The sequence below is a fragment of the Barbus barbus genome, assembly GCF_936440315.1.
Source record: "Barbus barbus genome assembly, chromosome: 11".
NCBI classification, from domain to species: Eukaryota; Metazoa; Chordata; class Actinopteri; order Cypriniformes; family Cyprinidae; genus Barbus; species Barbus barbus.
Genome location: NC_136739.1, coordinates 21,266,466 through 21,407,316, shown reverse-complemented (window position 1 = coordinate 21,407,316; position 140,851 = coordinate 21,266,466). Strand labels below are relative to the sequence as shown.

At 38.5% G+C, this 140,851-nt stretch overlaps 5 protein-coding genes and 2 pseudogenes across 15 annotated transcripts; 4 read left to right on the top strand and 3 right to left on the bottom strand.

The window, feature by feature from the left end:
- Positions 1–32,073: 32,073 nt before the first annotated feature.
- On the bottom strand, positions 32,074–41,888 carry LOC306877427 (cyclic nucleotide-gated channel alpha-4-like; annotated as a pseudogene). The gene is made up of 11 exons: positions 41,767–41,888; positions 41,465–41,564; positions 40,964–41,070; positions 40,105–40,751; positions 38,879–39,050; positions 38,552–38,705; positions 33,847–34,455; positions 33,574–33,655; positions 33,054–33,411; positions 32,659–32,756; positions 32,074–32,307 (listed from the first exon to the last, which is right to left on the bottom strand). The product of its transcript is annotated as a cyclic nucleotide-gated channel alpha-4-like (transcript).
- A 685-nt stretch (positions 41,889–42,573) lies between these two features.
- Positions 42,574–72,391, top strand: LOC306876880 (FHF complex subunit HOOK-interacting protein 1B-like). The gene is made up of 13 exons (XM_079428321.1): positions 42,574–42,874; positions 58,831–59,302; positions 59,872–60,010; positions 60,123–60,385; positions 60,953–61,183; positions 63,669–63,914; positions 64,074–64,241; positions 64,395–64,474; positions 65,180–65,349; positions 65,459–66,766; positions 66,876–67,054; positions 67,422–67,584; positions 69,327–72,391. The coding sequence occupies exons 2-13, from the start codon at positions 59,174–59,176 to the stop codon at positions 69,635–69,637; spliced, it is 3,387 nt and encodes a 1,128-aa protein (XP_079284447.1). The 5' UTR covers positions 42,574–42,874; positions 58,831–59,173; the 3' UTR covers positions 69,638–72,391.
- Positions 51,708–55,383, bottom strand: LOC306876969 (uncharacterized protein). 3 transcript variants are annotated; one of them, XR_013784860.1, is made up of 7 exons: positions 54,855–55,383; positions 54,320–54,436; positions 54,130–54,161; positions 53,916–53,963; positions 53,748–53,815; positions 52,359–52,491; positions 51,708–52,056 (listed from the first exon to the last, which is right to left on the bottom strand). XR_013784860.1 is itself a non-coding variant. In XM_079428457.1 (6 exons), the coding sequence occupies exons 3-6, from the start codon at positions 54,027–54,029 to the stop codon at positions 51,883–51,885; spliced, it is 489 nt and encodes a 162-aa protein (XP_079284583.1). In that variant the 5' UTR covers positions 54,030–54,161; positions 54,320–54,436; positions 54,855–55,184; the 3' UTR covers positions 51,714–51,882. The 3 variants fall into 3 exon arrangements, 2 of the variants coding, with proteins under 2 accessions (XP_079284583.1, XP_079284582.1); XM_079428457.1 differs by having other exon boundaries at positions 51,714–52,056; positions 53,916–54,161; positions 54,855–55,184; XM_079428456.1 differs by lacking the exons at positions 54,320–54,436; positions 54,855–55,383 and having other exon boundaries at positions 51,714–52,056; positions 53,916–54,166.
- A 12,946-nt stretch (positions 72,392–85,337) lies between the features above and the next one.
- Positions 85,338–100,501, bottom strand: LOC306877366 (uncharacterized protein). 2 transcript variants are annotated; one of them, XM_079429094.1, is made up of 7 exons: positions 100,374–100,501; positions 98,175–98,440; positions 97,255–97,368; positions 96,647–97,141; positions 91,300–91,547; positions 86,746–90,339; positions 85,338–86,497 (listed from the first exon to the last, which is right to left on the bottom strand). In XM_079429094.1, exons 4-6 carry the CDS (start codon positions 97,114–97,116, stop codon positions 86,747–86,749), a joined length of 4,311 nt encoding a protein of 1,436 aa, XP_079285220.1. In that variant the 5' UTR covers positions 97,117–97,141; positions 97,255–97,368; positions 98,175–98,440; positions 100,374–100,501; the 3' UTR covers positions 85,338–86,497; position 86,746. The 2 variants fall into 2 exon arrangements, with proteins under 2 accessions (XP_079285220.1, XP_079285219.1); XM_079429093.1 differs by having other exon boundaries at positions 96,647–97,368.
- A 4,826-nt stretch (positions 100,502–105,327) lies between these two features.
- On the top strand, positions 105,328–109,331 carry LOC306876932 (hemopexin-like; annotated as a pseudogene). The gene is made up of 10 exons: positions 105,328–105,389; positions 106,250–106,278; positions 106,401–106,523; positions 106,715–106,873; positions 106,910–107,100; positions 107,215–107,427; positions 107,531–107,632; positions 108,596–108,720; positions 108,849–108,995; positions 109,102–109,331. The product of its transcript is annotated as a hemopexin-like (transcript).
- Positions 109,332–114,605: 5,274 nt separating this feature from the next.
- Positions 114,606–130,786, top strand: LOC306877010 (interferon-induced GTP-binding protein Mx-like). Of its 5 annotated transcripts, none has more exons than XM_079428520.1 (13): positions 114,612–114,892; positions 116,104–116,184; positions 123,886–124,121; positions 124,246–124,383; positions 124,517–124,671; positions 124,946–125,084; positions 127,088–127,286; positions 127,689–127,767; positions 127,916–128,038; positions 128,538–128,679; positions 128,903–129,061; positions 129,302–129,606; positions 129,944–130,786. In XM_079428520.1, exons 3-13 carry the CDS (start codon positions 123,899–123,901, stop codon positions 130,175–130,177), a joined length of 1,896 nt encoding a protein of 631 aa, XP_079284646.1. In that variant the 5' UTR covers positions 114,612–114,892; positions 116,104–116,184; positions 123,886–123,898; the 3' UTR covers positions 130,178–130,786. The 5 variants fall into 5 exon arrangements, with proteins under 5 accessions (XP_079284645.1, XP_079284646.1, XP_079284647.1 ...); XM_079428521.1 differs by having other exon boundaries at positions 114,869–114,892; positions 116,104–116,251; XM_079428522.1 differs by lacking the exon at positions 114,612–114,892 and adding an exon at positions 115,480–115,615 and having other exon boundaries at positions 116,104–116,251.
- Positions 130,787–131,885: 1,099 nt separating this feature from the next.
- LOC306876924 (glutamine amidotransferase-like class 1 domain-containing protein 3, mitochondrial) lies at positions 131,886–134,867 on the top strand. Of its 2 annotated transcripts, none has more exons than XM_079428377.1 (7): positions 131,886–132,046; positions 132,639–132,691; positions 133,006–133,119; positions 133,295–133,414; positions 133,604–133,696; positions 133,826–133,982; positions 134,304–134,867. In XM_079428377.1, exons 1-7 carry the CDS (start codon positions 131,930–131,932, stop codon positions 134,430–134,432), a joined length of 783 nt encoding a protein of 260 aa, XP_079284503.1. In that variant the 5' UTR covers positions 131,886–131,929; the 3' UTR covers positions 134,433–134,867. The 2 variants fall into 2 exon arrangements, with proteins under 2 accessions (XP_079284503.1, XP_079284504.1); XM_079428378.1 differs by having other exon boundaries at positions 131,926–132,046; positions 132,639–132,855; positions 134,304–134,860.
- Positions 134,868–140,851: the final 5,984 nt, after the last annotated feature.

The window sequence follows — 140,851 nt, the reverse complement described above, 5'->3', positions numbered from 1 at the left end:
GGTAGCTTTATGTGAAAATACATATTCTAAATAAATAAATAACATATTAGAAAATAAAATATTATAAACAATAATACAATTATAAGAAACTGTAAAAAGTGTAGCCTAATCGTATACAAATAAAACAATAAAATAAAATAGAGGAGAAAGGTGTCATTTATCTGTTGATATTATATTGTATAATAATATATTATATAATAGCCCTTTTATTTAAAATGTAAAACATTTAAAACATGCTAAAATGTAATATGAATATAGACTAATATGTTTTCCAATGGTCACTTCATTGATAAAATATATTATTGTATTACTTTACTCAGTTGTAAAGCTTATTTAGTTCCTTCTTTAAGAAATGATCTGTCAGTGAATTCCTTTGCCCTGCTGCTTCGAGAACTGAATCATTAAAACGAACCGGCTCAAAAGAATGATTCTATTGCGAATCGGACATCTAGGCATGGATACACACCCAAGTCAATGGAATGCCAACCATGTGCTTTAAAGAGGAGCATCGCTGCCTCTAATACATCCGATAAACACATCAGCAAATAAATAAACGCACTCTGCGCGTATTCCACCCAACAGCATTTCTGAAGGCGACTCGATGTCACAAGACTCAAGATTAATGATCATAAGGAGTCATCCGATTGCACATTAAGAAAATCTGTTGTTTTTTATTAGTATTAAAGGAAATATTACAGAAACTGTAGTATCTAAACGTTGTGTTATTTGTATTACAATATTATTGTATTATGTAGCCTATGACGGCTTAATCTTTGGCGTCTCGTCAGGAAGCATCAATAATGATTTTCGTTTTAACCCTTTCATAAGGACTATAATCAATACTCTATGAGCTGCAATGACTTTAATCTGTCATTCTACAGACAGCAGCTGGGCGTGAGAACTTCCCAGTGTCTTCCAATGCCAAAAGGTATTCACTTGTATTTAGATCAATGCAGTGAGCACAAAAGAATAGACAATAGGTACAGAGGAAACTTACCCAGCGGCTACGCCAACATCCCTGATAAAAGGATATGATGATCAATACTGTAACCAAATTTACTCATTATCAGGCATTGCGACCAATCTGACGGCAGTAATGGTAGTATCCTTTACAGGCGGAGCACACAAGAGATGCACTTTGGCAGAGGAGGTGGAGGGACCGACTGAGTCTCATTACAATGTGCTGCGCTAGGGGGAGTTATCTCTAATTAGACGTGTGTGTGTGAATGTAAGTTTGTACGTAGCCTATAGTGTTATTAACACTTTGACAAAGTATAATTTCACCATGCAAATAAAGCTATTTGAATCTGAATCACTGCTAACTAATTAATGCAGAGGGGATTTTTCCTGATTTCAGTTTTTCAAACCAATACATAGCTTTTTACATCGTCCCGCCAGTAGGTGGAGACAAGTTCTGTCATTAATTTCTCGCTCTCATGTCGTTCCAAACCCGTAAAGCCCTAAAAAACTGTCCCAGACGAAAGATTGACATTGTGAAACAATCGTGGTGGTTCCTGTGATCGTGACTCCTAATCAGTGCGTTGTACAGTGAGAAAGGTTCAAAGATCTTGTAGCTTCGTAGTAAAATTATGGTCAAACCACTGATGTAATATGGATTATTTTAACAATCTCCTTACTACATTTCTGTGCCTTGATCGTGTTAGGATCCTTGTTGTCTATCGGAGGGTCAGAAAGCTCTCAGAATTCATCAAAAAAATCTTAATTTGTGTTCTGAAGGAGTCACGTGATGTGCTCATGAACCTAGTCACACTTGAGTAGCGCTCCATACATTTGGCCTCTTTTTGCTGATTTTTTTTCATTTTGTTTTAAGTTTTATTCATTGGCGGTGTTTTACCTGATGGCATGCAGTCGTAAACAGCAGGAGTTGTCTCCTTCGGCTTCTCCGATTAAGAAGAAATCCAAGTCACCGACCACGAGCGATATTAGATTAGATTAGATTAGATTAGATTCAACTTTATTGTCATTGCACATGTAAGGTACAGGGCAACGAAATGCAGTTAGCATCTAACCAGAAGTGCAATAAGCAGAGGTACAGGATATACAGTGCCTACAATATGTTACATATGTACAGAAATATACAGATAAGGCAGTAGTACTATGGACATAATTTACAAGTTTTTAAATACTATCAGTGTGATATACAGATGGGTGATATGAACATACTATACAGATGGGTTGTGCAGTAAATGTATGTACAGTAGTACTATGGACATAATTTACAAGTTTTTAATACTATCAGTATGATATACAGATGGGTGATATGAACATACTACACAGATGGGTTGTGCAGTAAATGTATGTACACTATGAGCAAAAACTATGAAAATAATTACAAATGGATATGAATAAGCTATAAATTAAGATATATAAACACTAGTGCAATGAACATTGAAAGTGCATAGAAATAAAATTTACAGTACATAGTACTCAGTGTAGATTGGTTGTTTTTTTGTTTTGTTTTTTTAATCGATTTAATGATGGGGAGGGGTGAAGAGTTTGTAGTGGTGTGTGAGGGGGGTGTCATTGGGCAGAGTTTAGTAGGGAAACAGCTGTAGGGAAAAAGCTGTTCCTGAGTCTGCTTGTCCTTGTTCGGAGGCTCCTGAAGCGCCTCCCAGAGGGCAGTAAGTTAAACAGTCTATGGTCAGGGTGAGAGGAGTCCTTAAGAATGCCGCGAGCTCGACGTAAACAGCGTTTTCTCTGGACGTCCTCAATGGCAGGGAGTGGTGTCCCTGTGATGCGTTGGGCGGTTTTCACCACCCTCTGTAGTGCCTTGCGGTCAGCAGCTGAGCAGTTCCCGTACCAGACTGTGATGCAGTTGGTCAGGATGCTTTCAATTGCACACCGGTAGAAGTTCCGCTGTATGATTGGAGACAGGTGGTTCTTCTTCAGTGTCCTAAGGAAGAAGAGGCGTTGGTGAGCCTTCTTGACTAGGCTGGATGTGTTGGTGGTCCAGGTCAGGTCCTCCGAGATGTGGGTTCCCAGGAACTTGAAGCTGGAGACACGTTCAACAACCATCCCGTTAATGTGGATGGGGTCATGCGTTCCACTTTTCTTCTTCCTGAAGTCCACAATGAGTTCCTTTGTCTTGCTGGTGTTGAGGAGCAGGCTATTGTCAGCACACCATGCAGCCAGGTGCTGTACCTCCTCCCTGTAAGCAGTCTCATCGTTGTCTTTGATGAGGCCAATCACTGTGGTGTCGTCAGCAAACTTGATGATGGAGTTGGATCCATGCACAGGCCTGCAGTCATGGGTGTAGAGGGAGTAGAGAAATGGGCTCAGCACACAGCCCTGTGGTACGCCGGTGTTGAGTGTGATGGTGGTGGAGCAGGTGAGGCCTGACCTAACATGCTGAGGTCTGTTGGTCAGAAAGTCCATAATCCAGCTGCAAAGGGAGGTGTTAACACCCAAGTCTCCAAGTTTAGTGGTCAGCTTGGAGGGAATGATGGTGTTGAATGCTGAGCTGAAATCAACAAATAATATCCGTGCATATGTGTTGTTGTTTTCCAGGTGTGTGAGTACCGAGTGCAGTACTGTGCCTACTGCATCCTCAGTGCTTCTATTGCTTCTATAGGCAAATTGGTGTGGGTCCAGTGTGGGTGGGAGGCAGTTCTTGAGGTGTGCCAGGACCAGTCGCTCAAAGCACTTCATAACAATGGGTGTGAGTGCTACGGGGCGGTAGTCATTCAGGCACGTTGGGGAGGAGTGTTTCGGCACTGGCACAATGGATGTCGACTTAAAGCATGTTGGCACCATTGCTTGGGTGAGTGACAGGTTGAAAATGTCTGTGAAGACCCCTGCGAGCTGCTCTGCACATGTCCTGAGCACACGTCCAGGAATGCCGTCGGGGCCAGCAGCCTTGTATGCGTTGATCCGGCTCAATGCTGTGCAGACATCTGTGGAGGTGAGTTTGAGGGTCTGATGGTCTCCTGAGAGTGTGATCTTGGTGGCTGTCTCCTTGTTGTTGTTGTCAAAGAGAGCATAAAAGTCATTTAGCTCGTTAAGGAAGGAGACGTCTGTGACCGTTGGAGTGGAGTTGCATGGCTTGTAGTCACTGATGACCTGGATGCCCTGCCACATGCGCCGGGGGTCAGAGTTGGAAAAATGCTCCTCTACCTTTAGCTTGTAGCAGTGCTTGGCCTTCTTGATGCCCCTCTTCAGGTTAGCCCTGGATATGCTGTAGGCCTGAGCGTCATCTGATCTGAAAGCAGTGTTGCGGGCTTTCAGCAAGAGCCGCACTTCCTTGTTCATCCATGGCTTCTGATTAGGGTACGTTGTGATCTGTTTCTCTGTTGTGACACTGTCAATGGAGGTATTGATGTAATCCAGTACAGAGGTGGTATAGATATCAATGTCTGTGTGAGAGCCACTGGCAGCCTGAGAAGCAAACATACTCCAGTCCGTGTGTTGAAACTTGTCCTGAAGTACAGACTCTGCTCCCATTGGCCACACTTTGATGGTCTTCACTGATGGCTTCACACGGTTGATGAGGGGTGAATACTTGGGGGTGAGAAACAAAGAAAGGTGATCAGACTGTCCGAGGTGGGGGAGGGGAGTCGCGATGTAAACTCCAGCGATGTTTGTGTAAACATGATCCAAAGTTTTGTCTCCTCTAGTGTGGCAGGAGACATGCTGATGGAATTTGGGGAGCACTGTCTTTAAGTTGGAGTGATTAAAATCACCCGCAACAATAAATGCAGCTTCCGGGTGTACAGTCTGTTGTTTACTAATGGCCGCATGCAGTTCGTTCATAGCAAGCTTGGCATTAGCATCCGGGGGAATATAGGCTGCAGTTATGATGGTGGAAGTGAACTCCCGCGGCAGATAGAAAGGTCTACACTTCACCATGAGAAACTCTAGGTTAGGCGAGCAGTGTTTTCCAACAATGTCAGAGTTCGTACACCAAGCTTTGTTTACATAAATGCACAATCCTCCGCCTCTGGTCTTGCCGGAGTCATCTGCCGTTCTATCTGCTCGGAGCGTGTAGCGTCCGGTTAGATCAATAGCATTATTGGGTATGTCGCTATGTAGCCATGTTTCAGTGAAAACCATGACATTGCAGTCCAAAAGTTTCTTACTATGGGTGATGCGAAGTCGTATCTCATCCATTTTGTTCACCAATGACCGCACATTAGCGAGGAAAATGCTGGGTAAAGAGAGCCGGTGCGGTGTTAGCTTTAGCTTAGCTCTTAGTCCTCCACGCTTCCCCCGCCTTTGTTTACGATCTCAGCGCCGCCTGTGAGCACTTCCGCCCGGCCGAGCAGAGTGCGTTGCCTCGGGTGTTCTGGAGATCTCCGGGATGAGTCGATGATTGGTTATAAGATTGTTGGAAAAGAGCAGACCGATATCCAAAAGCTCCTGTCGGGTGTATGATGTTAAGGCAAAGCTGTTCAGTGAGAACAGACCCGAGATGAGCAGGAAAAATACTGCAAAATTGCAAAAACTGGAGAGACGCTGAGCCTCGCGATGTGTTCGCGCCGCCATCTTGGCCATCTGATGTCCATCATATGATGGACAAGATGGCGAACACTGTTACACACTTTGAGGACATTCTAAGAACCGAGTTGACGGCGATGCGGAACGAGTTTGCTTCTCACATGTCAGTTGTTCGATCACTATGCTCTAAACTGGATCTTCTTACAAGGGAGATGAGAGAACAGGGGAAGGTTGTTGCAGATCACGATAGGCGAGTATAGCCGCCCTCGAGCAACAGGTTGTGGACTTACAGGATCGCAATAGGCGCAGCAATCTTAGTCTGGTCGGATTGCCTGAAGCTTCCGAAAAGAATGACCCTATGGGCTTTTTGAAAAGATCGCTACCGACGTGGCTCCCATCTCTGGCGGGCAAAGAGATTGAAGTGGAGCGAGCGCATCGGGTGTACACAAGACTCTCCTCAGATTGCAGTAAACCACGGGTTTTCATCTTTAAACTGCTGCGGTACACGGACAGGGAGCTCATTCTGCGGGTCTCCAGACTTCATGCCCCGGTGAAAACTTCCGACGGAGCAACGCTGTCTTTCCAGATTTTTCTCTGGTCACCGCAAAAAGAAGAAGTGCATTTGCACCAATTAGGAAGGAGATGAGAGATGCTGGCATCCAGAAATTTCTCCTTTATTCTGCAACGCTGAAGGTCATTCTCAATCAAGGTGAACCTAAAATGCTACACTCCCCAGAAGCAAGAGATTTTCTCAGATCCCTTTCATCCACCAACTCTCAGTGAACTCCAGCTGGACATTTGCTGTCTAATCGGAGAAGAGATGCTCTAAATGGTTAGGTGACTGTCTTTCACTGTTCACTTTAATGTTCACTTCTTAATTCATAGTTTATTGTTCATACAGTATCGCTTACAGATTATGATATTTTATTTGTTTTAGTTGTATTCTTAATCTAGCTTCTCTCTCTTTTTTTTTTTTTTTTTTTTAAACAGAAATACAACCTAGTCAATATGTGACTATGGGGCCAAATGTTGGTGCTACAGTAATGTGCAGGGTTTTTGTTGACGCCACGGACCATATTAAGCAGTGCTGGCAGATCAAGGTTTGTTCTTGGTTTGACATGCCATAGTTCAAGGGAATGTGTTTTTTTTTTTAATGGTAACAAGGGGGGTGGTTTAATGGTAGACTGAACTGGTTTTATTTTCAAACTTGTATTTTGTCTTATTATGCAGTAATTCTGTTTGATACCCATGACTGACCTTAATATTCTGAGTTGTAATATTAATGGGCTAAATGGCCCTCAAAAATGTACAGGTTTTCTGGATTTTTTGTGAAGAAGAACGATTGATATAGTGTTAGTTCAAGAATCCCATTTGAAAAAGAAGGATAATAAGTTTTATGAAGTGGTATCTCATTCATCTTTGGATACTAAAACCAAGGGTGTCCTAATATTGGTGCGTAGGACTTTAAATATGACTATTTTAGATAAAGGTTGTGATACAGATGGTAGAATAACATATATAAAAACAATAGTGGAGAATAGGAATATTGTATTTCTCTCAGTTTATGCCCCTTGTACTCCTATATGCCTCTTTCCTTCAGAAAAACCGACACAAAAAGATAGTTGAACTGGAATCACAGCTCCAGAATCTGACTAGAGATAATCAGCGTTGTTTCTCAGACAATACACTCAGTAAAATCATGGCGGTTAGGTCCGAACTCAATTCATTACTGAGATACAGGGCAGAATTCCTGATCCAAAGATCCAGGTAGAATTACTATTTTCAAGGGAGTAGACCAAGTCACCTTTTAGCCCTAAGATTACGCAACAATGAAAAGTTTGCTAATATCTCAGCTGTGAAATCCCAATCTGGGCTCATTATGACAGACCCAAAAGACATTAATATTGCCTTTCACTCTTTTTACTCTAACCTCTATACTTCTTCTGCTTATGGTGACCCTGACTCTTTTCTGTCCAACCTTGATTTACCTAGGCTGTCAGATTCAGATTCAAAATACCTGGCTGAACCAATCTCTCTTCAGGAGCTGGAGTCAACAAATTCGATCTATGAACAAGGGGAAATCCCCAGGCATAGATGGCATTCCAATAGAATTGTATACTACTTTTTGGTCAGATTTAGGCCCCCTCATGTTAGATATGATACATTTTTCAGTTACTTATGGCTCATTTCACCCATCTATTAATATAGCCGTTATTTCTCTCTTGTTAAAAAAAGATAAAAGATCCGACTTCCTGTTCTAGTTACCGGCCACTTTCTTTGATAGGGACTGATGTTAAATTATATGCTAAAGTACTATCCCGTCATCTAGAGAAATTTATGAATAGGCTAGTTCATCATGACCAAACAGGATTCATTAACTCTCGCTCAGCTTCGGATAACTTATGCAGGTTATATCATATTATTAATTCAAAGAATAGTTTGTCCTCCCCTTGCGCAGTATTATCTCTAGATGCGATGAAAGCTTTCGATCAGCTAGAATGGAACTATTTATGGGCGGTTCTACAGCATCTGGGTCTGGGATCGAGTTTCATAAATATGATAAAAGTTCTGTATGCCAATCCAGCAGCCACTGTTCTCACAGGTGCTGTTCGCTCAAACCCATTCTTTATACATCGAGGTACTCGTCAGGGTTGCCCGCTGTCTCCTCTGTTATTTGGCCTATCCTTGGAACCCTTAGCTCAAGCGGTCCGACAATCTGATTTCTCCCATAAATATACGGAATACTCATCATCATATTTCTTTGTTTGCTGATGATATCTTATTGTTTTTGGAGAAGCCGTCACATTCTATTCCTCATGTGTTGAATTTATTTGACTGTTTTGGACTTATTTGACTATTATTTTACCCTCAATTCTAAAATTGATTCCATGTCCCTTTCTATAGCTATTCCATTGGTTCAAAACTTTTAAGTACTTGGGGATAGATGTTTTTCCTTCCCTGCAGGAAATCATCTCAAAAAACTATAATGGTATTCTAAGTATCCTCAGATTTGGAAAACTGGTCTTGTCTTTTTTCAGGGCCGTATATCGGTTCTCCCACGTATTAATTTATTTTCTTCCATGATTCCTCTCGCTCCACCGGTTGGCCAATGGAACAAACTAGATGCATGTGTTTCACGGTATATATGGGATGGGAAACGTCCTCGTTTAAATTAAACTGACTACCTTATAACGATGTAGATTACATGGAGGTCTTTCTTTCCCTAATTTTAGACTGTATGCTCAAGCCATTTCCCTCTGCCCTTTAGCAGTTTGGTTTGATTCTGACGCTTCTGTGTCTTGGAGAGCAATTGAGGAATCTATTGTTTATCCGTATAAATTGAAGCATCTTGTTTTTTTGGGAGTTCCGCTTAGGCAGTGTAAATCTCCATTTTCCACAATAATAACCTTTTGTCAGGCAATACTCCATTTCATTCCATTCCGCAATGGACTCATAGTAAAGTAGACACTCTGGGAGATATCTATGATGATAGTGGTTTAAAATCCTTCCAGAACCTTAAAACTCAATATAATCTGCCAGGCACCTCCTTTTTTATGTATTTGCGCATTAGATCATCCCTACGGGCATATGGGGTGCCTTGGAACTCTCTACTGCCTGTTCACCCTTTGCGCAAACTAATCCTTCCTTCTGAGGAATCTCCCTCCTCTGCTTCAGTCATCTATCTCTTTCTTCTTGAGCATTCATACAAACCTTTATCTATTACTACTGTTTGGGCTAAGGATCTTAATGAGGATGTGCATGTTTTATTTTCCGATCAGGTATGGGATATGTTTAAATTGTCTTCTAAAAACCCTAATCACCAAATGATTCATTGGAAATTGCTGCATAGGGTTTACTTGACTCCAATGAAACGTTTTTATATGAATCTGTCGTCTTCTCCTAAGTGTAATTCCCAAGGAGTTTTAGGCACATTTTTGCATTTTTTGGGGGGAGTACCCCTCTCTCTCACCTTTTTGGACCTATCATATTTGTTGGGTACTGAGGTATGTTTGACTCTGCGCCATTTTTTCATGAATGACTTTTGGGACTTCACCTTGTCCGTCCAACAAAGATCTTTACTGTTAGCTGCTCTCATAGCAGCAAAAAAAATTGCTGGTCAACCGTTGGAATCCTCCTCACACAATGGACGGACGAACCTGGACTGTGTATTTGCTGGACATTATCTCAATGGAACTCTCTACTTCTCGTATACAGGGATCTAACGTGAAAACTCTTAATTCATGGCATTCAGCATCTATTAATATTAATTCATATGTGTTTATTATTATTATTTATGTTATTTTTTTTTACTTTTTTAAGTCTACCAAGGGGTGGGATGGGTTGGGGTGGGTTTTAAATTTGTACAGCTGATTTTTGTTTTGTACTACTGTTCCACAAAATAAAACTCGATATACAGTTGTTAACAAAAAACTGTGTTCTGAAGATGAACGAAGGTCTTACAGGTTTGGAACCACATGAGGGTGACTAATTAATGACCGAATTTTCATTTTTGGGTGAACTATCCCTTTAAGAGTGAGGAATTGAATCATTCAAACACACGTCCTGATTTAGAAGCACATCAAGTGACCTTCATTTTGAGTGAGTCAGTGGATCATGCACTGAACTGACTCATTCAAAAACAGTGATTCATTTAGGAACTAGACTTGTGTGTTGCTCTGAGACGTGGCTGAATTTGATTATTCTGCTTGGCTTGGTTTGGAACTACTTTTTTCTGCGTGACAAAATGAACGAAGTAACTGGCAGTTGTGTCAAAGATTTAAGTTAGGGTACTCTACATTAATTGTTTGTTTGTTAAAATGAAAAGCAATGGCAAAGTCACAATTATTGGTTTGCGGCCTATATTCAAATCAACGCACAGTAATAGTACACCATCGGTTATGTATAGTAATCAGGTCAAATCTTATGTCCACATCTTTTGTCTTTCTCTCTTTCTCTCTGTTTTCTTTCCATCTCCCTGCCTACAGTTTTTACCGACTTCATGATTGCATCTAGCTTTCATACTCCATAAAACTGATGAAGCGAGAGAGATGCAGAGAGAGCTTGCTGCCATTAAATATAGCTCCATCTCCCACATATTATCTCGACTGCTCATGCCTCTTAAAGCTTTTCTTCAGTGTTCACTCACAATGGTCACCAAAATAATGTTGTTTGGACTGATGGTCCATGATTCTCAAAGAATAATCACAAAACTATAAAATATAAGATATTAATATAAGAATATGTCTGCACTCTGCAAACACACATAGTAGTATTGTCTATAGGCCTGTGTCTGTGTAATAGTGTTAGCTTTGATAACTGTGTCTGCTAAATGACTACTAATATGTGAGGACTGACAGGTTGACTTTTAATACTGAGAACCTTTTAGAACAGAGTTCCTCAAATTTTGCCCTGGAAGGCCAATGCACTGCAGAGTTTAGCTCCGACCCTGATCAAACTCGCCTACCTGTGACTTTCTAATGATCCTGAAGACTGATTAGCATGCTCTCATGTGTTTGATTAGAGTTAGAGCTAAACTCTGCAGAAAAATGGATATTGTGGGCCAGATTTGAGGATCCCTGTATTAGAGTGATATATAAACAATTAATTCTCTCTTTTTAGCAGTTTTCACAATTGTATTTGCTTTTTGATTGATACACCTTAATGTAGTAATGTATTTCCCGGTCAGAAAGAAACAGGCTTTTATCAGTCCTTGCAATATTTTGTGCTGTTCATGTAAAACATTTTAGAAAGTGCATCAATTTGACATTCTTTTTTACACTCTCAGAAAAAAAGGTCCAAAAGTTGTCACTGGCTGTCGTGTGTGTCATGTGTTCCCGCCTCATGCTTCCATATTTGGTTTGTTTCCTGTCCTTGTAATATGTAATCATTAGTTCATTCTTGTCCAGCCGTGTACATCTAATTAGCTATGATTATGCGGTGTATTTATAGTCCTGTCTGTTCAGTTAGATTTCGTCTGGTCTACTCGTTATTCCCCGGTGTTCCTGGCTGTATCAGACTTGTCTTGTCCTGCCTTGTTTGAAGTAAAGACTGTTGTTTTGAAGTTACAGCCTCGTCTGCGTGTTCCTGGGTCCTCGTCGTGCACTGTGCCAGAACCTTTTCAAAAGGAACAATTTTGCTTATTTAATTAATGACCCAGAAGTAGTGTACTATCTTAATTCTTTATAATTTTTGCTTTTCTTAACTTTTCCTCTACATTGAAGAGAAAGTGAACTCTACTAGAAGAAGATAAAAACCTAGCCTATCACTTATCATTATTGACCAATAGGGGGCAGCAAAGTTTTTTTAATACATTATTTCACTGTTTTAAGCTAGACTTGGACTTCTATAAAGCAATTTGAAACAAAAGCAGTGTAGTTGTTTGATGACAAATAAAAGCTCATATTTCTCCGAGTTTCACCCACGTCTGCCCTGATATATGTTTAATAATTATTTAAATTTTTTTTTAAATAAATAATCTGATGCCGAGCTTATAATAAGTGATGTATCTTCATTTGCTATCGTTATTATTTTACAGACCTATCAGATATATGAAGTGACACATGTCCACTTTGTGGCACTAGTGAGCACCTCACGCAAAGTGGATGCTTCAAAGGGGTGGTCAATTTTTTTATTTATTTTTTTTAATCCTGTGGTTTGAACCACTGATTACATTACTGCACATTTTGTATATCTCAATAGTAGCCTATCTACCATTCAGTTCAGTTCCTGGAGCTCTCTGCTAATGAGCTGATGATCTGGATCAGGTGTGTTAGACAAACAAAATGCAGTGCTTTAGGTGCCCAGGACCACGTATAGAATGGTATTTGTCTATGATTGCTTGTACTAGCTTCAGTGTTGCCAATTTATCTATTTTGTAGCTAGATTTAGCGACTTCCCCACCCCTTTTGAGACTTTTTTCAAAAGTTTAGGGACAAATATAGCAACTTCTTGGACAAACCTTATCTAAGTTCTTATCTTGCCCACTGATCTCTATTCATCTTTATATAGATCAGTGAATTTGGCATTATGATGTCATCTAGTGACATTAAGCTACCAGTTTTAGCTACTTTCAATTGAAAGCAGTTGGCAACACTGAGTCTGGCTTGAAGTTATTTGGACACGTATGAATATAAAAAGAGTCAGGAGACATGACATAGGCCTATTACAACATTTGTGATTGATTTGTTTAATATGCACCCAACACTAAAAGTGTGATTTTTTAAATTATTTTATTGTTGTCCTTATTAGTTCAATAAATACTTCTGTTCTAAGTGACACTCAAAGTATTTTTGATTGGTGTCAATGATAATGTTATTTAATGCATTTTATAAAAAATCTATTGTGTCAGTCCGTTAATACTAAAATAAAAATAAAAATAAAAAAGACTTGATATTGTGTTCTCAAATGCAGTAGCGTTCATACATTTACTAAATACCTTTTATTATCACAGTTGGCCTATACGGCGCTACCGCAACTATATTGTGTTTGAACATTTATTTATTTTTTCATCTAAAGCTCTTACAAAGCCCTGATAGCCTAGTCTGTCTGTTTGGTGTAAATATCCGAAGGAAGGTTACAAATGTGAAATCTTCAATGCATGCATCAACAAATGCATGCGCTGACTATGTCAGTGTGTCATTGTGTGATGAAAATCTGATCATTGTATGTCTGACGCGTGCACAGATGGTCCGGGAGTGCACGCGCATTGTTCTGAGTGTGACACTTTCTATGCGCGAGTTAATGAGAACAGACTGACTCTCGTTTTCCCCTCTAAGCAGTTTTTTCTAGTCTTTTCTTTATAAACACCCTTAATGTCGTCTGTCTCTCATCCGTCCGTTTCCATCTGCCCACAAATAATTTAACCAAACTGACAGATTGACCCGGGACAGACAGATAGATAGATAGATAGATAGATAGATAGATAGATAGATAGATAGATAGATAGATAGATAGATAGATAGATAGATAGATAGATAGATAGATAGATAGATAGATAGATAGATAGATAGATAGATGGATGGATTTTCACGACTCTGAGTACAGATAGATAAATATTGTAGGCTAAGTGTTTGATAAAATAGGCTATCTTCGCTCTTTTTGTTTAGTGAATATTATCTAAGACACTTGTAGAGATGACAGATTGGCTCTTTGCATGAAGGGTCAACGTCTAAACTGGGTACCTGAGTTTAAGGCTAATGTATTCGACCCTTCTCCGTGACATACACTCAGACATATGGCATTACAGCGGGGCTGAGGGTCATTCATTACATAATCCACTAACGAGGCCTGTTCACGTCCAGATTGAACACACAAACTGATCAGCCTGTTTGCCTGGGTGAAGAACATAATGTAACTTCTGGGATGTGTTATGTTCGACCACACGTTATGTATCACCTTGAAACGTAGCCTATTTGTTATCTTCTAAACAAATTTCCACAAACGAACAGTTTCTTTTGTGATTGAGTGAAACAAAGTTGAGAAATATGACCAAGACTTAGACACGTAGCCTATAGCCTACACGCGCACATGCTCTCTTGCTCTTTCCCACGGGACGCAGCAGACGGGTCGTAATTTGGCTGCCTTGGCCCGTCTGGACAAGCACCTGTCTCCTCTCTGGGGAGAAAGTCGCCTTTGGGCCGTGAGCAGAGCGGACTGTGCATGTGTTGTGTGACAGCATGAAAAGGTCTTTTTTCATGGTTTTTAATAGGTAAATAATGTTTTACGACAGTGAATTTCATAATGTGAGCCTATAGTTAATTTGTCTGAAATGACGTGCGTGGAAGTAGGCTATATGAACAGAGAACATCGTATTGGCACAATATCTTTAGTTTCATTTTGTTTTATACAAAAACTAAAACAGACGAATCAGCGTTTAATTAATATTTTTACTATGTATTCTAAAATAGTTATGAAAAAACTGCGATACAAACCAGTGTACTGGCTATTCCACTACAAAATGACGGACAAAACCCTGAATTAACAGGGTGATCTTTGGATATGAGGCAGATGTGAGATCATTTGTTCACTATAAAATTTCCAAAAGGTTCACAAGAATCACGTAAACAAATAATCTCTATAAATAGTTTCTAAAATAACTACTTTGAGATCATTTTGGTCTATGGTAGCTTGCAGACTTGGAAGGCAGGGAATCAGAATCAGAATCAGAATCAGAATCAATACGCTTTTTATGTCTATGGCCAAATTATTTATCTGTCATTGATTATGATGTATTTAATAGTGTAATTGTACTTTTAAACCACCTCAAGTTATCAGGTACCCAAAGCGCTATCTATGAGCACTTTGTGAACAAAATAAACAATACAGCAATAGCTCCTATCCGATGGGAAGTGCTTCTCGTTATCATAGGACAGGACATCAACAGCAACACCATTATATTAATAACTGTAGTGCACACACAGCGAAGGCCCTCCTACTCCTAAGAAAACTGCCAATGAAAAGTGCAAGTGAAAAGCAACAGTAAACCAAAACTCTGCGACATCAGTCTAAAATAGGAATAATAATAAAACATTAAATATTTACATATATACGTAAACACTTTAGATATGCTATTTTAAGGACACTCACATAACTTAATTTACTTCATAAATAAATAAACAAGAAAATAGAAATGAACAGCTAACAAGGTTACGATTTGTTCCAGCACATAGAAGTAGCCATACAATTCTCCACACGGTTGGTGGCCAATAAAATCATCTTGATTTATAACAATGTTGCGAAAGATAAAGATTTCGTTTATGTGATGTAGCCTATTAAAGATCCAACCCAAGTCAAATATCTCCACAACAAATTATTGCCACAAATGTGCTCATGATGTGGGATGTTGAACAGGATAACTAATCTTTGAAAATCTATCAGTAGCAATCAAAAACAACAAGGATATGTAAAATTTTCGGTAGCTAATGTTTTATAGTAACTAAAAGTCTTCCTCCCATCCCTTTGTTCCGATTTCCTTTTTCGTAATTAGTGGGGACAGACAACAAAACATAGCCTATTTCTGAAATGTTACCCTTTTTTTCTCTCTCTTTTTTTTAATAGGCTATTTGTGTGAAAGCTGGAATATGCCACTTCTCAATGTCTATAAAAGTATTCTTTATGCACACTTGTAAGGGTTTGTTTTAAGGGACTGGTAAATGTTCGTTTAAACGTCCAAAACGTGGTTAAGATAAGAAATGTAACAGATAGCTAGGCGAAGTATTTCTATCTTGGACAGCTTCTTGTCGGGTGGAAGTGTTGGTAGCAGCTTTCTCAGCTCAGCGAACGCTACGTTGAACGCTTCCACTCTGATGCGCTCGCGCGTGGCATGCGCAGAACGGTATTTGGCAGTCGCGCGCCTCCGCCGTCTCTTCTCCTCTCTGGTGAGCGCGGCTGGCACGAGTGCGCGAGTCTTGCCATCCTCGGCCACACGCTCCACCTTCATGACGTTCAGACATTCCGTGTCCGCCTGTGTCCAGGTGAGGTCAGGATCCGTCTGATCGGGACTCAGCATCATTTTCAAATCCGTTTGATCAAGGCTTCAGTGGTGCACTGATTGTTAACTGCCCTGGTGAATTAGACACAAAGGATATGTTTTTATAAATATAAATATTAATCTGTACATATTATAATACATTCAGTGCAGTAATTGAAATAAACAACAAAGAATAATTAACTTACAAATCCACCTATTATATCTCATGAAATGATAGAATGTCTTGACTAAATTATTGTATTTTACCTCCGTTTTAAATGTAACACAGGCTATTGGTTTCTGCTATACTTTAAAAACGCTACTAGCTACTAAATGTTTTTGAATGGTTGTCAGTGCTTTTTTTTTCAATTTAGCTCACTCAGCACACATTACCATCAGTAGATGATTATAAATATTCACCGGTTCCATGCAAAAGTTAATGGAAATCAATTATTGTCACAAAACCAAAGTCATAGCTGACCATCTGTCGCAAATGCAAATGCAAAGCCTATAGCTCCAGATGACACAAGGGTGCGTGAATCTGAAGTCATGGATTCAATCACAAGGAACATTTAAAAGAAAAAAAGGTATAATATGGTTGATGTGTTTAATGTGTATTTTGTTTTTATTTTTGTATATTATACCGTTCAGGCTACTTTTATCTGAGCGATGCAACTGAACATTGTAAAATTTCTACCCATTACAACTGGAAATTTAATTGCTGTATTAAATTTTTAAAGAAGAAATCAAAGCGGTGCCAAGGTGACAACCTGCAGCGATTAGTTCTTTGCACTTGTTTAAGCACTTGAATTAGCCAATAGAAGATCGAACTGAAATCCTGAAAACAAAGTGGAAATTATTGTGACGGATGAAAACTAATATGTTGTTATCATAAAAAGGTGACAGTTTTTTAGTATCATTCATCTGCATAATCGTTTTGCAAGAACTGTTTTTTTATAGACTTTGCTATAGCTAATAATTCAATATAATGTCGTTTACAACATGACGATGAGTGCAAAGTATAATCAACATTATATGAAACTGATTTGAAACTCACCTCTGTTGTTGATGATGATTTGGATAAGAATCAATTTATTCCCTCAAATCTCTTTTATCAAATCTGTTTTCAGTCAGTGATTCGTGTTCATCTGTCCATTGTGCTTTCTGAATATTTATTTCAGCATCAGCAGCAACAGCATTTCTCAGTAATACTTTCCTCGCCACTAATTCCACGGAAGCCGGCAAAGAAGATGTGTGTTATATCGTGAAATTTCCGTAAGCAGAATTACAGAATGGATATAAATATCAGGACCGGTAACGCACGCTCTGAGATGTGTTGCTCTCTGACCCGTGTGTGGATAACAATGGACACGCGTCCTCAGATAAGATCGATTAGATACGAAAGAGTCGTCTCAGGCTGTCCTTTCTGTTTCCCGTGGATTAGGACAACATCGCTCCAGCCATCCTTACAGCCACGCGTGCTTGTCCTCGCGCCTCTGATGATTTGAGAAATAACATTCCGCTGGCTCCCTTTAAAGTCTCCCTCTCTTGCTCTCTTGCTCTCTCGCTCCCTCTTACAAATCATTCACTTTATGCACTTATCCACGACAGTCACACCTCCGTCCCACCCCCTCTGTTCTCTCTCCTTCCACTCAGCGAGTTCTTTCTCGAGCAGATTGAAAGGCGCGCCTGAGGCTAGAGCTGGACGCAAGTGTTTGGCAGTAACGCATGGGTTGTACGCCTGTGTTAAAGTGGTGCAATTGTTTGTAAAAATTTCAGCTACTAATCTGGACATTTAAGCTGAATTAAGGGTTTGGTAATGATATTTTAAGAAAATCTCTTTTTAATAGGGCGACGTTTTGGATGCAGGAGTGTTAAGAAGCCTATAGCTTTTTTTAATTCTTATAAATTTTTTTATTACCTAAATTGAGAGACATATTTGAGAAAATACTAATCAAAATTATCCGTAATACAACAGGGATATTAAAATGAACTGCCACAAAGAAACGCTATAAAGATAAGAATTGTAAATTTTAAAGGAAATTGTCACATTTGCAGTCTCATATACATAAAATAAATTTTAATCTAAAAAAAATCATATCCGAGCCTGTGATATTAGTAATTTTCAATACTATTTAGGGCAGATAGGGTGGATAGAACCACCAGCTGTTAACTTTGTTTGTCTTACGTGATAGTAAGTCTATAATTTTAACAAAATCTAAGCTCTCCAGAAGTCACAATAATGATATAAGCATTGATGGGCCTCACAAATAAATGTTTTTTTTTATTTTTTTATTGGCATCTAGGTTCCATGAGGAACCTTTAACACTCATTGACCCAAAAGATTCTATATAGTGAAAAAAGTTTCTTCAGATTTCAAAAAGATTCTTCAGACAAAAAAAAGGGGCTCTTTTAACTGTTTGCCGAAAGATTCTTTTTGGCGAACCATTAATAATTATTCTATGGTATCGCTGCAAAAACCCCTTTTGGAAGTTTTTTTTTAAAGGATGTAGTACATAAGAAAGTATTCTTTGAATATACATCAACCCATGACTTTTAAAAAAAGATCAATCCCTCTATTTTCCAGTAAAAAAATAAATAAATACATTTAAAATTTAATTACAGATCCAGTTAGTAATGATTTGTTGTGAAATGCAAGATTGTGTGATTACATGATACGGCCTTGAAGAATCTGATTTAGCAAAGATATTTCTCATAAAGATATTTCTCATTTCTCATAGAAAGATATTTCTCATAAAAGATAGGGGACAGGGGTATTTAATGTATTGCCAAACTTCTCGTAAAAGACCTATAAAATTTCACTCTAATAGGCACATCAATAGCAAATAGATCCCCCTAGTATGTGCATGTGATTCGAAAAGACATTTGTAATATAATCAGTAAAATTAATGTATAGTTCAATACCAAGTTTGATGAGAAAAAAATCTTTAATATAAAATTAAATCATTGGAATTCTTCAGGATCCACAAATCATCCTCAAACTGATTATGTTTTAGGCTATTATTGATCATGGCTGATGAGATGTATTAGATTCCATTAAAACCTCTTATTTCTGTCCTCTGTTTGTGAACAAAGTCAGCTGGTCCACTATTTCCTGCAACACACCCCTCCCCTCCTCACATATACACATATAAATACACAGAGTCAAATGTGAGAAAGAGGCATATGGCTTCAAGAGTCACCCATCCCCCCTCTGCTGCCCTTTTTTGCCTGGCGCATGTGTTCAGATCTGGGCATTGCTTTGGGAAGGGGGCAAAGACCTCACTGACTGAATTAAGGTCTACTCTATGTGTGTGTGTTGGGGCAGCTGGCTGATGTTGCTGGAAGGATGGAAAGATGGATGGGTGGATGGAGAGATGGATGGAGGCAGGATGTCTGACCCAGGGCCAGTGAAGGGGTATGAAAATAGTAAGACCCAGAGAAAGAGAAAAAAAAAAAACAATAGAGAAAAGGACATGGAGGCAGAAGTGTACTGGGCATAAAGAGGGAAAAAGACAATGGGATGGAATATTTTGACTGGCAAGAGTCAAGTGAAGATCATATGTGTTTTAGGCAATATTATGGCATGAATCTGTTTGTAAAGGCTTTGGTTTTGTATAATTTGGTTTAGCCAGATTATGCCGTCACTGAAGGGAACATATGTTGTCCTGTGTGCTTTTTTTTAGGAGGGCTGGTGGAGAAGTGATCATAAGTATTGATCTCTGTTGTTCATGGTGAAAGAACAATGGATTGCTTCTCATTTCATGGCTTAATTCAGTCCAAGTACGCGTTCAATAAGAATACCTTCTGCCGGGCCAAGCTGTGAGGCATGTTCATTTAAATCACATAAAACAAATTTCCAATGCTTTATTGTGATGTGAAGTGCAAAATATTCCCCATCCGCATCGTCTCCACATTTCTCCCTTATGCATACCAAATACTTAACAAAAAATTCAATAGCACCAAGTATAGCTGATAAACGGTTATTCAGCTAGACAGATTGACTAACTTGTATTTTAGACTTAAAATTGGCAGTTATTTTTTGTTCTGCCAAAATAGTACTAAACATACAGTGCACAATTAACCATAATGTGGCTCTGAACACACACAGGTCAGGTGCTTTGTTCCTTTATGAATCAGTGTTTTTGAAAGAATCGGTTGAATCAAATGGCTCCATGACTCACTCATAAAGACAGTCACTTGTCACCACCATTGGCGAATTAATGTAATCTTCAAGAAAGAGTCAATACAGCACTAATGCACAGATTGACAGCCTGTATAAAAAGTTATAATTTATGGTTTACTGTATAACTGAATACAAAATAGCATATTAACATACTTAAATTAACATACTAATATTTTTTCTCTTAATACATCATTCAACTGCACTCTTAAAAACAAGAGTACTTAATTGGCATCTGTGGTTCCACGAAGAACCTTTCACTTCCGGAACCTTTCCGTTCTACAAAAAGGTTCTTTATAGTGAAAGAATGTTTTTAAGAATTCTAAATGTTTTTTACACTAAGAAAGAAGTGTTTCTCTGGACAACTGTTCACTGAAAGGTTCTTCTATGGCATTGCTTCACATTTGAGAGCTGGAACTAACTGTTGTATAATGTGGGACTTTTTTCTTATTTTTTGGCATTCGGTGGAAATACTACACCTAATTAAGCAACTGTTTGCATGCCTGTTCATAGAATTGTAGTGATCTAAATAACTTGTCATGGAGGACAAATTAATTTAAATGGATGGTTTAATTCTGAAAATCGTATAATGACCTATGTCATTAAGATAAGTACATAACATCTTTACTTTTAGGAGACTGAATGAGCTTGAACGTGGATTGCTATACCGAGGGTAGTCTAAACTCAGCTGCGTGACTGACCCAGGCATTGGATAGCACCCATTACAGCGCCAATGAGAGCCAGCTGCAGCTCATCAGCACAGGACACCTGAGCTCAGCCCTGCTTGGACATACTGCCCTTTACACACAATAACACTGGTGCACACAGATGCACAATGTTACACACATGCACATGCATGCATAGGCTTCTCAAGGACAACATCTAACGTGGTTTTAGCGGTTATTGTTGGCGTTAATCTGACAGGAGCACAAAGAGTTACTATCCTTGTACGAGACAGAGAGACGAGAAAGATGAGCGATGGCATATATTTTCTTCTTTCTCACCTCTCCAGGGTGAGCTCAGATCAGGACACCTCCTCCTCCCCCATGAATTGGGATCAGGTGGGGATCAGCTGGACCTTCGAGAAGGGGGGCAGAGGGTTTATGTGTGTGTGTGTGTTTTGGTAGTGGTGCTGATGAGCAGAGGAGGGTAGGGCGCCAGGCCGGCCGGGGGCCAATGTTGCACCTGTGAGAGATCCTGGAGGCAAATCTGGGTGTAGATGCATGGACATGATTGGAAAGGTCCATCGTTGCACCTGCACAGAGACCATTGAAGAGTTTGACAAGCCCAGAAATAAAAAAACAACAACAACCTAACTTTGGCTTTCATGATACATCCAAGAAGTGTGCTGGATGTGTGGCTGCACTCCTGGGCAGAAAGAATGAATTGGTCAGTCCTTTCCCTCCCAAGAACAATCTTTGAGGTGTAAATAACTGAGACAAAGAGGGAGTTAAGAGAGTACCCAACATCTTTCTCCCTTTTTGCTTTTCTCTGTCTCTCTTTTTCACTCCCACTTTGTCTCCAGGGACTGTACCAGCCTGGCTTGAACTGGACACCATCTGCTATAATGTGACAGAATGGAACCCCCAAATACTTTCCTTTAATTCTGCTTTGTGAGTGTGTTTGTTTGTTTGTTTGTGTCCACATGAGAAGAAAGCTATTATCTATGTTTAGTTATTTTTTAAAAAACAGCTTCGCTTCTGTAAATATATGGACCTGTATACTTACCCACATCAGCACATGTACACTAAAGGTGTGTGGGTCATTTATGCACCCAGAGTTTGTTCCCTTGGGTCCTTTGTTGAATTTAAAGACCATCTGTTTTTCTCTAACAAGCTTTCTTTTTTCTCTTTGTTATTTTAGCCCTGTTTTGTGTGTTTTATTTGTTTAAAGTGTGTGTGATTAAATTAAAGTGTTTCATTGCTATTACAGGCCTCTAAGATTATGAGAAATGTGAAAGAATCAGCACCATGGACAGTGCTGGAGAACCATATGCGCAGGCATTGCCATAATGAAAGGATTCGTTTCATTTATTTATTTTTTACAGAGGTCTGTGAATGCATAAGCTGAAAGAGCACAACAGGAAGTATCAGATTTCACTGAACTTTAGGTAGGTTCGAATCCTGTTTAATATAAAAGGGTAAAGCCATGAAGCACTTCTGCAACTGTCAATTTCTAACCCTTATGGCGGTTTTGCAGATGCAAATTATTTTCTATTAAATGCTAATTATTCAATTGAATTATTTATTAGCTTCAAAGCTGCTAGAGGGTATGATAGGAAATTGACAAAAGCATTTAAAAAATGTGTCTGATAAAATGTGTCTTACTATAATATTCTAAAGTCAGAGTATGCTTCTGCTATACACGGTTGTTTGATATTATTTTCAATAGAGTGTCGAATGAGACTGAAAGATGTTGAACTAGCGTTTTAGTTGTAGCCTTGTCATTAGCATGTTTAGAGAAAGACAGTTCTGGAGGGGATATTTTAATGTCCTATCAGGACTTAATCTATGAGATGAATTACATAAAGGCAGTGTTTTGTCTTAGTTGTTGCTGTATGATCAAGATTGATCTCTCCATTGAGAGCTCAACACTTCACCTATACCACCAACAGGAGAACTCTCACATTCCACCTACTATATTACAAAAAATCTTACAGACCACCAAACTTTTGACCAGTAATGTACATATTTGTACATTATGTACATACTGCATGTAGATGTCATGCTATATTCATATTCAATCTACAGAAAAGCACAAACTCTGGCCAGGCAGGCTGGTCACCATCAACTGTAATATTCTTCTTTGAGTTTGAAATATGACAGCATCCTATATTGATCAGATGTGGTGTCACGGTGACTAGTCTAAAAGAGAGAGAGAATACAGGCTTGCAAAAAGTGAACTGAAGGAAAAGTAACGGCAGTGGTCATAGTGAGAAACTAGCAGACAGTGAAAGGCGATGCAAGGACAGATCTGTTATTTCAAAGCAAAATGACAGATTCTAACAGGCACATACATAAACTTGTACTGATGTGTCGTTGCCTCAATACCTGTGTTATTGTTGAGTGTTTGATGTGGACTCAACCTCATCTTCTTTGTCCATGAGACTCTGTTAGTTTTCTCTCTGCATTCACATCATGTCTCGTCTCTGTCATGTGTGTGCGGCCATGTGTGTTTGTGGATAATGGGAGTGGAGTGGACACATAGATATGAGGAACTGGTGCCTTGCCTGAGGAGAGCTGTAATAGCAGCTGCCAGTATGACCCTTTCTTTTTCTTTCTTTCTTTCTTTCTTTCTTTCTTTCTTTCTTTCTTTCTTTCTTTCTTTCTTTCTTTCTTTCTTTCTTTCTTTCTTTCTTTCTTTCTTTCTTTCTTTCTTCTATCCATCTATCTATCTATCTATCTATCTATCTATCTATCTATCTATCTATCTATCTATCTATCTATCTATCTATCTATCTATCTATCTATCTATCTGTCTGTCTGTCTGTCTGTCTGTCTGTCTGTCTGTCTGTCTGTCTGTCTGTCTGTCTGTCTGTCTGTCTGTCTATCTATCTATCTATCTATCTATCTATCTATCTATCTATCTATCTATCTATCTATCTATCATGTCCATCTGTCCGTTGATCTTTCTTTCTTTCTTTCTTTCTTTCTTTCTTTCTTTCTTTCTTTCTTTCTTTCTTTCTTTCTTTCTTTCTTTCTTTCTTTCTTTCTTTCTTTCTCATTCTATTCATTTGCCGCTTTCACCTAAAAAAAAATCACACTATTTCCCTTGGGCCTTTCCTTTACGACCATAATCATCCCTCTAATGAAGAGTGGCAATCCCTATGATGAAGGCCCTTCCCCCCCTTTCTCTCCTCTTTCTCTCCCCCAACCCCAATTTTACTGTCTGCCCACTTTTTTTTATACAGGTGACTGGGTGTTTTGATTGGGTGCTGCTGCTTCTATTTTGTGATATAATATGGATCAGCTGTCACGTGATTGGTTTTTGCACTGGCCTGGACTGGAGTATCTTTTCTACTTTTACATGGCTATTTCCCTGTAGTTTAGACACACTCGAGGGATGTGCCATAACTGAAACACTGTGTGAGTGTGTGTTGTGTGCATTTATGATGGAAATATATGAGTCTTGTTTTCTTTTTGTCTCTGAGGGGGCAGGTTGCCGTGGTAATGATGCCTAAGGGACAGGGGTAAGATGTAAATTGGGTGATCATCACAGAATGTAAAGTGAAATCTGCAGTGTACCACGGGAGTCTGAGTAAGAGAGACAGACAGAGTGAAAAAAGAGAGGGGTCATGTCCTGCAGGCACTCAGGGTCTAAGATGCTGAATTTCCCAGATGAAAGAGAAAACAGGGCCTGTGTTTTTTGTGTGAGTGTGTATGTGTGCCTATGATACAGTCAGACTATACAACGTGTCTGGACATGACTGCTCAAAGTCCATAACCTTAATTGGCTCTCTCTTGAGATTATGAGTGCTGGTTAATTGGAAAAACACCCTCACTTGTATTTATACCTATTTATTCCCTCAGAAAAAAAGAAAAAAGTTTACCGTATATAAATGCTTAAATTAAAATAAACAATTAAATACATAAAAAAAAAAAAAAAATATATATATATATATGACCAGACAGATAGCAAGTAAATTAGCCAATTCCATTCAGTTAGATGCAAATTTATATGGCAGGTTATTGTTTTTCTTTATTATTCCTATGCAAGACATATATATATATATATATATATATATATATATATATATAAAACACAGAAAAACACAGAATTGTTGACATTTTTGGAGATGTATTAAAAAAGAAAAACTGAAATATCACATGGTCCTAAGTATTCAGACCCTTTGCTCAGTATTTAGTAGAAGCACCCTTTTGATCTAATACAGCCATGAGTCTTTTTGGGAAAGATGCAACAAGTTTTTGACACCTGGATTTGGGGATCCTCTGCCATTCCTCCTTGCAGATCCTCTCCAGTTCTGTCAGGTTGGATGGTAAACGTTGGTGGACAGCCATTTTTAGGTCTCTCCAGGGATGCTCAATTGGGTTTAAGTCAGGGCTCTGGCTGGGCCATTCAAGAACAGTCACAGAGTTGTTGTGAAGCCACTCCTTCGTTATTTTAGCTGTGTGCTTAGGGTCATTGTCTTGTTGGAAGGTAAACCTTCGGCCCAGTCTGAGGTCCTGAGCACTCTGGAGAAGGTTTTCGTCCAGGATATCCCTGTACTCTAAGAAGGGTTCTGGTCATCCCAAACGTCATCCATTTAAGGATTATGGATGCCATTGTGCTCTTAGGAACCTTAAGTGCAGCAGAATTTTTTTTGTAACCTTGGCCAGATCTGTGCCTTGCCACAATTGTGTCTCTGAGCTCTTCAGGCAGTTCCTTTTGACCTCATGATTCTCATTTGCTCTGACATGCACTGTGAGCTGTAAGGTCTTATATAGACAGGTGTGTGGCTTTCCTAATTAAGTCCAGTCAGTATAATCAAACACAACTGGACTCAAATGAAGGTGTAGAACCATCTCAAGGATGATCCGAAGAAATGGACAGCATCTGAGTTAAATATATGAGTGTCACAGCAAAGGGTCTGAATACTTAGGACCATGTGATATTTCAGTTTTTCTTTTTTAATAAATTTTCAAAAATGTCAACAATTCTGTGTTTTTCTGTCAATATGGGGTACTGTGTGTACATTAATGAGGAAAAAAATGAACTTAAATGATTTTAGCAAATGGCTGCAATATAACAAAGAGTGAAAAATTAAGGGGGTCTGAATACTTTCCGTACCCACTGTATATAATTAAACTAATTTATTTTTAGTGAATATTAGATATTATTTTTAAATATATATGAATTAAATTATTATTAAAACATAATATTAAATAATAGTTATAAATAATATTTTTATATTATTAAAATAATATTATAATAAAAAATAGCAGTGGACTTCAGCTTGCATGTTTGGAGAGCTTTTCTATTCTCGAAGCTGCAATTTCTGGCATAACTAAACATGCACCAGTGGATATGAACAGCACTAAATACTGTAATGCCTTTTTGAGAGGGGAGAAACAGGGGAAAAGGAAAGGAATATAAAAAATTATACATTTTCACTTGCACATGTTAAAGTACTGATATGATTTAAATAAGATAGGATAGGAACAGGATAATTTGCAGTGGACTTTGGAAATAAAATGTTAGACAATATAACCATATTGTTATGTAAAAACGGCACATATTTAAATCTGTCTCATTTGATGTACAGAAATGTCAGCTAGAGAAGGTTGTCGTGAATCGGAAAGGTCATTTCTGTGTACTTACTTTTCTCTCTCCCACTCTGTTTCTTTTTTTCTTTAACCAGCCAATGATATCTCAATGTTATAGTTTTTTCTTCTTCCTCTTCCTGAGTTTGTCCAGTTGCCAGGTAACCCTGGGTCACATCTGGGGTCTAAATCGAGCACTTTCTCTTTCTAGTTATCAGAGAGATGGGCTGTAATTTATTAGTTTGATAAAAAAGAGAAAGGTATTATACAGCACCGCCAATCTCCACAGAGCTTGTTTGGAATTCATGCCCTATCCCATTTCCGGTGCATTCCTTGCGGCATCTCTGAGCCATTCATCTTTAAATTGACCACCTGAGCCAGGTTTCTGCATATTCAGTTGGAGGAAAGCACACTAGGCTTGGACAGCCAGCCCTGTTGATTCAACATGTGCTGTAGCTTAATGGAATTAGGGATTTTTGAAGCAATTTTTTATTTATTAAATCAATTATATTATGTCTGTGATCAACATTGAAGCCCATTTCTACTAAAAAAAATAAAAATAAATAAAATAAAATAAAGTCAAATACAATACAATACAAAATAAAATAAAGTCAAATACAATACAATGCAATAATAATAAAAACAAAAATAAGAAGAAAAATCATGCTTTGGAAAATCATGCTTATATGACATAAAAGGTTGAAATTATAATATAAAAAAGCAAAAATGATTTATGCAATAACTATGACTTTGTCATGATTATGAATGTTGTATAATTATGTCTTTTTATAGAATAATTAGCTTTTTAATCACATAATTTCAACTTTGTCATAACTGACTTTTATTTCATTATTGTGACTTTTTTGGTCATATTTATAACTTTTTATCTCATCATTTCGACTTGCATCTCAGTTTTTACTTATGTGATAGTTATGGTTTCAGTTTCAACTTAATTGTCTTAGTTATGATTTTTTATTTAATAATTCACTTTTTAATCACCTAATTTTCCCTGATTAGTTTTTATTAGTGCTGTCAAACGATTAATCGCATCTAAAATAAAGGTTTTTGTTTATTTGATTTAGTTTATTTATTTAGTCATTTAGCAGACGCTTTTATCCAAAGCGACTTACAAATCAGGACATAAGAAGCAATCAAAACCAACAAAAGAGCAAATGTAATATATGTTTATGTAAAAAGTTTATGTAATATATGTGTGTGTACTGTGTATATGTATTATGTATATATAAATACACACACATGCATGTATATATTTAAAAGAAATATGTTGTTTATATATTAAAAATATTTATATATAATATAAATTATATGAATATAAATATATACATGTAAATATTTTCAAAATATATACTGTATATGTGTGTATTTATATATTTATATATACATAATGCATATACACAGTACACACACATACATTATGTAAACAAAAACTTATTTTGGATGCAATTAATTGCGATTAATAGTTTGACAGCATTAGTTTTTTTATCTCAATTTTGTCACAATTATAGCTTTTTATCTGTCTCAGTTTGTCTTAATTATGCCTTTTATCTGACATGAAGCAGTCCTATTTTTTACCTTAACTTTGGCATAATTATGACTTTTTATCTCATTATTTCAATTTGTCTTATGATGTCATAATCAAGTTTTTATGTCATAATTATTACTTTTAATCTTATGACTTGTGTCATAATTTTAACTTTCTGTCAAAATTATGATTTACCAAAACATATTTAGTTTTCGTATGTGATAGAAATATGCTTCCGTAGAGAGAAGCCGCACTAGCCCAGAAAGAAAAAACCTCACAGAGGGTGTTGCCAAAAGGGCTGCTGAGTGAGCTGACTTGCCTTAATAGATGGGGACTTTGAAATTCAAATTATATCACCAACAGTCGCTGTCGATCATGTCACCATAAATCGCCAACTTTCATTGAAAATGAATGACTTCCGGTTGTTTGGCCACTGCAAATGGCTGTATGTGTGGAAGCTGCTTGAAAGAGTGCCAGGGATCTGGAAGCAGTATGGTTGTGAAATGCCAGAAAGACACATACTCTGGCATTTGGGAAGGTGCACAGATGCAGTCCGTGAATGTTGAAGATGACAGACAGCCAAGTAGAGAAGCGCAGGGATTTGTTTAAAAGCTTCTGTCATCCTCCCCTGAGTGTCAGTTGCGTGTCCCTGCTTAGATAATTAATTACTGGGAAATGCCGTGGAACCGGTTATACATAACAAAACGCACAATCCACCACAAAGGGTAAACAAGCAGACAAACACCTGATATGAGAATGTTCATGCACCATGGTAAAACTGTACTTTAGTAAGATCAAGTCCAGAAAAGTTATTTCCTCCTATCTGTCTTAGCAGCAGATGCACATCCGCAAACTTGCCAATCAGTTCAGAACTGCACATATATAAATGAAATTACAGAACATATTACACCTCCAAAGCTGTGTATATGCTGGGTAAAATTCATTTTGAAGCATTTGCACACCTGCTCCATTGTGGCTCTGGCTGCTGTTATGATCACAACTTGCAATTGGCTATTTAAAGAGATCTCCTGCTCCAATCTGAGGAGCAGATGATGCATCTATCACAGAGAGGTGTTTATGAAGAGGGTTAACCGTCCCAGGTTTGCCCACAAGTCCCCATTATAAGTGGCGCTTGAATTGATGTCCCTCGGTGTGAATTATGACACCCTAAACTGACAGGTTTCCAATGATTATGGCAATACTTTGATTAGAGAGAAAGATAAACAAAAACAAATGCACCTGTATTTTCACAGGAGAACTGCAACCGAGTCCCGCGAGACCTGTAAAATGGACGCCCAGTTTCCACCTCAAGGCAATTACGTGCCATCTGCTCTAGTCTGTGTTGCGCAAGGCCGCTTTGTTTTTCGGGTTGTTGATGTAGAATTACGCGCTTTAAATTGACATAATCCATGACAGATTGTGATTGACGGCTGCAAAATTAATCATATGGCTAAAGTGAGTGGTCAGTTACGTTCAGAGAGTAAAACGAACACCTGGAGTGCATACCATCAGCCAAAACTGAAGATACAACATGATATGACGCTATCTATTATTTCTATTCTATGGACAGGTTGGGAATTTTTTCTTGCTTGACATTCTTTTCCACGGTTTTGCGTCTCCTGTTGTAATTGTAGTTTTATTGGATATCAAGCCTCCTTTGGCAGTGAACATCTGGGCATCTACAGCAATAACGGCAACATTTACGCTTGTATCTCAAACACCTGCGAAATCTCACTGAGATGTATGAATATATTGAATTCATCTAATTTGAATATGTCATTTTTTTCCTCTTTGGTGTGGGAAGAAGTACAAATCGATTTTTAGTGTTATATTATAAATGTTGTTGTTCAAAAGTCATTCATTATGTAAGGAATACTATGAATGCATTCTAACGTAGTCCACCTTATTTTGGAAGTAAGCTTCTTTTTTTTTTTTTTTAATGTGCGAAACTTCTGATTTATTAGCCACTATAGGCCGAACTAGAAGAATAAAGTGCAGTAAACTGTGAAGCTATTAGAAAACCAGTGTGTTTATGGTTGTGATAATGAATAAAATTCACATGATGACATATCAGTTTTTAATATAAAGAATCTTAACTGGTAAAATAACTGTAAGCAAATGAAACCGGAAGCCTTTTACATTACAAGTAACGAATGGTTGTGTCCTTTTTACTTTAAAAATAAAGCAGATAGTACATTTTCTGCTAATCATTTATTTCAATTAGGTTATTTATTTACCTGTTTTAGTTATAAGAGCAATTCAACTTCTTATTTTGCTTTTTTGCAGCCGAGACAAACCTGAGGACAACAGTGATCACCACTAGTGGGTAACACTATACACCCAGTGGTAGGCCCAGTAATTTGCTACCACAGCAGGACCCGGCGCAGGAGTGTAGTTGAGACAGGCCCTGATACCCCACCACCACACAGAGAGACAAACAGAGAGAAGAAGAAGCTGTTTCTTTATTTGATATCACTTGAATTGTCATTAAGCAAGATAAGACATGCACATGCTCTGTGATGTGTTCAAAACAAACACACTTACTCTCTGAGGATTTCATCAGAATGTCAGCCCAAAGCAGGAGTGGGAGAGTGGGCTTTCGCAATTCATGGTACCAATGAACTCAGTTGAAAGTCATGTCAATACTAACAGTTTAAAAGGATAATATATTTAGGCATGCATAATAATTTGCTTGAGCCAATGTGAATTAGTATTCTTAATTTGTTGCTTAATTGAAGAAGAACATTACCAGACTTAATTAAGAATGGCGAGATGATAATAAACTGCACTGCAGTATATTGATTGCTGATAGCTTCCTGTTCCAATGGAGTTTGCAGTCACAGATGCACACTGAGCAAAGATAAAAAGCACTGAATCCATAGAATCCAGACTTCCTACATTCTTGTAATTTTCTTTACCAAAACACAAGAATGTGGTAAGAAGACTAACTAACAATGAACTCTGCATGGTAGTAAATTTCACAACATTAAAACCAGGCCCAGCAATAGCTCTGACATTAAGTTGGGCCACAGGACTCTTTTGGGTGGACTATACAGTTGTTGAAGTTCTCTCTATTGTTCCTCTGTGGAATTGTTTTTTAATGAAGAAAAACAACCTAAAAATCTTAATACCACAGCTGTATGAGACAAATGACCTCCAAACTGACGTCCTCTGGTAACTGTGAAAAGTGGCGTATGTGCTGCCACCTAGCGCCCCGATAGAGTTTCACATCTGCAACTAAGCAACGCTAACAGTTGCGTTATAATTGATACAATCGTTATAATGATTACATTATTATATATAAAACTATTAATATTTTCTTTTTGTTAAATAATAAAAACAATGCTCTTAAAGTGTAATTAACTTTCCTTTAATGTATCTCATGAAACTGCACTCATGACATAACTTTTGTATCTATATGCCACAATTTGATCAAATTCATAGTATGGTACACTGATATACACTATACTGTTCAAACATTTAAGTGTTTTTAAATGATTTTGACAGAAGTCTCTTCTGCTCATCAAGGCTCCATTTGTTTGATCAAATATAAAGTAATATTGTGCAATATTATTACAATATAACTGTTTTAATATATTTTAAAATGTAATTTATTCCTGTGATGGAAAATTGGTGTTACAGAAGTAGGACTCAGATGGCGAAAGAGATGAATTGACAGGTATTTACTGACAATGAGCTGAGCAACAAGGAGTGAGACAGGTGAGTGGTGAACCTGGAGGTTTTGGTAATCTGGAGAAGTGTTAACTTGAGTATCTTCTTTTTACAGGAAACTTGGGACACAAACTGGACGCACACCTCACCAAGATGGCAGACTGGGACAGAACACAGGAGCAGACTGACTGGGGATAGCTGGAGAACACACTCGGAAGGAGACACTGCAGGTAAGTAGACAAGGAGGTAAGTAGTAGGCATAGAGCTGTGATAGCTATGGCAGTCCTCTTCGCATGAACGAGACCGGACACTGAGTGCTGTGAGGTGTGTGTCTTTATGGCATGGCTAATGAGTGGTACAATGATGTGCAGGTGCGTGTGATCAGTACTCTGGTGAGGGAGTGCGCTGTGATTGGTTGGTGACAGAGCCTGGCAGATCTGTGACACTACCCCCCCTCTCCACGGCCCGCTCCCGAGGGCCGAGGAACCCGACGTCATGGTGGTCTACCTCTCTCTCTGGGTGCTGGACGTTCCGGATGGCTGGCATAGAACTCTTCAAGTAAGACAGGATCAAGAACATCATCTTTGGGAACCCATGATCTCTCTTCTGGGCCATAGCCCTCCCAGTCTACAAGGTACTCCAGCCGACCACCACGGCGTCGGGAGTCCAAGATCTCCTTGACTTGGTAGATGGCGCCTTCTTCCAGGATCAATGGGAGAGGGGGTTCCTCCGTCGGGCCAGGCTCTGTTGGGGGAGAAACAGGAGAGTGGTAAGGTTTAAGCAGTGAAACATGGAATGTGGGGGGAATCCTGTACTGAGGGGGAAGCTGAAGCTGGTAAGTGACTGGGTTGACTTGCTTGACTATGGTGAAGGGGCCAACAAATCTGGGACTTAATTTCTTGCAGGGTAGGCGCATCCTGATGTCCCTGGTTGACAGCCAGACCTTCTGTCCAGGTTGGTACTGGGAGCTTCGGATCTTCGAAGGTCGGCTGTCATTTTGCGCCTACACACTGCTCGCTGAAGATGGTGGTGAGCAGCGTCGGGTGAACGGACTTGAATTTCACTGAATGGGACTTACAATGAGCTTCTCGGGGATGATGGATTCAGGTTCTTCACTAGTTTCTTCCTTGGAGTCATAGAGGTGAGACAGGGCATCGGCCTTGACATTCCTAGGACCTGGACGGTAAGTAATCGTGAAGTTAAAGCGTGTGAAAAAGAGGGTCCATCAGGCTTGACGAGGGTTCAGTCTCTTGGCCTCTCTCAGATATTGTAGGTTCTTGTGATCAGTGAGAACTGTGAAGGGGTGTTGTGCACCCTCCAACCAAAGCCTCCACTCTTCTAGGGCCAATTTAATGGCGAGAAGTTCTCTGTTACCTATATCGTAGTTTTGTTTCGCCGGGCTGAGCTTGCGAGAGAAGAAGGCACATGGATGGAGTTTAGTTGGCGTCCCCTGCTGCTGGGAAAGTATGGCACCAACTCCTGAGGTAGATGCATCGACATCCACAATGAATGGTTTCTTGGGGTCTGGGTTTACAAGGACTGGGGCGTTCGTAAATGCTTCTTTGAGCATTTCAAAGGCTTCAGTGGCGGCTGGGGTCCAGGATTTGTTGCGGAGCAGGTTGGTCAGTGGGCTGGTGATGGAGCTGTAATTATGGATGAAGCGGCGGTAAAAGTTGGAGAACTCCAGGAAACATTGGAGCTCTTTAATGGTGTCAGGAGTGGGCCATTTACGAATGGCGTCCACCTTCCCCTCGTCCATCTGGATGCCACCGCTGTCGATGTTATATCCAAGGAACTGCACTGAGGACTGATGGAAAGAGCACTTCTCTGCCTTGAGGAATAGATTGAAGTCTCTCAGGCATTGCAGGACCTCCGCAACGTGGTGGCGATGTTCGGCCATGCTCCGGGAGTAGATGAGGATGTCATCTATGTAGACCAACACGAATTTGTGGAGATACTCCCGGAGCACCTCATGCATAAAGTCTTGAAATACGGAGGGGGCGTTGACCAGACCATAGGGCATGACCAGATATTCATACAGACCAGTAGGGGTCACAGAGGTCGTCCTTAAAAATCTGACAAAATCCAACAAGTGGATTTTTTAGCAGAATTATTTATTTGAAATAGAAATCTTTTGCAACATTCTAAATGGCTTTACTGTCACTTTTGATTATTTTAATGCATCCATGATTTATAAATGTACCCCAAACATTTAAACGGTATATTTTACATATATTTGTATATTTTACATATATCCTCTACTTACATTTCATCTCTTTTCTTATCCAGTGTTTCTGTCTTTATTAGCTCTTCCCCCGTCTCTTCTTTCTCCTCACTTTTCTCATTCCCTTCTACATTATTTTCCTTTTCTCCCAAGCTTTCCTCTCCTCTCTCTCCTTCCACTACTGGCTCCTCTTCATCTTCCTTCTCCCTTTCCCCTTCTTCTTCTCCTTCCCCATCCCCAATCTCCCTCTCTTTTACCCTTTCCCGCTCTTTTGTTTCTCCCTGTGCACCCTCGGCCACAATGCCTTCCCATCCTTCAGTCTACAGTTCCAGTTGTTCCACTCTTTGCATCATTTTTCAGGCAGTAGACTCCAGTTCAGCTATCAGCCGAGCCAGTTTGGTCTGCAGGGCCTCTAGTCTGGCCTCTAAGCGCTTCACTTTGTCCTCCGTTTTCTCCACCTCTCCCTCCCTTTCGTCTGTCTCTTCCAGCATCCCCATCTTTGTCAGGATCTGACGACCCTTCTCCTCCAACAGGCGTTGGCTGCAGGGTACTCGAGAAGTGTTTCAGTCAGGTCCTCTTTCAATAGGCTGAAGAGATCTGAGTAACCAATGCTGCGAATGTTGGCTGTTCTTCTATTTCCTGATTTGTTACCCGTGTATTAATGAGAATTAGGATGAATTTCTGTCATAACCCGAAGTTCAGAAATGTTGGGACATTTTTAAATTTTGTATAAAATGAAAACTAAAAGACTTTCAAATCACATGAGCCAATATTTTATTATAGAGAACATAACAAATGTTTAAACAGAGAAATTTTACACTTCTATACACTAAATGAGCTCATTTCAAATTTGATGCCTGCTACAGGTCTCAAAAAAGTTGGCACAGGGGCAACAAAGGGCTGAAAAGGCAAGAAATTTTGATAAGATTCAGCTGGGAGAACATCTAGCAACTAATTAAGTTAATTGACATCAGGTCTGTAATATGATTAGCTATAAAAGGGATGTCTTAGCGAGGCAGAGTCTCTCAGAAGTAAAGATGGGCAGAGGCTCTACAATCTGTGAAAGAGTATGTAAAAAGATTGTGGAATACTTTAAAAACAACGTTCCTCAATGTCAAATTGCAAAGGATTTGCAAATCTCATAATCTACAGTGCATAACATCATCAAAAGATTCACAGAAACTGGAGAAATCGTTGTGCGTAAGGGACAAGACCGAATACCTTTGTTGCATGCCCACAGTCTTCGGGCCCTCAGATGACACTGCATCACTCATCGGTATGATTCTGTTATTGACATTACTAAATAGGCCCAGGAATACTTCCAGAAACCACTGTCGGGAAACACAATCTGCCATGCCATCTGCAGATGGCCACTAAATCTCTATCATGCAAAAAGAACTGTGGGCCAAGGCTCATTTAAAATGGCCTGTTTCAAAGTGGAAAAGTGTTCTATGCAAATTTGACATTCTTGTTGGAAATCACGGATGCCGTGTCTTAAAGAGGAGGGAAACCTTCCAGCGTGTCATCAGCGTTCAGTTCAAAAGCCAGTATCTCTGATGGTATGGGGGTGCATAAATGCATATGGCACAAGATGGCAGCGCACAAGTGTGCAGTGGCTCTTGGCTCTCTCCTCCAGTGTTTTATAGTATGTTTTTTGGTGTGTTCAGTGTATTTTCTTTCTTGTAAGCTGTGCCGAGCTCAAGTATCGTACAGTCGTTTGGACTGAATTAATTTTGGATTAACATGCAGCATCCCTGTAACGAGGAACTACCAACATTCACACAACATTCTGTCCGACATAGCAAAAACACCGGGCTCTATGTGGATTGTGGGAGGCAAAAATAAGCAGCATAGACGGCGGAGAGACAGAAAAGAAAAGCGGGGATACCGAGCTGGTCTGCTAGCTCGGCTACGGAAGCAGCCTCATAGACCTCCACTCCCGAGCCTCTTTCTGGCTAATGTCAGATCCATTGCACACAAAATGAATGAATTGGAGTTACGAAGTGCGACTCACCCCTTTGTCCGCGACTGTAGCACTATGATAGTGACTGAATCCTGGCTTCATCCCGCTATTCCTGAGGCAGCGTTGCAGCTAGCGGGACGCACTCTCTATCGCCTGGACCGCAACAAAGACTCGGGTAAGGGCAGAGGAGGTGGACTGTGCATATACGTTAACAATGACTGGTGTTCACAGAGTCGAATTATAGCTCCCCAGAGCTCGAAGCATTGGCTGTCAGCTGCCGTCCTTATTACTTACCTAATTAAACTGCAGTTTACATACCTCCAGATGCTAATGTTAGCTTAGCTCTCTCTCATCTCCATGACAAAATAAGTACACAGCAGCAGGCTCATCCGGATGGGATGCATATAATAGCTGGTGATTTCAATCAGGCATGCCTAAGGATTGTTCTTCCAAATTTCACACAATATGTGAAGTGTGCCACCAGAGAGAAGAGCATATTATATCATGTATATTGCAACATTAAGCAAGCATACAGGGCACTTATACCAGCCTACACCCCTCGTAGGAGACAAACAAAGCCCATCAGAAGACTGATCAGCACTTGGCCGGATAATGTTCTCTCACAGCTACAAGACTGTTTTATTAGTATGGAGTGGAGTGTTTTTGAAAATCAGGACCTGGAAGAATACACACATGCTGTCCAAGGGATACATCTCATTCTGCACCGAGAACGTCACTGTTAAAAAACATCTTCAAATTTTCCCAAACCAAAAGCATGCAGGAAACTATGTAAGGCTGCTTTTCATAGACTATAGTTCAGCCTTTAACACCATCATTACTGATATCCTGATCAATAAATTACTGGATCTGCAACTTCCACCTTCTACTTGTGCCTGGATAAAGGACTTCTTAACAAATAGACCGCAAACTGTAAAATTTGGCTCTCATGTATCCTCCTCCCTCACACTCAGCACCAGCTCACCCCAGTGCTGTGTGCTGAGCCCACTCCTGTACACTCTCTATACTTACGACTGTGTTTCAATCCACCTGACAAACAAAATTATAAAATTTACAGATGATACGACAGTGGTCGGTCTTATTTCAGGAGGGGATGAGATGGCATACAGAGAAGAGGTGTGTCATCTAATAGATTGGTGCACAGTAAATCATCTTCAGTTAAACACCACAAAAACAAAGGAGGTCATCATTGACTTTAGGAAAAACATAAATCTACATAAATGGAGATTGTGTAGAGAGAGTCACGCCTTTTAAGTTCCTTGGAGTACATATTTCAGAGACTCTTTCCTGGACCATCAACATCTCAGCACTGACAAAGAAGGCCCAGCAGCTCCTTCACTTTCTGAGAGTACTCAGGAAAAGTGAGTTGGAACAAAGGTTGCAGAGGGTCATAAACTCAGCTCAAAAGATCATCGGTTGCCCTCTGCCCTCCCTGGAGGAGATCTCCAGCACCCGGTGCCTCAAGAGGGCCGGGTCCATTATATCAGACTACTCCCATCCAGCCCACCATATATTTGACCTGTTGCCCTCAGGTAGGAGCTTCAGATCGATAAAGACTCGAACCTCTAGACTCAGGGACAGTTTCTTCCCATGGGCCATAAGATCACTAAATAATCCAATGAATGAATTATTTATTTATGGTTATGCTGATATAGTTATTTATTTATTTTTATATTTTGTATACTTTTTTATTGTAGTAACCTATTATGAAATGTCTTTGTTTTTAACGTTGTATTATGTGTTTCTAAATTGCACTAAGGGGAGTTGCACTGTAATTTCGTTGTATTTTAATACAAGGACAATAAATTAACTAACAATGGGCAGCTTGCATGTTTTGAAAGGCACTATGAATGCTTAAAGGTATATAAAGGTTTAGAGCAACATATGCTCCTCTCCAGATGACGTATATTTCAGCAGGACAATATAAACCACATACTGCAGCTATTACAACAGCATGGGTTCGTAGTAGAAGAGTCCGGGTGCTGAATTGGACTGCCTCTAGTCCAGATCTTTCACCTATAGAGAACATTTGGCCCATCATCAAACGAAAAATATGTCAAAGACGACCACAAACTCTTCAGCAGCTGGAAACCTATATCAGGCAATAATGGGGCCAAATTCCAAAAGCAAAACTCTAGAAACTCAAAACCTCGATGCCCAGACATCTTCAACCAGTTTTGAAAAGAAGAGGAGATGCTACACCATGGTAAACATGCCCCCGTCCCAACTACTTTGAGACCTGTAGCAGGCATCAAATTTGAGACCTCTAGCAGGCATCAAAAAGCTCTCCGTAGCAAAATGATATTGCATAACACAGCCACAAATGATGGAAGATTTTTTGTGAAAAACAAATAGCAGTTTTATTGTATGGATTATTTTTTTCTGTATAAATTACTGTCCAGTCCTCATTCTTTCCATGACATTTTCATGAAAGAAAGAAAATAATAAAGTAATAAGGTTGCAACTGCAAAAAATACATTTAAAAAAAGGTAATTATTTTATTTAAACATTGTGGAAAAAGTGTAATCTCTTCGAAGAAGGGAAGAAGGTAATTTATTATTTCTAAGCCCTTAAAGGAAAGTCTTGAGAACAATTTTCATATTTACAAAACAATAAAAAGCATTTTAGTTGTTGTTGTGAAAGGAAATTATAAAATCTTTTGCCATCACCATGATGATGGATATACTGTATGTTGTTATTGAATATGAGAAATGTGATTATACTAAATGTATACTGAATACTTTACTCATCTTTATCATTTCCTACCTTTGATATTCAAGATACTGAGTTCTCCAAAGAAGTTTCCTTCCCCCAGAACAGCAAACTGAGTGACTCCATCATCTGCAACCACTGCCAGCTTCCCCTCTTTAATGATGTACATCTCATGACCTACATCCACCTTCTTACATACTCTCCTGGGCTATACACCTAAAGAGGATAGCAATGATTAGAGTATGTTTAGGATGATTTACTAACAAATGATACTGTCCAATAATGACAACAGTATAAACATAGTATTTCTGAGGTAAAATATATGCAAGTCTCAGTTCAACTGGCTCTAGTGTTAGACTTAATCCTGTCCAGGTGTGCCACCTTTTTTCTAACCTGTGGGGTGAGTTTAAGTACCAGCTGCTCCAGCAGACTGTTCTCACAGTTCTGAAAGATGGTGACTTTAGACAGAGTGGGCAGATGCACGCTCACAGAAATTGCTTTCTGAAGTGTGATTGGAAGATGCTGAAGAATCTCATTCTCCCGTGTGATCTTTCTGTTCCAGACACATGAGAAGATTTGGATGGATTTTTTTTAGATCATATTAATGAGAGAGGAACAGCTTTAAGGGATTTAATCTCATGTTATGAAAGAAAATGGCTAAAACTAGTTCTGAGAAAAGCTAGCAGTTTTTTTTTTCAGTTGCCATTTGATGTAATATTTTGTTTTCTTTTGCAGTTTAGCAATCTTTTACATTTACACTACTTTTCAAAAGTTTTGGGGTGATAAGGCTGTTGTTTGGAAGAAGTCGCACCAAGGCTGCATTTACGTATTTGATCAAAAACTACAGTAAAAAGTTAACATTGTGAACTATTATTATTTAAAATAATATTTGAAATTGAAGTCTCTTTCATAATTTTATTTTTTAAGAGCATTTATTAGAATTTTTGTAACAAAAGTATACTGTGACTTTTGGTCAATTTAATGCATCTTGCTGAATAAAAGTATTAATTTCTTAAAAACATATTATATATCTTATATCTTTTCTTTACTACGAATAGTTAAAATCTATTAGGCCTATTTACTGGTATCGGTTGAGGCTTACTGATATAAAAAATATAATGAATCTTTATTTGGAGCACTATTTGTGTGCAATGCACATTTCTTAATATTAGGCCTAAAATGTGTTTTAATGTCACTATTGATGAGGACTGTATAACCTTTCAATAAATATATCAGTCTTTAAATGCAAGATATGCACCAAAAGTATACTTGCAATAGTTCCACTTTAGCAAAATCAAATATTTTCAGTAGCCTATATCTTTAGTTGGATTTCGGCACTAGCCTACTTCCGCACAATTGAAGTGCATTAAGTACAAAATTAGTTGTTCCAATTTAGCAGACTATAAGTATTTAGTAGGCTGTAGCCTACCACAAGTGCAATTGCAGACTATTTTGCTAAGCACATAAATATGTAAATGTATATTATAGCATGAAATAAATGTATTTTAAATACAGTATAGTATATTTATTTTTTACTAGGGTAGATGTTGCTTAAGTGTCTTTAAATTCTGCTGTTTGGGCTGACACACTACAACGGAAAGACCCACTTGTTGATGTGGAGATGCTGGTACCAGTCGTTGACGCGTTTCTGCAGTTCTTTGCTGATGCGCCGGCTGCGCAGGTAACCCTTCACCAGTTCGTGATTGGGAAAAAACACATTGTCACGATCACGCAAGCTTGATATCACGTCCCCCGTGCTCCCCACGACAGAAGCAAACACCAGCACGGCGATCAACATGTCTGCGATCAAAAACAGATACTCTTCTGTGCCACCCACTGTGGTGAGGATGAGAGTGGAAAACCAGAAGCAGTAGAAGTACTGGCGTCTCGTGGCAGCAAATTCCGGGTCGGAGATGTTGGGATAGACTTGGATCCGCACCGAAGCCTATGTAATTAGACAGAGAGAAGTAGACGCAGGAGTTCAAGATGCGCACGAAAATATACAGCACGAGTTTGGCGACGCGGAAGGTGTTTGGATAGGATGTGCGCGTTTCCATGCGGTCCAGGGACTCATTCATACGGCCCGTTCGCAGGAAGCGGTTGACCCGAACTAGAGGTGTGTGGATCCCCAGTTTCAGGTAGAGCAGATCAGTGGGCAATAGCGAGGCAATGTCCCACTTGAAGCGAGAGGAGCGCATGTAAAGTGTTTTTTAAAAGGGACGGTCTCGCACCAGGATACCCTGCTCCAGAAAACCTGTAAAAGAGGAAAGCCTTTTATGAAATTATTGAAGTTTTGAGGTTTTCCAGTGGCGATCTGAGGAACCACAAATGCTGTTTTAGTTAGTTTTCATTTGTACAGTGACAAAATGTCAATCTGTATTGGAGCAAAGCTGAAAATTAAATAAGTAGGCTACAAGCAGATATATAGGCAAAACAAACAAATAAATAAACAAGATGCACACTTACCTGTGCGAAACCCAATAACTGTGTCAAGCACATAGAACAAGTCACAGATATAATACAAGGTGAGCCATGTTGCCACAAACTTCTCCTCAATTGCATAGAAGCATGTCCTTTGAACAATACACAGATATTTGAACAAGTTCTCATGTCAAGGTCTCCCTGTATTGACTTGGAGTAATGAACTACTCTTAGGACTTGAAATCCAAAATAGGCCTATATCTGCAAATTTTATATAATTTTAAGAGCTAAAATGTTAGTGTCTTTGTTAATGTTGTCATTTCAGTTACAATATTTTTCTAAAATTATGTAAAAAATATAATAATTATAAATTTAATAATGAATGGTATATATATATATATATATATATATATATATATATATATATATATATATATATATATATATATATATATATATATATATATATAAAAATATTAAAGTGATTTATTAAAAATATACAGATGTAGTTTAACACCAATCAGTAAAACCTCAGTGTTTTCCTACCTGAATATTATGATGACCCAGTTGTAGCAGATAGGGAGTATCATAATTTGCAACCATGTATAATAAAACTTCAGATGGATCAATTATCCATTCCTTCCAGCTGAAAGATTACAACATTTTGTGTTAGTGTTTTTGTATAGTGTACTATTTTTAATCCAAACCCCTTAAAATGGCAAAGAACTGTGTTTGTGTGTGTGTATTTGGAGCAATGGTTTGTTGTCAAACTTAAACTTCATAGAATTTTTACATTATAATATTACAGTAGCAAATTTAACAACTAAAAATGTGAATTAAAACTCGATTATAATTTTGCAGTCTCTTCTTTCTTCTTCCCTTTTGGTTCTTGTTCTTTATTCTCTTCCTCTTCACCATTCTTGTTCATGCGTTGCCATGTGAAAAGCCTTGCCCAGCGATTTGTGTTCATATTTAGTATTTACAAAGAAAATATGAAACTAAGCTTATAACAACATTACAAGACAGATGAAGAAAACACAACCATTGTTTGACCACATAGCTGTGTCGTCATAACAACAAGCAGCCCTGCCCATATAACACAGGTAAGCAGTTTCCTCCTGGCTCAGCAATCTGTGTGAACCAGTTAGATTTCTGCAAACTCTGTGGGGTAGCTGAGCAAAGATAACTGAAATGGAAAACAGTAGCCTATAAATGATCCATAAAGTATCTAAAACCTGAATCTTTCAGCTACAAATTCAAAAAATAGCTCTATTATGTTTGAATACTACACTCTAAAAAATGTTGGGTTAAATACAACCCAGTGCTGGGTAAATATTGGACAGAACACATGCTGGGTTATTTTATTTATTATGCAGTATAATAGTAAGCATAGTATGTACTTTATTATCAATAAAGCATTTTGAAAATGATTTTTTTTTTTAATGATTTTAACTGTATCAGGCAGGAAAAATACATCATATTACCACTTGGTGGCAGCATTTATACCAAAGGTTTTTTTGTTCTGTACAGAGGTGGACGCATTTTACCTGCCATGTGGTCAACTCATGAATATTAATTACGCACCGTCGTCCCTTAAAGGTTACAAACCAATGACCGCCACCCTCCGGTGTAACGTCACAGCGTCCCGTACGCGTGGGTGTGTCCGTGGAATCTGAGAAAGATGGCTGCGGGACGAAGGGAGAGGTTTAACAGTCTGAGATTCGCTGTTTCAGGATAGACAGGTTACAGCGGAGGACGAAGCGGAAAACAGCACTCGCTTGCGGAAGTATTTTTTTGCTCAGGTTTTAACGGTCGAATCGCGCTGTGTGGTCTCGTCACCGCTCGGCTCGCGAGCTCAACGGACAGCGTCAAATCAAATCTGACCCGTTGCGAGCTCACGGTGTAACTCCTCACAGATGAGGCGAGAAAAATCACTGGCTGTGGAAGACGATATGCGTAAGTTATACTCTATAAACCATGCTAATGTTGAAAGCGTCAAGAATTAGGTTTGACTTGTGTTATCCACTTGACATAACCATATAGAGTAACGGTTCGTAATCGCTCGGTTTCTAGTTTGTGTTTAAAGCGACACATCACTGCGTGGGAATGTGTAGACTGAGTCACATAACTTACTCGCACTGAATGTGTAGAGTCACATAACTTACTCGTACTGAATGTGTAGAGTCACATACTCGCACTGAATGTGTAGAAAGACGGTGCTGCATTGGCATAAACTTGAATATGTGATTGACAGCTGGTTAGCTATTTGTAGGTCAGCTTCTTGGTATGAACTATTAAAGCGATTTTGTTGTCGTGTTTTTTTACTGTGCTGTTATAAGTGGCTTTTGACCTGCATGATTATGGTAAATGGTGTGGTGGTTCCAGTTTTATCCTGTAAAATGTTTATGTTGTCATAAGTGATGAACCCCTGGCTTCAAAAGGACTGTTATGTTGTTGTGTAACCTGAGTAACTCAACACTTGGCTGTGGGGCAGGGGAGGATTATAGTGCATTATTTCAGTCCAAATCATATATAATCATGTGGTCTATCTTTTGATACTAACCTGTTTTTAAACGAGCCAAACCACAAGTCTGATTATGATTGTTTATTCACACAGATGTGATGTGTGGTTGAAAACAGTCTCTCATGAATATGATTATGGCTACAATTCTGGGTGGCAGCAATGGAAGCTGCTAGTTTGATTTGAAATGTCACTCATATAAAAGCCTGTTGAGCTTTTTATGAAGACTATACATGAAGTTACTGTCTTTATCAATAAATGGGAGAGTAGACCGTATTCCTGGATTGATTATAATAGGATATAATGGCAGTTTTTGAAGTTCTGCAGAAAAGTAATGATCCTCTAGTAGGTTCTCAGTCTTACTTCTGTTGATAGTGTATTATTCAATGTTTAACAGGTTTTAGCTTAGTATTTCATTATTTCAGGTGTAGGTGCTGGGATTCCGCTCAGCTACTAATTATTGATTACTTTTATCTAAGACAGTATTGATGATTCCCATCCTTTGTTATTGTAACAAATTCTGTGTAAAGCCCATTTTTGCAACATTTCTGTGCCATAAAACCATATAACACCATCACTAAGATTACTCTAGTGAAGATATACTTCAGACTCTCTTCGTCTGTCTTTCTGTCTACACCAACTCTGTTGACACATACACACAATTGCTGGAGTCATTTTGATCCATTGTGTTCAGGTTTATTTCCCTTCAGAAAATGCTGCAGCAGTCCTAAACTCATTTCAGTGTCAGAATGACTGAACTTTGAACCCTTGATGATTATAACCCAAGGAATGAATGTGACCTGAAGTGCAAACAAACTTGCACTTGTTCTTTCTCTCTCTCGCTCTGTTCTGTTGTTCTCCTTATTATTTCCAACCATCAGTGGTCAACACTCTCTAGTTGGATTCCAGTGAATTTAGTCATTTATAGTTTCGTATGATTCACCTTTTCCATTTTTGCCTCAATTGGCATAAATATGAAGCATGCCAAAAGAAAAGTAAATGCGTGGCCTAAAACTTGAATCATAAGGAAGTATAAGCATTTGGTGGCAAAGACACGTTTCAGATGTCCTTTCTTTTAAATAACCTTGGCTCCGATTTTCAGAGTAATGTGAATCTAGTAGAAAACAGCCTTGTTTAAGCAAACTATTGTATATTTTGGGGGTAGTGTGTTTTGTGCAATGTCTTGATTGAGGGTACAGTGATTATTGAAGAGCAGAACTGTTATCTTATTAAACCCTTTTCTTTTTACTTGGTGGTAGCAGCACAGATCCGTAACCATTAGGTTAGGTCCACCTCATCAGTTTAAAGAATGCACTGATGTGAATCTAGTAATTACACTTGCATGTTTACCTGCTCCTGATCTGCTAACCTACCATTAAGACTTTACCTGTGAGCTGCCAAGACAGACACCTGGCTAATGAGTCATTGTTCTCAGGGCTATAAGAGAGAGAGAGAGCCCTCTCCATTTGCTTTTCTCTCTCTCTATTTTTCTCTCCACCCCTTTTCCCCTTCTGTCACATTCTCAAACAGCCTTTCTTGCACTATAATATAGGTCGACATGCAAAGCCATTGCTATAACAATTGTTTTGTAATTGATTTGGCAGCAGTGTGTGTTTTATATTTAAAAAAAAAAAAAGTACAAAATTTGTATTTCACTAGATATGTACTTTGTTATATGAACAAATACAAACATATATATATATATATATATATATATATATATATATATAAGTATATATATATAAGTATTTATAATTTTTTTTTTAACCTAAAACATGCTGGAACTTATATGATATTTATAATAATTAAAGTATAGTAGGGGTACAGGTATTCGTACCAAACCATTTCGGTACAGGTCTTTCGGTTCGATACACATGTATTTTCCGAACGAATGCAGTATTTTAATTTTTTTCTTCAGGACTTTCAAATAATAAATGGTGTTTTGACAGTCTTTGTGAATTGACAGATCGCTGTATAAAACGCCTTGGAGAGCCACTTCTGGGACGGTTCAGAAACGTGCTGGTATAGTGGTCAACCGATATATCGGCTGATACCTGACATTTTTCAAATATCGGCATCGGCCGATAAGTTTTTCTGTTTGGCCGATGCGTTGGAGGTGGGACTTTTATTTTTGAGCACACAGCCCTCACATTCTCCCTCTTGTTCGCTGCCGTCATTCAGTTCTGTCTGATACGGATAGAAGTCTGTCTTCTGTTAAACAAAGGAATTAAAAGATATACAAAAAAGTATTGCATTTATATTATTAGTAATAGACAGGCAAACATTATAATACTTTCTCGTTTGCCTTCAGCATTCAGCAAATGCGCATTTAATATCATTTAAACAAATCTTTGAATGACTAATGAACATTTAATTTCGCAAACCTTGCAGACAAGTCGAATCCAGCTGTGAGAACTTATAAAGTGTGCATTTGTAACCTGCATGATCGCGTGTTCTCTGCGTGACAGTCGGTCCGTGTGAATTGCATCCAGATAGGATGAGAGTTCAGCTTTACTGTAGATACGCGAACGACAAACTTTAAACTTGTGATTTCAAAATATGCTGCCTTTATGCTTTTGCCCACTGCCATATTCATCTAATTTTCACTGTGTGCTGTATGTAAAATGAGTGTTACCTTGGCTTTATTTGAAAAAAATATGATTCCCAATGCACACAAACATTCCAGAATACCGAGTTGGTTACAGTGTTTACTTCCTTGTTAATTATATTTTTATTAAAAATTTATTTATTTGTGAAAAATACTTTGTCAGATAAAGCAGTGGTTCTCAATTCCAGTCCTGGGGACCCCCTGCTCTGCACAATTTGCATGTCTCCCTTATTTAACACACCTGATTGAGATCATCAGTTCGTTAGTTCAGTTCATGGCTCTCATCCCTAACAAGCCAATGATCTCAATCAGGTGTGTTAAATAAGGGAGACATGATGCAAAATGTGCAGAGCAGGAGGACCCCAGGACTGGAATTGAGATCCACTGATCTAAAGTATAATTGTTTATTTTACACACTTATTTTTTTAATCCATTTTCAAATTATTTAAAATTTCTTAAATATTAATTAAAATAAAATAATATCAGCTTAATATCGGCCACGGGCCACCCTGCTATCCAAGATATCGGCATTGGCTGTCAAAAAAACAATTTCGGTCGACCACTAGTATAAACCTGACACAAGCATTGACTAGAGCGGCAAAACAACATGGAAATAAAATTGTCACATAGCATTTAATTTACCTCAGCAAGTCATCAGTGTCCACAGCTCGTTAGTTCACTAGAGAAATGTCTAGAGAGGAGCATTTAGCGAAAGATTACACTATATACTCATTATATTTTACTAAACCTGTTAGTCTTATTTAATGTAGCCTATGTTTAAATTAATCTGTTATGAAACATGCTATGACAGCCAGTGTGTAATTGAATATATTTTTACAAATAGCCTAGAAATTGTATTAAGTTCATTTAAAAACTGCATTATGTGCAATTTACATGTTTGCACACAATTTATTTTTAAAGTTGAGTGTTGATCATTTATTTGAAAATAAATAGTGATTAAATTTAAGCTTGGATTAAGTCGTTAGGCCTAATTGTAACTTTATAAGGGCTCCCTATAGTTTTAAGCATAAGATGAGGTAGATTTTTATCACTAAGAAAATTTAAACCATAACTGAATGTATTTAAAGAAAGAACAACTTGTTCAGTAAACCACCGTTTATTAAAAAAATAAAAATAAAAGTTTTTCCCCCTGCTGTACCGAAATCATACCGAATCGTGACGTTGAAACCGAGGTACGTACCGAACTGTCAAATTTGTGTACCGTTACACCCCTAATGTATAGTACATAAAACATGCGCAAAGCACATTTGCATTTGTGGTGAATGAGAGTGTTATGCAGGCCCAAATTTATTTGTATGGCACATCTTGCACATGCGATAGATTTATTTTCACTTTAAATAAATCTTGTTTAAGTTTGGCATTAATGATACGTATTGTTGATAATGAATACCACTTTAATTTCTTTTTGTTTTATACTTAGTTTTTATTTATTCTCTGTTCTGAATACCATTAAATTTAAAGGATTTGTTGTGGAGTGAGGGAGAGTAATATATATAATTTTGTAAGTAATTTTTATTTAATGGTATTTTAGATGATTTCTGAATGTGACTTATATACACCAATGCAACTTATTGTAAGTTTTTTTTTTTTTTTTTTTTTTTTTTTCTTCTGGCAACAATGCAGTTTTGACCCAGTGCAACATATATTCCAGAAAATTCAGTAAGCAGTGTCATACTGTTTCACATAAATTATGCAAAACTCTAATTTTGGTAGATGCTTAATTTACTGACATGCTGAAGTATTTTATTGATTATATAAGTTAGAATATTTAAGTTGATTTTAAAATGTTCAAGCTATTTTTTTCAGAGCCTCAGCTCTAAACATTGCATTTTAAGGCAACTTTAAAGACAAGTAGGGGTGTAACGAAACGCGTATCGTGTAATTGTATCGAACGGTTCGCGGGCAATTCCAAATGGAAGTGATCATCCCTATCCCCTTGGAGTGGGGACTTTGGAGTGAGCAGGGCTCGTGCGTGCCATTATGTAGTCGTTTGGAATGCACTTGGTGAAGAGAGCGTAATTTCCTCATTATCTTCAGCTGGGATGTTCCTGTTACAACGCAGCACGGTGCTCGTCAGCAGATGTCGCTATTTAAATGTATTTTTATTGTTGTTAGCATAACTTGTTGCAAATAAACATACATTTTATATTTTCAAATGTTTTTAAAATATGCTATGTAATATATAAAAAATTATATGTATAAAACTTTTTAAAAAGTAAAATATATATTTTTTTATGCCGGTGTCAGTCAGCGAATCTTCTGACGGGCACCGTGCTGCGTTGTAACAGGAACATCCCAGCTGAAGATAATGAGGAAATTATGCTCTCACCGAGTGCATTCCAAACGACTACATAATGGCACGCATTTGCCCTGCTCACTCCAAAGTCCCCACTCCAAGGGGATAGGGATGATCACTTCCATTTGGAACTGCCCGCGAACCGTTCGATACACGATACGCGTATCGTTACACCCCTACAGACAAGCTTCATGTTATATTCTATTTCATGCCGTTCTGTGCATCTAGCGGTTTTTGAATGCAAAAACATGTATGAATTGATGACTTGATCAACCAAGGGAAGGCCTGAACCTCTCTTCTTACTGTTGAGCCTTGGTGTTTATGAGCCAGAGTAAGCAGTATGCATTTGCATAAATGACTTATGAGTGCATGTTTATGCACATCAGTGTTTGCCATACATGGACTTTACCTGGGCAGGCCTCCCAGGTATATTAACGGCTGCCCAAGTATATTTGGTGACACATTTTTGTTTTTATTACTATAACCTCTAAAAAAGTTTTTATCCGCCCGAGATAATGAAACCATCCGCGATCGATTAACTAGTGTAAAATCTTCCCTTGCCCTACGTGTTTCGTACTGCTCGTTCTGTGTGCTCAAGAACTGTCGACACTCCCACAGACAATCTCCAGTGTTTCCCATATGTTGATTTATTTGTGGCAGGCCGCAACAATATCCACCGCCCGCTGCCATTAGCTCCCGCGTCTCACACACATGAGCGTGACTTTAGCTCAATATTTAGCAACTTTCAGACCCTTTTGAAAGCTTTTTTCCCATAAAAGGTACATACTGACAAACCTAGCGACTTTTTTGAAAAAACCCCTTAGCTATCGTTCAGTTAGAAGATGTCTCCAGTACTGCCCCGCAAGCGCGAGGTCTAACTCGCTCGGCGCAGTGTCGCCTCTCTCGGAGTCTCTTCTGAGCAGTGAGCGGCAGAGAAGATACCACCGAGTATCGAAAAACGTCTTGTCGTTCGGTACCAAATTTCGATACCTAAGGGGTTAATCTCATCACCGTCAGTGAGCCAATAATCCTGCAGCACTAGGTGTGTTTGACTAGAAACGGAGACGCGCAGATTGATCAGTGTTTCGAAAGCGCACGGAGCAGTCCGCTCTCTATATCGCGCGGTTTGTTTATTATACACAGACTGAAGCGCGCGTGACGCTCGCGGTGATTTCAGCGTCTGCCATCTCACTAAATGAGGACATAAACACATGAACAACATCTCCAGACCTGCTCTGAGACTCACTTCATGAGCATTTTACCGTTTGATTCGAGTAAAACTAACTCATATCATATACACACAGAACTGTAAAGGTATTCCAGGCAACCCGTCAAAATAAAAGTTCGGTTTTAATATTAACGGTATTAATATTGTTCAGCAGACAGTACATACTGCTACTACTAGGCTACTATTAAAATTAAAACTTTTTTTTTTTTTGTAATGATCACACAACAGTTATTCCATGTTTTAATTTTAATAGTAACCCCCCTTTGTTTGCCAAAATAAATAAACTTTGATTTTCAATAATTTAAAGATAAATTAAATTAATGTTTTATGTCTTCATTTGAAAACACCCACTTATGAAAGTGGATGAAGATTTAAAATTTCTTGAAGTCTTTAACAACCTAGAAATGATGATTCTGTCTGAGCTATGTGTTTTAAAATGAACACGCACTAATGTAAACGTAGCCTAACAGATGTGTAAACTGAACTATTTGAACTTTATTAAAATTATTTATTTATTTATTGTGTTGGATATATTTTGCTCCTTTGTGCAGTGGCTCAGGAGATGAGGCTTTGAGTCTGTATAAATATCAACAAGCTAAAAAAAATAGTTTTTTGAGATAATGTAATCTTATTAAAACTGATTTCATAAAACTGGTATCGAAAAAAGTATCGTTCAGGAACCGGTATCGAACTCAAGGTATCGGTATCGATATCGAAATTTTTTGAACGATACCCAGCCCTAAATATGCATATAGTTTGTTACTCAGACGCAGACAGTGTGCTGAATGAGACAACACAATAATATAGCCAAAACCACCGCATATATTCGCTTTTTAGTGCAAGTTAGATGTATGTTGATTTTATCAGACGATGTCGTGATTTATAAATCAGGATTTAGGAGTATAGTGAGTAGGGGTGGCTCGATACCATAATTTTGGCTTCGGTACGATACCAGAATGTAGTACCTCGGTATCGATACTAAATCGATACCATAGGTGACAAATAACCAGCCTCAAAAGATAAGTGAATTAAAAATATATATATATTATTAATAATAATAATAATAATAAAAACATATTCATGTGTTAATACCTTTGTATCAAACTGTAACAAAAAACCTAAAGGGAACATAGGTTACAATTAAAAAAAAAATAGGCTAACTGAAGTAATAAGATGAAAATATATTCAAATCTTATCTTTTCAGTGCAAACACAGTGCAAACTAAATGTCTCCTAAAAAAAAAAACCTACCGGAAACAGGTTTCATTTTGAAGAAGTTTGAAGAAAAAAAAAAATAGCACTGAAGTTGTGCAATTGATGCAACAAATGTTGCTTTATTGTAAAGTGTTATTCTAACAGTCAAAGTAATATTCAAAATCATGTTATTATTTCTCTCTCTCGGATTGTTTTCAGATTTCAGACTCAACCAAAGAAAAAGCATTAAATATAAATCTCACTCTCTCATTTGTTTCATATTAGTGGTCGGCAGCGCGTCAGAAACATTCCCTAAATATCATTGATACTAAAAATATAGCAAAACTCTTGCTCAATTCATATCCAATTAAAATTTGATTGTATGAAATGCAAGTGCATGTATTACGTGACCAAAACTTCATTGATTCTAGCGTGTCTCACATGCACATTTGCGCTTACTGTACACTGTAAAACTTTTCGTTGTAAATTTACAGTATAATACTGGCAGCTGGGTTGCCAGCCACATACTGTATTTTTACAGTACTACTACTGTACACAACATTTACAGTTCTGTACTGTATTTACGAAATACAGTATTATACTGTTATATAACTTTTTTTTACAGTATTACACTGTAAAACTTTTCGTTGTAAATTTACAGTATAATACTGGCAGCTGGGTTGCCAGCCACATACTGTATTTTTACAGTACTACTACTGTACACAACATTTACAGTTCTGTACTGTATTTACGAAATACAGTATTATACTGTTATATAACTTTTTTTTACAGTATTACACTGTGCTCTTTACAGGGAATACTGTAAATCCTGCTTTTATTTCAGTACTCTTGGATTTACAAAATTAAAAATATACTTTTTCATAACAGTATTCCCAAAAAAATTGAGAAAATAATATTTTCTGAGTTTTAAAACATTTTATTTATTTTGAAGAAAAGACCAGGCAATTGCCTTATATGAATTTACTGGCTGAAATGCCAGCTGTAGTTTTTTTTTTCCTTTTTCTTTTAAATATAAAACATGTAAAATGCAATTAACAATTAGCAAGTAATTCAAAATACAGTAATCTTATTTACTTTTAAAGAATGGAAAGGTTTTTCAGAAATATATTTTTTATAAGTCTTTCAGAAGAGAGGAAACCTGTGGGTTTACAGTACTGTTCTTTTTTTACACAACATGTCCAGTCTTCTTGTAAGTCACTTTTCCTTTCTTGGTTTTTGATGCACATGCAGGGCTGATGTCGAGAAAGCATCTAAAAGACAGAAAAGAAAAAAAGTGAACATTATGTATATGTCTAATATATATATCTAATACACACATACACACACAGCATCTCACAGAAGTGAGTTCTTTGAGACAGCACAGAGAATTGCAACACTTACGATGTGATTACATGACTACATGATAATGTTAAATATGCAATATGTCATTCAGCTCTTTAATCAACTGTATAAAATATTTGTTAAAATATACTTAAGTACTTTACAAATACTGTCAAAACAAGTTAGTGACAATTCACTCTATCATATATATATCAATGGCAAATATGCTAACCTCAGTCGCAAGGGTGCATGCCACCTCTTCCTGATACTGGAGGTTGAAATCATACAATAATACAAACAGCACTGCAAGGCCAGAGACAAAGTTGGGCTGCTCAACATTTACCGCTGGTTGCTTAGAGATTGACCTGAAAATAAAAAAAGAAAGAAAATACTTCAAATAAACTATTGTGGGTTCCATTGCAGTTCTGTTTAGTTGTCTATACATAGTTCAACTCAACATAACTATTAAACTAAATCTGAAATATGTGCAGGGAAATCCCATTTACAGGGTTCACAACTATAGCTGTGAACTGCATAATAATAGTATCTCATGAATGCACAGTCGAGCACAAAAGACCAATGTCAGTGTCAGGATTTTCATTAAACAATATTGCATTCCCTCAGAACACTTAGAATACATGACATGTTGCATGTGAACATTCTGTGATACTATTGTATCTTGATGCTGGTCACTATCACTGCCATTATATGGACAAGCGTGAGCAGGCTTTTTTTTATTTATTTTGTATTATTCTCCTTTAGTGGTCCAAAAAACAAAGAAGGTCATAGGGCATTAGAACAACACCAGGGTGCATGGAAGCATATGGGTAGCAAAATTCAATTGAAATGCAATACGTAAAATGGTGATATATTTCAATTTACATTTTCTTATACATGTGCAATATTTAGTGCACATATGTATTTTATTGTATATCACATAAATTTTATTTAAATTATAAAATTTACATTTGCCATTTCCTACACTAGTTTTAATACACAAATTAAAAACATATTTTAATGCTTTATAAGTTGCAAAATGGAAATTAAAATGTATTACCCAAATTGATTAGATGTTTAACATGTCCAAGCAAAAACTGTTTTTACATCATAATACCACATGATAATTGTAATTTCAGAATGCATTCTGATCCAAAGGTGCAGTAAAAAGGTAGAAAAATTGTAATTTAAAATATCTTTTATTTTTCTTAAATGCATTGACACTCATATATAAGACGTTTCAATTGCATTTTCATTTAATACCCCATGATGAATATAAAGTCAATGTGGATTTGAAAATGCATTCGAAATGTATTTGAAAATGCAACACACCCCCGACCTGTCAATCTTTAGGCTACATCAAGGCAGGGCTTGGCAACAGGATGCACAATTGTAGAAAATATCATATGTAAATTATATAACTGAATTTCCATTTTCATTTTGCACTAAACTTTGCACATTTAGGGTAAAATGTCAATTAAAATACAGAAATGCATTGCCATTTTGCATATTACTAACTGAATTTGAAATTATTTCAAACTGAATTTTGCTACCCATATGCTTCCATAGCGTTAATGATGACTTGATGTTCATTTTAGGTACTAAACCTTTACTGTTTACTTACCAAGAATTATAGGTTGTGTTCTCTGGCAAATGTAGAGACTGCTGGACATCAGATTGAGTGGTGAATACCTGAAACAATTTTTAAGAAGACAGCACAACCATCACTAACAGAACCAAGACATAACAAATCACATTTATTTGCAACATGCTTTAAGTAATCTCTACTTACATCTGCTTGAAGGGTAAGGCCATCTAATTTCTGCAAGTGTGGGAGCAGCTGTAGGACCATGGAAGACATGGAAGCAATCAGGAATACTACTTTTGAAATAAGCATTAGGAACATGACTATGGATTTTCATGTGCTGGCAAAATTATAACACATTAAAAAGCACGATCATAGAACTGACATTTTTTAACATGGACTACAAATGGGAAGCACTTACATTAGCACCGGATCTTCATCAGATTGTTCAGCCTGAAAAATAATAATAATAATCAGAAGCAGGTCATGTGAATGTGTGTCTTATTTGCTATTTAAGTTGTTTTTGATTGTTGGATTAAAGGAAGGTGTGCATAAACATCTTAAAAGGGATAGTTCACTTTGAAATTAAAATTTGGTATCTATCAGCTTACCCCAAGGGCATCCAAGATGTAGGTGTCTTTTTTTCTTTAGTAGATCCAATTTTGATATGTTTAGGTCAAATCGTTCTAGCTTGTCAGTCATATAATGGCAGGTATAGGTCACTGTCTCTATAAGAGGGAAAAAGAACATGCACAGAGAAATCCAAATTAAACAATTCCCCATCGTAACTACACATTAATGGCCTAAGACACGAAACGAGCGGTTTGTGTGAGAAAATGAACAGTATTTATACAGTTTTTTACCTCTTGTACACAACCATGTCCAAGTGATCTGAGTGCGCGCACGCATCCGGTGTGTGACGTGTGTGTGCGCGCTCTGGCTTAGTCCGCCAAAATAACTTTATTGCACAAATAATTAGAAAGTTATTGAACGCGGAAATATGTGAATGTTGTGAATGTGCGAATATAAAACCAATTTTACCCAAGTGAATTGCTAACTCGGGATTTAAGTTAAGTTTAACGTTCCCAAAATCAAACCATGCGTGGAAACAATGTAGAAATGTGAATGAAAAAAAGACAAGCTTACCGTATCGATACTTAGTCGAACATTAATCCATCTTCTCATGCTCCAGTCGATTAGCATCATCTCAGGCACAGGTTAGATGATTCAGATGACAAATTATCTCCGCGTCTGCTCAGGCAGCGTCGTCCATTGTTTGCTGCGTCACAGGCACTAACGCTTGAAACGCGAAACGAAGCTCACAAAGCTTATCTACGCACAGATTCACAAACCACTGGCTTATCTTAATAACGCGAATAATTATTTTGTTCAATTAATTCCCGCTGACGAATCTAGTTTGCCTGTAATACACTGTTCACATTTCTTCTTCTTTGGAGATCACATCACATTTGAATTGAGCGCGAAATAAATATATCCCACAATGCAATGCGTTTACAGTATGGTACTGTATTACAAATTTAGCGGGCTGAAAACAGAAAATTTCTGTATATTTACAGACATTCTGTAAAATATACAGAATGCTACTGTTTTATAAAAATACAGTATAATACTGTTAGAAAATGCCTGTAAATTTACAGTAAAGTTTTACAGTGTATTACATCTGAATGTGCGTTGATCAGATGTAAATAAAAGGTCAAATCAAATCTGAATTTATGAACAATGCACTCACCTGTCGATCTCTTAATACTTTGAAAAGATCAGGATGAGCAAGCGACATGCTTAAAAAGATTTGATGTGTTCCTGTGGCAACATGATTTAGGCCTATAGCAACGCTTGCATACAGGTGCAGTAAGGCCAGTTCCTTCACCTTTGTCATCTATTTTTTATCCAAAGTAATGCCATATTTCACTTCTACTGCTGTCTTTATTTATTAATTTTGTGTGCGCTGAGTTTCATCTGTTTGATCCATCGCATTGTTCTGTTGTCACATTTACCAGTTGCGCAGCAATTTGGGAAGCACTGCCACCTACAGGTGCATTTTGCAACAGCAGCGTATGGAATACCGAATTGAGCAAAATTATGATATCGTACCGTTTGAAATATAATATATACCGGTATTTTTCCAGTATCGGTATACCGCGCATCCCTAATAGTGAGAGTGATTCCTGGTTAACATGTAGTATTAATGGGTCGTGTTTACTATTTACTTGTTTTATGTTTGACAACAGAAAATATAATGTGAACAACAAATATATAACAGTATTTCCCTACTGCAATTCAGTTGAATTGTGCTCAATATAATGTGTGTGTGTGTGTTGTTAATAACATAGCCATTGCAGCTGCCACACAGTATGATTTGGCAGTGATGTAACTATTGAGTGACTGACTTAAGCAATAACTGAGAGAGACAGAATATCAGAGGAGTAGAGGTCAGCTGGGCTATGCACATTCTATAAGACACTAAACTAATTAAAGGAGAAACTATGCCAAGCTGTCGTACCATCTCTTTACTGGCTAGAAACTGTGCACTTTAAGTAGATGTTGTTTGACTTGGTCTGGAACATTGGACCCTGCTGTAGTTGAATTTGCCTGTGACTCATACTATCCAATTTACAGTACCAAGAAGCCTTTGTATCCCCTTGAGTTAGTGACACATGGCTCCTCCCTTGTACAGGGCCCCTTCCTCAAGAGACAGCCTCTATAGAATTATGTCATTGGAATTGTGAACTGTCTTTCTTGGGATGAGGGAGTTCTCGTAGGGAAGGAAGCCTTACTTCTTGTCACGGTCAAGGAAGTTTTTAGTGAATGGCAGGGTGGAGTATCTGTATGTGTTTGGTACTTCCTTGAAAATGGCTTTTGAATTTGTTTGAATTTTTTTACCCATTTCTCAAATCTGCTTTATTTGTCCTCCCTTCTCAAAAAATACTCTCAAAAAAATACTAAAACAATATGAAGTGTCACTGGTTTTGGTAACACAGGAAGTGTTGTTGCATTAGTTAAGACCACAAGAAGACGTGTGTGTAACATCACAGAAAGACTACTGCTACTGATGGTTTTTGCAGGTATTTCAGAAATGCCAGCTGAATGCATAGATGAATATACAGTAGGCTGCCACTTGCAGTATTTAGAGTTCTGAGTGCTTTTGCCTGTTGTATTATGGGTGCAGTTGTTTCACCAGACACCATATTGATTAGATGGTGAACCTGATATGGAGATCTACTGGTGTGCTGCATTCTACTAGTGTGCTTCATTTATGATTAAACCTCTCATTCCTTTCTGCTTTCAAGCATTAATTCTTTATCTCAGGGAGCTATGCTAACAAATTCTGGTTAGGAGCACTTTGAAGCTCACTGGTCCTTTATTGGTTATGCTTTTCTATGGAGGTCCTAATCAGGACGCTCATGAATAAGTACATTTGCCCAGTAGCCCAAACGTATTAAATGAAGGCAGACATTAAATGTGCATTAATCAGATGAAGGATCCTATTATGGAGAATGCTTGAATGATGAATATTCATTAAATTACTTGACTGGCTGCTCCAGGAAGTTTACCAAGCAACATCTGCATTAATATTCACACCCTGTACCATAACTTTGCTTCAGACATGTATGATGTGTTTTTGTCAGAAATGGCTGACAATTAAATTTTTAATTAAAAAATTTATGAACAGTTAAATGCCCCCCCCCCCCCCCCCCCCCCCCATTATGCAATAACAGTGTCCAATAACCTTATATTTATTTGCTACCACCTCCATCCTTGTACATCCCTCTTTTATTCCATCCCATTCTATCATCTATTGGACAACTGTATATACAATCATTTGTGTTTCAATTATTCTTTTCTTTTTCAATTTTTTGTTTATATATATTTACATGTGTATTTTTTTATTCTCATATTATTTTTATTGTCTGTGTGTCGTTGTTGTCTCTGTGAACTTGAAGCTTATGACACTAAAACAAATTCCTTGTATGCGCAAGCATTCTTGGCAATAATTCTGATTAAAGTAAGAATATATGCTACAGTGCAAAAGTTTGGGGTCTGTACATTTTTTTAAAATGTTTTTAAAGTCTCTTATGTTCACCAAGGCTACATTTATTTGATCACAAATACAATAAAAACAGTAATATTGTGAAATTATATTTTGATTTAAAACAAGTATTTTCTATAGTATATTTAAAAAAAGGAAATTTATTCCTGTGATGGCAACGTGTCCGTTACTCCAGTTCCTGTTACGTTTGATCAATTAAATGTGTCCTTGCCAGGGAAAAAAATAAAAAGAGACCTTGCTCATCCAAAACCTTTGAACAGTAGAGTATATATTAATCATATTAGCATGTATGTTAATAATGGGCATACTTGGCAGTATGCCCATACTTGGCAGTATGTCACTTAACTTCACTCAAAAAAAAAAAAAAAAGGGGGAAGTCGTGGCCTAATGGTTAGAGAGTCGGACTCGTAATCCAAATGTTGCGGGTTCGAGTCTCGGGCCGGCAGGGATTGTAGGTGGGGGGAGTGAATGTCCAGCGCTCTCTCCACCCTCAATACCACGACTGAGGTGCCCTTGAGCAAGGCACTGAACCCCCAACTGCTCCCCAGGCGCCGCAGCATAAATGGCTGCCCACTGCTCCGGGTGTGTGTTCACGGTGTGTGTGTGTTCACTGCTGTGTGTGTGCACGTTGGATGGGTTAAATGCAGAGCACGAATTCCGAGTATGGGTCACCATACTTGGCAGTATGTCACTTCACTTCACTTCACTTCACTTCACTTCACTTCACTTCACTTCACTTCACTCAATCGATTCTCAAAACAGTTGCAGCCCTCATGGAATTGTTTTGAAAATGTTTTTTATTCCTGTGATGGCAAAGCTGACTTTTCAGCATCCATTACTGACATTAGTGTATATATTAATCCTGTTAATATGTTTGTGTGCTAATCAATTCTCAAAATAGTTGCTGCCCTAATGGAATTTATGTTGTGTTCCTTGCCCTTTCGATCTCCCACAGAATCTAACCTTTATACTGACTGGCTGTACTGTTTTTGTTTTTACCTGCAGGTGTGAATGTGTCATCAATGACCTCTCGCTCTCTTTCTGTCCCTGCAGGTGTGTGTGGAGGAGTCTATGTATCGGTATGGAGTATAGTGCCGACAGCAAACTGGATGACAGGGATTGCAGACAAGCCTCGCATGCTCACACACTGATCACTGGTGTACAGTGACTGTTGCTGCAGACTTCAGCAGGATTCCATCCTTTCTATGATTTTACCTCTTTATTTCTTCAAGCTGGACTCTTAATTTCTTGATTTTTGGACGCCTTTTGTGAGCCGCCTTACCCCCCCTTCCCCTTTTCCCTTTTCTCTCCCTCTCCACACTTCTCTTCCCTCTCTCCCCTTTATTCTTTCCTTGTTGACCTTTTTGATCAAATTTGGATCAGCCTGTGCGCTAAAATGAGTTGGCTGAGTCGTTTAAATCCAAGAGGTCCAGGCACTCGGACCGGTCGACATGCAGCCCCATCCAGCCCATGCACTGCCGACCCTGAGACTTGTCTTATGGTGTTTGAAAACCACTGGAGACAGGTGAGACACAGCATAGTCTTATTTCCTTCATAACAATTGTTTAAATAAACTCCTTACTACAACTGCAAACATGTAAATTTAATTTTGTCTTTTTACTTGTTAAAAAAGTATGAACTATCAATTAGAGGGCAGAAGGCATGTAGTAGTTTGTGTACAACAGGTTTTTCAGTAAAGTTGTGATTATGTTGATAAAACAGAGCTTATGAATTCATGTATCAATTCAAACATGATATTGAATTTTTTGCATGCTGCTCTGACTAAAAGGCTCATAGATGTCTTTCCATATTAGTAAGTCTAAAACACATCTATACTTGGTTTGTCATTTGGAAATGTGTTTTTTATGAAAAAACAAATGCATTTATAGTTTTATGTCTTTAGGGCATATCAGTAAACTTTTATGCTCAAATATAAAACCTACAGTTGGTACACCCACGCATTAACAGGTTTTCCTCCTTAGTGTACGTCAGTGCTCTCTTATTTGAATTGTTTTTCACTACATCATTATTGACAGCTATTCCTTTTTGACCTTGCCACAAATAGAATTGTACTGTTCCTTGTCTTTTTGTCAGGTGTCAGGGGTGTTGAAACGGAGAGAGTCTTCAGTGGGCTGTTATGCCGATGATCTCACTGCAGTTCGCAATCACACAGATCAGATGCTGTGCCTGCTAGCTGAAGAGAGACCAGCAGGGGGAGACATTGAATCACCAGGTTAAAACATTCTCCTGTGAGCTCGATGGAGCATACATTTGTACTGTTTCACAGTTTAGCCTAATACATAAGAGGCTGTTTTATGTGACAATGGATTGTAAAATATTTGCAGCAATGGGTCCTATTCTGGAGATGGTGGTGGTGGAGAACATCCTGGATGAGTTGGTACAATGGCATTTGCGTCGTGGTCTGGATCCAGACAGCCAGCTGGAGCTGTTGAAATTGTTTGAGATGCTGATCGGACAGTCACATCAGCCCCTGCTCCTGCACAGTGCAGTGCTACAACCGCTCCTAAGCCTGCTGGGAGCATGTGTGGATTCCCAGCTGGGCTGCCCTGCTGCCCTAGAGTCCAGCCTCGTACTGCTACTAAATCAGGTGTTTGACAGGCAGATGCTGACACCTGTTTGAACCATCTATTTTAAATTATGACCAGCCCTGCAGACTTTTCATTTGTGCATTTTCCCAAATTTAAATTGATTCCACATAATTTTGCAGATTACAATCATTGAACCGGCCTTCGTCCTTGAGTTCCAGTAGTTCCAGAGTCAACATTTTTGGCACAGAATTCATGACAACCAATCAAATTGACCTTAGAACTTGGTTAGGGGCTTGTACACCTTTTTCCTGTAATTTAATGGTTAGGTTATTGCTAAGTTTTGAGTTAGGGATCTGGATTGGGTTAGAACTCATTTTTCTGGCAGGAATATCTTTCCAGGACCAACACAACATTCTGTAAAATTAGAAGATGCGATTACAATCAGCACAGAAACAAAACTCCATGTTGGAACTCAATTTAAAAAAACTCCAATTCTCCACTTAAATGAGGAGTAAAACTAATTATTTAACTTAATTGCAACAGCTGTAATGTACAATGATTTTGTTCATAATTGAATATTAATGTGCTTTCCTTATTTGTAACTAAATAATGCTTGTTTGTGTCAGGTGTGTGTGTGCATGGCGAAGGAAACTGCAGTTTTGGAGTTGATATTTAGGTGTGGACCGGTGCAGCAGGGTCCCACTAACCTGCTGATCTTCTCCCTGTTGGTGCCATTTATTCATCGAGATGGTTCTCTGGGGCAGCAGGCCCGTGACGCGCTGCTGCTCGTCATGGCAACCTCTGCCAGCAACCACGCTGTTGCACGTCACATCGCAGAGAACTCCTACTTCTGCCCAGTAAGCATGAGTGTGTTTATATTCATATTAGGGATTGGTCACGATTTTTTAATATTCGATTAGTTGATTTAATTCTAGAATATCGAATAGGTTGTGCGATTAATGTCTTAAAAAATTTCCCCATGTATTCCGTGTTGATGTGGTGACGCGTTCAAGTAAGCAGAGGGTGGCGCTGCCAAAGACAACAGAAGAACACATTGTCTCACGCGCACACTGTAGACTTGCGTGACAAAAAAAAAAGACTTGCGTAGCATGTAACGATTATAGTAACTTGGGACAATGTCAAATAAGAGTTCTGTGCAGACCACAAACACCCCCGACTGGGTTAGAGGTGTGGCTGAATCCGTATTCAGAAAGGTGTGGAAAACAAATAACGCGTTCTACGGAGCCACTAAAGGGACATGGTTAGCCGCTTCCTAGCGGTAGCCTGTTGCATTACAGTACATAACATTTCACTTACCACATAAACGGAGTAAGGAGAGATGACTGATAGGATTATGGTGAAGGATTTGCAGCTCCTGAGCACCAATGACAAACATGTAATCTTGTAAAATGTACGGTAAGTACTGATGAGTGCTGCACCGTACATGTGATCGCTAATCTCGAAAGTGAAAGTAAAAAAACAAGCACGCGTACAAAAGCGATTTCAATTCCCTATATATTAATAACGGCTCCCTGATGCCCGCAGTTTTTATACAGTATATTTACTTAACGATATAATTGCAACAGAAGATATTGAAGTATATTTTCCCTCCCATCTCATATATATTCCCTTGAGGGGTTCCATTGTTTGAAATGCAAATGTCCTAGCCTTATGAGCAGTTGATTTATGCTAATCGACGGACTGTTATGTTTAAGTCATTCGGTTATGTTTATTATATTGATATGTTTCAGCATGTTACAATCATTATATGGCTTGAGTTAAGGTAGTAATTAAACAGTTTATCATACAGATTGATAGCGTGAATCCCGTCTCTCTCCCTTTCTCTCTGTTTATGGGTGTTTGTGCGTTCATGCGGGGGAGGGGTGCGATTTTCAAATAGTAATCGAATAATACCCAGTGATTTTTCGAATATTATTTTTGCTTGGAATACCCATCCCTAATTCATATCCTCCTGTTCTTTCTGTTAGCATGTCTTTATTAATATATCCTTTCTGTTCATGTTATGATGTGCCTTTTTTGTTTAATTTAAACATGTAATTTAAATGCCGTTTGTTCATTTGAGTGCCTCTTGGAGCTGTTTCAGTGGAGATATAAAGTACTGTAGTGTTTTCTCTGGGTTGCATTGGCTACTGTGGAATGAAAAAGCCATTTGTCATCTGCTGGTGTGCTACAGTTTTGGACTCAGTTGGTTTCAATGCTGCTTTCCTCTCTTCTGTCCTCTTTTCTCTTGAGAATAATATATGAGTGTTCATCTGACCCACTTAACACATGCAACTGGAGGTCTCATCAAGGACTCTGCTGCAGTACCTCTCAAAATTTTATTTTTTTTTTTTTTACTTTGTGTCACATATATCTATTTTTATGCTAGAGATGCACAGGTCTAGCTGGTAGTTTCTTTGGTGGCCTGATTTAGTGAAAGTGAAGTGACATATGGCCAAGTATGGTGACCCATACTCGGAATTTGTGCTCTGCATTTAACCCATCTAACGTGCACATACACAGCAGTGAACACGCGCACACCGTGAACACACACCCGGAGCAGTGGGCAGCCATTTATGCTGCGGCGCCCGGGGAGCAGTTGGGGGTTCGGTGCCTTGCTCAAGGGCACCTCAGTCGTGGTATTGAGGGTGGAGAGAGCGCTGGACATTCACTCCCCCCACCTACAATCCCTGCTGGCCCGAGACTCGAACCTGCAACCTTTGGATTACGAATCCAACTCTCTAACCATTAGGCCACGACTAGCCACTTTTGTGGCTGTAGAAGACATGGTGAAGTTCCAGATATAAAACTAGCTCTGTGAATGATGTTGTTCACCATACTTGAGCATTAAGGTGTTTACCATTATTCAGTGAATGTTCACATTTGACAATCCAGTAGTTTCAATAGAAATCCTTATGGTCAGGAAATTGCAAATGAGTCTCCATTTTGGAGACTAAATTTTGCAGAATTTTTTTTAAATTACTGTATCATTATTCCATGCTAAGATATTGGAATAACAATAACTGTGCTTGAAATAAGAGCTGTACTTTTTGTTGTAGTTTTGCAAAAAAAAAAGAAAAAGGAAGATCTTGTGTGTTACAGTGATTTTACCATAATGTGTTATTACACAGCTTGAAGCAGCTGTGAACTTAATACGTTTATTATTAACAGTTCATTAGTCAAATAGATTTGTTGCAACTTGTCAAATGTATATGCTTCATTTGCTTTGTGTTTTCAGATGTGCATATTGCAAATGTTTTTTTCATTCAGTTTGTTTAAAATGCAGAGATTGCTTGGTGAACTTTATGAAATAATGTTGGCACCTATTGTTCTGTTTCCCAGGTGTTAGCGACAGGACTGAGTGGACTGTATTCATCCCTGCCACGGAAGATTGAGGTACGAGGTGACGACTGGCACGCCCTGCGGAGGGAGGACTGGATGGGCGTCTCCTCTCTAGTGCTATTCATGAACAGTCTTGAATTCTGTAACGCTGTAGTACAGGTGGCACACCCTCTTGTGCGCTGCCAACTCCTTGACTACCTCCACAACGGCTTCCTGGTTCCAGTCATGGGCCCTGCTCTGCACAAGGTGAACCACATTGAACTGAGCTGAAGATGTGAGCCATATTTGGCATAGATGGCAGTTTCCATGTTCATTCATTATAAAACAATGTTTTGAATAGTATTCGTTTTCTCTCATTTTGATTTCTTTGCACTCTCTCTTTCTCTTTCATGGTTCCTCTGTTAGTCGTCAGTGGATGAGATGATAGCAAGCACGGCATATCTGGACTTGTTTTTACGCAGTATCACAGAAACTTCCCTCCTTAAGACCTTCCTGCGCTTCATTCTGTTGCATCGCCATGACAACGACACCATCCTTGATACACTACTCACACGCATCAACAGCAATTCACGGGTTAGTTTGGCACACGCTACAGCTAGGGTGCATGTATGGATAGAAAATACACTGTTTTGTCAGTGCTGTATGCTTAGCATTGAAGAGGCAGTATATTCCTGGGAATGTGGAGTGACTAAAGCTGCATTGTTATTTCTATCTCTCTCTTTGAAGCTGTGCATGGTCTCTCTGAGTCTGTTCAAGACATTGCTCAGTCTCAGCTGTGAAGACTTCATGCTCCAGCTTGTTCTCAGGTATGTTGTGTGCTTGGGTGTGTGACTCAATTTGCCATCAAGAAAGTCTACAAAATAATCTTTGGCTGTTTATAGATGGATTTGGACAATGCATTTTGCAAATTGCAATGCATTACATAGACGACCGTTAAAGGTTTGGGATCAGTAAGATTTTTTTAAAGAAATTAAATAGTTTTATTTCACAATAATGTATTCAATTGATTAAAAGTGACAGTAAAGACATAGTTACAAATGATTTCTATTTTAAATAAATTGTTGTCATAGTTGCCACAAAAAATATATAATCATTTCAACATTGATGATGATAATAAGAAATGTTACTTGAGTGCCAAAACAACATATTACTGTAATTTATGGGCCATGTGACACTGATGACTAGATTAATGGCTTCTGAAAACTCAGCCTTGCCATTACAGGAATGAATTACATATATTAAATTGTAATCATTTTTCGACAGTTACTTTTTGTACTGTATTTTTGATCAAATAAATGCAGCCTTGGTGTGCATAAGATACTCCTTACAAAAAATGTTTTTGTTACCAACGGTAGTGTAGATCATATATTTGTGTGTCATAAATAATAGGATTCTTATTTGTGGATTTTATTATGCATTTGATATCGCTCATACTTAGGGGAAAGAGATTAAAATAATTATTATTTGTGTGTAAAAAAAGATAAAACCGTTTATTTAATGTTTGCCTCTAGGTATCTGTTGCCATGCACACATGTAATGCTGAGTCAGCGAAGGGCAGTCAGAGAAACAGACCTCTATGGCAAATCAGCTGACAAGTTCCTTTCCCTCATACCAGAATGCTGCCGAATCACTGCAGCACCCTCTAGTGAGCGGGATGATGAACCTGCCTTTTGGGGAAAGGGTAAGCCTGCGTCAGGCACATTTACAGATGTGCTTTTAAACTGCACTGAAAAAACTTTGCTGCTGTTCATGTACATGTATATGTATATTATTTTCCTTTTTTTCTACAGTGTTAGGTAGTCCCACTTCAGAGTCACCAGTTCACCCCAGACCCAGCACTCCTTCCCGCCTCGCTCTCTTTATTCGACAGCAAAGCTCAGGAGGCCAAGCCAACCCCCCCTCATCTGGCTCAGAGAATGCTCCCTCTTCTCCTCGTGGTAGTGTTTCCTCCCCTCTGTCTCCTGACAGCCCCATGCACCAACTCCAAGACGCTTCAGAAGGAGAGACTGGCTACCTGGAGTACCTGCGTGATGCTCGGAAGGGCATTGAGCTCTGCTCCTGGGCCTGTCGAGACTGGTCAGCCCCTTACGATGGAGAAAATCCCTCTCCAAACTCTGCTCCTCCTCCACCTCCCCCTCCTACGTCCAACCCCTCCCTCAGTATGGTACAAGAGCATTTCTCCATAATGGACCCCGCTCAGCAGAGGGCAGCAATGGTGGCTGCAGCACGTGCTGAGTGGAGCAGTTCAGATCGAGATAGTGGAGAGTGGGATGTTACCATCAGCAAGAACTGTATCAGTCTCACACCCCGCAGTAAGAAACGCAGCCTTCTTCCCAGTTCTATACCTCTCCAGTCTTCTTCTGCATCAATCTCTACAGAAATAACAGGTGCTGTGGAAACCGTATCCAAACACTCTCATTCGACACCTCATCCAGCACTCTATAATGGGATGGGGCAGGTGGAGCTCACAGACAGTGTGGATGATAGAATGGAAGTTAAGAAAGTGAAAAGGGACTCTGATGTAAATAACAGTGTGGTGGAGTCAGGGATGAATGGGTCGATGGGTATAGGGCCGGTTGACTACAATGATTTCCATGTAGAATCGGCAATGAAATCATCTCAGGTGCAGGTGAAGCCACATCTGCAACATCAAACATCCGTGCCCTCTTCTACCCAAGAGTGTCTACAAAGCGAGAGCCAGAGATTGTCTCCTGTTCCTGCCTTGACTGAGACTTCCACAGTTCCTCATGAAAGCAGGGGTCTGGAGGCCGTTGAGCGACTTATTGAGGAGTTGCTGGAGCAGGCGCCATCGGAGCCATTGTCTGGAGACTCCAAATGCCAGGGAATCAGCATTGAGGCTTTTCACCAGGAGCTGAGGGAGCTGGAGGAACGTGTAAGGGAGAGGAGGGTTCTTTCACACAGCTCGGAGGAGTCCTCTCGGGAATCTCACACTGCTCCTGCTCCCAGACTGACAGATGAGGACTGTCTTCCAGTGGAGACTGAGCAGCGTTCCAGTGAAACGAAGGCTGACAGCTCTGCCCCTGGGGTGTTTAACCCCACACGACCCCTCGGACAACCTCTTGCTCAACCGTACACAGGTTCTCGATGTAGAGATGACCAAATTAAAGATTTGAGTGCTTATGTTACTTGTGCAAGTTCAGCAAGTGCTAACCATAAGTCACTGGTTCCGCTTCTCCCTCTGTGTAGGTCCATTTATAACAGTCCTGTTCAGTAAACTGGAGAGTATGATGCAGAACTCCCTATATGTGAACATTTTGCTGACGGGTGTTGTGTTCCAGCTGGCCTGTTATCCTCAGCCTCTCCTCCGCTCTTTCCTCCTCAACGCCAACATGGTGTTTCAGCCCAGTGTTAAATCACTCATTCAGGTAATGCAGCAATGCATAACGAATAAATATGACAAATCCATCTGCATGACTGCTTAAGACAAAATATGCAAAGACTGAATCGCTCTCAGTTGCTCTTTTTATTGGTTTGTACATTTTCTGATCAAAAATATGAAATCAAAATTGTTGACTACTCAAAAGCAGCTTTTTGTGTCTTTGGCACTTTTTTGAGCTTTTATGGTTTAAAAGAGTTTAAGCTGCTCTAGAGATAAATTTTGAGTAAGCAATTAATTTCACATTTTATTTGACTGGAACTCAAGTTTATAAAAAAAATGCATGGCATCAAAAAAATATTTTCCAAAAATTATGATTTTTACTTTGACTCTTACTTTTTATTTCTACTCTTCAGGTGCTAGGATCAGTAAAAAATCGCATTGAAGCATTTGCAGCGGCACACGAGGATTTCCCTGCCATGTTAAGAAAGGCTCGCCGCTTTCTGGTTGCAAGAGGAAAGTTAGACTGGTCTGACTCACCCATGGGAGTACCCAACCTCCGTCGATCAGACTCATTAAGTAGGTGGATGAAAGGGAATGAACTTTCTCAGGAACTAAAACAAGAGATCATGGTTTATTGATGTTTTGATGTGACATGTTTTTGTGACATTTGCCTTTGTAAAGGATAATACACACTCACACAGTTGGTCATATCACAAAATAAGCCTTGAATGATATTTTGAATATTAGACCATAAAAATCCTAAATATTTTAAATAGTATAACAGTAATCTTAATGAACATTTAAAGGGGTCTTAAATTTGGGAATGGAATGCAGAAATTATAAAATTTCATGAATGAATTTATTCTGATTGCTACACGTTCAAAGTCAAACTGAACTCGTGTTTTCAGTGCAGTTCACAGACAGTCAATGAATACCTCGCAGTTATGCCAAGCAGTTGCTTATGATCTACTTTTGGTGAATTAAAAACAATGTTTACTTTGTTTACTTACAATATTTACTTTATATTGTAATGTTTTAGATGGTTGTAAGAGTGCATATCCCCCTTATACAGCATGAGAGGCTGGAAGTAGTAAAGCATAGACTATTTCAATGAAGAGTCCTGTGTATTTCAGGCTCGTTTATAATTAAAAGTCTTGCATCATGCACATTTTTTCTGGATATTTTTGGTATTTTGTTAACACAAACTATATCTGTCATTTAATTCAACATAAGCTGACTTTTCTCTGAGCAGGTCTGTCACGGGAAGACACATGAAACATTAATATTCTATTAGCAAAATCCAATATTCATCTAATTTGTATGTGTTAATTAGTGTGGTCAGTCGATTAAAAAATTAACGAATTAATTGCATTAAATCTAATGTTTTAATTATATTAATCCTACCCAACATTAAAGTTTTTAAATATACTTATGTTGCAATAATTTCACATTCAATCACTACATAAAGATAGTATTTTTTAATATTTGTTTAATGGCATCTTTTGTAATGACTGAAGGCTATTATCACTGATACCAATAGTACTGATGTCTCTTGGAAATAGTTTTTTTCCCGTAATATTTAACCGTTGACTATAGCCATTAAACATTACAGTATAATTGAGCTATCAATTTTAACATTTATTAGAATTTACCTGTGCCCTTCAGCAAGTAGGATATATACAGAAATTTAATGAAGTTATGAAACATGAAATTCTAAATTAAATGGATGAATCCTTAAAGCTACTATTGTTCTTTGATTAACAGATATCACAGCAGCTGGGTTATTAGGTTATTTTGACTGCTATTACTTTAAGAGCTGCTGCTGCTAAACATGATGCAGATCTGACATACGTTCCTCGTCTAAATAAATCCAATTTTTGTCAAGAAAAAAAGTGACACAAGCAGCAGTTGTGAGTGGGGTGGCCAACTAGCTCCGCCCCGACCTTTTATTTAATCGCCTGCATTAACATGCTCATTTTGACAGCACTAGTATTAATATATTAGAACATAAACCAATGTCAGTACATGTGTATACTGTATATTGAGTAAAATATGTCTTCAGTATTTGTTCTGCATTAGCACACAATATTAATTTTATTTGTGCAGGTCTCAGAAGAGGTCTTAAAGTCTTACATTTGATTTAAAAAACTCTTCATATACCCTGAGAATTTGTCATTATATTCAGTCAATTTAAAAGGGGCATTTCACCTACCTTTCAACTCATTTGTGAAATGCCCTAAGGAGAAAAGGTAATGCACAAGGTTTCTTAACTTATTGTTTTTTCTTTTCTTTTCTCTATCTCTTTTTCTCTCCCACAGTTAAAAGCCGAAAACCATCTCTGGGTGATCTTATCCTGAGGCACACCAACAGTCCTACGAGAGCACGAAATGCAGCTCAGTTGGCCTTGGCCCACGTGAGAGACGGAGGGCAGTCTCTGCACAGTGCTTTATTTCGGGGTGGCGCAGCCAGTGGGGCCTCTGGCCTGGAGAAGCAGGCAGAGGCACTAAGGGTGAAAAACACAGTCTACTGTGCTGTTATTTTCTCAGAGTTTCTCAAAGAGCTAGCAGCTCTCGCACAGGAACATGCCGTAGCCCTGCCCTTCCCACCCAGTCAAGGCACTGAGGAATAACACCAGGCCAAAGTTTTCCTCTATACTTGCTTTATCCACTGTTCCTGGCACTGAGCTGTAGACTATTATATCCCTGAGATTTTTCAAACAGACAGTCTTTTTTTCAATGGACATAATGCACTCAAAGAGACAGGAAAAATCAGTTGATCATAAAGGTAAAGAGAGAGAACATCTCTTGTTAATAATCACATGTTCATAATGTAATGTTTTTTTTTTAATTGTACAGGACCATTTATCCATTAAGCTTTAGGAAATTGTGCATATAAATCTTGTATATAGCCTATATAAAATATCTATGTGTATGATAATTTTTGTACACTCAGAGAGACTTGGATCCTTTAAGCTGGAGGAATTTGGCCGTAAACTTGCACTCCCTACGTTTCTAAGTCACTTCAGAGACTAGCTAAAGTAGACTCACTACACATGGTTCTTTTAAACTTTTATGGGTGCGGAAGTGCCATTTACATTTTTAGTCGAGTGGTTATTTTCTCTTTTATAGAAATATAGGTCTGTGAGATCACAACTGGATAAATCAGAAATAATCATCTGGCCTTTTTTAAAGGACGGGATGTCAGATACTGTTTACCAGTCACAAGCTGGGCAATAAGTCTTCGGTATCGCATCAAGATTTGCCCCTTTATTGACACATCACTGAAAAATCAACAAGTGACAAAATGCTCAAGTTCTGCCAAACTCTAGCACAAATCTTTTTATCCAACAGCTAGAGTGACGTTAGAGTCCGTAAAGAGGGGAGAGGGTTCATTTTCCTAACCTCCGTCCCAATAAAAGCCTTACAAATGAAGCATAGATGGAAAGTTTTCGTTTTCATTCTCGTGTCGTGTTGCAGCAGCACATTTTCTAGGATGTTTTTGGGTGAGTTTCTGTCCGTTTTAGGGAAATGCAAATGGTACATTCACCTAGTATGACATTACATATCCTCTTTAGTTTTTTTGGGAAAGGCACTGATTTTTCTGCCCACAAAGATTTCCTGTACTGGATGTTAGCGTCCCTTTTGGCGTCTGACTAGGCGCTAATGTCTTAAATTTTTAACTGGTATGAGCAAAGACAAGCTTGCTTAATAATTACCTCTCCCTTTAAGGAGTGAGCCAAGTTATATGAATCATAAGCCATCTTAGTGTTGAATCAAAGTGTTTTTTTTTTTTTTTCCTGTTCATTAATTGAGATTGCTAGTGTTATGGAGTATGAGTGAATTCAGCCGTGTTGTGTGCATAATGGAAACGCCTCGCCACTTTTTTTATTTTTTTATTGCCAAAATACTTTAGACACTTTAATTTTCAGAATGGAAGTTAGGACATGCATGTGCATAAGATTTGTGAGTGTTTTTAACAGTGAGTGTGCATGTTTTCTTTTTTTTCTTTTTTTTTTTTCCAGTATCTTTTTTGCCCCTTGTGTCTTAAACATTATACTGATCTGAAATCATCCATCCAAGAGCTTTTATCATGCACAAGCCAGATGTGCATTACCTCAGTTTACTTAATTTTCTTTCCATGCAGTGTTCTTGCGGCTTCACTTGTGTTAGTTCAGTAATTCTGTTCGATCAAATATGCTTTTTGATCAGTTTCTAGATGTAAGAGCAGACAATTTGAAAGGCAGTTTTATATTATTTTCTAGTTGCTAAATTGTCAATCCATCCATTTTCCCCTCCTTATCTATCCACCCATCCACAGAGGGTCTGTGTGGAACATTAGTTTGATGCTTCTCTGCTTTTGTTAGTTGAAATTTGAAATGTTTAGCATGTAAATTCCATATTTAAGGAAAATGGTAGACCATGTTAGTGTCAAAAATAGTTTGTGCTTTCCTTGAAACATGCTCTGATGTCTGTGTGGGTGAGAGATGAAATGGAAAGGATAAAGAGCAAGAGGTTGAATGAAAAAACGGTACATATATGTTAGGGTTCAGTTATCTCTATGGAGACAGTGGTTATACTTTCTTTCTGTTTCTAAGTTAGAAATCAAATAGGCCTATACAATTGATGTGTCGTAAGATACCAATGCACAAGAAATGCCCATCGTTTTTATGATGCAATTATATGCCTGATGTGGTGCAAATAGCATGTTTTTTTTTTTTTTTATACATGTTTGGTATGATTTTGGAAATTTAAAAAAATCAGGAGCTCATTGATTGTGTATGCTTGTTATTGAAAAGTGTTTGTTTGATCAATATACATTGCGTTGATTTCTCTGTATTTGGTTTTCTCTTTATTTTTCTTTCACTGTCCATTTGTTTGAATGAAATGTTGATGTTGACAAGGACTTCTGCAGCTTGTTATCTATGCAAACTGGTTTCCCTGTTTCTGAGTAAGTGAAGATGGCAAAACCTTTGGGTACAAACTCAAACTAAATTTACAATCCAGAACCCCACTCTCGAATAATTGGCTTATCCCTTATCGATTCAATAATCTACTGGACTGTGTGGAAACGGATGCAAAATGATGAATGTTATCAAAATATTTTTCTATATATAAAATGGAGGAGGAAAGTGGAACTGAATGGAGATTTAAATCAACGATAAAACCTTCAAAGACAAACACTAAAAGGGAATGTTTTATTCATTTATAAATGTTTTACCTGGCAATACCTTTGGCTTCTTTGTCTTTATTTCTGAGAAGTTTACAAAGGTGAGATCTTCTGCTATTTGTTTTAATGAAGATGTGATTGATTGCAAATACATTAGAAATAATGATTAAAAATGCAAAAGAAATGTAAATAAAATGATTACATCTCCTGAATGCACAATTTAGACTTTCTCTGATCTGTTGCTTGGACTTCGATGATGCCACTGACTATGTTTTTATTGGTGCGTAGACTGGTTTTAAGCTGCAGATTAGATGACACCTTAAATATTGGCTTGTCAGAAAAATGACCCAGTTAACTCTGAGCCGTCATGCTCATCATTTGAGATTCTTTTCCTCCCATTTCTATCATCTCTTCCTCATCTTCTAATAGAAGTCTTCACTGGAGAAAGGATCCGAGACAGGCTATGCTGCTGTAAGGAACAAAGACTTCATGTCTTTCATAAGCTTCAGGTCATGCCACAAAATCCCTGAATGTTAAGATAATCAACAATTCTAGTCACAAGATTTGATCTCCTTCGATAGTTCAGGTATTTAAGTTTTTGTATTTTCATGCAGTCTAACAGTAAAATTTGTCAGTATAAATAAGACATAAGAGCAGTGAGTTCTTTCAAATAAAAGCTGCTCTTTTGAACTTTGTTCAAATAAACACATATGTATCAGTTTAAAAAATATTAAGCAGCAAAAGGTGTTTTCAACATTGAAAATAAATGTTTATCGAGCACCAAATCAACATGAGATTGATTTCTGAAGGCTCATGAATCAAATGGGTTCTCCAACAAAGATGTGGCGAACTGGCCTTGATCTGAATGAAACATTTGATGCATCACATCTTCTGTTCTCGCACACATTTGCAGTTTCATACTGACTGAAATGATTTGATGGAGGTAGATTATTTCACCATTAACAGACAATCCAGTGAGATGCAATCACCCTCTTTAATTAAATTGTATTAAATGTGATCAAAGTCATGGTTTGCCATTTCACATAATTGAGCCAATTTATTCAGAAATGTTAGTTACACTTTCATTAACTTAATTAGGCTGCGGCTTTGTTCACCATTATTTTGTGTTGAAGTATCAATCACATACATGATTACTTTTGTTATTGTAAAGTTTAACTCATGAGCCCTGACTTTAAATGATAAGAGATAAGATGTAATCTTCGGCCTCCATGAGTTGCCATAGACATGGAGCCATTTCATTTCAACATCCCCTGTAGAAGCAACACGTTTCTTCCATTTGTACTAAGGACCTCTACAGTCTCTGGGCTTTATCAGATGTCGTGATTAGTTCAATGCATTTCAAAGATGTACAGTGTGCACACTTTGATATAGCTACAGCCAGTGTCTGTGTTATGCGGAAGGTCCTCAAACTCCCACATGATTGCCATCTTGTTGATTAGACATGTGACTCATGGAGCTGCTTATCCAATAGCTGAACTTTGTTTTCTTCTAATGTCAGATCAGTCTGTTCTGTAATAGTCAGCTAGCCGAAAGCATTATCAAGATTAGCATGTTTGAGGTTTGCAAGTGCTTGCTTGTTAATTTTTAAATGCAAATAAATTCATAATTAAATCATTTTTAAAGTTAAGATATAGAACAGTAAAATTCAACTTTATAAAAAATTACATAAATGGCATACCTAAGAAATTGTTGCATGGAGTCTGTATATCTGAATTGATTGCAGAACATTATAATGTAGAAAAATACAAAGTATTTCAATACAGTGCTTCATTGGCACAGTATGTGCAATATTGTTTGCTCTATTGAAATTAACATATAGCCTGGTGCAGGAGGAGTGTAGAACTTGCAGGTCCTGAAATTCTATTTTTACATTGTGACAAACACCTTTACATTTGGATTTAATTTTCCTCTTAACTAATTCTTAATGAAAAATGTGTTTCAGGTCAGCTCATAATCTCACACACCAAGGTTACTGGTAGTTAATTCAATTAGTTCTGTACCGTTTCCTAGCAACAGTGGGGCAACTAGCAAGAGAAAAAAAAAAAACCTCATGCTTGTGGGAGAGGTTAGTGACAGAGGAACAGGTGACAGCCACAGGTAAGACTTTCAACTTCAGTTACATTTTTAGAATTAAAGAAATGTAAAATATACATTCAAATACCTTATTTTTTGTGGTTAGTTTTGTGTTGAACACTGCTTTTGAATTACGCTGATGTTGTTGTTTTCTTCTAATGGCCATTTTAAAGTTGTTTAAAGAAATACAATGTTTTACAATATGATTTACAAAAGTTTTAAAGAGCAGTTAATGAACAACATTGTGAATTACTTGTTACATTTATTTGATTATAAATAAGTAGTTGGAGACTATAATGTTATCTGGCACTGCCAGTTTGCAGTTTGTTTACTGGAGTGATATTTATAGTTAATTGCTTTTGCATGAAGATTTAGTTTAGTAACTGTTTATTGCACACTAAAAATAGTTGATTGTTTTTGTTCACTGTCCTTCTTGTGCAAAGCCAATACACAGTTCATCTGCAGCCGCCTCATAGATAATGTAAGAAGTAACGTGAGAGGATACCTACAGAAAAGACACAGGAGAACACACAAACACATGCAGCATATCAGATGACTTTGCATGCAGTGTTACAATTATGCAAATGTCTATTCACATTTCTACTGCAATGCAATGGTTTAATCTCCAGTTTTCTAAATTAGCATACAAAAGAAGTTTACCAAGACTGTAGAAAACACAGCACTGGCATTCTTTTTTCGGATTTATAAATCTTCTTAGACTGAATCTTCTTTGTGCTTTTACAATTGCACACATTTTTTAAAACTACACACAGAAAACTTTGCTGATTTGGCAAATAGAGACTGGGAGCAGTCCCTTATGTCATTATTTCAGATATTCTCCTGCTTGGCATGTCTTGCTGACATCTATATTTCAACCTTGTCCCTCCTCCCTTTTATACCGTTGTCTCTCAAACTGAACCAATCAGGAATAGTGCTGTAAAATAGCATTGCATAAAGTAGGCGCTGTCTCAAATTATATGGGAAGAATGGGAAATATTGTACTACATTACACAATTTAGCTGATAAGCTTTTCCTTAGATTGTTGTATATTGCCATTTATTCCCACTTATAGTGTGGCAAATCTAAGAGCAACTGCATTGTTTATCATGCATCTCAAGTATGTACTGCTATCAAACGGTATATTCACAGCATGAATATTCACATCCTCTGATAATAACCAAATTTTCTTTACTTGCAATATCTCTTCCTCCCACTACACATGCACACTTTTGACTCGACTGCTTTAAACTTCATCATGAATTAAGTATTAGAGCGTTGTGCTGATGTGTAGCCTGATGTCACACTGGGCCTGAAGGGGCCTGAAGAGCTGAGATAGAAGTCTGCAGAGTGAGAATACAAGTGAGCAAGGCAGAGCGAGTGCACTTCTCAGTTTTGCGATGACACTTTTTAGTCTGTCTTTTGCCTCCCACATATATGCTGTCCTCCTTCGTTCACTGCCTGCCTGCCTGAATTTGAAATGCTAATAATCTCCTCAGTGCTAGAAATATTCTGACTCTCTTTCTTCTATCTGTCTCTCCCTCTCCTTTGCTCACATTTGTCTGTCTGCCACACTTTCTCTGTGTGTTTTCCAGTAGTCTTCCTCTAGCCATTCCTTGGTTCCCTCGATTCATCAGTTCTGTCAGAGTTTCTCGGCTTTCTATCTGTCAGTCAAGGGCAATGTTTTATCACATGCACATCAGTACAGTGGGAAAGGGATACTTTCATTGCAACTCTTAAATAGGGAAAGTAATAAAAGAGAACTAATAATAATGCTAACACTAAAAACCAAAATAAATAATCAGTAGCACAATAATATGTTCCATATGTAGCTGATACACTAGTAATATAAAGGCAGTCAGAAAAGACTAGCAAAATGTGCATCGTTTGTTCTCTGGTCTTGTTTCACTGTTTGCCCTCTCAAATGTGCTCAGCAACTGTTTTGCAAGACAGCAAACCATATCAAATTCCATAAGTAAGCCGCTTAATGTTTCCTACTTTCAGTCAGTACAACAGCCTGAAACAATAGCTTGAGTGTTGTGTTATCTCCCAGAAACATCTTAGCTATGACAATAAAAAAAAGAGTAAGATGAAACATCTTTTTAAAAAAAAAAAAGGTATTCACTTCTTTGAATTACTTGCTTAAATGTTTTAATATTTCTGAAGTTATAATCCAGCACACATTTTGATGTAATAATTGGTGTTAACAATCATAAGTTTAATTTCATAGCATTGTTACAATAATTTGGATAATTGTATCAGAGTGAATTTACATTACTCCTGCACTACTGTCCCCTCAATACTTATTCTAAAATATAATGCACATCATTGTTATATTATATATAATTATTATATGTTAATCTATTTATAATATGTTAATTTACTCCGTATTACAGTTATTTAATTGGTGTATTTATTATTTCTTTTTTTACTGTGTTATCATTATGTTGTCATGGTTGCTGTTGTCATGACTGTGGTTGCAGCAAAGCAACTACATCTCCTTTTTTCCTAAACTGTAAAGAGAGTATTGATGATGCATGACTGCTTGACCTGAAAAGCACATTAAGGTGTTTTATTCACCTAAGTCACATAAGTAGGTCTTTGCATTTTATTTTTCACTTTGAGACTCCAATATGACAAGAATACTTAATAGTGTATAAATTACTAATAGTGGTGCCATGTACTGTAAAGGTCAGTTTCAAAAGAGAGCCGTAGACATGCTTCATGAAATGTTGATTATTTGTTCCAGCACATCGATTGCAAGCTGGATTTCTTATGTACTTTTTCTACTTGAATATTTTAGAATTATTGGCTAATCTGAGTGTTTGCAAAGTTGATGTGAAACCTGTTTGACCGTAACATTAACAAAATGAAAGCATTGCAAAATGAAGATTAAAACATTTACTTGAGAGAGAATCTTCTGATGAGTTTTCATAACCTGCTTGTTTTGTGCTTTAATGTCATATTATGATATTTTCAATTAAATTGATTAAATTAATGTCATAACCAGTCTTTTTAATTTTTTTTTCATGGTAAATGCCTTAATATTAAATTCAAATTAGTGCAATGAAGCTCATTTTTCTATTGGCCTCAGTATTAATTCCTCTTTCTCTGTACCTCTCCTAACAGGTCCAAAAAAGGCCTTGATACAAGCCTTCTCAAATAGCCTCTACAAATTCTCTGCAAAGATGTCTACTAGATCTCTAGTGAGCAACAAGACTTCCCCTAGCACATCTCCACAGCCCCCTCTAAGCCCATCGGCACAGTCAGACGTAGAAGGTCACGAGGACCCAAAGCTTACTCCCGCAGCCTCTTCGTTTTCATTACCGTGTTGGGCTACCCAGGCCCTATGTGATTTAGCAAGATGTGAAATAGACCTCAAGCGACTGAGGGAGCAACAAGTGACTGAAGCACAGACGGTAGGTCAAGGTGTGGAGCGTGCACTGCTTGGAGCACAAAGGGAGGAGCGCCGTCTACTGGAAAGGGTAGAACAGGATCACAGGGACCTACAGCTCAGACTGGAACAGGTGCAGAGGGACAATGCAGCAGCCATAAGGGTTGGACAAAGATTGGTTGACCAGCGGTTATATAAAGTCATTAAACTTAGAGAGCTAATAAAGATATGTGGTGGTGGTGGTGATGGTAATAAAGATCAAGAGAGGGATCTGAAGCGGGACCAGCTTCTTAAGGGAGTTGCAGAACTAGTCCAACCTTGGGAAGTCTCGCTTGCGCTCAAACGTGTGTCTTTTAAACCAAGTGCCCAACCAAACACTGTAACTTTTGGTGAGATCAAAGTTCAAGACCACAGTGTCCATTTCCCTGTTGGAGGCTGTGGGCCACAGGTGCAAATGTGTTCCCTCCATGCCAATGAAGCACGCGGTGGGGCTCATGTCAGTGGAGAGGGCCATAGCACACCTGATGGAACAAGTCCTGGGCAAAACAAAGTCCTATCTCCTGGGCCTAATCCAAGGCACTCATCAACTAGTAGTGGGAACTTGAGGGTTGTCCGGAAGCTCCGTTTGTCAGCCCAAAGTGATGAAGAATCAGGGGAAGAGGTGAAGCGTCAGTCCCCACAACTGCTTCACAGATCCCCTAAGCAAGTCCCATGTGACCGGGATTCGTCACAGGAGGATGAGTGTGAATCTCCTTCATCTGAATACAAAGGTGATGAGCTCTTTTTGGCTGTACCATCACTTAGTCATGGTGAGTCAGAGGGTGAGGATTTTGCCCGTATACAAAATGGACCAATCACACAGTTTGCTTCACAAAGAGCAAGGCAACGAGAGCTCTCTCAATCTCCAGAGCAAGGTCACCAGGAACAAGGTGGCTGGTTCTTACATCAGTTTGACCATAAAGGTCACGTCAGAAGGACCGGATCTTCATCACCGCAGAGCCCCAGAGAGATCACCTCTAGTCAAGGCAGCAACAACCACTTCCTTCTTGGCAGGTCTTGTTCTCAATTAAGTGCATGCTCAGATGACCACCCACAAAACCGTGCACCATCCCCTGCAGACAGTGTAGATTCTGGGTACACTTTTATTGTCAGCTCCCCCAGAGATTTTACCAACTCCCTGCGTCCTACTCCTCGCCTCTCCAGATCAGCTGCTGACCTTTCCTACTGCAACAGACCCGTCAGTGAAACCAGAACACACCAGTCAAGCACATGGAGTGTAACTAAGAGTCACATGTCCTCACTCTCAAGCCCCGCCTTCCAAAAACGAAATGAGGTATCACGGACTAAATCCTGTCCCAGTCATGGTAACTTCTCTCAAAAGAACCCCCAACAACATGCTACTTGCTCCAGTAGAGTGTCTCGTTCACTCTCTATGTCTGTTATCGATAACTCATCTCAGAAAAGACTGAACCACTTCACATCAGGACGGCAGAATTCTCTAAATGAGAACAGATTGTGTGGAGAAAGGAGTGAACCAGCTCTTCTAGAGTTAGAGGAGGATGCCGAATCATTGGGACCAGAAGAGGTGCGTCTTGTCCGTCAGTTTGGTAAACAAGGCTCAGGACGTGCTGATCTCACGCTGCCCAGTGGTATCCATGCAACGCCGCAAGGTCAACTATTCCTTGTGGATTGTGGGAATGTTCGTGTACAGGTAACTGATGCTCGTGGCAATGTCCTACAACAAGTGACTTCTCCAAGTAATGACTTGGGAGGCTCCTTGCGACGTTGCCGCAATTACTTTGATGTGGCTGTTAATGCCAAGGGTTTGATTGCTCTGAGCTGTGCAGCTGAGAGGGCTCTCCTGATCCTAAGTCGGCATGGGCGTCTCCTCCAAACATTTGGAGGGGGACCCTACATTGCAGGTGTACCTCGAGATGAGTTGGAAGCACCGAGGGGAGTGACAGTCACCCAAAGAGATGAATTTCTAGTTGCAGATATTCAAAAGGGTACTCTTACAGCACTAAAACTTGAACCTAAAACCGGTTCCAGATTGGAACGCACTGTGGTGACCGGTTTCCACAGGCCTTACCTGGTCGCAGCATGCTTGCACTCTGGTCTGGTTGCAGTGTCTGAGCGAGGCAGTGAAATGGGGCAGGAGCCTTGTGTGAAGATTTTAGGACCAGGATGGGACACCCTACGAATCCTGGGTGTTTGTTCTAGCTTAGGACCTGTACTCTCCTGTCCCTGGGGCCTCTGCATTGATAAAGATGGGTCTGTTTTGGTGGCAGACTGGGGAGAAAAACATCGGGTGCTTCTATATCCCTCTGAAGGGTCAGGACGAGTGATTGTGTCTGATGGACTGAGCAGCCCTCGTGGACTGGCACTTTTACCTAATGATCTTCTAGTTGTGTCAGACAGCATGCACCACTGCATTAAAATTTATCAGTACAAAAGATGATTTACCACAAAGCTTAAAATTCAAAAGCAGGTAACACTTTAGTACAGGGGCCAATTCTCACATATTGGCTGTTCATTAGTGCTTGTAAACAGTGTTGTGCAAGTTACTTCCAAACTGTAATATATTACAGATTACTTGTTACTGTTATTTAAAATTAATTCCTTACCTTACAATATTACTGTCTCCGAATTGTAATGCGTTACATGACTCCTGTATTACTTTTGAGTTACTTTCATCAAAATATCTACAGAAGTAGAACTTAACATTCTAAAATGACAAAATGTACTAGAGCCCTGCCCTAATGGCAAAGTGTTTATATTTCATTCCGGCTTTTTATTAAGTTCATTTAGAAAAAACGTTTGGAGCATTTTTTGTTAATTAAATAAGTTTTTTCTTTCTTAAAGTAACGAGCAAGCGGCAGACCGGCAGGCTGATCATAGCCATGTTTGATCAATTTAGCCTTCTCAAATCATCATGACTTGACTAAAATAAAATCTATATATATACTAAAACTGGTCAAGCATATAACAATGTTTAAACGTTAAACCTAGATAAATATGTGCTGCATCCAGTAGTTTGTGCGGAGAGTGGAAGCTAAAGTGCAGGACATGGAGGCACCAGCACAATCAATTGCATTTCTTTTTCAATGGAAACAACTTACGCCATCATTTTTGCTCATAAAGGTAAGAGTAATACATCATTCGTAAATGTAAAGGGTCTACTTTTATTTGTGTGCATTCACAATATCAACAAAACGTCATGCTTTTGTCTTGAACAGGAGCGCTTCACAAAAATGAACAAAGTCAGTGAATACATGCCTCACAGACATGATAAATATATGTATAGAGAGCTTTAAATTACTACCTAACGAAATAAAACGAAAATATTTAATATAATCGTTATCCGTGAAGATGCACTTCTCTCTAAATGCGCGTTTAACGAGGAGATGGCGAATCCTTACTATTTCCCCCGGACACATTCATGGTAATTAATTTTGCTGGGGCTTTTGCTTTATTGCGTGTATTTGAAGCAGAACTGCTTCTGCTGTGCTGATGCTGACGGCTCGCTAGCATGGACTCATGTTATTTCCACCAGCACGGCAATTTTTTTCATCAATAATTGATGGATGTCTAAAATATAAAGATAAGGAGAAGCCTAAAACAGCCCCGAGGACCGGCCCGCATATGAACTATGACGTGAATATTGGCACAAAGCCCTGCCCTAGGGACATAAAAAAAAGTCGGAGCCCGACTTTAAAAAAAAAAAAATTGTGGGCTAAAGTGTGTTGTAACGCAAGGTTACTGAACATGTATAGAGTAAAATATTACTGTAAATTGATTAGTAATGCCTTACAATACTGCATTACAGCAAAAAAGTAATGCGTTGCTGTAATGCATTACTTTTGTAACGCGTTACTCCCAACACTGCTTGTAAAGCACGTTCTGTATGATATTCTACATCCCTAATCCTGCCCAGTGCCTAACTTTAAAAACAACATTGCTATTAATAAGTAGCAAAATTGGACCTTAAAATAAAGTGTGACCCAAAAGGAACGTCACTTAATGAGATGAGTATTTAGCAATATATATTAAATTTACTATTTGCTGCCAGTACAATATCATATTGCATGGTGTATAGCAATGGTTGACAATCTACAATAAGCAAGAATATAGAGATGAGTAATATCTGTATTTAATTGTTTATTTAAAAAAACACTGAAATCCCTCCAAATATACATGCCAAATAACCGCTTAATGTAATCCTCAGTCATACAGTCTTGTAGTTACCCATCAGTTTTAATTTCACTGCAATCCACTTATTGCAATCCACTGATAGTGAGGTACAGACCAGTTGTCTGTAATCCAAGTAATATTTTGAGAGATATTTTATTGGAGGTGATATATCTATATAAGTGTGTGTATGTGTGTTTGTATACGTGTAGCTTAACAAAACACTTCACATAGTTACAAAAGGGCTTGGCAAAAAGTTGTATTTACTTTTATAGACAAGTCAGACTGAATGCATAGGCTGACTAACCTAGGATTTTGTGTGTTGTGCTTTGACATTTGTTTTGAATCCCTGGTGATTTTTCTTGCCAGCAGGTGGCAGTAATGATACATCAGCATGTTAATGCATTTGGAAAGGAACTGTTTACCAGTGAACTCAAGAATGTAAAAAACAAAACATTCCTAACACCAACACATAATGGGCATGGCTCCTGTTCACTGAAAAAAGTCTTCAAGGTTGATTAGAAAGGATGCTTTTTAAAATATCAACATGTATATGTGTAAATGTCTTTGACTGTTCTTAAAACATAGCATTAAAGAAGCTTCTCTATTTGAGCACTTCTGTCCATCATTAGTATACTTGGCCCTTGAATAAAAACAGGAATGTAACTACTGAGTGTGAAACATTCTTGGTATGATGGTGAAATCTTAAAAAGTGAACCAGAACCGCTGGAATCTTTTGAATAATTCTGGTATTCTTTCCTGCTAGCTCTAGAATCCTCTGAGTTCTGTAATGACTTGCTGCATGAGTGAGAGTCTCTCAAAGCTCAACAGGGAATGTTGACTAACACACACATTCAATCTGTTACTCCTTTTCAGTTTGAATTTAGGTTAAACACATTCTCTTGGCTTGGTCCCAAAAAAACAGGATGGCTATAATCTAATCAAAATGACATCTGCTCACTTCTTGAAGGGTCTACACAAACATGCAAACATTTAAGTAACCATTTTATACAGAAAAAAAAAAAAAAAACTTGATAGAAATATATTTTAGGCTTTCTGATATCCTTCCTCTGCCCTAAAAATGGTTTGTATTCAATAGAAAGGTTTTCCTCTCCCTTGTTTACACCGTCAGAGGATGTGGTGTTGGTCAGGAAGTGGAGCCTTGTCTTTGATTTTATGTGTGACTGAAGCCGGAATTAATTAAACTAAGGTTTTCATCACAAGTCCACATGTCCCTTTTTCGCCACATGGTCAAAGAATGAGCTTTAACAGTGGTTTGAAAAACTTTTATAGCAGATAATGTGTTTATTTGTCAGGTCACAATAGTGTGGGATGTGGAATTGTGAGAAAACACAGGCAGATGAACTTCCCAGAAAGAGAAACCCGTTCTACCTGTTCCATTCTTAAATTGCTTTAGGAAGTTAAATGCATCTGCCTTTATATTGAATATTTAACCATGAGTATTTTAATAACAATTCTTACATTATGTAGCTAAAAACAGTAGATCATGACTTTAGCAATGCCAAGGTCATGGATTTGACTCACAGGTAATGAATGAACTAATCAAATGTATATCCGAATGCTATCTGAGTCTGTCTGTATTTTTTTAAAGCTAGATTCAGTCTTAATAAAGATATTCTGGTGTGAATTATTGTGACTTAACAGGAATAATAGAAAAATTATTTTAAATCACCATCTTGGCTGTGAGGTCCCATATAATGGTTGCAATGAATAAGCCTTGTAGTAAATAATGAAATTCAGAAAGGAACGTTAGATGGCTTTTAAAATTCTCAAATAAAAATATATCCTGCAGTATCTACAAGAGGGTCCCACCTATAAAAGAACTGGGTGCAAGTTGTCCTTCATTATAGAGGAATGCCTGAGTTTGCAGTTTGTCTACAAACCCCAAACCACATCATCCCAGATAGGGTAAACACTAGTTATGTCTTGAGTTATGTTATGAGAAAGATCACAGGTAACCAACTTTCAAAATGAAAATTATATGCTTTAAAATGTCTGAGAAATTAAAATGTCTCAGATAATTTTAAATAGACGATAATGACATTAAACGTTTTGATATTTGCGTTTGAGGTCTAGCTTGTTGTAACAGTAACAGTTTTGCCACAAGTCTCAGTATGTAGCTGCATATTTGAGATCCACATGCAACCTATAATAATGTGCTTACGGATCAGAAATAATTATTAATATGGAGCAGTATGTCTCTGTTGTTTGTGTAGTGCATGTCTTAAGGAAATGTACCTTTTTTCCCCCCATCTAAGAATAAATAAACATTTCACACAATAAAAGTGTGTTTGTGTGTAACAGTTTCTTGAATATGTGTGGGTGTTTGTGGGTGCTGTGCCCTATGGTTACAGTGTGTAACTGTGTATATTACAGTATAAAGTATCTGTATCTGAGCCTGTATGTGCAACAGGCAAAATGGCAAATGAGTGGCATTTTGCTTGTTGTTGCACACACAGCCACAGTTGTTTGCTTTGAGGGGATTTATGGAAGTAGCAAGTAAACTTTAGAGGGGCAATAAAAAATACCCCTCACAGGGGGAGATGAGTGTGTGTGTGTGTGAAAGAGAGAGAGGGGAGGGGAGGGGGGGCATGACAAATGTTAGCCATTACTGAGAATGTACATATAAGGAAAAGCTTGCTGAAGAATGTGCAACATTTTTACATTTAGAATATGGGAGAACTATAGGCTACAATAACTCAAAAGAACAGAAAACATCTGAATGCTTGAGCCCAGATTTAACTTAAATGGCTTGGCCTAAAAATGTCCATCATCACCCTCGTGTTTTTCAAAACCTTTTTTTTTTCTTTTCTGTTGAACATGAATGTTCAGGCTTTTCTTTTCCTTGCAAAGTATTTGTCAAAGTGATTGAGATTAAGTCTAAGTCTTAGATGCGTTCTAACTTTGTGCAATTCAAGAGACACACGACAACCATATTTGCACAGAGTAATTTCTGTAGAGAGAAATACAGAATGAATTGTGACTCAATTTTTTCTTACACGTCTGTGACTACATATAGTGTCTTACACCATACCTCTTCCCAAATACATGACAATGACTGAATAATATTTTGGGATGAACTATACCTACTATTAAGCTTGATTTCTGTGACTTTGTAATATATGTCTGTGCTCCGGTGTGTGTTCACGGTGTGTGTGTGTTCACTGCTGTGTGTGTGCACTTTGGATGGGATAAATGCAGAGCACGAATTCCGAGTATGGGTCACCATACTTGGCCGAATGTCACGTCACTTTCACTTTCATGATAGCTTAACAAATGCTGGAAATATTTTAATGCACAAATGGTAATTCCATAGAGAGTCAAGTAAACTCATATACAAACTAGCTCTTCTTTATGCGAGTACTAAATAAATGTGAGGGACAGAGGTGCTAAATGATCTGTTGCATGTAAAACAAAGGGATGCCAGGTTTGCTTCTTTCTCGTTCCCACACAAATTTGCACACAGACACAAAATCATATACAGTTTTAATTAGTGCATCTCAATAAATTTTAACATACAAAACAGTATAAACATTATAAATTACCTATGGCAAAATGTAAAATTCACATCACTGTCTCCCGTCGCACCTCTAAGGTTTTCAAGAACTTGCACTTAAATTTAGTCATTCTCTGATGAGCATGTATGGGAGGTCATCTTCCTCCCTAACTGCTTGTAGAACACTAACTTCTCATTTTCTTTTCCCCCCCCATCTCTTTCTGTAATTCAACTGGAACGAACCTTTAAAATATTAATATGCCTTGGTGATAGGTCAACTAGTTCACTGCTGACAATATGACAGAACGCGTCATTTAAAACTCTAGGTAAATAAGGAATAGCAATTATGGACACATCTATGTCCTGAAACAAATAGTATGTTAAATTTAGCACATCTTTAAAAGACATGAACATTGCTGATGTCTTCCACTAGTCATGAAAACATCTGGAATATAAAGCCACTAAGCGACAGTGGCGGTTTGAAAAAGCCCTTTTTATCCCAGTCCAAGTCCAAGTCTGGGTGCAAATCACAGAATGTGAGCAATGTACAGCAGGTCACCCAAAAAGACTGTTCTGAATGTAGATGTCCTCCAATTTCAACAGCATTCTTATTAGCTCTTATATTTCACCAACATAAAACAAAGGTGGCACTGCTGATCCACAAAGTGTATGAAGATGAAGGAATTAATAGCTTTTTTGTCTATGAAAAGTTGTGTCATTTATGTCGAGTTATGTGCACAAAAACCCCTGGGGTACGTATGTGTTGACTTTTGCAAATGCATAACACAAGCAGAGCAAATATCCATAAGAGTTCCTCATAATGTAAAAATATTTTTCTGTGATTGTATGACAGAGTATGAGAGAGTGCCAGCTGCTCTCCATTGTGACGGCATGAGGAGGGAAAAGCTCTGGAATGTACACAGCTTGAGCCTTTTGAACCTTGTTCCTCTAGGCTCCCTATGTCTTTCCTCTTCTTTTGTGCTTTCGGGTCAATGGGTTAAAGAGAGGTGGAGGTCAGTGTGTTATGACTCTCTCATCTGCCATATTCCTCTACTCTCAACACCTCCTACACACAGTGCAGTGATTACCCACACAACCCTCACCTCGTTGAACTCCTAAATGTCCAGGTTTGCCTACAAAAGACAAAGTTGTCATTAGAATTCCAGACATTCCAAGTTACAATCATAAAGACTGCAGCTTAAAAGCAGAATGTGGTTCACTTCCATCTGGGATATCTGACAACTGCCCGATAAGACACATTATGGACATTCAAATAAATAAACCTGTCTTTGATCAGTTAATAAACTTTACATTTTCAAGACAATCAACAAATTACAAGACAAATGTAATGTTTTATATGTTGAGAAACGTAATGCCTCACCTCAGAGAGGGGTTTCCCGCTTGTAAAGTGCTGCACTGGTTGGCCCTTCAAACTGCAACTTAATTGCCTGTTTGAGATTCAGCTGGGGGTCAGTAGTTGTCATGTTAAACACATCAGGTAAGGCACTATGTGGGGAAATTGCTGAGAGGTCAATGGTTGGAGACATGGATGTCTTTTGAATTCCCCCCCAATCTTCTTTTTGTGCATGTGATTGGAAGTGAAAATGTGGGTACCCCAAAGGGGGGCTTTCCCCAATTTTTGTTTGTCGAATTTGGCCCTCCTGGTTTGGCATCACCCCTAAGGAAGCCATAACAGAGTTCCACTTTAGATCTACCCCTCCAGCTTGTTTGAGGCTCTTCTCCATCACATCCTCTATGATGTAAGGAGTTTTAGGTTTTAAGAGGTAGTTGCCATCCCCCGAGTATCTAAGCCCTTTTAAGGGTTTGTCTGAGTCCAGGAGTTCAGTGAGTGTGCACTGTTCATTTGTGGGACTGCTCTTGGGAACAGCCTTTTGATTGTGCCTAGAAGCTCTGCCCTGAAGACTGGCTGGATTTGAACCAGGTAGAGGCAAGGTGGATGGCCGACTGCGGCAACGAGGAAGCGAATGTTGTTGAATCTGCTGGATGAAATTTAGGCTGTCAGCAGGCACGGTCTGTACTGTGGCCAGGGAGTGGCAGGTGGAGGAAGAGGTCTGTGAGGCAGGCATGGAGTGGAAACGCTCTGCAGTGGAAGCTGGGGAACAGGAGGCAGAAACTGAGGTCGAAGATGGAGAAGAAGTGGCCGGGGCTACAACACCCACTTCTCCTGAACTAATGGATGCTTGGGTCTTGATTATGGCTGAAAGATAAGAATTGTTGGGAGCACCACTAGGTGTAAATGGTATGAGACCTGAGAAGGCCTTTGCGCCATAGCTCTCCAGAAATCGCACAATTGTGAAATGACCTTGTTTTCCTGCTACCTTGACTGGGCTGCGACCATAACGGTCCACATGGTCTGGTTCTGCACCTTTCTCTAAAAGCATGGCCACAATTTCAGCATGCCCCTCCTGAGCAGCAATGCTAAGTGCTGTGGCACCCTGCTGTTTGCAAGCCATGTCTACGTTAAGGCCTTTAGCCCTAAGCAGCAGCCTGCCAGCAGCTGCATGGCCTCTCCAGGCCACAGAGTGCAAAGGAGGCCGACCATCAAGATCTCTAGCATTTGGGTCAGCTCCATATTTCAGCAACAGTTCAATACCTTCGAGGTCTCCTCGCCAAGCTGCTACATGGAGTGCAGTTCGCCCTTCTGCATCTTTTGACTCCAGAGGGACACCGCCTTTTTCAATGAGTAGGATGGCCATGTCTAAACGGCCTTCCAGGACCAGCAAATAAAGAAGAGGTCTTCCTTCAGCATCACGGACATCAGTGTCTGCCCCTCTACGCATCAACAACTCGACAATCTCCCGATGTCCCTGGAGAGTGGCCGCACTGAGTGCAGAGTGTCCATCATATGCACGATGATCAATGGGTGATTTTCGGTCTAGAAGTAGCCTGACTGTACTGCAGTGCCCTTCTTGTGCTGCTAGAATTAGAGGGCTCCGACCCTCTACATCAAGCTCACCTACACGCGCCATGCTACCTTGCTCTGTCAATATTGCACACACACTTTTGTGACCTTCACAAGCTGCAGCATGCAATGGAGTCCAGCCCAGGTCATCTTTGTGATTCTCATCCAAACCCCTGTCCAGCAGTGTTCTTACAACTTCAACACTACCCTTTGCTGCAGCCAAGCAGAGAGCAGTGCGGCCTTCTCCGTCGATGCCATCCACTGCTGCCCCCCAAAACAGCAAACGGTTGGCTGTGCCAGCATGCCCCAGAGCTGCAGCTGCAAGAAGAGGAGTGATAGCAGAGGGATGAGATCCAGAACTTTCATCTACATCAGCTCCAGCTTCCAGGAGGAGTTCAACCACTTCCTCGTGCCCTTCATAAGAGGCAAGTAGTAAAGGCGTCATTCCATCTCTATCCTTATGTTCTGGATCAGCACCTCGCTCCAACAGAAGGCTTACAACCTCTCCATGCCCTCGTCCTCCAGCTGCTGATGGCACACACAATGCAGCAACAGACAAAGCGGTACGTCCATCTCCATCCGCTAGATTCAAATCAGCCCCAGCATTCAAAAGGATCTCCACTGCCTCTTTGTGACCCATGTAGGCTGCAGCTATTAGTGGAGTACGTCCCTCACGATCTGAGCGGTCTACTTCAGCATCATGATCAAGGAGGGTCAACAGAATTTCCTCATGTCCACCCCATGCTGCTGCTCGCAAGGCTGTCCGGCCATCTGAATCACAGCCATCAATCTCTGCCCCTGCTTCCAGAAGTAGACGCACAGCTTCCTTGTGGCCACCCCATGCAGCGGAGCGAAGAGCAGTCCATCCCTCACTGTCCACATGCTCCAGCAGGGCTTGTGCTGCAGGACTCTTGCTCCCTTGCTTCAGCACCCACTCTAGCAACACCTGCAGCACACCAACATGGCCTTGTCTGGCAGCAAGCGTCAGTGCAGTCTGCCCCTGTTTGTCGTTCAGTAAAGGGTCTGCTCCACGGCATAACAGCAATGCTGCTACATCTACAAGTCCAGCATGTGCTGCAGCTGCTAGTAAAGTCCGTCCATCTGATGGGTCTGTACGGTTCACACTGATTCCACTGTCAAGAAGCTCTCTCACAGAGTCTTCCCTCTGTAATGCTCGCCGAACTATCCTGCGTCCTCCTCCAACACAGTGAACCCCGACACTGGAGCTATTGTCTGGTGAACAGCTTGCAGAGTAAATTCCACTTTTCATTAAGAGTTGTAGTACATCTTGCTGAACTAATACAGGTGTATGACTATAAGAACAGTCTTTTCTGGCACCATTAAGTGCTGGAACTCCAGTCCATAGCAACCACAGTGCCAGGAGGGCTGGTTCTCCTTCATGGACTCCACTGTTGAGGAGGTGGTGGGCCAGCTGGCAAGTCTCCTCTGTACCCAAACTACTGGCTTGAAGAGAGAGGGACATGGCCAAAGAAAGGTGACCATCCTTCACACAACACAGAAACTTCTGTGTGCAATATTTAACATCAGTTAACCATTCTGCAAAACTGCTATGAAAGAGGAGTTTACTGCCCTCAGGGCCATCTACAAACAGAGATGCCAGAGCCCCCATCTGCGCTTGGAAGTCTCCAATCCCAAGGTAGAAGTCACGGCTTTTGGCAATAGTGTAGATCTGCTCAGCTGTTAGTGGTTGTGGAGATGCCAAAAGGATATCCAGCAAAGGCCTAATATGGACAAACAGTCTTCGAGGAAAGAGGCGCTGACAAAGCCAAAGGTAGAGGCCATTCAGTGTGCCAGGAATGTCCCGAATTTCTCGAAGTCCTACTAGACCATGTGCAACACCATCTAGTACTCGCTCAAGAAACAAGAAACAGCCACCACTTTTTATGTGCAAAAGATTAAGCATTTCAGCTGTCTCTGGTGTAAGTTGTCTTCTCAAAGCCCCGTCCTGGTCAAGCCTCCGCAGGATATATTGCTGTACATCTCGTACAGTTGCAGGTTTTCTTAAGTCATCCAGACACAACCTCCTAAACCCTAAAGGATAGAGAGGCAGGAGATCAAATCAGAGCAGTGTACACAACAAAATGAGAGATAAAATACGACACAACAATTGTTAAATCATCACAATGAGTTTTTAAGGCTGCACAATTAACACTGAAATTTCCTTATGCAACAAAAAGCTGTGATTTAATTTGATATACAGTCAGCAGCATGTTCTGTCTGTACAGAACTGTGTGCGAATCTCATTATAGTGTCTCTGAGTGGTTCAAAATACATTGTGTGAGCTTCACACAACTGATCTGATTACTTTTAATGTGCATTATGAACGCAGTACTAGTACTTTAGTCCATTGAATTTTTTGACATGTGTAATTCCAAACATTTTTTTGCTACTTCAAGTTATTATACAAATTAACAACAAAACTATTTGTCAGAATAATTTCAGTATGTTTTTAGCAAACTGCAGTTATTTTTTTCCAGTCTTTTCATCCGGTGGGCTGAGGTAAAACATGATGGCCTTCGAGGCTTTCCAAGCCAAAGTTAAGGACCTTGCATTCAAATGTGTTTATAAAAGCAGAAATATACACACAACTAGTGCACAATAGATTGTAGTCTCTTAACGCTATACTTCAGATCTCATTCACAAGAGCTAATGAGTGCGTGGGACCCTCATCTCATAAAACCAGGTCATTTCATCTAGTAAAAAACAAAGTACTACAAAGCCATATTATATTGATATAAGAGCAAAAAGCTAAAAAAAAGGAGTCACAAGCTGTGTGTTAGGGAATACAGAATGTTTGTCAGAATACAAGTGTGAATACAAGTGTGGAGAACATTATTCATTTGAGACTAAATGGGTTTCTAAACACAGAACATAAAGTCCCTGTAGTCTTAACTAAGATGAACTTTGCTCTACACTTCAAGAAACCAGTAAAGCTAACCATCTCACATTTCGCTGTGCTTATGAAGTGATTTGTGCATCATCTGAGTGTACCTGAAAACATCTTGCAAATGGCTTTGTTCTGGCGGCGTGCAGAGCAGACTAGCAAGATCCAGGGGGGCAGGAGCTGTATGTATTTTAGCAGGAGCTCTGCAATAGTGGAACTGTAAGTGGCCGCAGATCCTGATATTGAACCTTCTCCAACTGCATTACCTCCACAATACCCCCAGTCCAGTGAATCAACCACAATAAACACACTGTGAGGGGGTGGTGTCAAGGACAAGAGGGGCTCTAATACTGCCCTAAAGAAAAATGAAAAGGAGAAAGAGTTTAAAATAATTAAACATACATAAATGGGGGTGGGGGGAGGGACATATTTCTCTCAACAACAGTGAGCAAATGAGGAATTCAATCATTTTAAGAATCGAGAATAGGAAAGACATGTCATCACATATGGATGAAAAGTCAATTCAGAACTAAAACAGATCTTATCTGAGAAGGAAACAAGTGAACAAGTGTGGCATTGTTTTGTACAGAATGCAATTATAAGAGGGATTTATCTAGAATTATATACAACATCCTTTAAAAACCATCCAACGAACTCCCAGCTTTTCAAAGCTGTCTTATTCTTCAGCATTTTTTCTTTTGGCCACTTCGTCTGACTTGAGGTGTGGTTGCAGAGGCATCATGACTCAGTCTTATGGAAGCTCAGTGATTTCCTGTTGCTTCCAGGGCATACCAGTAGACAGTGTGAAGGTGCTGCTTCCTTATCAAACTCACATTCACATATCTGTGTTGCTCTTATCACTGACCCACTTGACTATTGTATGATTGCCCTTTTAATCACACTTAAATGTGATATGATTTATGATACTATGCTTTCATCTATCCCAGCTTAATATGCAGGCAACTAAACAACTCATAGGTTGATTTCCCAAAACACTGAGGTGCTCTGTTAGTTTGAGCATCATGATACAGCCAAATAAATTAATCTATTTAAACTTCCAACACCTTTCATCTAAATATTTTCCAATAAATGTAATATATCTTAGTTTCATAGTCAATGAGTGGATGTCTTGTTTTAAATAACTAATTACACACATACATATACATACACACACACACAACCCGAATTCCGGAAATGTTGGGACGTTTTTTAAATTTTAATAAAATGAAAACTAAAAGATTTTCAAATCACATGAGCCAATATTTTATTCACAATAGAACATAGATAACATAAATGTTTAAACTGAGAAATTTGTAATTTTTATGCACAAAATGAGCTCATTTCAAATTTGATGCCTGCTACAGGTCTCAAAATATTTGGGACGGGGGCATGTTTACCATGGTCTAGCTAGCATCTCGTCTTCTTTTCAAAACAGTTAGAAGACGTCTGGGCATGGAGTTTATGAGTTTCTGGAGTTTTGCTGTTGGAATTTGGTCCCATTCTCTGATATAGGTTTTCAGCTGCTGAAGAGTTTGTGGTCGTCTTTGACATTTTTCGTTTAATGATGTGCCAAATGTTCTCTGTAGGTGAAAGATCTGGACTAGAGGCAGGCCAATTCAGCACACAGACTCTTCTACTACGAAGCCATGCTGTTGTAATAGCTGCAGTATGTGGTTTTGCATTGTCCTGCTGAAATACACAAGGCCTTTCGTGAAATAGACGTCGTCTGGAGGGGAGCATATGTTGCTCTAAAACCTTTATATACCTTTCAGCATTCATAGTGCCTTCCAAAACATGCAAGCTGCCCATACCGTATGCACTTATGCACCCCCATACCATCAGAGATGTTGGCTTTTGAACTGAACACTGATAGCATGCTGGAAGGTCTTCCTCCTCTTTAGCCCGGAGGACACAGCGTCCATGATTTCCAACAAGAATGTCAAATTTGGACTCGTCTGACCATATAACACTTTTCCACTTTGAAACAGTCCATTTTAAATGAGCCTTGGCCCACAGGACACGACGGCGCCTCTGGACCATGTTCACATATGGCTTCCTTTTTGCATGATAGAGCTTTAGTTGGCATCTGCAGATGGCACGGCGGATTGTGCTTCCGGTTTCTGGAAGCATTCCTGGGCCCATTTAGTAATGTCAATGATAGAATCATGCCGATGAGTGATGCAGTGTCGTCTGAGGGCCCGAAGACCACGGGTATCCAACAAAGGTCTTCGTCCTTGTCCCTTACACAGAGATTTTTCCAGTCTTTTGATAATGTTATGCACTGTAGATGATGAGATTTGCAAAGCGTTTGAAATTTGACATTGAGGAATGTTGTTTTTAAAGTATTCCACAATCTTTTTACACACTCTTTCACAGATTGGAGAGCCTCTGCCTATCTTTACTTCTGAGAGACTCTGCCTCTCTAAGACATACCTTTTATAGCTAATCATGTTACAGACCTGATGTCAATTAACTTAATTAGTTGCTAGATGTTCTCCCAGTAAATCTTGTAAATCTTTTCAAAATTTATTGCTTTTTCAGCCCTTTGTTTCCCCCGTGCCAACTTTTTTGAGACCTGTAGCAGGCATCAAATTTCAAATGAGCTCATTTAGTGGATAAAAGTGTAAAATTTCTCAGTTTAAACAAACATTTATGTTCTCTATGTTCTATTGTGAATAAAATATTGGCTCATGTGATTTGAAATTCTTTTAGTTTTCATTTTATTCAAATTTTTAAATATTTTCACATAAAAAGCAGATTTTCACATCTGCTTAATTTGGCCCATGGACTTTTTTTAACTCTTTAATTGGTTTTATTTAATCGCATAGAGAAAATGTATTGAAATAATACTTTGCCTAATGGAAATGCTGCATTCTGTTGAGTCAGCATAGCTCATAGTTCCGATAATAAGTAATATCAGCACCTGTTTTCTTTAATAGTATAGCATTTTAAACAGCACTCCTTATTTTGTCTGTTTTGGTTAAACAGTTCGGTATTGAACTTTCCGTCTCATACTCCCACCATAAAATACATAGTCATAAGCATGCCATGTTTATCGGTTCCTTATCTCCAACACATGGGCTCACATAATTTGTTGAGCTAATGCCTTTTTAACATGCTCACAGATCACAGCTTGAGCCGAACAACCTAATAAATGTTCTTCCTGACTTATTCTGTCTACAAAGACAAGCTATGGACTTATCTTGACCTCAGGAATGGTCATGCTAGTTAAAGAGAGAAGGGTTAAGAGATCAAACCTAAGAGAAGAGTTAAGTGAAACTTTTTATACTTTAGAAGTGGACAAATTGGGAGGTTTAAGGCTTTTGATCATGGCAAGGCAGCTAAAGGTTACACTCTAGGATTTACAACCAACCACTGCTTCAGCTGGAAACATTTGCAAGTCCTCACTGCCAAAATCAGATGAAGTCCAAACTTACACTGAGAATAGGTTAAAGTTGCTATAAGTACAATTCCATTGCACTTGGCAAAACATTTAGTGATTTAATCTACTTACAATACAATAATGCTAAAGGGATTTTCTGTTTACGGGAACTATATCTCTATCTATAGAGCTTCAAACTGATGAACAAGTCATAATTATTTCCAGATGACAGAAGTTCATGTCCTGATAAAATAAACGGTCCTCATCATTGGCTCCCTTTTAAATAAACAGTGTTAATGATAGCTTATGTACATCAGAAAGCATGCTGAATACAGCAGGGACTAACGCTCGCATTTCACCCCTAAACTAAACCTTCTTACATTCTCTCGCCAGGACCAGAGAAAAACATCACAACAGTTTGTCAGCATGTGTAAGGCAAATGTGAAATGTGGGCCTGTACGTCAGATCTGTGAGGTAAAACTGAAAGAACCAGTGTAAAAGCAAACACTGAAAGAAGATAAATAGAATAGAGAAAGTTGTCAGTGTGGCGCAGTGTTGGGGAAAGTTACTTTTAAAAGTAATGCATTACAATATTGCGTTACACCCTAAAAAAGTAACTAAATACGTTACTTAGCTACTTTTTATGGAAAGTAATGCGTTATGTTACTTTTGCGTTACTTTTTAAATATGAGTAACTCAGATATTTTCTTGTAAATTAAAAAGTAATGGGTTACTTTACTAGTTACTTGAAAAAAGTAATATTATTACGTAACTCGCGTTACTTGTAATGCGTTACCCCCAACACTGGTGTGGCGACCTCACCGAAGGACACAAACTCCACAAACTAGTGGCACGACTCTCTGTCTTTACCCCCTTTTGTCCCCCGAAGGTTGTAAATAGCGTCATCCATCTGCACTGAACGCTGGGCTATTGTGATAACTGTGAATAGCCGTCATTATTGCGACGAAAGGAATAAATAAATAATTATATGTGGCAGAAAAGCAGAACAATAGCCCCTTTTCCTGCTTTTGACAAAGTCTTTCTGAGGGGTATCAGACGAAAATACGATGGAGGAGGAGAATATAATCAGAGGGAGGGTTTAGTAGGAAACAATAAAAGAAACCTTGTTCAAGCAAGATGCCATTGAGTGCATTTACATTCACAACAAACACTAAAAACATCAGCTTACTATGAATAACAAGAAAATGTGTTTCATGATTTTAAAATGTTAAGTTTTTTGTCCTCTGGCTTTGACAACCAAATATCATAGACAAAAATGCACTCATTTTTTGTCTTTAAAAAAAAAAACTATGAGAAAGCTGTGTGGATAATATTCAAAACAAGCGTCTTCTGCAATGACGCTTTATTTGTTACACAAAACGTCACAAATTGAAGGTATAATTGATTATTTGATCTTAAAATTCCATGTTAAATGCTACAATGTTCTGGATCCTGACACTCTGTTTGACAAGAAACACAACAAAATGTCTAAGTCATTTAAAGGCCCCACTGAAGTGTCATTTTCCTTGCACAAACAATGTGAAATACAGAGGGAGAGTGTAAGGTACACCAAAGGCCTAGCTGTGAAACATCTGGGATTTCTCACAGAAGTAATGCTTGGAGAGCAAATATGAAATGCTTGGAGAACTAAAGGCTGACAGAAATTAGTTCAAAGGGATCTTAAACAGTGAGTGATTTGTTGCAGAGTAAAAGCAAGGCAAAAATGTGAGAAATTCAGAGAAAGGGAAAAGTGGTTTCTAGATGTACTGAAATAGTGAATTTTTAAGATTTGTAATCTAAAATGTTATAATTTGTACATTACACAAAACATGATTTTCAGGAAGAAACTGAGTAAGTACTTGAAAAATAAAAAGTAGTGTTATGGCAGAGTTACATATTTCATATATTAATTATATTATTTTTCCTCAGATTGCATCGATACATCAGGTTCTAATAACAATGTAATTGTATTTACTCATTATGTTTCAAAATAATTAACTGATGTGTTCATTCACATAATTTTCTACAGTTCAGAAGGAACATTGTCTAAAAAAAACGATGAATAAACAAACCTTTTAAAAGTGTCATCAGGTTCTCTTTGGCAGTGGAGGGGCTCAAGGACAGCAGCAATAGCAGCACTGCTTATCGCTTTCACATAGTTCGGCCCCAGAAGTGGACTTTCCTTCAGCTGTTCAACCAGCCCCAGGACAAATCTCCACACTTCAATACTGCACACATCTTCTCGCTGGCAATAGTGCCAGGCCAAACACCGTGATGCCAACCCTGCCGCCCTGCATGTTTCCGACTGGGGCCAAACCAGTTCTGTGAGTAGGGCTGTCTTACCCGTGCCTGGTCCCCCAGTCACTAGGACCCCTGGAGAGACACAGGCTGTTCCCTCCATGCTCTTGGTGGAGTCTCGCGCCTCTAGGCATTTTTGTAGCTTTTCGAGGGCCCATTCACGGCAGTAGAACCGCCGGCCCCGTAACAAGCTGGGTAACATGCTCCTCATCTGGCCCTCAGGAGATGAACAAGGATGGACCATGAGGATTTACCTTCTTCCATAGTCTCTAATAGAACAAGTGAAGCAGGTGGCTCTTAGAATCTCTTCAAACAGCTTGCACTGACGTTAACACAGAAAAAGCAGTGGGGTTCGGTTGGGCTGTATGCAAATGTTTGCTACCGAAAGGTTTACAGCATGGAGAATCAGAGAGAGTGTCCTTAGATGACTGTTGGCTGCAGGTGTGTTTGTATTTTGCAATCCCGTAGGTCCAAGTCAGGCTGCTAGTCAGAAGCCCTGTAAGATAAAACAAACATAAAGCTTGATGAGAATGGTGTAATTCGGTTGATGTTTAAATACTTTCTCCTAACCCAGTTTAATATGCAGATACAAGTCATAATAATAATAATTCCTTTCAAATATAAAATGCAACTCTAAGTGCTTCAGAGGTCAGCAAACAAACAAACAAAAAAAAACCCCAGAATAATTAAAATAAAATAGAAGTGAAACATTTACAACAGGAAATATAAAAGTATACAATTAAACAGATTGCGCCACCTTATTGGTTTCGCCAATGTTGCTGTGTCTGTCTGGTCAGGATGCTTTAAAAAAACTGAAAAAATGTTTTGTAGTACAAAAGTGTTACACCATTCACAGAGATTAATTTGTGAGTGGCTTACTTTATGAATGATATCTTGGCATATACTACTGTAATGTAAATCTCAAGCGATCTGGTGGTGCTGCGTTTAGCCATTATGCTCCAAAAACATGGAAACTTTTACCGACCGAAAACAGTCATTATTTTCTCAATTCCGTTTGGTGATGCTAGCGGCACAGAAATTACACACTTCACCTTTAAATGAAAGCTTGGCATTTAACTCAGCCATGACATGTGAGAGGGAACGGTTGAGAGGGAAACAGAAATAGAAAGAGGGGTAGAACGTATCTGTCAAACTCCCACGAAAGAGAGAGATCGGATATGCAAGTGAGTCCAGGTGCTGACCCAACCCTCAACTCAAACTGTCCTAAGCAATAAAGAAATAAACTTAAAGAGAGATCAAGAAAGACAGTGAGTGAAAGAGAAAGACAACACAAAATCTTACCTTTGAAATGTGCAGTTTCATGTTTTTCCTTTATGTTTTCTCCATGGCAGTGTTCAGTCTCACCTCAAATGAATTACTCTCTCTTCACGTCTTTCTGTTGCTCCTTTCTTCTTCCTCACAGGTCTTACGGTTTTGCTGGACAGACTGAAATCTACTCCTCCTTTCACATATTCTCCTCGGCTCCCAGCTGCTTACCGGTTTTTCTGGTCCTTTATCTCCTCCCCTCCTGCTCCTTAACATGTCAGTGCATGAAGTGAAATAGCTGACTTCAAGAAAGAGAGCAAGAGACAGCAAGAGAGGGAGAGAGAGAGAGAGAGAGAGAGCTTGAGTAAGGGAGGAGTTAGGGTTTGGGGTCAAAGTTTAAACACAGATGCATGATGTCATATAGCGTTTCTCTTTCTTGCTTGCTTTCTTTGTCCGTACACATTCTCTTAAGAGAGCGAGAAATCATGGACAGGATCCAGATTGTTGCTCTAAATATACCTCACATGTCTGCAATTTATTAGAAGCTATAAAACAAAACAGAAGTGCTTTCAGTTAACAGCAACCTCATTACAACAACTGCAGTGCTGACAGTGTATTTTTTTTTTACAAAATACCTAAATCAACAGCTAACTAATCAACAACATATGGTGGTGGGGGGGGTAGTGTAGCGGTTAAAGATACAGGCTGTCTGCCCAGAGGTCACAGGATCAAATTGTTACGGATCATCCATGAATCCTCCAACCATTGCGTCCTCGAGGGAAGTGCCCATCCCAAGATTGCTCCAGGAGGACTCTCCCTGTAATTACTGTACTGTGGGCTACTTTGGATAAATGAGTCAGATAAATAACAAGTAATATATGTCTGTTTTAACTATGTTAGCATGTGCGAGTGACACAGGGGTCAAAATACAAAAATAATAGGTCAAAACAATAAAATAATAAAACAATTTCCCTGAATATATTTGCTGGCTTTCTAGAAATGTTTACTTTCATTTTCAGTCATTTTATGTTTATTTTCATTTTCAGTCACAGACAATGACTGTGATTTTGCTGTTGATGACAGATTAACAATAGATATTTATTCATAGATCACATCACAAATTACTACCTTATACAAAGCATATAAAGATGCATTGCCAAGACAGCCAAACCGGATACTACTCATAAGGCTCATGATATATCTATATATGATATATATAGCTATTACTTATTATTCCTCACCTGTTTATAAATCCAATTGTGACAAGCAACAATTTTTCTCTGTGTTAGAATTGATGGATAGTTGACTGGAAAAGCCCAGGAGTGACAGCATTGTTTTATAGTGTGGCATATTACATGTATCAACAGAAATTTATAATTGTATACATACCATAATGTAGTTATTATAACCTTTAGAGACTACATGGAATATTTGCGCTTGGCAATTAAAAAAAACGTAGGGGATTTCAGAAACATAACAGAAATTATGGAAACAGGATATTTCGGAAATGTACTCAAAAAATCTTGCAGCTTTGCAACCCCACTTGAACTGTGCTCAGATAAGGGAATTCGAGGCAAGTTGTTGCATGTTTTAATGTTATTTCTGTATACACTTTAATATCCTTTTTACATTTTTGCTGTCTCAGGAATTGTTTTGTGTTTCATATATGTTTTGCTGTTTGAATTTTGCTGATAGAGGCTGTTTCAATGTGAAAGCGTTTCCCGTATAAAGTAGTGTGACATACAGTGTTAAGAGAACTGCATCATTTCCTGGGCAATAACAGCTGAAGTTCAGCTGCATGTTTTGTTAAATAAAAAAGTTAATGTACATGTTATTTCATGTCAAATGCAGGTTAAGTTACATTTGGCTTGGATTAAAAAGCAGACATTTTGGAAAAAGAACAAAAACTGATCAGAATAATCAAACTCTGCCCTTCTAATATGGAATAACATGCATTACACTTTATATGCTACACAGACTTATTAAGGCTTATTCATTTAGCTGAAGCTGTTATCAAAGTGACAGGTTCAGTCCCTCCTGGAGTAATCTGAGGTTACGCATCTTGAGCAAAAACACACCTAGTTGACCTCTACAGGTGAACCTCTCACCTTTCAATCACCAACCATTTTTATATCCATTAGGGTACACCAGTTCAACTAAGTTCTGTGAGATAAATGATCCAGGAAGCCAATATAAGAACACAGTTGATCGCAATAAAAGATTTAGAAACCTCACCTGTACACTCGTTTTCCAGCGTTCTGAATACCGTTTAATTCACCGGAACTGGAGACTAGTGCAGGTTACAGGCGCCGCATCTTCATCATTCTGACGCACCGCACTACACTTGGACAGCAAGAACCCTAAGCATTTGAATCCTTCACGACACAACGGTGCAATTTAAATAGCCTGTTCATTTCTCGTCCGCATGGCAACAGATCCACGCTTGTCCATAGTATCTGTGGTCGAATCCACGCACTCGGACGCGTTGGTTCTGTACAGTGTAAGGTGGATGCTTGGTTACATGAAGCGTGGTGTTATTCTGCGTCGTGTCCGTCCATAATTCCTGAAGGTTTGCACAAATGCAAATGACTTAATGTCCGCAAAAAAATAGAGCAGATCGTGCGCTGCTCCCACCATGGAAGTCTGTGGCAGCTCTAACTTTTCATGCATCTTGATTGGTTTATTCCGATCGTGATCGTAGTGGTCCACGAGGGGGCGCGTTTGTTAAGTAGTAGGAGATAGCTGGAATGTAGTTATAATTCAAAATGGTAAACCCATTGCTGATATTAAACATAAATAATAAGTATAAATAGACGGAAATATATTAATAAGTACTATTGGGGGTTAAAATAAGACCCAGATGTCTGTGTGAAATTCATTTTTATAGATGTTTCTCTTAGAGGCTTTGTTTACCAAAATGAGTTGCTGAAATATAAGGATATCATTTAATCCTGGCAGCTCTTAATTACACACATTGTGACAGTTTTGCGTTTCTGTTGCCTGCTGAGAATGTTTAAGAACTGGCTGATGTTTTGACCTTTCTGGCACAAGACTATTCTTGACAATAGGCTTTTTTCCTGTTTCCGGGATGCACTGGAAATCCTCTGTTGTGATTTTGAGTCAGGACCAGGAATTCAGAGAATAATGCTTGGAATAAATTCACAGCCAGCTTCCTGACTATAGTAACACACCTGCACCTAAAGTTTTCTTCCTCTTTCATTTCACACTTGGCAAACTGTAAAAAAATGTCTATACAGTTAGTTTTCAGTCACTTATAATAATCCTTCACTTTGATTATAATTATTATATTTTCTAGATAGGCTACAGCAGATCCCACTTTAATGTTGTAATTAACAGGAGGAAGGAAGCTATAAATAAGCACGCAGAGAAACATCGATTGAAAGATGTTAAAATGATTGCATCTGGGTCTGAGAAATGCATTCAGCTTTTTTCCCTCTCACATGAATCAATTTTCCCTCCCACACAAGCCTATAACTTTGCATTTGCATTTGTTGCCTGGAGCTCTGCTCAATATTACAACTAGAACAGATATATTTTCTTAAGAGAATGGAGCAGAGATGGTTCACCTCACAAAGGATCAAATCTGTGACCGTTCTGTGTAACACAAGGCTGTGTAAACATTGAGCAGACAAAGTCCAGACATGCCAGATATGAGATTGTGCATTAACAGTTTCTGGATGCTGTGATTGAACACTGAGGCGAGTACAAGGCTGCAGGGGATGATAATGTTACATAATTTAACCAACAGGGTTTTTATGCCCAGACACCACTGTAATACACTCTAGCCAGGAAAACACAGTTGTGTTACTATAGGCATCCTGTGATGGGCTTTAGTCTCTGTGCCCCAGGTGCTTTCAGTTTTCTGGAGTCAATAGGGCAGATGGCACAGTGATTCATCCATGTTTTTTAATTTTTTATTTTGCTAGATTATTACTTAGCTTCAATTTGTTCACATATACTGTAAGAGCTCTTATGATGCACTCTTGCATTTGCATATTCAAATCGTGAAACTGACTTTCTAGTTGTCATCTACATAGTATATAATATGTAGGTCAATGAAAGGATCTAATTTGTCCTAATAAGTGCAACGGTAGTGGGATTACTTGGGATGGTGTAAATCATAAATCTTCACGGAAGCTTTAATCCATTATTAGTGCTCTACTTCGTCTATTCTTTTCACAACCTCTGTTTGGTTTGCTTTTAAAACCTTGACCCTGCATGTTACTTAACCGCTTGCAGTGGTCATTATGCATAATGCTCTTTGCTTACATTACTTGCCTTTTCCTTACTGGTTTGAGAACCTCACACTACACAGAATATGTCAAGATTAAATATTACACTTTTAAAAAATAAATAAAAATGAATGAATCAAATTGTTGGTTCCCAAAAGAATGTTTCTGTGAACAGATCTTAAAAAAAAAAATTTTTTTTCTTGTAAGGAACATGTTAAAAGTCTAACTTTTTTCCATTAAAAATAACCTTTTGGAATGGAGAGGTTCTTCATAATGGGTTTAAGGTTCTTTAATGGAACCATAGATGCCAGTAAATAACTTTCTTTTTAAAAGTGTATCTTATTTATGACTTAAACTGTTTACACACATTATTAGTGCCTTGACAGCAATATTTTTGTGGGTGCTACCTTTTATGATACTTATTTTTGGGGCATTCATTCATTTTAACATTTGTGATGTGCAATGGACAAGCAGTGACAAAGCAGACAGCTGGTTAGGATGCTGAGCCGGTCCTTGTCCAGCAGGGAGAGCAACAGTCTTTTAACCATTGTTTTGCCAAACCACTTGTTGAAGCATTGCTATTAATTCCTTAGGCGCAAGTTTTACACCAGAGGTTTAGACCCAGTTATTGGTTCTGAGGTGGGCAAACCGATTTCAAAACTTCTCTATGTGCTACTCAATGCGACGTGACCAACAGGGAGAGTGAGAGAGAAGATGGAATGAGGCGTTCTGTGTGATCTCTGGTAACATTCAAAAACATTCTAGGTGGAAATCTTTCAAGTTTTTGTTTATCTTTCTTTATCACTGCCACTATACTAATAAATGTAAATAAATATTACACACTTGTCCTTTACATTACAAACAGATTTTGGCCCTGCTTGAAAGCTTCACATGATAATATAACGTAACATTTTGTCTATTTTGAAACATTTCTCAATATGTCGATCTTAAAAGACTGCAAGGGGTTTCATTTAATATGTCATTTTTTTCAAATGTGCTGCAGAATTTAGTTATTGTAAGTTCTATGAAAGAGATTGTCCCTATTCAATTTGTTCATTTTTAATACACAAATGTTCCACAATAGAGACAGACTTGTATGAATATCTTTTCATTATATGGTTTACATTTAGCAAAATATCTTATACTTAATATCAATCTATTTATGTTCATTGATAGACATTTAAAGAAAGAACAAAAAACGATTTTTCAAACAAAATATTTTGCCAAAAGAAATTTGTTCATACTATAAAATATTGTTAATTGTGCTAAAATGTACACTTTCAATTTTTTTTTTTTCTACTTTAGAAATACCTATTGTGATAAATTTATATTTATCTCAGTTACTTTTGAGTATGGCTTATTCCAAACTAAACATGCATGTTGTGTATGTTCATCACAGTTATAGATTTAGAATTATGTATACTTTTTATAGTACATGCACATGTCATGTTCACACTTATATAATTCATTACGGCCAAAAATGCTGTAAAATGTTTCTGTGATAATAATAATATGAATATGAATATTACTTTAGTCTGTTCTGTTATTTCTTGCAACAGTTTGTAAAAATTATCTTGAAATCTTCCAAAATAATTAATTGTTCAAATGAAAATAAATTAAATATGAATAATAACTAGATATAAAAATGGTTGTGTAAGTAAATGACCAAGGAATAAATAAATAAATAAAAACATAGTGGTCTGGATGTAACTCCAAGATTGTTAGAATGTTGTTGAAAACATACAGCCTTTATATTATAGGAAGGGGGACACTCCTTCCACAAAAAGGGATCAGCATTTGGGGGTTCTGTGGCATTATAAAGTTTGAAAACCGATCAACTAAATTATATAAAATAATGTGATGTAACAGTTTGACAAGCAGTTTGAAGTATTTAATTTCTTCATTAATTTGAATTCAGCAAGACACTCTTGCTTATATGTGCATACTGTATTAGTGTGATTAGTGTACCTGCTTCCATGAGTAAAACAGTCTCTGTTAATGATCACCATATCAAACTAAACTGCAGAGGGCAGCACTTCGTATTGATTGTCTATGTTATTTGGGAAAGGTAACAGCCCATTTCATTTGGGTTTTCTAGAAAATTCAGTCCTATACATGCGCAAAGCAACAGAGCAAACATGCATTTGTGCTCACGTTGACTTTTCATAATCTTTTTATCAATATATTTTTATCATTAAATTCTGTTTCTGCAAGCAATTGTTCACATCTGTAAAAGAACCGCAAGAGACAATTTATGCATGCTTTTCAATGCTATAGGTTCTTTCAAATGGATTCTTCAAACTGAACGAGAATTGTCCCAACAAATTGAAACAATGGGCCAAAAAACTATATAGCCTTTTGAATTACAATTTTTTTATATAGTGACCAACCTATCTGATAGATTCATCATTTTTACACTATATGCTTGAATGTGACTTTGTTTACAATGTTTAGAATTGTAAACTTATTTGGGGTTATGCATATTATTCATTTTTTGTACTATCAAATTTAAAAAGAATTGGAATTTGTCAATAAAGAAATGGAAGAAAAAAAGTGCATGCGATTACTATATACAGCATAAAATGCTGTGTATTCTTCTGTATTCCTAAGTAAGAAAGTTTGAAAATGCATACTAGTGCATATATGAACTATCATGCCAATGACTGCTGACTTGCAAGGGGTTTCTGATAATACTTCATAATACATGCCAAGTCTCATTACCCCATTATACATGGATATTTGCATTGCTCAGCTCATGTTGCCAACCCCAATACCCCACCAGAAAATTCCTTGAACCTTGACCAGCTTGTGGATGGGGGAGTCAGGGATGTGCCGTCTCCAGTGTGCTTGCAAGGTGGAGGGTATAAATTGGGGACATCAGGTTGTGCTGTACCTTCTCCAGCTGAGCTCTGTCTCACCAGAGGACCCTGCTGACCATGAAGCTCGTTCAAACACTCACTCTGTGCCTGGCTCTCTCTTTGAGCCTTGCTGCTGCTTCGTGAGTAAACACACACACACACACACCTGTCAACACATCATTTTTACAGGCTTAAAATGAATCATAATTATGTGTATAAAATAGCTATTGCACTGAAAAAAATTATACTAATTTTTTTTTAAGGTAAGTGGTTGAAAACAATTTATTTTAGCTACATTTATATAAAATGTTGAAAGTAAGTCAAGCTAAAGTTAGTGTAGCTAAAATAAATTGATTGCAACCACTTTTTAGTAAATTCAATAAATCTATTTTTCCCTAGTGTGTTATAAGTGTATTACTTTAACATATCCGTAACAAGGATTATTATTTATTTTTTTGATAACATTTTTGCCTGTTTGAAGTGTTTTTTTTTTTTTGCACCAACATTTGGATTTTGAATGCTTGCTCTTTAACATATTAAATCCTTGCATTTACTTTAAACAGTTTTACACTTACAGTACATTTACTCATTTACAATATGATTTTATCCAAAGTGACTTACAAATGAGAAACATACTGTATCAAGCAAATTTTCATAAGAGACAACCATTTTTTCAGTAGTCTATGCCACAAGGGCAAGATTCAATTATAAAGTTGATTAATACAGTAGTATTACTATAATAAAAAAAAGTATCTCAGACACAGATATTACATACAGAGATTTGCTTTTGTTACAGATTTCCAGAGTTGCTTGATGTCTGCCCCCCCCCCCCCAAACAAAATGACAAAATACATATTTTGATAAACAAATCGTTAAATAATGGTCTAATAGCTTAAAATGTAACATTACAGACATACTACTCTTTTGTTAGAATTAGAGATATTGCAGTGTGTTGTAATCTGTCATTTTAACATCCACTTAATCTTTTTTGTGTGTTCAGCCATCATATGGAGAGTCATGCTCAAAAAGGTGGGTCTTGTAAATCAAAACAATTTCTCTAAGTGGGCAGTAAATGAAAGCGATGTATTAGTATATTCTGATTCCATTAAGACACATATTTCATGATATAACGTTTTTTTTTTTTTCTTCAGATGAACCTGAACCTGAAGGACATAAGCATGAATTGCACCATGGTGCTAAGCTTGACCGCTGTGAAGGAATGGAGTTTGACCCAGTTGCTGTGAACGAGGAGGGAATTCCTTATTTCTTCAAGGGTGAGAGATGTTTGATCAGAGAAGTCAGATTTTTATCAGTGAGAAATATATAAGTAGGCTAAATAAAGAAATACAAATAATAATAATATAAATATATATAATATAAAAATATGAACATTTTTATAGTGAATTTGTCATTACCTCATGATCTTATTGGCCTTATGACCTTTCTCTTTGATTTTTGACTGAAGGTGACCACCTGTTCAAGGGTTTCCATGGCAAGGCTGAGCTGTCTAATGAAACGTTCCCTGAGCTGGATGACCATCATCACCTGGGACATGTGGACGCTGCATTCCGCATGCACTCTGAAGACAGTTTAACATTCTCTTAAATCCAGTTTCTAATGCATTGTGATGCTTGCTTTATGTATCAGACATGTAAACTAGCCTCTTCTTCTTCTTTGCTTCTTTAACACCATTAAAGGACACCAAGGTATTCAGCTACTACAAGCACAAGCTGGAGAAGGACTATCCCAAGGATATCTCTGAAATTTTCCCTGGAATTCCTGACCATTTGGATACTGCAGTGAAGTGTCCCAAGCCAGACTGCACTAAAGACACCGTAAACTTTTTCAAAGGTATTACAGGAAATTGTGGTCTTTTTCTAACTGCGGAGGTTAAAACATGATGGAAATGTAATAAGTATGTTGAGAGGTTTTGTTGTGTCTAAATTTCTTCCCAATCCACCAACGGTGATGAGATCTACCACTTCAATACAAAGACCAAGAAGGTTGATGAGAAAGAATTCAAGAGCATGCCCAACTGCACCGGAGCCTTCTGTTACATGGATCATTATTACTGCTTTCATGGTCATCAGTTCTCCAAGTTTGACCCAGTTACAGGAGAAGTCCATGGCAAATTTCCAAAGGAGACCCGTGATTACTTCATGAAATGCCCACATTTTGGTAAGTGTAATAATGAAAGTGCAAGTGTGCAAAATTTATACAGCTAGAGAAAGCAATTTAGCTTTAGAAAAAAATAAGAACTTGGAATCTGGTGTCTCTCTAGGACAAAAGAGCACTGATGACCACATTGAGAGAGAACAGTGCAGCCGTGTGCAATTGGATGCTATTACATCTGATGACGATGGCAGTGTATATGCTTTCAGAGGTGAGTTTCCTATTGTTGTTTCATCCAGACAGCATTATAGTGATAGGATTTTTTTCAGTGACTCTTTCAGGGTATATCATTACGCAGGTTGCATTTATAAGCGAATCAATGAATCATTTATTCAAATGATTCCTTCAAAAATGCAGACCCTGCATCCCACTTCGCATGCTAACGGTCTTAAATAGTATTCAAGGCTACTATTTAGGCTGGCGTCATTGAATGTGAGTCATTGAATCATTCACTGAACCATTCGTGAGTCACTGATTTTTTTTCAGTGACTTTTTTAGGTTATATCATTACGCCAGTAGGAGGCATTTATAAGCGAGTCAATGCATCATTTATTCAAATGATTCCTTCAAAAATGCAGACCTGCATTTCAATTCCCATTCTAACTGCCTTAAATAGTCTTCAAGATCAGTAATCTTAAATAGGCTACTATTAAGGGTGGTGTCATTGAATGTGAGTCACTGAATCATTCACTGAACGTTTGTGAGTCACTGAACCATTCACGAGTCATTGAATCATTCATTTAACTGATTTGTTGAAAACAGATTCCTACATAGATGCAATGTGTGCATCATGTGGCTGTAATGTTTGTTATGAACTGTTTTTTGTGGTCAGAACAAAAACAGACAATGTAGCTGGCAACGTTGTGTCTAAAATGTAATATACTCAACATTAAATTCTGGTTTATTAAATTGTTGTATAAAAGCAAAACTACTGCCATTTGCTAAAGTGGTACACAATCGCACTGCCTTTACAATATCAGCATGTCTGTGATCACATGCAGCCTATGGCAGAATCCCAAGCTTATATTCAGGAACAAAAGCTCTCTTGCCCATGTGCTATTTCCTAAATATGTATACCAATATACAATAGGAAGTCACTAATTTAACAAATGCAATTTCAGAAGGTTCACTGATACAGTCATCTGTAAAACAAATCCCTGTTTCTCTTCCCCAGGGCACCACTTCCTCAGCATTACTGGTGATAAGTTTCATTCAGACACAATTGAGAGTGCTTTCAAAGAGTTGCACAGTGAAGTGGATGCAATCTTCCCTTATGAAGGCCATCGCTACATGATCAAGATTCATTTGTGCAGCAATTGACTTTCACAAGGCTTTATAATATTAGATGTGTCTTAAACTATTGTACTGTAGTCATTGAAGTGAAAATGTCTGCATTCATCTTCTCATATGTTCTGTTCCATGTGCAGGACAATGAGGTTTTTGTGTACAAAGTTGGAGAGCCACACACACACCTGAAGGTCACCCCAAACCCCTGAAGGAGGTCCTGGGAATTGAGGGTCCCGTAGATGCTGCCTTTGTGTGCGCAGACCATCACATTGCTCATATCATCAAAGGTATAAGCATTGGCATGTTTGTTCTGTAAAATACTGTAGATTGTCTATTCTCATTACAAGCATTTGCCATCTAGTGACAGAAAGCTTAGTGTATTTTCTACTATAGGTCAAACAGTTCATGATGTTGACTTGAAAGCCACCCCACGCGTGCCTGTGAACGAAGGAACCATAACACACTTAAAAAAGGTTGATGCTGCAATGTGTGGACCCAAGGGTGTGACGGTTGTGATCGGTAACCATTACTACCAATATGCAAGTCCCATGATTATGATGATGGCAAGAATAATGCCTGGACAGCACAAGGTGTCTCAGGAGCTGTTTGGCTGTGACCACTAGAGGGAGGCATACAGAGAAGTAGAGGAGGAGGAACTGCTGTGCAAGTGAACTAGTCTGTGTAGACTATGTCTCTTAAAATAGCCCCAGTAATTGCACTGACTAGGATTTTCAAGCCATAACATATCCACTTTTCTCTAACTTTTGTCAAACCTGATCTCAAAAGAAAATTCCTACCTCTGAAGTTCTGCTTTAATAATGTATCCCACTATAAACAAGTGAACATATAAAAGCAATCCTGGCTTTTGCTGCAATTACACCGTGTGCTGACTCGTGTATTTGCGTCTATTACCACCAAACGTTTTTTTTTAAGGTCCATCAATATGAAAGACTTATATAGAAATATTTCACCTTGGTCTATATACTCTGTGGTTAATAAATAATCTTATATCATTTTCATTTGTCTGTTTATTGTGGTCCTAAAGTGTGCACATATGAGTGATGTAAATATTTGTAAATATTTTTTTCAATATATATTCTGAAAAGTATGGTCATTTCTATGCACTTAATACTTGGTTGGGAATCCTTTTGCATGAATTACTGCATCAATGTGGCGTGGCATAGAGTCAATCAGCCTGTGGCACTGCTCAGGTGTAATGGAAGCAGGTTTCTTTGATAGCGGCCTTCAGGTCATCTGCATTGTTGGGTCTGGTGTTTCTCATCTTCCTCTTGACAATACCGCATAGATTCTCTATGGGCTTCAGGTCAGGCGAGTTTGCTGGCCAATCAAGCACAATAACACCATGGTCATTGAACCAGCTTTTGGTACCTTTGGCAGTGTGGGCAGGTGTCAAGTCCTGCTGGAAAATGAATCAGAATCTCCATAAAGCTTGTCAGCAGAAGGAAGCATGAAGTGCTCTAAAATTTCCTGGTAGATGGCTGCGTTGACTGTGGACTTCAGAAAACACAGTGGACCAACACCAGCAGATGACATGGCAGCCCAAATCATCACTGACTGTGGAAACTTCAAACTGGACTTCAAGCAACATGGATTCTGTGCCTCTCCACTCTTCCTCCAGACTCTGGGACCTTGATTTCCAAATGAAATGCTAAATTTACTTTCATCTGAAAAGAGGACTTTGGACCACTGAAAAACAGTCCAGTTTTTTTTTCTCCACAGCCCAGGTAAAACGCTTCTGACGTTGTCTCTGGTTCAGAAGTGGCTTGGTAGCCCTTTTCCTGAAGACATCTATGCGTGGTGACTCTTGATGCACTGACTCCAGCTTCAGTTCACTCCTTGTGAAGCTCTCCCAAGTGTTTGAATCAGCTTTGCATGACAGTATTCTCAAGCTCGCGGTCATCTCTGTTGCTTGTGCACCTTTTCCTACCCAAATTCTTCCTTCCTGTCAACTTTTCATTTAATATGCTTCGATACAGCACTCTGTGAACAGCCACACCTTTCAGTAATGACCCTCTGTGACTTACCCTCTTTGTGGAGGGCATCAATGTTCGTCTTCTGGACCATTGCCAAGTCAGCAGTCTTCCCCATTATTGTGGTTTCAAAAAACAAGAGAAACCCAGAATTTATACTGTAGGGAGGGTCATTAATTTAAACTAAAATGTAAATATTCTAATATTTTGAGATACTGATTTTTGACTTTCATGAGCTGTAAGCTCTAATCATCAAAATTAAAACAAAACAACTTTTGAAATGTTTTACTTTACATGTAATGAATCTAAAATATATGAAAGTTTAACTTTTTGAAATAAGTTACAAGAAAAAAATGAACTTTTTCATGATATTCAAATTTGTTTTGATGTACCTGTAAACCATGTATATTTACATTTGAGATATATTTAAGAATGCACTCAGCAGCGGCTCGCCCATAGAGGGCGCTGGGGCGCCGACCTCCCTGCCAGTTTTTTATTTTTATTTATTTTTTATTTAATAATAAGTTTTTAATAATCTCTCATTTTGAAAAAATTATCTGTGTTAATGACATGCTATTAATGGTTTTACTTTAGAATGTGTTTAGAACTCTCCAGAATGATATTTGCATTCACTTCATGTTGGTGTAGTAGTAGCCAATAGGCTGTCTTCCCTGGGCGCCAGTTCGCTCAGCCCTACAGTGCTGGAATTTAAGCCAATGGTTCCCCTGTTGCTATGCAAAAAAGTTTATATTTTGCCAATCATCGTCGTCGAATTTTATGGTTTGGGGGCGCTGAAAATATCGCCCCTAGTACCAAGATTAGAGCAGTGCACCTGCTGCTGCGCGGGACATTTACCTCAGAGTAGTGCGAGTGCAGTATGGCAGCGCCGGCGACGTCGGCTGTGTCCAAATTCAGGGTCTGCATCCTTCGGAGTACTCATTTGAAGGATGTTACGTCACAGCGCCGCGACGAAGGCTGTCCAAATTCGTAGGATCCTTCAAATGCGGCCCACAAATACGTCCTCCTTTTCCCTGAATTGGAAGGATGGGTGTGGTGGATCCTTTCCCGTCCTACCTATCCCATAATTCTTTTCGGCAGAGCGTAATGGCGGACGAAGCGAGCGGTAGCGGAGTGGGAGAGGAGTTTCTCTGACAAAACAAGCTAAAGTTTATGCTTCGGCTCAATGAATTTGTAGGAGAAATTAGTAGAATACTTAAAAACAAATAAAAATAGGCTATAATGGCTTACCTGGCTGTGACTGTCTTGTAGTCTGATATAAAAAACTCTCCGACAACGAGCAAAGAAAGTATTTAATTTATTTAATTGCTTTATTTCTTCCAAAATAATTAAAATGAGGAGAATAACTCTTTGTTTGTCCATTTTCCCGCTTCTTGCTTGGCGCTGTCACGGTTGCTAGGCGACAGGATATGAGCAACGGGTAAGGGAGGGAACTGAAAGAAGGGTAGGCTGTCCAAATTCACAAACACCGACTTCCGGGTTTTGCGGACGTCGGAGGATCCCTCCTCCTTCAACCGGGTAGGAAGGATCCTAAGGAGGATGCAGACCCTGAATTTGGACACAGCCGTCGAGTAGCATTAATGTAAATAAAAAAAATAAAGAATTCTTAATTCAGATATTTTTGTTTAAAAACATTTTTTGTAAATTTTACTGATTTTAAATGGTTAACTTTTAAGGAATTAATTAGATTAATTATTACTCAATTAATTTGTTAAATGTATTTAATAATATTGCTTGTAATCTGTTGCCACAATTTTGAGTGAATATAGCGTATTCATTTTTATGCTGTCATTCTCTTACTCACTCAGTCTCTCTCTCTCACTCACAGTCACACACCACGTTTCACACACATTTGCCATTAAAATAGTGATCTCAATAGGAATGTAACTGTATGTTTGCTTTGCTTTTTTTGTTTCGAAGTTCTGAGCTGGATTACTGTGTTTCATACTAGTTAAAATGTTAAAATAATTTTTCTTCTCATACTTGGTGTTCTTCAAGAATGTTGTCCCACCCTTTCTTTGAGAGCCTTCTCTCTTTCTCTAGTATCAACACAGACTGTTATCCATTATCCAATTTGTCTACAGTGAACTTTAAAGATATGTAGTCTACAGCTGGGGATTGATTAAAGAACTAGATTGTTGTATTTCCTCTAATAATTTATCGTTATGCGTTTGCACTTTTTCTATCTGGACACGGAGCATAATAAACATGCAACTTGTTCATTATCATTACCTGTGAAACTGTTGATTTCTACATGGCAGTTCAAATAATATTGTCTTTTTAGACCATTGGTATTGACTGGTTTGAGTTATTTTATTGGTATAAGCAAGGGACATGGGTGGCCTAAAATGCACTAGAATGCAGGAAATCACATCTATGAAATTAAAATTTTTCTAGGGGAGGAGCCCCCAGACCCCCCGCACAAACAGCCCCACCTAAAATATTTTTCACCAGCCGCCACTGCGTTCTGGTTTATTACTTGTATGAACGCCTTCATTGTCAATATGGTTAAACTAGTCAAACAAGTTCTTTGTTCTTTACCACAGTTGCCAAGTCCGCGTATTATAAGCGACTTTGGGCTTCTTTTTTTGTAAAGTTGGTTGAAAAAATCCCTGGTCGCGGGTTGCGGTTTTTTGGGCTTATTTAAAAAAACATGGTTGCTTGTTAGGGAAATCTGACAAGCAACTTCGTTTCTTTATTCATGTTCGCCGTATTCTCCATCGAATTAATTGACACTCTGTCTGACAACCAGTGCAATAATTGAATAATATAAAAGTGCCGTAGCGTAATTTGCCATATGTTCCGCCCCTCATTGGAGAAAAATCACATTCAAAATGAAGGCGCATGACGCTGTAATCCAAGCGATGATAGAAGTAGACGTAGAGAGAGGAGTGTGATGACTTTCTTTTAGCCTAATTTTTACAATGTTTTTGTAATGTATTAATTATCACGGGCTGTAATAAAAAGCAAGTAGTCATATCCTAATATTGAGTAAATACATTTGGTTCGAATAGCCTGGTATGGCAATATGTAAATGTATTTATTTTTAACATTTAAACTTAAGACCACATTATTAGATTACCTTTTGACTTCACGAATGCACATAAATGACAGCTTGATGACTTATCTTTTTTTGTCATTTATTTGATGGTTATGTATACATTATTTTATTTTAATTGGTAGAAAACCCTGTTTTTGACCTCAAAATAAAACGATTTCCCTCTGTATATGGTTGTGAGGACAAGCAGTTTTGTGGTGCTTGGAATTCTTTATAATTAATTAAAAACAAATATTGCCACATTGATGGCCCAAGAATGACCCCTATATGTTTTAGGCTATAACTATGTGTCTGATGTTACAGCTCCCCTTTGAAGCTCTTGTGCTTTTCTCCTTAAAAAAGCACAAGAGCTTGATGTAAACTCAAATATATGTATTTAATGAAGACATCAAGACATGGCAGGACAAGGCAAGACAGACACAAACACAGACACTGGGGAGTAACGAGTAGACCAGACGAAATCAAACTGAACAGACAGGACTATAAATACACAGGTAAATCATAACGAGACAAACACGTCTGGACAAGAATTAACTAATGATTACATTTAACAAGGACAGCAAACAAACCAAATATGGACACAAGAGGCGGTAACAAATGACAGAGGTACAATAATATTGATGATAATAAATCATCTAAAGAATTTTGGGCTTGTTTTTGAAGTTGCGGTTGCTTATTTGTCTCGCGAGTTGGCAACTGTGTGCTTTAGGCTATATTAATTCCTTAAGAAAATAACCTATATGATATAGCAATGGGATGTAATTGAAAAGTACCTATTAAATATCTAAAAAAAAAAAATTTGTTAGTAGGAGGAGGTCGTTGCCCCTCGCATTCACGTGACTTGATTATAGAGTCCGTCTCTCATGTCGATTGCGCAATAAACTTTAGAAAGCACTGTGTCTATTCTAATATTTCCTGTTCCATCTGAAGGGCTTAAAAGGATCAAGTAAACTGAAACTTAAGTAAGAAGAATGTGAAACCTAACAAATGGTAGCGGTGTCTTTATACTAACATTCTCTGTACGTTCTGCAGTTTCAAATGAAATGAAACCGAAACAGTCTAGCCTCTTATCTATAGTATTTCAGCGCATCTCACAGCAGTGCAGTAGCTGAACTGAGTGAGTATGCTTCCTTCTCTCTTTGATGTAGAGTATTTAGACTGAATTACAAAACCCTATAAGAATAAAAAAGAATTTGTCTTTCACGCTGAGCATGTTCATGTTAAATTAAGTTATAATAATAACAATCATTTAAAATGAATGTCGCATCGCATATTGCTGGAGCAAAATCGCATTAACAAGATTTATGGCAAGCCGGTCTAACATTTAACCTATAAACCGTAGGTTAGAGGGCTTTCTATTTTTATGCTACTACTTATTTTTTAGATACTAGTATCTTTTCCATTAAGTACTTATTCATTAGCTACTGCTTATTCTTTAGCTGCTTATTGTTTAGCTATAGTAGCCCACCTTTTTAAATGATAGGCTAGTACTCATTCATTAGATACTAGTACCTATCCCTTTAAAACCGGCTGTGTCGGCGACGACACAATAAACCAAGCTGTATTCATGTTACCATAACTCTTCAACCGTTTGCACGATCACAATAAATTGCTCCTGACAGCACACAATACGCGCTTTTCGGCAATATATGGCTTATTACGGTAATTTCTTGCGCTCCGTCGACAAATGACGGCTGATTTCCGGGAGACCGGGAAGGGAGAATTTGAATGGAGAGATAGGGAGCGCGGAGTTTTGGATTGCATAAAATAATAAACGAAACGAACAAAAACATGGTGAAGGAGGAGTAAACAGCATAAGAGTCGATTGGGATGATTTTTGGTGAGACTTTGGGAGCAGTCTGAGTGAGACTTTTTCACATGTAGTGTGTGCATCGCTATAATGAGTCCGTGCGTGTAAGTGAATGGGTGTATGCATAATGCATGCAGGCTTGCACATAGATCTATGATAACTGAATGGAATGCTGCAGGTAACTCGCTTAACTTAACATGTTTAACTCTGAACAAAGCAGATGCCCTGTATCTGACTAATGAGACTCATCTTCAGAGTCACAATTCTGGCACACATAAATTGCCTGGCCTGAGGTGCAAGCATCATGGGCACATTTGTTGCATTTTACACATTTTACCCAGGTCTCTTTTGGACGACTGTTTGAAAATGGCTCCACACAGAGTGTTCCCCCCCTCGCTTCCCTTTCTTTTCAAACAGCTTTTTGCTAGATTCAGCCTTATTCTTTTCTATTTGTAGTTGCTGCTTCACTGGCGTGTCATTAAGAATTGCTGATTTGCGTCGTTTTCTTCCTTTGCTAGCTGGTTTTCGGGGGCCAGCTTTTGGATATGGCCGGATGTCCTCTGGAGTTGGTAGCCCGCTGTCAGCAATAGCATTGCTGGGTAAGGGTGAGCTGGTCATAGCAGAAGCATAACTAGGCAGCGCAGAGTTGGTGCTGGGATCTGACAGGTTGGTGCTGGGGCCTGGCAGGGCAGGGTTCTGAATGGGGCGATCTGTGACGTAAGATGGTGCAAACTTGGTTTCCAGAAATACATCTCTGTTGTAAGGTTGAACCCCAGTCACCCTAAGCCAGCTTGAATGTTCAAGGGGGTTGCAGTTCTATGTGTTTATTTGTACTGGGGCAAGTTGTCACATGTGACGACTTGCCCCAAAGTCATCGAGACAACTTGCCCCAAACTGACATGTGTGCTAATGTTGGCTAAATCTCAAGGTTAGCTCAACATAGCACGTCAGCTAAAGTATCAAAAGACACGTTATTGTCTCCTCTATTTTGTGCAAAATAATAATTTTTAACATTCATACCTAACAAAGTTGTATTGCATAAAATTTAAAGTGCAATTTTTTTACTTTTAAAGCCGAAAAATAAGAAAATTGTGCTAACCTCAGATTAGAGTGCTCTTGACCACATGTGAACAGGAAGTTGACTATAGAAGAAGAAGTCAAACAAAGTGGCTATTTGATTTTTGAGATAGAACCTCTAGTCTTGGAGTTATGAACAGTGTGACAACTTACCCATGTGACAACTTACCCCGCTCTCCCCTACTCTTTTGGAGAAGAAAAAGTTCACACTTTTGAGTGTGTAGTAGAAGAGTAGGCTAGCTTTGGGGCATACTATCACGTCAGACAACTGCGTCTTTACCAGACCACTCTGTCTTATCTGTTACACGCACCTGGTCACTGTAAACTGGTCTGTCAATCATCTTGTCACTGTTAACATCCTCCACATTTCATTTCATTTAACTTTCTACCGTATTAGAGAGAAAAGAAGTAGCTCGTTGATCTGCCAGTCGCGGGTCTTTCATGCGTAGAGCTCTGCTCATATCTTCTGCATAATGATGCATTTAAAAGTTTACATTTACATTTATGCATTTAGCAGACGCTTTTATCCTAATAGTCTAGTAGCCAAGTAGGTGAACCCGGAAATGTTGAGTACACCAAAGTTTTATTGCAGAAATGTGAAGTATGGGTGCCCAGCATACAGAAACTACCGGATGCTAATTTGCATATGTTGAGCAATTTGCATAATTTGCATAATTAGCATTATTAGCGTAATCGTCCATTTTGACCACATATTTTGCACTGAATGGTCAATTTCTACAATATGTGAGTGGTTTTAGAGGTTTTAGAGGATGCTGATTTCATTTCTGGCATTTTCAGATTTCAAAGAGCTAATTTTAGTACATATTTTGATTTATTTAGGCAAATTTTGATTACTTTCAGTCATCATTTTAGGTTATTTTTATGGTAAACAAAATATTTCAGAATCATGAGTGCTCTTGTGAATGTTGATGCATTGTTTTCAGGGTGTAGATTCAAAATTGCTTTTTGGATAAACAATGAATCTTTGTTAGGCTGAATGTTATGCATTTCTGGATGAAAAAGCAATGCGGGTATTTGACATAACTTGGATCCTGCAACTGTACGATACATATTAATGGGGTAGCTCTTTAAGACACCCAATGAGATGACATCACCTAAGCCCATCACCATGTGTGATCAACGAACTATGTACAAATATACACTATATACATGCCATATAAGACAGGCCCTGCAAGTCGCTAGGGCAACGGCCGAATGGCAGAAGGGCTGCCCAGGTTGGTCCGCAAGTCGCAAGATCCAACGGGGACCCAATTAAAACTTCGCCAGGCGCAAGAGTTAAAACTGAATCTGGGCAACCCGGGTCAGCCCGCCAGACGCAAGGCTAACCAAGAGGGCTTCACCTTCGCACCACGCCAAACATGTAAATATTCAATATATACATGCCATACAAGACAGGCCCCGCAAGTCGCTATAGGGCCATGCCAGAATGGTAGAAGGGCTGTCCAGGTTGGTCCGCAAGTCGCAAGATCCAACGAGGACCCAGTTAAAACTCCGCCAAACGCAAGAGTTAAAACTGAGTCTGGGCAACCCGGGTCAGCCCGCAAGACTAACCAAGAGGGCCTCACCTCCGCACCACACAAAGCACACACTGGCTACCACCTTCAGGCAAACTGCTATGCCTCACAATTAATTAACAAAACGCAGCCTCGTCATCTTCACTATCCTCTTCTGTTCTGTCATCATCTTCTCCAGACCCTTCATCCCTCTCTTTGTGTTCTTGGTGTTGTGTAAGTATGTTGCAGCATATACCATCATTGCCTTTGCAGGAACAATAACTGGTACAGGCCAGACCTGCAGCTGCACAGCTGCACTTAGCTGATGTGCAAGGTTTCAACCCGGCTTTGCAACCACAGCTGACAACATCTAACAAAGCAGGAGGAGCAACTGGACTTGAATCCTGGGTGGGCATAATCAGTTCCTCTCCTTCCTTTAGACCCATCTTCTTGTCCCATCCAAACAAGGTGATATCCACAGCCGGTGGATCAGGCTGGTCAGCTGCTTTCCATAGCAGCACCTGTAGGTGGGCACGTCTTCCATGAAGGCGCATATTGCGCTCTGTAGGAGGTAGTGCCTTCAGTGCTGGGGGCCTTTTGCGCTTTTGGTAAATTTCATACCGGGCTCCATCCAAGGTTACAGAGTTCCTCTGATTGTACAGAGCCAGAAAGAAAGCCCTTGTTGCTTTTGTGATCTGTAAATCCGTGGCTTCTGTCTCTCCAATACAGTGGAGAAGCTTACCAGGTACGACTCTCATGGCCTTGAGTGCAGACACCTTCCCCTTCCCGACAGGATATGAGGTGGTATCACATCCCGAAAGAGCATGCATGGCCAGAATGGAACCACATTGGTCACCCAGATTCTCTGCAGTTGCATTTATGCTGAGAACAGTGCCATTCCATTTTTCCATCTGTAGGTTAGTTGTGATACCAGCCTTCCAACACCAATAAACCATAAGCACAAAGACATCTGTGTCATCACTGAGAATGTGAACAGTTGAAGCCCCATGTCTGACAGCATCTAACATGTAAGATATAAGTGATATATTGGCCTCATCATGAGTGTCAATGCTGTCAGCTTTACTGACCATCATGATCTTACTTCCTACATTGAAAGTACACAGGAGTTCGCTCAGCCTTTGTTTGTTGTGCTTGTTTTTCAAGACTTTGTCTCGACTAGGTAGAGGTGTAGTCAATGAGAGCTTGTACTCTGTGGAGCTCTCTCCTGCTCTTCTATGTCTCTCATGGTCCTTGGCAGACACCTGCAAATATCTGTCAAAGATGACAAAAGTTTGGGTGTCGTAACAATTAAGCCGACGTCCCATGCTGGCTGCAAGATCTGCCACTGTCCCAGACGATGGCCAAACCACGTGATAAATGAGCTGGGATGCATCCACAATGACAACATCTGGTGGCTGGGGATTGCAGACTGGAAATCGCAAGAAGTCTGAATTTTTAAAAAAGAAGAATACAACAATTTTAAATTATGGTAACTAATTTCAGAACACCAGATTCACCCACAAAATGGATCTGAATAGAAATTCACAATGTACTGAACAATACTGTCATTATAACTCTGTCCACCTTTTATCTTAATGTGGAAACATAAGTAATGCCAACATTAAAATGTCAACATTAAATCCCTTGACTGACTTTTGTACGAATATTAAGGCGATATAAGAATATAAAAATATTTGCAAGGTGAATTTTGACTTTAAAACTAGACTATAACTACAACAGCTCACTGCTACAGCTTATTTGCATAAAAACATGACCGGACCTCAAGAAATGTAAACAAATTGAGGTTATCAACATTCACATCAAAGAGCAAGAGTTCTTGTGATTCTGAAATGTGAGAATATTGTGTTTACCATGAAAATAACCTAAAAGTTTGTCAGAAATGAATAAAAAATGTCTAAATTTATCAAAATTTGTTATAGAATTACCATTTTGAAGTCTGAAAATGCCAGAAATGAAATCAGCATCCTCTAAAACCACTCACATATTGTAGAAATTGGCCATACAGTGCAAAATATGTGGCCAAAATGGACGATTAAGCTAATAATGCTAATTATGCTAATTGTCCAAATTGCTCAACATATGCAAATTAGCATCTAGCAGTTTCTGTATGCTGGGGACCCATACTTCACATTTCTGCAATAAAACTTTGGTGTACTCAACATTTCCGTGTTCATAATGGGGCTCTATGGGCTGGCTACTAGACTATAAGCGACTTACATTGCATTCAAGTTACAGTTTTTACATTTGATCAGCTCTTGCTTTCCCTGGGAATCGAACCCATGACCTTAGCGTTGCTAGCGCCATGCGCTACTATTTGAGCTACGGGAAAGCTACGACCAACTACGAGCATCCATTAACGACCAAATGGATGTTTATAAAAGTAACACGGACACCAATAATAAGCAACAATTTTTACCAGGTTAAATGTTGATTATTAGTAACTCAAACCTCTCTACCTAACCGTCGATCGCACGCATCCGCCACGTTTGTAGTTTTTCTAACACGTTTTATTCGTGTTTGTAGTTCTGGACCGAATCCTTCGCCAAAGCGCAATGGATTGTGGGCAATTTTAGCCATTAGAGTGTGCACGGATCCACACTTCAAAAATCGACCTGAAATAGTAGACCATCCGGGGACTTTTGGCATACTCTTTTCAACATACTATGCTTTGGGACACACTTATTGTAATATCACATACTATTTAGGATGGATGGTATGAACATTGGGAAGCAGGGTTTATATGCACTTCCGGTCTTGCGAAGTTACAATGGCCGCTGCGTGCACGTGTACATTAAGTCCACGAGACCGTAGGGCAGGGGTGTCAAACTCAGTTCCTGGAGGGCCACAGCCCTGCACAGTTTAAGTGCAAACCCTAATTAACAACACCTGATCCAGCTAATCAAGTCATTAAGGCTTATTTGAAAACTACATGGTATGTGAGTTGGAGCAGGGTTGGAACTAAACTCTGCAGGGCTGCGGCCCTCCAGGAACTGAGTTTGACACCCCTGCCGTAGGGTGTCCCATTCGTCATTTTAGCGTTCAAAAGGGTGCTCATGAGTGCCCCCTCAGCGGCCGCTATATGCGCCCTCAATACGCACTTCTGCCAAGCCCGCACTGGGGTGAGCTCTGCAGCAGACTTCTACCCGACAGTCAAAGTGGCATTACATCACGAAAGTGCAGACTCAGAGGAAGGCCGTGAGGGTTTAGGGTGCCATTTGGGACAGGGCCTAAAGGAAACGAGGATACGCAAATAAGGAAAGTGAAGCCCTTTCTTCCTCCACCAGTGAAGCTCACGCGGTTTGTGTACTTTCTTACAGAAGAAGTGGAATAGAAGTAACATTTGTCAGATACATAGACGTTTGAGACGTTTTAATGAAGTAACAAACACTTCATTCATTAATTTTTGTTGGTTTATTACAGCGTATTACCAATAAATACCAATAAAGTGGGGTCTATATTTTGTATCACTTTTGATAAATGCGACACAATATATGATTAATATTACATTAAATTAATTTTTACTGTATCTGTGAGTATTAATGGAATTAAAGTCGTCCAAAAAAACAACAAACAAACAAATATGTGAATCTAGTCCAATCGTGAAATAGCTCATGCAGCAGCTCTGGAGAAGCTGTGCAGAATGAGCTCAAAGATTTGGGACTGTCCAAATGCCACACTTGCAGTCTTTGCACTTGACTACTTGTCTACTTACATGACGTATATTTACTGTGTTTAGCCCAAGTGTTCAAGTGGGTGTGAAGACACGAGTGTAGAACTTTTGTTTACATTTTATTATTAGCCGTTTCAACATATATGTTTTACCAAATAAAAAGAACAGCACTTTTAGAGTTCATCCCACTCATTGATGTGAGCATAAGTATTGGGACAGTTGAACATAAGGCAGATATAAAAGATTAAAAGGTTTTGTTTAGTTGCAGGTCCCTTGCGCACAATCACAGCAGTGAGTCTGTGACCCATAGACATCACCAGAAATGCTTTTTCCAGACTTTAATGCAGCCAATTCCAATTGTTCCTTGTTTTGGGGAGTTTCTGCCTTTACTCTCCTCTCCAGCTGGTGAAATTCATCTTCAATCGGATTTAAATCTGGAGATTGACTTGGGCAATCTAAGACTTTCCATTTCTTTGCCCTTGACTGAACTGGCAGGGTGTTTTGGGTCATTGTCCTGATGCAATATGAAGCACTTCCCATTGAATCTGGTGGCATTTTCTTGAATATTGGTAGGCAAGATGGTTTTGTACCCTTCCAAATTCATTCTGCTACTGTCATCATACATTAAGTCATCAGTAAAGTTGAGAGGGCCTGTTCCAGAGGCAGCCATATATGCCCATGCCATGACACCACCTCCATCATGCTTTACAGATGAGGCTGTATGCTTGGGATCATTGCAGTTCCCTTTTTTTCTCCACATTTTTGCTTTCCCATCACTTAGATAAAGGTTCATCTTTGCCTCATCGGTCCATAAACACAGTTCCAAAACTCTTCAGGCTCACCTTTGCAAACTCTAATCTTGCCTTTCTATTTTTGGTGCTGGTCAGAGGTTTGCATCTTGCTGTGTAGCATCTGTAATTCTGTGTCAAAGTCTCCTGAGGACAGTAGATTGTCAGAGCATCACCCCAGCTTTCTGGAAGTTGTTGGTGATTTTACAGACACGTCTTTTAGGATTCATTTTCACAGCTTTTATGATTTGTCTGTCATCAACTACTGTTATTTTCTCAGCTGATCAGGTCGTTGTTGGTTGCTGATGTCACTGGTGGTTTCCAAACTCTTGATTTCTCCATGCCCTTTGTTTTTGCTAGAGCTCTAACTGACTCCCTCTTTTATTTTAGCATCCAAATTGCTTGCTTTTATTTTAAAGTCAGCTCCCTCATCTTCATCCTGGTTTGTGTGTGTCATCATCGAATGCAAGATTCAGAATGCAGAAGTAATGGATATAACTGATACGACACATTCCCTGCTTTTAATATCTGAAGAATTAATGCAACAGGACACAGCTGATCACTTAGAAAGACCTGTGAGGCAACTGTTCCAATACTTATGCTCACATCAGATAGAGGGATGAAACTCTAAAAGTGCTGAACTTCTTAGCTGGTAAAACATCTATGTGTTGAATCACCCAATAATAAAATGTGACATTCTGTAGTTTTGTCTCATATTCATCTTTTAATCATATTTGTAAATGTCTTGACTCCACAGCCAACAGAGCAATTTTGTCTTTACTGCTCCAATACTTTTGGAGGGCACTGTATATGTGTTGTAAAAATGCAAGTGTTTACAGAGCTTTAGTTGGATTTTCAATAATTTGCATTTTAAAATTAACTTCTAAATGTTTGTTCAGTAAAATAACACATTTTAATAATTGTAGTGCTCCTAATAAAGTGATAAAAAGCAGTTGCAAATACAAAATATTAATATTTGCAGCACTCACTGAGAAACACCACTCTGAGTGATTCTGGAGTGAGATTAGAAATGCAAAAGAGTAACAATGAATGCAGCATAAAAAGAAAAGAAAAAAAGCCCCCACACCGTGGTGTTTCAGATGTAATAAAACCGAAATTTAAGCATTTGTGAAACAACCTGCTTCTATTCATGGTGCTGTTAATGAATCCAGATGTTCCACTTTATTTTAAAATGGTTATTAAACTCTGGCTCTTGGTCATATTTTGCAGACAGAATTCAGACATGTCTCCACATGGTACTTCAAAGAGGGGAAATAAAACCAGTGGTCTGAACCAGCATTATGAAGAGAAGGTGCGTCCATGCATCGACCTAGTGGACTCTCTGAGGTCTTTAGGTGTTGAAAAAGACTTGAACCTGCCAGCTATTGCTGTCATAGGTGACCAGAGCTCAGGAAAGAGTTCAGTGCTGGAAGCCCTATCTGGAGTGGCCCTGCCTAGAGGAACAGGTACAAACCATAGTCTGTACAAACCCTAAAGGCTAGAATATAAATATTTTTTTCCCCCCTTTCCTTCCTTGTCAGTATCACTCATGTCTCACTATATCTGAGCTAACCATCTAATGTTAAATAGGTATTGTAACACGATGTCCCCTAGTGCTGAAACTGATGAAGGTTACAAAGGATGCTACCTGGCGTGGATTGTTGTCATATAAGGACCAAAAAAAAAAACTAAAAGACCCAGCAGATGTAGAGAATGCTGTCTTAAATGGTTTGTGTTATTCCACATTTAACTGTATTAATATACAGTTTATTAAGGTCTTTAATACCGTCTAGATTTTATTATAGTTGAATTAACTGTTTTATCAGTGATGGGATGATTGTGACATTGTATTGTTTTGTAGCTCAGACAGTATTGGCTGGAGAGGGTGAAGGGATCAGTCATGAGATGATCACTCTGGAGATCCAGTCCAGTGATGTTCCTGACCTCACACTCATCGACTTGCCAGGCATTGCCAGAGTTGCCACTGGAAACCAGCCAAAAGACATAGAGAAACAAGTAAGATACAGTTTTGCATGAACATGCTTAGAAATGTTTAAGGTACTTAGTAAATTTGCAAATATAATAAAAACTAACGATTAGGCAATGTGGTGCAGATGATTTATAAGAGAGGTATATGTCAGTATTACGGTAATGGGGATTTAAAATAATAGTATGATTTGGTCTGTGCTATTTGTATTGAAAGTGTATCACAATTTAAACCAAAAAGTATTTATATTATCTGTTATAAGTCTATCCCTTCAACATCAGTAATTTTGGTTTGCTGTTACAGATAAAAGATCTCATTGAAAAGTTCATTAAAAGACAAGAGACCATCAGCTTGGTTGTGGTGCCTGCGAACATTGACATCGCCACCACTGAGGCTCTGCAGATGGCCTTCAGAATTGATTCAGCTGGACAAAGGACCCTGGGTATGCAACATTTTAGATAGGCTGCTCACTGAATATGTTAATAAGTATTGTCTGGTAGTTTATCTTGCTTTGTGACATAATAATACAATAAACAGAGATGCAAACAGGTAAGGGCGAAAAAGGTAAGAGCAATGCGCAGATCGGGGGCATGCTCCACACAGAATTTCTTTTAAAGATATTTGCTTTCCATGCTCATTTGTAGTTACCTTATTACCTTTTATTACCTTGTATGTCCAAAACTGTAATTTTTCTCTCTCACACACACGCACGCACACACACACACACACACACACAAAAACATTTTTAACATATTGTTGCAACATTTTACAAAAATCAAGATTGAATATATTTGGTCAAAATCCCATGTTATTGTCACATGTATGCTCCCGTTTTGTTTCCTGGTTTTCCTTATTTGGTCAGTTTCCTGTGTTCATTCATTAGTTAATCATCGTTCACACTTTTCACCTGAGTTCATTAATCTTCTCGTTTGCTCCTTTGATTTCCCTGTCTTTATAAGTCCTGTGTTCTACCTTGGTTTTTGTCTGCTGTTATATGTCATTTGTGTGCTTTATGTTTCCGACGCGCTCTGTGTTCAAGCGATTGGTTTAATAAATGCTGTTTGTTGGAAGATTTCCTTGTCTTCTCGTTCTCGGTCTCCAGTGAACGTGGCAGAACAGCAGACCTCAAAAAGAAGTGAGCGGCGCCTTTTTCCCCCTGTTTTGTTTTCCGTGTTTTTTTTTGTTTCCAGTTTGTTTTCCCCTCCGCGGCTATGGAAACCGCGATTGTTTCTCAGCTCTAGCCTGCAGAGATCTCCCATTTGTGGTGTACGCCTGGGAGTTCTGAGGGCTAGCCACGAAAACGGCTCTGGACGACGCTACCCTCAACTCCCTGTTCTGGATCGGGGCAAATTACCATCACCCCGTGGACCTCCCAGACACCACAGGACTGAGCTAGGGAAGGTCTGAGAAGGATCCTCCGGTGTCTGGAGAATGTCCAGCCCCGATCCAGAATCAGCCCGTCAGCCGTTCCCCACTCAAGCCCGCCGCTGTTCGCGAGCCACCCAAGCTCGCCACAGTTCGCGGCTCATGCAAGCCTGCCACCGTCTGCGTCGATATCAGAGCTGCTATTCAGGGCTCCCTCAAGCCCGCCACCATCCGCGGCTAAATCAAGTCCGCCGGCGGATGCACATGTGCCCTTGGGATTACTGGTGGCGTATGAGGGTATGTGTTGGAGCCCAGCTCCAGGGCCCGTTCCTCAAGTGCACTGGGGGGCACTTAGATTTCCCCAGGATTTTTTTTTTGGAGGGGGGGGGGGGGGCATGTACCCATGGCAAAGCCGGCTAGGGTCACGGCTGACCCGCCCTGACCACCGGAGTCCCCTGACCCGCCCTGGAGGCCTTCCTTAGCTCCTCCCTGTTCCTGCCCTGCACCGGCCTAATAAATTGTTTGTTGGATGACTTCCTTGTCTCCTCGATGATGTGCTATACAGGCTTTTAAAGACAATATTGGCTGATTAGACAGCAATGATGACTTAAAACGCAAAATGTTTGCCCTCTCTCTTCACTGTTCCCACATCTCAGACCTCATAGTTTTGAGTAAAGAAAATACTTATTGAAACAACCAGGGGCAAGTTGCATAAAATTAGCCATCATGTTAAGACGGTCTTAAGAATTTTGACCAACTAGCAGTTGCTAAGGGGTAATCTTTTCAAATTCAAATAGATCATTCTACTTTTTCATAACTGAATTTAAAAAAAAAGTTGTGACCAGTCTTTAAGAAAAAAAAAAGATTAACGTTTTAAGACTAGACTAAACAATGTATGCAACTGTCTGCAGTTCTGTATTTACCCTTCTGTATTTACCCCCCCCCCCCTCCATAAAAACACCTTCTCATTGGATCTAAGCAAATCAAATAGGTGACATATCAAAAAAGTGAGTTGTCACTGAAAGCAGTGAAAGGTAAGGAGTTTGCATCTTTAAATAAAACAAATCTTTATGCATGCAGGTATTCTGACTAAGCCAGACTTGGTGGACAAAGGCATGGAGGAGATGGTGGTCAAAACGGTCAATAATCAAGTAATATCTCTGAAGAAGGGCTACATGATTGTGAAGTGCCGAGGCCAGCAAGACATCAATGAGAAGCTTGATCTGATCAAAGCTCTAGATAAAGAAAGACGTTTTTTTGATGAACATTCTCATTTCAGGCAAGTCTTTCTTAGAATTATAACACAAACTATTGAATGTCTGTGGAAGGAAAAAAACTATATTGTTATGCAGGCAAAATGTTTATGAAATATATTCTAGTATAGAGGTCATCATGACATTCATCTAATTTTATAATTTAGTATAGCTAATTTTCAGACACTGTGTATATTTTATATACCCCACTAATTAAAATGCATGCAGAATGTTATGTTCTCTCATAATGTGTAACACAATGTCATGTCTGTGGAAAAAACAAAAAAGAACAACAATAGGGTGATAATATGTAGGCAAGCGATATATGTGGTAGTGAGTATTGTTAGTGTTTCACATAAGCTATGCAAAATTCTGCAGTACTCCTAACAACTACTTTGTCACTTTTCAAATTCGTTCTTTTCCTTCAGGTCTCTTCTTGAGGATGGAAAAGCTACAATACCCCTTCTTGCAGAAAGACTCACAAAAGAATTGGTTCAACACATCACTGTGCGTATGCAAAGTTACATGACATACAGCAAAAACATTGACACAGAACAGAGTCTATGACAATAATCAATATAAAATGTATAATTATAACAGATGTCAGAATAGGATGCAAATTTCTAGATTAAATTTCCATGTATTTTACTTTTAGAAAACGCTGCCGCAGTTACAGCATCAACTGGATGAGAAATTAGAGAAGACATCTGAGGATCTTAAAGCACTGGGAGATGGAGTTCCTTTAGATGAAAACGAGCAGAGCAATTTTCTGATTATGGTAAAAAAAACAAAAAAGAAAAAGAAAAGAAAAACATTTTATTTGTAGCAATATTTCTAGCAGTGTTTGAAAAATGTGCCTTTTTTGAATTCATAAATTCATTATGGTAAAGAAAATACACACACACACACACTTATTTTTATGTGCCTTTTTTAGTAAATATACACACATAGACATATCTGCACAGTTTTGTTTTATTTAACTGGTTTGCACTCTATCTGCCATGTGCCTTATGCCACTTTATCCATCTCTCTCTTTATTTTTCTACAATGTCCTCGTTTGTATATCTGTATAGTTGTATGTACATATGTTTAAACTGTATTTATCTGTATTAGAAGGTCTACTGTCAGTGTTTAATGTTTACTGTATGCACCAAGGGTCTGAGAGTAACGCAATTTCAATTCTCTGTATGTATGTGCTGTACATGTGGAAGAATTGACAATAAAGCAGACTTGACTTGACTTAAATTCATAACTGCATTATACTTTGTGCTCTGCAGAAAATTCGTCAGTTCAATGATGCCCTTGAAGGAGTAAAGAGAGCAGAGGAAGATCTAAACAACTCAGACGTGAGGGTCTTCACCAAAAGCAGGCAGGAATTTGGAAAATGGAAACAAACCCTAGATGCAAAAACCATTAAAAGTGAGTTTATAATAAAAATGTAGCATTATAGAACTAATTCCTTTATACAGGGATGTACTGCAAATATTGGAGGCCCCACCCACAAGTCATGAAATTGTATACTGATGGGTTTGTTTGTTGTTTGTCATTTCTATTTTTTTGGTATATACAATTTGGATTGAATTCTTTTGTTGCATGTATTATGACTGTATTCTTCATGATTTTTTCTGTCTTTTCTCTTTAGCGGAGGAAACCCTCAGAGATGAGGTAGAAGAGTATGTTAAGAATCGCAGAGGAAAGGAGCTTCCTGGATTTGTGAACTATAGAACCTTTGAGAACATTGTCAAGAAACACATTGAGGAGCTAGAGGAGCCTGCTTTAAAGCTCCTAAAAGACATCACCGGTGAGAGTTTGATGATGGCCAAGAGCATGGTTTAATCGTTTACAGTGCCCTCAATTTAGATTTTTCCCTACAATTTTAATGCACAGTATATAAACATAATTTGCTACTACTGTACAATAAAAATAAAAACTTTCCTTCAAAAAGAGGATGCATAAAATCAAAGGAAAGTATTCATGTATAATGATGCTTTTCACCTTGACTCTGACACCTTGATTCTGTTTACTTGTCTCTTGTTTACAGACATCATTCACAACTGTGTGGACCATACCGTGAACTCTCATTTTAATGCCTTCTCTAACCTGTTGAGGGCAGCAAAAGATCCAATTGAAGATTTTCTCGAAGAGCAATTTCAGAAATCTGAAGAGAAAATACGTTCTCAATTCAAGATGGAGAAGATTGTTTACTCTCAAGATGTTCTCTACAGTCGCCAGCTAGATGTTGTAAAACAAAAAATCTTCCCATCAAGTCATAATTTTGGGTCAAAGTCTTCACTTGTCAGTGCAGATGTACGTGAGATGGCACAGCATCTCACTGCCTATTTCACGGTAATCGTTTGTTACATTCATAAAATGATACATATACTGTACCTAGAAGTAAGTAATGTTAAAGTGTGAAGTATGCAATCTATGCCACTAGTGGCACCTAACAGAATTGCAAAAAAGTAAAGATTGTTTCCAAATTGTCTTCTAGTCTTTATGTGGAACAGTAGAGAGAAAAAAAAAAAACTCTGAAAGATAAATACAGTATACCTTTAAAGAATAAAGAATGAGTTAATCTTTTGCATGCAAGCTAGGACATTATTTGTGGCAGCCTTGTTGTGACAATACTGACTTTTGTGCAAGTAGTTTTGTGTTTGAATTTGAATGTAATTTGTATTTGTAGATTACCTGTGACCGACTGGCTAACCAAATTCCACTGATGGTCCAGTACCACATGCTGGACCAGTACATCTCTCAGCTTCAGAATGCAATGCTTGCCATGATTGGAAGGAACAATCCAGGAATCCTGCTCCGAGAAGATTCTGGTGTTGCACGTAAAAGGAAAGAACTAAAAGAGCGATTGGAGCGCCTGAAGAGTGCAGGCAAAGTCCTGTCCAAATTTGTGCATTCTGTGTAATTGTGTGTTGTTGCTGTACCAGTTTGAGAAGCTTCAGAGTCCATTTGCTCAGAATTGTAAGGAGTGTCATAGTGGGTGGAAAATCCTCTTAGTTTTTCTAAACTCGCTCCTTTAATATGAATACTCTTCCTTTAGTATACAGTCAGAAGGAAATCAAAGTTGACACATTTTTTTTTTTTTTTTTTTTAAATAGCCTACATGTTACTGGTCTTATAGTAAAAATAGTTCATCGGTGAATATATTTTAAAATTTTCTTCTTATTTGAAAAGCCGTTTTAATCAGAAATAGCCTATGTCACAATATAGTAAAGCTGATATTTTTTAATATAACTTTAACAATTATATTAAATTATTGTAATAATAAATCATTTGTCGTCATTTCCAGTTATGATGCTGTTCTGTTCAACATATTGTTCCTGGTTTGATTTATACTGTATTTGCCTTTGATTTGTAATGTATTCATGTAAGACATTTATATCTAAGAATGCACTGGTTTTGGTTTATTTGGAAGTACTTGTAATCTTAATCAAACATATGCTTTCTTTATTCTGCTTACTGTCTTAGACTGTTTTTTAAAAATAATAATAATAAAACTACAGTAGACTAATGGAATAATTTTGTTCTGATCATTGAGAAAGATACAGACAATACTGGTGCCATTTCAACAGCAGGCTACAAACTGATTTCTAGAAATGAGCTAATTGCTATTCTAATTATTCTAATTGCTTTGCCAAGGTTTTATGATTTATACATGGATTATTGTAGATTTAATTTAATTTACCAAAATAATATATTATGTTCTTAGTTATATTTTTGGACAAAATTGGTCATTTGCTGTCGGTTACCAAGCAACGTGGAACTGAGTTGACTGAAGGATCAAAGCAATCACGTTACTCCTATCTGATTTGAGGTTAAGGCTAGAAGGCTAGACAGCTGCGGCTACTGGGCATGCGCATTTACATATTTCCCGAGCCGACAATTTAACAGCGGCGGCACATAATATACATGTTCTGATTGGCCTGATCACCTGTCAATCAAGCTCTTTGCGAACGGTCAGTTCTCGCGTGTTTTCATGACAAAAGGTGGTTTAAGGGACCGAATGGAGTAGTTGGGTGACAGAGTTGTTGTCAGCTCGTGTAGTGTGTAACCCCTGATTGCAGATCATTTAAATAGAGTCGTGTGAACACCACGACGACTAAAAGACAGACAATCAAGTCATGCAGTCTGAACGGTACAGCGATCTACCGACGTGTAAAGTCGTGTAGTGTGAACTTGACTTAACATGTCATGTCTTGGAAACGGTCCCACGCTTTGTTTTACACTCAAAAAAATAAAAATAAATAAATTCCTGACTTATCATTTAGTGACCTCTAATTTAATATTCATATAAGAACCACTGGAGTAATAGTAACTAGAGAAAAGGTCACATTTGTTTGAATATAGATATCACAAATTTTCATGTGAGACATTTATATGTAAAAATGCACTAGTTCAGGGAAGTATTTGAGTTAATGCTTTGCTCTTTATAGTTGTTGTTTAAAATAAAAATGTCTAATTGTGAAAGATTGTTATGTAGTCATTAAATAAAACTAATCAACGCGATCACACTGTATGTATAATTAATACTGTCAAGTTTCTTTCACCACATTCACAATGTAGACTGGCACAGTAAACGTTAGGTGGCGGTATGTGTCTATGTTCTTCATGTCAGTGACTCTGAAGAAGACCGTGGTTCAGCGCGCTCTCCTCCTTCATGTCACTCCGCACCATGTTTGCGCTGCGCTCTCTGTCCCGTCCGGCGCTCCTCAGATATACCGCTGCTGCTCAGTTTCATGCGACTTCAAACTGCAGTGGCGCAAAAGTCGCTGTTGTAAGTAAAGTTATTTATGCTGGTGCTGCACATGACTGTCATTGACGCTGTATTACCTAATTACCTAAACATAATTAGTGTCCAATTTTAAAGCAGCCTTGTGTGAAATGAATAGGTCTCATCAACAATTTCTTCATTTTTCTTTGAGTGATTGTTTTAGGTTAGTTTTGACTATGCATTAGAAGTAGTTATTTGTCAGTTTTGGTAGGGTCACGTTACCCTGTTTTTAGTCTGCTCATTTGCATTAAACAGTAAAAATCAGTAACATTTTAATTTGACGTGTACGAGATAATGTAGAGTCACTATGTCATGATCTCAAAATAAACCCTGACCAGGTAATCAGGAGGAACACTGCAACTGTCTATAGATTACTACTGAAGTTATCATGTAACGGTTGTTAATCCCTAAACGAGACGCAAGATGGCACCAGTTGCGTTTGTTTGAAGGAAAAGCGAGCAACTCGAGTAACGTTACAATGTGTATTCCAGACAGCCGTTTGATGAATATTTTAATATATATTGAAACAATGTAACCGGTGTTTTCTACACACATGCCGACAGCAAAGCTGTATCTTTATCTTTGCTCTTATTAGGTGTTGTCAGGATGTGGTGTCTATGATGGCACTGAAATCCACGAGGCATCAGCGTGAGTACCATACTAGTTTCTTTCTTGAGCCAATCAGTGTGTTCACAACAACCTGTAACCTGATAAAGGACATCCATCCAACAAGGAACCAGCTGCAGCATGGGCTTCATACTAAGTTTGACTTTTGGGGTTCTCTACTCTAAACTCAATAAGTTCTCTAATAGGTAGTTTCTATTTCTATTTATTGATATTAAGAATAAAAAAAAACAATGTCATATTTCAGAATTTTCTGCTCAGTGAAACCTAGATATGTGTGCTATTAAACCTTTTTATTTTTGTGAATACTTTGCGTTGCTCTATGTTTGTGTATGTAGAATCCTTGTGCATCTAAGTCGGGGAGGTGCAGAGGTTCAGATGTTTGCTCCAGATGTGTCTCAGATGCATGTTATAGACCACGGCAAAGGTCAGCCTGTGGAGAAAGAGTCAAGGTGAAGTGTTCTTTAGGAAATTCTGATTTCAGAATGATTACAGTGTCAAAACAGTCCATTATATACCTCTGCAAAACCGTACACTTTAATGTATTGGTACTTGATGATTTTAGGTGTTATGAAACATCATGAACATATTAATAATCCAACTTGCTCAACTTTTCTTTATATATAGGAACGTCTTATCAGAATCAGCACGTATCGCTAGGGGCAACGTCACTGACCTGGCAAAACTGAATGTCAGTAATCATGATGCAGTCATCTTTCCTGGTGGTTTTGGTGCAGCTAAAAACCTGTGAGTGATGTGAATTATTGTGATAAATCCGACTTGTGTCTTTTGAAAAAAATATTAAAAGATAAAACCAATACTAAAACCTTTTTCAATAACCTTCTTTGCTTTTAGATGTATTTAAATGTGTCACTAACATTTCTGTTTTAGTCTTTACTTCTGTTATCTGTATTTTATCTTCTTTACTATCATCAGGTCAACATTTGCTGTTGATGGAAAGGACTGTAAGGTGAACAAGGAAGTTGAGCGAGTTTTAAAGGACTTCCATAATGCAGGAAAGCCAATTGGGTTAGTTATTATATATTACTATCTATATAGACCCATGATTTTGGGTCTTTTATTTTATTTATTAATCAAATCAGACTTTATGGACATGTTTTCTTATAGAGCACTAACAACTTGCCTTCTTGTCACCAGGTTGTGCTGTATATCTCCAGTGCTGGCGGCGAAAGTTCTTCCTGGTGTGGATGTGACGGTGGGTCATGAGGAGGAAGAAGGTGGGAAGTGGCCATATGCTGGTACTGCTCAAGCCATCACTGCACTGGGAGCCAAACATACTGTCAAAGAAGTCACCATATCCTACCTGAACAGTCTCTTCTCTTCTCTTCTCTTCTCTTCTCTTCTCTTCTCTTCTCTTCTCTTCTCTTCTCTTCTCTTCTCTTCTCTTCTCTTGTCTTGTCTTGTCTTGTCTTGTCTTGTCTTGTCTTGTCTTGTCTTGTCAAAAAGTCAGAAATATAAAATGATAAAATTTAAATAGTCATAAAGAGTCATAATTTTGATATAAATATAAATTAAGACTAAATACTATGATATTAAATAATGAGATATAATTATGAAATTTTAAATTTATCTTCTCTTTTGCTTGTCTGAATTACCCTTAACCTTTGACCCTCACGAAGCCCATATGGACAAGAAGAACAAGGTGGTGACCACACCTGCTTTCATGTGTGAAACAAAGTTGCACTTGATTTTTGATGGGATTGGTGCTATGGTGAGAGATGTCCTAAAGCTCAGCGGGAAGTGAAAATTCAACCAATATATCAGTATTTTCAGGTTTATTACATAGAGCTCGTCGGTCATATAGGATCTGTATCACTGCTTAAATGATAAAGACTAGGCTATTTCTTGCTGTGATTTGTAGTGATTTGCAAAACAAGACTGAAAAAAGACATTACTAATCAAACATATATCTGCCTTACAGTGTTAAATGGTATTTTGGTGAATATAGAGCAGAGGGCAATCTCTGTATTTAAAAAAGATCATGTGAATTACATGTAGCTCCATGATTTTCTCAATCTTGAAAACCTTAACTTGCCATGTAGGATAAACTCACCAGTTGTTTAAAAAAATAGAACCAGTTCAAAGCTTGACAACTCCTTATGTCATTTAAAGTAGACACAGTCTGTGTTGAAATATGAAGTTTGAAATGATGAATAAAGTGAATATTTTTCTAAAAATTATAAAATGTTAGTGGGTAGTCATTTATCATTCTCCATTTAAAATCATTAATATATAATATAATGGAGTATTTACTAGATTATCTAGATTCTGTAACTGTATGACAGGGCTGTGTGTTCAGAATTGAATTGCCAATGCTTTTTAGATGCCATTTGAATTAATTGAACATCAAAGATGCATACCCCCGACTTGACACAGTTTACCACTAGACCACAATGCAAGTTTTCACTAGACCACTTTGTTTTTGAAAAGTCAAATTTCTTAAATCAGATTATATTTCATAAGTTATATTACAGTCATTATATTTCTAATGTTACTAGCATATCACTAGCATATCACTAGTCTACTAGTCACTAGTTACTAGCATGTCACTAGTCTATTTTCAATAACAAACAGCCTGTAATTATATTATTTCTCCTTGCCTATAGAATGATATTAATAAAAAAGATTATAGCTTTGCCCACTCCCCCCTACCCTAAAGAGAAAAAAACACGTTATAATAACATAGTATAATACATTTGACATACATAAAAAGTTCAAATGATCATGCTAAATTTCTAAAGTGATTGTCTATGGTTAGTAAATCAGTTGGTGGAGGTAGAAGAAGTGTGTCCTGGAAACTGATGAGAGACAGAAAGACAAAGAAAAAGGAAACGGGTATGTTTAGACTAACAGGATTAGTCACATGATTAGCTACAGGCACCGATCATCGTATGGCATCACGCAGGGCTACACACACCTCAAAGAGACCTGCAGTCACCCACACAGACTCATTTCCTGAGCACCCGTCCATATCTTATTGAGGTTTGACTTTATAGGCAGTGCGCATACTTTAATTGTAACTACTTTGATTTGGTCATAGAATATCCATCACTTCAGACAAATACATGTAACACTTTTTAACACACTTAAAAATATGTATGTTTGTACTTGCACTACTAATTTTAAAATATATTTTTTAAAGAAAATAATATTATATTAATATTAAAATGAATTGTTATATAAATGTATGTGTAATAATATATGTATAATAATTATGTTAAATATCAATGTTAATATTATGTAAAAATTTAAAATAAGATTTTTCTATTTTAATATATTTTAAAAGGTCATTTATTCTTGTGATGACAAAACTTAATTTTTCAGCAGACATTACTCCAGTCTTTAGTATCACATTATCCTTCAGAAAACATTGTAATGTCCCCCGATAATTATCTTTTTCTTTTTATTTCTTGCCTCCTTTGCAGTGGTGTGAATACACTAGTTTTTCTCTTGTTACTTTCATTCGGGTCAGCCCAGGCAGATGTGTCTCCCTGCTGGTTACTTTAGACCTTGTTCTTTCAGAGAGAGGCCAGTTCTCAGACCAGGGCATCTAGTTGTTCTGTTCCCAGGCACGGCACTCTTTGATGGGGATTCCTCCCACCCACCTCTCATCAGCCTACCCACTTCCCACAGCCTTCCAGAGAGGCTGGGCAAACAAGACCCCGCGTTCTGCCAATTTGTCTGTACAAAACGCAGGGATTTGGGGGCCTACAGACACTCTTACACAGACAAACGGTAAGTATTTGCCTGGTAGTCTGAGATTCCTCACCCCCACCCCTATCTACGCATAAACACACACTCACTTGGTGCTTTCTCTACACTCTCAGGCGACTGGTTTCTTTACTCTGACTTTCTCTAACCGGACCTCCTGACAAAAAAAGACCTAGACTTGCTAAGAAGGTTTCATAGACCAGTATATTTATGTTATTTTGTATTTTATTGTTGGTTTTTACTGGTTACTCATCATGGCTATGTTGTTCAAGCTGGGTTACCAGTAATAAGTAGTAACAGATCATAATAGACCAGTACTGGCCAGCTAAAATCAGATCATCTTGGATATTTTTATTCGGACATCATCTGGGTACTGGGTATATTATGTCCAGTTGTATTATTGAATTAAACACACTACTAATACTAGTAAATGGTGTAAAATAGTGCAGAAGTAAGTAACTCTCCTCCTGTAGGTGTCTGGGTTCCACCTGTTTTCAGATAAAATGTCTGAATTATGTGTGACAGGCTTGGGGTTCTGGCAGCCCTGTTGGATGTAAATGGGCTGAGGTCTCTGTGTTTTATTGTGAGTGGGGCAGTCTATCAGAGACCGGCCTGAGGCCCCGCGGTCCTCCTGGCATCCTGATCAGAGGATTAGCAGCATACAGCCGCAGGTCAAGAGCATGCCAGCCACACACACACCCACACTTGTCATTTCACTTTCTCTCACAAACACCTTCGCTTTCACACACGCACGACTGGAGACAACATTTCTCAACCTCTCACACTTGTGCAGAAGAGGCCTGTTTGATAGCAGGCTGCGGATTAAGTTCTGTGTTCTCTTTCATTCTTATTCTGATTGGCTTATGCTCTTGAGTCTTTTTTACTACAGTGAGGTCGTACTAGTCCATACAATGAAAGGGGATTTTTTTCTCATGACATCACATTCCCCCGTCCTCCCACATTTGAAAGATTTTTAATTTTTTTTTTTTTTTTTTTTTGTGTAAGACACAAGATAGATCATTGTTCAGTTTTATGCTGGTATTGTTTGCATAAAAGATCACACGTTTCTTATTTGATCCGTAAAGCAGGTGGTTGTAAAAATGTGGCCTGATTTTAAGTTAATAATGAATATTATTGTGCTTATTATAATTATTAACCCACAATCCTACTCCATACATTAAGCACAGCTGCTTTATAAATATGGCAGGTGGTCAATGTCAGGCCGAGCCATTCCAGCTTCAGAATATAGGGGTGTGCTGGTGTTTGACCAGAGAAGCGTGTCCTGTTTGTTAGTGTAGCCCTGCACTGACCCCTGTCCATCTCTCAATAGTGCAACGCCTTGTTGCCCCCAGCATGGGATCCCAGCATCCCCCTAGTTGTGATAGTGGGGGGCACACAGCAAGGGGCCTTAGAGGGGATGCAGAATTAGCAGCTAAAATGGAGACTCACATTTCCATATGCATGCACTGACAAGTGTTAAAATGAAAAACCCTGTACCAATACATGTACAAGGTGGCCCAAATGCAACAAGATGGGGCCAAGAAGGGGACGCTGGGGGTTGGGCTTTAAAGGGGGCAGCAATATTGTACTAATTCGTGCAAGAGACTCTCTATCAAAGCGAAAGACATACGGTAATTAACGAGGGGGAAAAAGAGAGGAAAGAAAGAGCAGGAAGAATGAGTTCAGGAGCAAGAGGGACAGAGATGCTGATTTTGACGTGTAAATGCTGTGTTGATTAGCATATGGTGGTTTGTCCAGACCCAGTATTTACCAGCAGAACTGAATGTGTGTGCGGCATGGATGTGACTTTGTCCCCCCTAAATTTCCACTTTTCAGATACAACCTCCCCCCACTCCCAAACACCGCCTTACCTTTCAATTCCTTTTCTTACCTCTTTTCTATGGCCATTGCCTTTTTCTGCCCTCTTTCTCAATGGTGTGAATGTAGAATATAAAGGTTGTTACCAACGGCCAGGCAGATTGTTTTTTCTTGTTCTTTTTTTTTAAAGAGCAAGTACAATGTGATCAGCTGACACTTATTTTTATTCTTGACAAAACTAGTACTCAAAATGCAACACATTTAAACATTTTAATAGCTCCAAAAATATGAAAACTACATGAGAAAATTCAAAGTGTATTCTCTAATTAATAAAAATAAAAAATAAAATTTTTCTTTGGTTGTGGTTACAGTTAAATGAAGTATTAGTTATTTATGTTTCAATTATTGTTTATTATTTTTATTCACTTAATTTATTGTATTTATTTATTATTACTATAATTGTTATTATTAATATTATTCATTTTTGTTAATTAAATTAAATTTTACATGATTAGGCATCTGTGCAAAAACTGCATGGCCACACTTTAGTTTGGGGACCATTTCTCACTATTAACTATGACTATTGCTTTAATAAACTCCTGTGTATTAATAGTTAGTAAAATAGTTGTTAAGTTTAGGTATTGAATAGCATTAGGGATGTAGAATCTGGTCATGTAGAATAAATGCTTAATAAATACTAATAAACAGCCAATATGTTAATAATAGGTATGCTAATCAGCAACTAGTTAATAGTGAGAATTGTGTGACCGGTAAGATTAAGGGATGTAAAATATGGTCATGCAGAATAAGGCATTAATATGTGTTTATAATAAACGGTCAATGTGCTAGTAATGTGCATGCCAATAAGCAACTGGTCAATAGTAAGAAATGGTCCATAAGCAAATAATTTTTTATGAATTAAATGGTATTTAACAGGATTCTGCATCTGTGCATTGGTCTTCTTGCAGTAATTTAAAGTATTTCACACTTTTCTCTGATTCAAGATTTTTATTCGTCACATACACAATTATACAGAGTATAACCAGCAGAGAAATGTAAGTCAGGTCCGCTCCAAGGACAGTGCAATTGTATAGACAAATATTAAGAAAAAGAAAAGTAGAAAAGAATAAAATAAAAGATAAAAAAATATAAATATAAATGTGCAGGTCAGATAAATGTGCTCTGGGACTGAAAAAGAGCAGAGCAGGTCACCCAGTGTGGTGCCTCTTATCTTTTGTGTGCTGGCTTCCCCATGCCAGCTTTCTGCTGTCACATTAGTGCACGTCAAATGCACAAGCTCACATGCAAATGTACTCTTAGACTTTTAGCTGGCTCAGAGGCTTCCTTTGCAAACAGGAAGTACTTTTTAGTCTTTCAAACTGATCTGCTAAGTGTCATCATATTTGTCTTTTCTTTCTAAGTGTCTCTCAGAGGTGTTTTGGAGCAATTATTCACACCTGCTGCAATGGGTAAGTGGGAGCTAGAATCCTTCATCATATAATGAACTCCTGGCAGACCCTCACCACTGAATATTTCCCTCTGGCCAGAGGAATAGCAAGCCAGATATACAGTAATATCAACCACGTGTGATTGTGAAGTTTGTGTGAGTATGTGTCAGACGATCAGTGTGAGTGGTCAGCCTGTTACAGGTCAAAGTTCATGGTCATCAATGCTTGAGGTGGACGGCTCTCCATCTGGTGGGGACTTGGCCTTTGAGGGTCAGGGCTAGAAAGTGTAAGTGCAGAGCTTGTCTTCAAAAGTTTTTATTCTGTGTGTGACAGATCAAGTATGTAAATCACATGTTCGTGTGTGTCCTGTGCCGGGTCTAAAGGCCTCTTCAGTTTACAGTTAGTTTAGACACAAATTTAGCCCACGGCTGTACTGAATGCTCTAATCACACACAACAATGCCTGTCAAACCATTTGACCATTCACAAAACACTGCACTTCTCTCTCTCTTTCTCTCCCTGGCAGGTAGATCTTTGGTGCTGCAGCTGCATGTCATGAATTGAATGAAAGCAGGCACTTGAGCAACTATGTGTGCACCCAGTAAAAAGGTGAAAAAGCCTAATTAATCCTTTCCACGATTATTGCAGTAGCATTGCCCAATTACATCCAGCTCAGTGATAAGATGAATCGCTGATCAGATTTATTTTTGGCTGTTAAAAGCTGTATCATTTGCTTGACATATAACACATTTGGTTGCTCAATGTTAGCAGTATACGTCTAACATTAATCAAATTTTTCTGGTAATACCTTTAGACTTTTTAAAAAAGTTTTTTTTATTTGAATTATTCAAGTTTTAAGATTTAGCAAGAGCTTGAACGGGGAAATATAATAAAACTTTTCCACATAGTTTAATATGCATGATTTGGTCACATTAATGCACCTAAATATATTCTTTTTTTTAGTGATTGTGAAAAATTGGTTAATCATTACATCTCTATCTCCATTCCACCCACTTTATCCTTCAATTCTCTCACTCACCCTCTCTCTCTCTCTCGCTCTCTCTCTCTGGCTGTCGCTGCTGCACAATGTAGGAGCATTAGTATGCTAATGAGGTGCGGGGCGACAGGTGGCCCGCTAGACAGCTCAATTAAGCAGCTCGTTAAAGGCCAAGCTAACGAAGCGGCCT

Excerpts from the sequence above, each read along its gene's own strand:
- LOC306876969 (XM_079428457.1), bottom strand. The coding sequence starts at position 54,029 with ATGTTCCTAATGCTTATTTCAAAAGTAGTATTCCTGATTGCTTCCATG. Across the intron at positions 52,492-53,747 it reads AACACAACCTATAATTCTTG|GTCAATCTCTAAGCAACCAG; the intron begins GTAAGTAAACAG and ends TTTTATTTTCAG. Across the intron at positions 52,057-52,358 it reads CATGCACCCTTGCGACTGAG|ATGCTTTCTCGACATCAGCC; the intron begins GTTAGCATATTT and ends TCTGTCTTTTAG.
- LOC306876880 (XM_079428321.1), top strand. The coding sequence starts at position 59,174 with ATGAGTTGGCTGAGTCGTTTAAATCCAAGAGGTCCAGGCACTCGGACC. Across the intron at positions 59,303-59,871 it reads TTGAAAACCACTGGAGACAG|GTGTCAGGGGTGTTGAAACG; the intron begins GTGAGACACAGC and ends TCTTTTTGTCAG. Across the intron at positions 67,055-67,421 it reads GTGTTAAATCACTCATTCAG|GTGCTAGGATCAGTAAAAAA; the intron begins GTAATGCAGCAA and ends TCTACTCTTCAG.
- LOC306877366 (XM_079429093.1), bottom strand. The coding sequence starts at position 97,116 with ATGGTCCATCCTTGTTCATCTCCTGAGGGCCAGATGAGGAGCATGTTA. Across the intron at positions 91,548-96,646 it reads CCTGATGACACTTTTAAAAG|GGCAGTATTAGAGCCCCTCT; the intron begins GTTTGTTTATTC and ends ATTTTTCTTTAG. Across the intron at positions 90,340-91,299 it reads CATTTGCAAGATGTTTTCAG|GGTTTAGGAGGTTGTGTCTG; the intron begins GTACACTCAGAT and ends TCTATCCTTTAG.
- LOC306877010 (XM_079428519.1), top strand. The coding sequence starts at position 123,899 with ATGTCTCCACATGGTACTTCAAAGAGGGGAAATAAAACCAGTGGTCTG. Across the intron at positions 128,680-128,902 it reads AGATGCAAAAACCATTAAAA|CGGAGGAAACCCTCAGAGAT; the intron begins GTGAGTTTATAA and ends TTTTCTCTTTAG. Across the intron at positions 129,062-129,301 it reads GCTCCTAAAAGACATCACCG|ACATCATTCACAACTGTGTG; the intron begins GTGAGAGTTTGA and ends TCTTGTTTACAG.
- LOC306876924 (XM_079428377.1), top strand. The coding sequence starts at position 131,930 with ATGTCACTCCGCACCATGTTTGCGCTGCGCTCTCTGTCCCGTCCGGCG. Across the intron at positions 132,047-132,638 it reads GTGGCGCAAAAGTCGCTGTT|GTGTTGTCAGGATGTGGTGT; the intron begins GTAAGTAAAGTT and ends TGCTCTTATTAG. Across the intron at positions 133,697-133,825 it reads AATGCAGGAAAGCCAATTGG|GTTGTGCTGTATATCTCCAG; the intron begins GTTAGTTATTAT and ends TCTTGTCACCAG.